The sequence below is a fragment of the Polyodon spathula genome, chromosome 12 (assembly GCF_017654505.1).
Source record: "Polyodon spathula isolate WHYD16114869_AA chromosome 12, ASM1765450v1, whole genome shotgun sequence".
NCBI lineage: Eukaryota > Metazoa > Chordata > Actinopteri > Acipenseriformes > Polyodontidae > Polyodon > Polyodon spathula.
The window spans coordinates 44,796,665-44,936,330 of record NC_054545.1 but is presented as its reverse complement, the minus strand read 5'-3'; the positions used below and the strand labels follow the sequence as shown (position 1 = coordinate 44,936,330).

Below are 139,666 nucleotides of genomic sequence, written 5' to 3'. Positions count from 1 at the left end.
TACCAGAGGCAGGTAAAACGTGCCAGCATTTGGGGTGTGAGCTAGAAAGCTAGAACTGGGTGAAGTACGCTCCAGTGTTGTTGTTTTCTTTTTATTGATTCGAAATGTGCTGGCAATTTTAATAATTTAGCTCAGATTAATCATTCTCCAAAATGTTCTCGAGGAAGAGTCGTACAAAGGCAACGCCTGATTTGGACTCTGGACTGAAACTCCAGTGGCCAATGCAAAGGTTGCAATATTTAGTAGTGGAAATACCCTATACTGCATATGTAAACAATACTGAGATCATCGAGTTGCCATATGTGGAAACTTTTTATACCCCGCTCCTCCGGTTGACACAAGGGAGTTGTAGTTTTTTGTGTTCTGTTGGCAACGTTTAGCAATAGGAAGTTATCGGCCTAGTGGACTACAAGTCCCAGAAAACGCCACTGTATGCACTACTTGCAAGTAAAACAACGTTTAAATTCTCATTGACAGCCGGAGGTTTTGCAAGTTGCGAAGTTGTTAGACCTTCACAGATGTCAAACCAGGAAGTAAGTTTAGTTTATTTATTAATCTGGATATCTTTTTAATTTTTAATTTTGCAACGTTTTATAATTATTAATACAATTCATTATGTTAAAAAAAAAAAAAAAAAAAAAAAAAAAAACACAATAGTGAATGTCCAAGTGAAAAAGCAAGTTCACAAAACGTATGGGGCGCGTTCGTGGCGTCACTATTCTGGGTTTAGGGGGGGGGGGGGGGGGGGGAAGTTGTCTTATTTCAGAGATTTAATAGGTTGTGTACTCTATTAAACTTAAAGCGTAACAGCGCAGTAACTGGATTTACTGCGCAAGTGTGATTTACTGCGCAAGTGTTATTTACTGCGCTAGTGTTATTTGCTGCGCTAGTGTTATTTACTGCGCTAGTGTTATTTGCTGCGCTAGTGCTATTTACTGCGCAAGTGTTATTTACTGCGCTAGTGTTATTTACTGCGCAAGTGTTATTTGCTGCGCTAGTGCTATTTACTGCGCTAGTGTTATTTGCTGCGCTAGTGTTATTTACTGCGCTAGTGCTATTTACTGCGCAAGTGTGATTTACTGCGCAAGTGTTATTTACTGCGCAAGTGTTATTTGCTGCGCTAGTGCTATTTGCTGCGCTAGTGCTATTTACTGCGCTAGTGTTATTTACTGCGCTAGTGCTATTTACTGCGCTAGTGTTATTTACTGCGCAAGTGTTATTTGCTGCGCTAGTGCTATTTACTGCGCTAGTGTTATTTACTGCGCTAGTGTTATTTACTGCGCTAGTGTTATTTGCTGCGCTAGTGCTATTTACTGCGCTAGTGTTATTTACTGCGCTAGTGCTATTTACTGCGCTGTTATTTGCTGCGTGCTATTTACTGCGCTCGTGTTATTTGCTGCGCTCGTGTTATATGCATAATTCATATTTTTTTTTGGTTGAATATTAATGATTTATTTATAGCCTAATAAAATAGAAATATATTCGTAATGTATCATCATCATCAAAATGTATTTAACTGGGTGTAAGGAATTGTTCAATCTATAGCTTGTTAATATTACACTGATGTAATTAATTTACCCAAGTCTAAAAGTACCCGAGACAGGTAGAGACCTTGTTGTAAGAGACTCTGCAGCTGGTGCACAGCTGACACACGCTATAGTTTTGTAACTTGTAAAGCGCTTTGTCATGGTGGTCCACTATGAAAGGCGCTATATAAAAATACAGATTATTATTATTATTATTATTATTATTATTATTACAGCCCCAGCAAGGGATATGCTGTTCCCTCTAATTACACAACATAACGGAGTCTCAGATCCGCAGTGTGCCGTTCTTTACCATTAGGAAGACAATGAGTAATCCCACAGCTGAACAAAACGATCACAGAACGCTGTGTGAATCTGGCACGCACTGTATCCTGGGTGCAGCAGCACATGCGATTAGGAAACGTGCATGTGCTTGTTTCATCCAACTCGGCTTGCCTTAAGGGAGGCTTATTTGAAGACAGGTAGGGTGCAGACTATGACATGCATCTTTAAAGGGGAGACCTAATTCTACCTTTTTAATTAACTTTTTATGGGTATTTAGGAGGCTCAATAATCACAGTGATTCTGAAGACACACATTTCATTAATTAACCCCTCATTAACCCCCCCCCATGCTGTATTCAGTAGTCAGTCTTCCTCCAATCCTAAAGCATAAACCACACTGCTGTTATTGCAGCAACGTACCACTAGATGACACTGTTTCACCCTTTTTAGTCTACAGTGGACTCAGTAAAGGATTCCAGGACTCGCTGTCCCTGAAGTTTTTAATTTTTAATTTTGGCATAAAATATCCTCCCTAACGGGGAACATGAAACTATAATACAGTATACATTAAAAACAAACTTTTATTCAGGGCCATTGAGTTTTTCTTATGAAATACTTTTGACCTCAGCTAATGTTCCAAGCTGTGGAAGCACACTGGTTTATGTGGGGATGGTGTAAAGCAAAGTGTTTTGTTACAGTGGGTAAGTTATCAATATCAAACTCCCGGCGAGAGCAAGACTTTTTTTAAGATCCAGCTTCTATGTTTTAGTAGAGACTCCCTCACCACGAAAGTCCTTAGGAGTTGCCATGGTCTGATTTGAGGGTGAAACAGAAGTAAAGCTGAGGGAACACACGCCACTTTTTCAGGAACAGCGGTTTGAAACCTGTAAGAGAAGTTGATTTTGCAAATCCCCTTCAGTGGTTTTGAAGAGACAAATTTCATCAAAACCTTTGTGTGCCTGACTCGCATGAACAGCTTGAACGTATACTGAATCCCTATAGTTTGCTCACGTTTATTATAGGGAATTATATGCAATATATTTCTGTGTCATAGTTTTTTTTGTCAGCTTACAGTTTTCACAAATAGACTTTCCCCTCTTTGAATAGACTACTCGAACGTTTAAAGAAATTGACAAAGCAGTAATACATGGACTCATTGAGTCTCCATTCATTAAAAAGAGGGAGTGAGTGATTGTGAGTTTGAAAGGCACTGAGGATCTCTGCTGCTGGATCCCCCCCCCCCCCCCCCACCCCCTTACATTCTGCTGACTCACAGATTCTGCTGTCTGCTTGCTGTCGCACGGTCAGAGCTCAGAAGACTGAGAGAGAGAAGCAGGGCCAGAGCAGAGAGACCGCAGGAGAGCTGTCGCTGCTCTGCGCAGAACGAAAGAGGCACGACCGTTGCAGAGCTTCGTAACTGTAAGTCAAAATAACCCTTTCACAACAGCACTGCACTGCTTTACAGAGTAGAGCAGGAAAGATCACTGGTGTCTGTATAACTGTACTGGGAAGATCTGCTCCGGGCTTTACTGGCTGGTGTGAGCTAAGTGCAGAAGCTGTAAAAAGTTATTTGAATGTGCTTACTATTATCTTGGTAACAGTTTACAATAAGCAGGAGCATAAATACATGTTTCCAGAGCTCCACCACTACTTCCTTCTTGGTGAATGTTTTATAGTGATGGATAACCTTATCTCTAAATGCACCATTACAAAATGTATCAGAAGAGATTCTTTGAATTACATATCAAGTACAGTAGCTCGCCACAGCCAGTTGGATTTCTTCTGATGATCGATGCTTTGGCGAGTACAGTTCTTACCTGGCTTTACTAATTCAGCTCGGTGTCAGTCGTGTTTGGAAGTCTTTTTTTGGAAAATCATTCAAGTTCATTCCATTACCGTTAGCACGATAAAAAAAAACGTACATGTAGTCAGTCTGAGTGCTGGAGAGGTGGTGGGGAGTCTACAAGACTGAGAAAGAAATCTAGTGACAGGACAGATCACTCCACAGCTTTGACCAAGAACTTGCACAGTGACACATTAAAGGGAATATGTAGAATAATGTATACACACAGTGTTTTGCACCTCCTGTGTCTTCGATAGAAACATTTGGTGTATACAGTAGATATTTTTTTTAGATAATCTAGTCCCCTCCTATGCCCAAGGGGTGAAAACAGTGTTCCTGGAGAAGCCAAACTGGAAATAAGTTTTTCCGTAAGCAGTGAGGACCATCTTGGGGGTATTGGGCCGAGCTGGGGATCCAAGTTTAAGAGACTGTAATGTATATCAGAACTCAATGACCTACAAACACTGTAGGGCTTTCATTCAGTGTTTATTATCAGCTGCTGCAGAAATACAGTAGAGGTGACCGTATGTTTGTACTGTATGTGTGTCACGTAAGATCCCAGTGTTCAAATGGAAAATTCTCTGCTTGAGCTCATGCATTGCGTGCCAACGCTGCCTCAGTTGATTGATGCCTCTGCTGGGCACTAATGGAGACTGCTATACTGACTAGTGATTATAGGAATAAATGATAGAGAAATGAAAGGTTTAGTCCTGCTGCAATGTGAGGGGGACATGTCCGCCGTGTCACCCATGCCACATGTGTAAATCGCACCTTTGGAAGGAAGCAAGACTCCATCTCATAGCATTGTGATCTGAACAATAAGTAATCTCATTGGAAAACCCAGCAACCCTGCTTTAATATGTCCCTGCCCCTTTAAGAACCAGCAGTGCGTAAAAAAAAAAAAAAAAGACCAGGTAACTCTGTCTTCCTGCCTTGCACAGCTGTGCCCTTGTGTTCGCCTGAGGGATCGTGTTTCTCAGGGTAGCAAGAAGCAGAATCAAGCTCATTCCATTACTGACAGTATTACAAGGCGATGAGAGAGGAGAGAGGAGAGAGAGAGGTCCTGGATGCTGCATATCACATGCCCAGGAATCTTATAGCAGACACACAAGAAATCCCTGGAATGTTGTGTTAGAAGGCTCAGCGCTGTCTGGAATTGATTCAGAGCTGGGGAAGTTCTGTGTTTGCTTCCTTTTCCAGTGAAGAAGGAGAAAAGCAACAAGGCTACGAAAAATAGATCTATAGTTAAATCTGCTGCCACTAAGGTAATCATTCTTCAGCTGCTTTTCACTTGCATCCAGCACTGTATTTAAAAACAAGCTGCATCAGGTTGAGGCAGTTATCGACCGGATTGAAGGCTGTGACGTCCTTGTTCTGACAGGCTGCTTTATTTATACAAGGGGCTGGGTACTGTACTTTATCAGCAATTATTGCTTCACATTGAACAGGACAGGCCTCTTTCAATTGTAAAATATTCCAGTTAAACCCAGCTGGCTTCAAGGAAGCAGGAAATGTCTCCTGATTGAGATAATGACCTTTCTTCTTTTTACAGTGCTCATTCAATGACTGATGACCCCTGTGTGCTGGATTCATCTATGCAGCGCTCCCTTGAGTAACTCATTTGGTTGATTCACTGTAAGGTCATGTTGACAGTGTAAGGGCCCTTCACTAATTCAGGAACGGAAACACAGTAATACTGCCGTTGCAGAGCAGTGTGATCCATTCCTGATTTTACTGTGACTTTAATAAGACACACCGGAGCTTGTTACCGAGACACTGGGGCAAATCAAGCTGGTAATTTGTGGCTTCTGATAGTTTCCTGTTTTTGTGATGTGATCGCTTAAAGGATACATAACGACCTTTTTATTTTATAGTGTTACATGTTCCCATGTATGGACGGTGTGTGTGTGTGTATTGTTTTAATTTAAATTTTTTTTTTTTTTTTTACAATTTGACCACTTTTTTAAACTTTTAAATTGCATTTCCTGCCTCAAGAAGGCTTCCCGTGTACCTGCATGGAGCTCTCAGAAACTACATTTCCCATCATCCTCCTGCTCACTGGTAAATCCATCTCAAGTTACATATGTGAGCAGGAGGATGATGGGAAATGTAGTTTCTGAGAGCTCCATGCAGGTACACGGGAAGCCTTCTTGAGGCAGGGAATGCAATTTAAAAGTTTAAAAAAGGGGTGAAAATATAAAAAATAAATAAAAAAAAGAATGAAAACAAAACAAATACACCTTACGTAAACAGTTGTATCAACACATGGGAACATGCAACAAAACAAAATAAAAAGGTCCTCATGTGGTCTTTAAGGAGATGCAGTAGGGCTGTATTCAGAGACCCCTTATTACATTGTGATGAACCGTGGACATTTGCAAGAAGCTATTCCTGATCGTTGACCTACTTTCACACTGCATGATTTCATGCCCATATTAATCTAGCAGTGATAATATACATGTGTTTGTCCATTACCTTGATCTACAGGTATTTTACTAGCTTAATTACCTGTGTCCTATCTCAGTGTTGGGCTGCATACAGTCGCACAGGCACGTATGCCCTCCTCAAATACTTTAGTACTTTCTACTGTTTGTATTTTATCATTTTTTTTGGTGGAAATTTTTCCGTTTATTTAGTTGAGAGTGCACAAGGAATTTGACGCAGGGAAGTTATAACACATGCAGCAGTTGAAATAGTTATATTGGGATATACAGGACAGCCTGAACAGACATACGAAAGCCAGATTTTAGCAGGTGTTAACTCTAATCGAGTATGAATACTGTGCGTGAAAATCAATGTAAACCCTGAAATACATTTAGAAATATAAAGTTGACCCTAATGCTAAATCATAATGACTCTCCTCCTTGCGGCTGATGTGACTAACACTGACATCAGCATAAGACTCGTACTGGCCTCTCGGCCACAGAGCTTGCTCTTTGCTTGAACTGTAAGTAATTCGTCTTTCGTCCAGCCCTTGTCTTTCCATTCAACTGGGCAGAGAAGCCAGTTCATTACAAGGGCTACACTGTTGTATGGAAATGTGTGTATTGCTAGTTTTAAAGGTTGAATATACTAAACACAGATTTACAGGCTGAGAGCAAATCTTAGTAAAAACCCCTATGAATCATTAATTCAACATTTATTACAAAATTATTACATCGTTTATTACAAGATTATCACAACGTTTATTACAAAGAAGCAGTGACAGCCATGTGTTCAGTAAAATAAAAACAAAACGCATTGTTAAAGAAAGCCAAGATGTTTTCCATTGTAACCTAGAGCCCTCCCTCAGCCGTAGGTCCAGGCAACTGGGATGCAACAGAAAAGAAACTGCCCTGCCTGCTCTCTTGAGATATGCCTGTCTGTGTTGCACCACCTTCTATTGATCTGTGCTGCAGTGCACAGGAAGCATTGACAGTTACAGCTCTGTCAAGGGATCTCTTTTGTCCTCTTAAGGCTATCATATTATATCAGCCTGCTGTTGGCTGCTGTTCTTTTCAGTTCTGTCTTCTCTTGGTACAGGAGATTGGACACTGCTCTCGAAGAGAAGTGCTGTGCACCTGGCCTCCTAACGCATTCCCTATGGGTTTAGACGTGCATGAATGTTAAAGTTATAGATTTGAGTTTATGTTATAAGATTGCATGCGTATTAAAACAATAAAGGGAGCATTAATGCTGCTGCTCTTCTTCGGAGACTGTGAATAGGCACAGTTTTGCGTTACAGTACAGCGAGCCACACAGCCCCCTTGCAGAGGAATTAAAGCTCCTCATGTACGATACAGTTTCCAGTTGATCAGACTCACCCGCGGTGATCATCAGCTAGCCCACAGCTGGCCCGTGGTGTCAATTATAGCTCCACCCAGCTGAGGCAGCAATGCGGAGAGACATTAATAGCACTCAGAGGCTACCCACCAGTCTAGCGCATGGAGCACAGCTGCGCATGCTGCACTGTGGAACTTGGGTCCTGCCTGCCCGATCATGCAAGCAAATTCTCCGTCAACAGCAGCCCTGCTCTAGAGAGCCTCTTGTGCCAGCTGGACCCCCTTCCAGCTATTTCACATAAAGGCATCTTTAAATCAGCTGTCATATGAGACAAATGCAATGGCAAGTACTGGCAAATTATCCCATTGAAAAATCCCATGCAGTAAAATACAATTCATGGCATTGATTGATGCTCCCTTCTCTTATTCTTCCAAGTTTTCCCTTCTGTAGTTTTCATGAGCGCACATCAACAGCACCGCCAATGCACTTTGCAGCTTTACAGGCATGCGGGACCAGAGTTGTCAGAGTCGAGGGCTACAGCTGCAGGGCACACGTGCAGAATTGCAATAGACAGTGAATTCAATAAGTGAATGCACTTGTATGGGGGGGTCGTGGATAAAAACATGAAGTGAAGAATATCATATTTTTTAACTTAAAAAAAAGTTTTATTATTGTTAAATGTTATATTGCTGTTCTATATATATCATTTGCATTTTGTCTTTAGTGTTAAAGTACGGATGAGACACAATACAGGCGTAATGCCTTTGCATTACGTTTAATGGCTTCTGAATAACAGAAGGGTGAAAGGACACTGTACACGGCAAACAAACTGCCTGCGACACACCTTTTCTATGGAATACAATTTGAATCCCTTTGATCAAGGATTTTGCTGCATGCATTAACAAATGACAGGGAAAGCAACGCCATGTCTAAGGATAACCGTTGCACCCCAAGGTTGCACTACAGCCCACTGCGGCAAATTCATTTCAGCTCATTTGCAAGTTGTTATGCTGATTTGACCTCGCTCGCTCCAATGCAAAGTGCGGATTCAAATTGAAAGGATGTGGTTTTGGGTTCAGAGAAGGTGCAGCAGTGGGTAGGACTGGGAGGGAATTGAAAGTCCCAGTGTGCTGCAGGGTTAGGCTCTGCTGGAAGAAAACCCCGACCAAAGTTCTCCAGTCGCCATGGAAACTGAGAACAGAGGACACCCAGGTGCAGTTTGAGCCATTCAGAGCGCAGGTACAGGAGTACTGGGAGGAGGCCAAGTACTGGGTGTGTCCTTACACGTATGCACAACGGCCGCTCGTAAAAGGAACATCTCTTAAAGGGAACGTCGGAGGTTTCTCTCATTTATTTCTTCTTCAGGGCCGTGTTCTAATTCTGAGTTAGTTTGTTGTTTAAGGTCAGCGAGGTGGAAAGCTGAAGGCTGGACCCTGGCTCAGTCAGTTTCACCTGCTAGTTTTCTTCTAGTCTCGCATCATTACCCTCTTCAGTGCTTTAGGGACTGCTCAGCTGTTGTGCCAGGCGACTATATTGGATCCCAGGCACAGTTCTCAGCAGAAGCTGGAATAAACCAGTTTAGCAATTATAAATCACATACAAGAAACCCATCACAGTGCAGTATTTGGCAAAATTCCAGTACCTGATATCCTGTGTGCTGAACACCAGGACAGCACGCATAATTCCAACATTCAAAAATCGAAATGAAAAAAACAAACAAAGGAAAAACCCCACACATATCTGGTAGCTTTGGTAAAATGGAGCCTGCTATTAACTTTCATTCTCTTAACATTTTGATGAACTTGTACCAGCTTCTCTGAAGAAAATATTACTGAAATAGAAAAGTATAAAAGCATGTTAATATAGTATTTATTAAAACATTTAGACACTCGGTTCAAGGGAAAGTAAAATCTGGAGCCAAGGATGGTAGTTTAAGATTAGATCATTTTTACCTCTTAAAATGCAAAACTGATTTATTTTATACTCATTCAAGTGGGCCAAATCAGGGTTTTATTTCAGTCACAATGCCAGACCAGGGCAGAACAACATTTCAATTTCTTTCTTGGTGCTAGGGCGACCTTCTAGTACGGAACAGCAGTACGAACACCGGCGTTTGATTTGCCACCGCCATGGTAACTGAAACAAAATGGGACATGGGCAAGCTGGCGGCCCCACCCCCTCTGGTCATGTGACCGCAGGGTACACAGTCTCTAATCCGGGCAGGTGACAGGAATACTAATGTGTTGCTTGTTGGCACACAGCTTGCAAATGACAGTGGCTTGGGAACCTATAGCAGTAAAGGATATCTAAGGACAAACCAGAAGAAGGGAGCACAGGATTCTTACATGCACATCTTGCGTTATATGCTTCCACGGTCAGTCTCACTGAAGCTTTGCTGCTTTCTCTCTCTCTGTGTTTCAGATTCACATTGTCAGCTGTATTAATTTTATTATTGTTGGGTTAGGCTTAAGAGAAAATTACATCTTCATAAACAGTTTTTAACCAAACTTTAAATACCCAGTAATAAATGTAGACCTGGATCTATCTATCTATCTATCTATCTATCTATCTATCTATCTATCTATCTATCTATCTCTCTGTCTTTCTATCTGTCTGTCTGTCTGTCTATCTGTCTGTCTGTCTGTCTGTCTGTCTGTCTGTATATATATATATATATATATATATATATATATATATATATATATATATATATAATTAGACAGCATTTTGAAAAGTCATATTCAATACTTTTAAAAATTAAGTATCATTATAACACAAAAGACTTTGCCAACAGAAACTTGCGTTTGAAACATTTTATTCAACTGTAGAACGAAGTTTCTTTTTAGTATTGACGACTGCATCATGATTGATTGCTTGTGATATATTGATTAGCTCATATGTCAGTATTGTTGACAGCATTGTTTTGTTGAGTGGTTTAAGTTGAGTGCAAATAATATAACTGTTAGATGTGAATGTATGACTATTGGATTTTTTAACATAGCAGTTTGTTGTTTGCCACTGAGTGGAGTACAGCTTCAGAAGAGATTCAGGTTGCTAGTATTCCTAATTCAGGTGGATGGAAACTTGGATGACAGTTTGCAATGCCGTTATTGCTTCAAAAGGGTTTAGTTTAGTTAAGAGTCAGCTTTTTTTATATAATACAGCAGCTTGTCTTGTGTAACTGCCTATAATCTTTTAAAAGGTCCATACAGGTTATTAACTACGACACATAAAGTGTTTAAATACATACAAGATCCCTGTTGTCATTTTGTGTTTCTGTTCTCAGATGGTCTTTGATACAGGTTGAGGAATGAAAATAAGACTCCCATTTCAGAGTGTTTTGATCCATTCCTGTTTTTACTATGACACACCTGAGCTTGTTACCTAGACGCACTGTGGCTCATCAAGCTGGTAGTAAAACCTGGAATGGATGATGCTGCTATGCAGTAGGGATCGTATTACCATCCCTGAGGTTTGTCCTGGATCTGTATCAGATCTTTTGATGAAAGGGTAAACTCGCAAGAGGTTAAACATTAACTCCCTAGAAGTGGGAACCTGCTTTTATTTAGTTCCAGCATTCAGTCACAAGATGTGTGCAGTATGTGTCTACGTGCTGCCAGCCTGGTGCTGGTGGAAAATGACAGAGAGGGCACGGGTAATAAAAGTGCAATAAAATTTGCCTCGCTGTCTATGGAAGCAGCTGTTTAAACTAATAATTTATTTTCCTAATATACAAAGAAAAAGGAGAAACACACACACAAGCACATGTACACACACACACACAGAACAGTGTCTTTGAACCGTTGTTTATGGCAAACAGGTTATCTAGAGAGACGATAGCATGCCGGACCTGAGCGGTCAGAGAATCGGTGTTTGTTTTGCTGCAGTATTGACATTTACACCAGTGTTTTCTGGCTTTGCTTTTAATTCTATTTTGTTGCCAAGGCACAGTAACCCAGCATCTCCAGTTAATCATATTAACAATGCCTGTGTGCTTGTCAGAATAACCCTCTCAGCCTTGGCCTCGAAAAAGAGTAGGCTAAAATCTCACACAAAGTGTTTAGAATTTGCTGTATTTATTTTTGAGCTGCTGGATGTATTTGTATTCTGACTGTTTTTAAGAAGTGCTCATACTTAAAATTCCTGTTTGAGGTACAGCACTGTAGAGCGGCCCTTCTCTCCTTGTTGGTCCGCAGTTATTACGGTCCCCAAGAGAACATTAGCTGCAACTAATATGTTTCCTACCCGCACGTGAAATATGTAATCTTTCAACGAAGATTAAAAAAAAAAAAAAAAAAAAAAATAGCAGTTTAAGGTGTTATTGCTTACCTTTGAATAATATTTACTACTTAACATTCAGGGCCAATAAAGAGAGTGTTTGATACTATGAGAAGAAGACAAATGTTTCAACAAGACGTTTTTTGTTTTTATTGCAAGCCCTGCATTTTGTGGATGCTTGCTAGACCTATATATATATATATAATGTATTTACGAATTAGCGTTTGAAGTTGCAGAGCAATGTCTTTAAAGAAGGCTCTCAGTCCATTGCACTTCAGTTATTATTGAGCTAATATTTGGACCACTTCCCATTTTTAAAATGAGAGTATGTGTTTCCTGGGAGATGCCAAGTCATCTTGTAATTGAAAATGTTCTCGAGTGATCTCCCGGTTTGCCTGGCTGTTGGCAGAGACATCGCAGACTTGGAGGTGAATGCAGTGCCGGCTCTGCAGAGTCGAACTTAAGCCAGACTGCTGGAAGTGGCTCCCCCTGCTGGAAAAAAACACAATCCTGCTGCTGCCGATATACCCCTGAGCCCTCCGGGATATCTGGTGCAAAGGGGAAAAAATTAGGAGTTTCACTGCACTTTTCATTAGGCAGGCCTCGTTGGCAGTCTAGTTTGTCTATAATTGCCTAGCCCCTTCGCTTTGGAAGTCGCTGCTAAATTTTATCTGGAACGCTGAGTCTGTCAGTATTTTTAAATCTAACCTCAAAACACAGATCTCTTTGGTTTGGACTTTTGCTAGCGAGCAGTTTGGAGGTCTGTAGGGTTGCTGTTTATTTTTTTTGGAATGCTTGCACATAAAGGACACTATAAAAATGTCGTGGCATGAGTATGGTAAAAGACAAAATGCTGAAAATGTAGCCAGTTGTCTTTTGCACTGTGGATCACTACAGCAACAGGGCCCTCTAGTGGAGAATCCCATTCCCCAGTTCAGACTGGGTGTCTATCACCAGGCCTCTATGTGTACAGTAATGATATATCCCTCTCTTTACTCATACCAGCTGGAGCCAGTGGACCAGAAGACCACTTATCCTGATGAAAGGATAAATGGGGCACTGTGCTGGCTGGCTACACCTGTATCGCAGAGTAACACAATCTACTGGGTGGGCAGGAGCCAGCCGCATCACTTAAGCCTGCCAGTCTCTGCATCATATTCTGGGGAGCGCTCTAATTGTTTTTTTGCTCTGTGATTGTTGTCGGGCCTCTGAGTTAATTAATCAGGACGAGGGAGGCCCAAACAGATCGGTTGCATATCTTGCTGTTTTAATTTTGCATTGCTTTCCAGTGTGCTTCAGAAAGACATCTTAAATTGTAGTATTGCTATAATAAAACAGTTTGCTGTCAACTCTCCCAGTTAATGACTATGTATACTGCCAATTACACAAGCAAATTCTTACTGTTGTGTTAACTTTGTTAAATAAACATCCTGCCTAATCACACTGCTTTATCAGGTTTCAGATTTCCTGTTTTAAAGGGTGGTGTTAAAAACCTACTCTAAATCCCTTAACCTAAGCTGGGAGGAGTGGATTAAGGGATCTGAGTGCTGAGGTGGGTGTTAGAGTCAAAATTGGCGCTGGTAAAGGATAGTGGAAGAGTTTGTTGGTTGGCAGTGACCTGTGGTGGACACAATTGGAATTACAGATCATAAATCCTATTCTCACTTTACAGGACACTGGGACAAATTTCTCACCCTTTTAGTTAGAGCGCTTTCTGTAATTTTGTTGGCTTTTTTCCAACTTAATTAAGGGGAGTGGAAAAACACAGTTTCACTGCTACAAAAATCAGGCTGTGTCACACATGTACTGATGTGGATTATTTCCTCAGCAGAAATACTGAAGAAGCCGACTGCTGCCCTGGTCTCCTTTATTGTCTCCCTGATCGGGTGGTAGGACACAGCCCTGTGCATGGACCCCTACACTTCCCAGTAATCTCTGTCAAACTGGCCTCCCCCGGGCTGCCGCACAGCCAGCTCCCACTGCCCACTCCCCCCAGCCCAGGCCGGGACCCCCCTCAGCACTTGGACCCCCAAGAGCTCTCCTCGAGCATTGCCAGCCAGTTCGAGGAGGATGAGGGACCCCTGTTCTTCACTGTATCCAGCAACAAGGAAGGCAGGGCCTTCCGCGATGTCTCCACCCTGACAGGTGAGGGAAACAAAGTACTGCAAAGTGCAAAAGAGGGCTTGCTCACTGCCGTTCTGTATTTTGAGAAAATATAATACCGTCCACTAGATGTCAGTATTGGCTTTTTTTCATTGCATTGACACAGTCATGCTAGATATTTTGCAGTCCGTTGTGTGGAAAGCTTTTTTGTTCGTTTTTGTTTCTTCTAATTCTCTCTCTCTTAGTTCAATAACTATAGCATCATACTTCATTGCAAGAAGGAGCAGTTAAGTTCTCCCAGTTTTTTGCAAGGTTTTTTTTTTTTACATTTAAAATAACTAGTCGATGTACATGACTTTAACAAGACACACCTGAGCGTGTTATTACCTATACACACTGTGGCTAATCAAGCTCGTATTAAAACCTTGAATGGGTGCGACTGCTATGCAACAGGAGTCTTATTTCCATCCCTGTAGATATATGTATAAACGATTCTAACAGCAGCTCCTTATCTCTCCCTGCTTCTCCTCAGACGTGTGTAACAGTGAGAATGTCCCGGAGGTGGAGATTATCAGCTTGCTGGAGGAGAGGCTCCCGAGCTACACTCTGCGGGCAGACTGCCTGTTCGGTTACGACCACGATGACTGGCTGCACACCCCCCTGCTGCCCCCCGAGGCCGGACTGCAGCTCACCGCAGAGCAGATCGAGGAGACTCTCAAATACTTCCGTGAGTGCAGGACCCCTGACCGTACCATACCATACCATAGCATAGCTTACCATATCAATCTGTACTGTACTATACCATAGCATAGCTTACCATATCAATCTATACTGTACTGAACCATAGCATAGCTTACCATATCAATCTATACTGTACTGAACCATAGCATAGCTTACCATATCAATCTATACTGTACTGAACCATAGCATAGCATACCATATCAATCTATACTGTACTGAACCATAGCATAGCTTACCATATCAATCTATACTGTACTGAACCATAGCATAGCTTACCATATCAATCTATACTGTACTGAACCATAGCATAGCATACCATATCAATCTATACTGTACTGAACCATAGCATAGCATACCATATCAATCTATACTGTACTGAACCATAGCATAGCATACCATATCAATCTATACTGTACTGAACCATAGCATAGCATACCATATCAATCTATACTGTACTGAACCATAGCATAGCATACCATATCAATCTATACTGTACTGAACCATAGCATAGCATACCATATCAATCTATACTGTACTGAACCATAGCATAGCATACCATATCAATCTATACTGTACTGAACCATAGCATAGCTTACCATATCAATCTATACTGTACTATACCATAGCATAGCTTACCATATCAATCTATACTGTACCATACCATAGCATAGCTTGGAATTGGAACTGGAACTGGAACTGGAATTGGAATTGGAATTGGAATTGATTTTTAAAATTGGAATTTAAAAACTTGAATGGGCCCCAACTCTGTCTGCAACACTGTTTTTCGTAATGAAACTTAGATCTTGAACTATGTTACTGGTTGGTTGGTTCTACTTTTATTAAAAATGAACTGCTGTTTCAAAACTTGCAAATGTCACGCACAGAAGCTTATAAAGAGTTTACCTAGGTGCAAGTCGAATGGTTCCACAGCAAATGCCCTAGGTCTGTCTTGCTGTAAACTCCATCTGTGAGCGTGTGTCTGTCTGTGTGTGCGTGTGTGTGACCCAGTGATTTCTTCCTTCTGTGTGGCCATGTTGCCTATCCTAACCTATGTGCCCAGCTAGACTCCAAACAGGATGTTACCAAGACTAGTCTCTCCCTTCCACAATGTTCTTGAGGGTACCATCAACTACATATTAAATTACAGGATAAACATGTACACAGATGCCACATTTCTGTCGCGGGAAGATTTTTAAGTTCAGATGGAAACTTAGTCTCTACTTAGTGTTTGTAGCTTTAATTCCATTAAGTGCAGAAGACATCCTCTCTGCGTCACCAAAACTCCTTAGACAATCTCATCGTAAGAAACTGCATCTATTTTTAAAAGTTTCCGACGCCCTGCAAGCGCGTTCACAATGCCGGCACTGAAGCCAGTTCAAGAGCATCATGAACTGGACGACACCATGTGACTGGCTGGAAAACAGGGACGTACCCTGGGAACCTTATTGCCCTGTCGGTCCTGTCAGTGATCGAAGCTGCTGTTCAGGTCTCTATCTGAAACTTTTCTAACTAGTTGAGAGTGGTCACTTAAATTAAACTACATTGTGGTCTCTAGATTATCATTGAAATGCACCAGCGAAGAAACAGGCAGTGTCACTCAAACACTGCATGTATAACGGATTCCTGTTGATTTTATTCAAGTTAAGTGAAATTTGCAAGCACCTCAAGCAAATCTGTGCGCCTTTTAAAAAGGTGTACAATACTTCACTATTTCACTGCCCTTAGTATATTTTTGTAGAATAACAAGGCTTTGAAATGCACTGAACTGTGCCGTACCATTCTGTGTACGACTTGGCAGACTACAGGGCCTGTAGAACTGTGCCGTGCCATTCTGTGTATGACTTGGCAGACTACAGGGCCTGTAGAACTGTGCCGTGCCATTCTGTGTATGACTTGGCAGACTACAGGGCCTGTAGAAACTTTATTTAGAGCAGATTGGTTAACAGTGAATGCACATCTTATACAAGACATGGCATGACCCTGTTTATACATTTCTCCCGTTCTGATGTCTGTCACAAGGAAGTCTAGGAAGGCTTTATGCTAGGTTTGTGAAAAAGAACCAATTCAAAGAGCAAGGATTCAAAGAGCAAGGATTTGAAATTATGTATTCAGTCTGTGTGTGTGTGTGTGTGTGTGTGTGTGTGTGTATATATATATATATTTTGTAAGCAGTGTTTCTAAGAAGTGCCCATGAGTTTCTGTCAGCGTCTGGTTTGTTCTCTGTTTACGGGACCACTGGCCAGTGCTCTCTGATAGCAGTTTAACGGTCTGTAAGTTGAGGCATGCGGCTGTACCTGAGCCACCTCCCACTTGTCTGTCGCTAACGCTATGGAACTCCTTAGGACTGTACCATTCTGCTCTAAACCAAGGGGGTGTTTATCAGCTCAGACAACACACTTCTTGAGTGTAAATAATAACCGAACGGACTTAAAATGCTTCTGTGCTTCATATTTGTAAAGCACAAGCAGCCGTGGAAAGAATATTTGCTCATTTTAAAATATTTAAAAGTCCCTTTGGTTTAACAGTTCCCCCTCCCCATCATATGAGTATTGAGAAGTCCCTCCCCAGCCAGGTGAACACAAACAGGAGTGACAGTATAAATAGAGGCAGTCCTCCTTCAGTTCCTTCACGAGCTGTGATTAACTAAAGATTACCTTTGTATGTTTTCTCGCATGCCTTTTTTTTAAACCTTGTTTTGTAAAATGGACTTGCAAACAGGTTATGCATTTTGCAGAAGAATATTTAAGTATCCCAAGGCTTGGAGCGTTTAGTTTTGAGGGGCATTGCATTGCTGTCAGTGATGGACAAGAGACATCTGTCTGTAAGCGTGGAGGTGTGGAGTAGCTCTGTCTCCATTGATAACGAGTGCAACGAGAACATTGTCGTTTTCAAGAACAACTCTGAAATACTGTTCAAGGACTTGGGGGAAGGTAACAGCAGCATTTGTCATCTAGAGCTATGGTGATAGATATTAGAGTTAATTTAGTTATAATATGAATATGCATAATAATAGTAGCAATATAAATAATCATTCTCCCTTGTTAAGTGATCAAAATATCAAGTGCAAAAAAAAAAAAAATCAATTTAAAATAAAAAGTAATTCACCTTTTTGTACCAATATCTTAGTTAACCATTGAACCACATAAAAGATGTCCAGCGTAAACAACATTTATCAATGCAAATCAGAGCCTAGATCTTCTTCACAAATCACCAGAATGTATACTTTACGGTGGTAATTCGTTCTATAGTTTTTATTTTTTTTTTAGTCAGATCAAGCCCATCGGTTAAGAGGCAGAGTACATGTACAGAACAGAAGGTGGTGATTTTGGATTAGAAGTGGAAGGATCATCTTTGAAGCAATGCCCGGCTGGCTGATCTTGCAGTTCAGACTGAAGTTATTACTCTATGAGTGGGGTGGTCAGTCAGACCCCAGTCTACATTATTCATAGCAGTGAGACATTGGGATTCATTTGGGAAGCTGAATCAGCGCTACAGAGGGTAGGGGTGTGTTTCAATGCCCAGTGTGTTGGATGCAATAGCAGTGCTAAATCCCTTTGAGACCTTACTAGGACAGGGCTCCTGAGCACTTTGCACTGCCAAGCTTGACAGCAGAGGTTGACACAAGCTCCTCAATGTCATCCCTGAGCTCTGCCCACACAAAGCAGTTTGACCAAATTCCTCCCCACGTTATCCTGAAGAAATCCCGGCAGAGCCGGACATGGCAACGAACTTGGGAGTATTGCACAGGACTGTGTGGGCACACTAATATTGCAGAGCCGTGGCGCTGCAGTGGATTGCATTGGTTCATACTCTTTGGTACCATTCTGCCAATGGCAGACTCATCCTACTGTAGCTGTGTTACCATTGCCCGGTAGTACAGAACCGTTGCATTGCCATTGTTGTGCCTTTTCTGCATTGCGAGTGAAGAACATTTACTAATGGATCAATGAGAAACGAGTCACAAAAAAGCCAAAAACAGCATGTGGTGTCATTTGGTCTTTCTCTTTGATGGAAAATCAGTGTGTGTCGTGTCACCGTTATACTGGGTTTATTTCCAGCTTGGCAACGGTGGCTTTGTCCCTCCTCCATGTGCACTTGTATCATGTGCTGTCCATTCTGAATTTCATTTACTTTTCAGCAGCTGGTTTATTGCCCAACTCTACTCAGGGCAGGTCAGTGATGAATTGCGGTGGGAAATCTGAAATTTTAATTAGCACAGATGGACAGAAATAGAATTTGAGTGTAAAATCATCAGTTGAAGAAAGCTTGTTGTGGCCTCAAATTCCAAACGAATTCCGTCTGAATCTCTCAGGAATAACACCGGAATATCTTCTGCACTTCCTGCTCGGATTTCCGAAACAATCCCTTTTGCATTCAGCCCCTGTTAATTCACGTGGATGTAATCAAATGGCATGTAACTGATGTCTTGCCTGCTTTTACAGTGATCAGATTTGTATTGGGATTTTTTAATTGGAATTGGAAATTGGAAATTGATTTTATAAAGGGATTGGAATTGAAAAACAAAAATTCACCCCCAACCCTGACTGCAATGTCCACATTTTTTAATTACTTGTCCCCATATAGGGATTTGTAATCAAATAAATAAATTAATTAATTAATTAATTAATGACATCTGATGGTAAATGTTTTTAAAAAGTGATTGGCTTACAATGTTGTTTATTGGGCTAGTGATTATTGTGTGTGTGTTTGGCACATGTTTGTTGGCCTGTACTGCACCATCGTTCTTGTTGGTTATACACCAGGCGACATGACTTAGCGAGACACTTTGTTTAGTTATAAACAGGAACTCACGCCTGGCTGCCAAGTAGAATACTTGATCTGGATGGAAGCAGTGGCAGGGCAGTTTACGAGCTGGGACAAGTATTTGAAAACGTGGACATTACAGTCAGGATTGGGGTCCGATTTCCTGTTTTTCAATTCCAATCCCCAGTTCTTAACAAGTAAACAGCCATGTCTGTATGGTATATCGTGGATTATTACTATAACAGATCTTGACATGAAAAACAAAGCATTTGGAAAATGAGTTAAGAATTAATAGGTATGGCTGTTCTATAACAGAAGTTTAGACCTGGAGTAACCAGCTGCATATTTCCTTCTCCTAGTCGCTGCCCTTTTGAAACAGGCCATCTGTTCTAAATCCCTTCAGATATGCATGGTCTAGCATACAGTCCTGTGAGAGAACAATCTTCAGTTGGGATTATCAAGGCAATGAGGTTAAGCTGTTAGCAGTGGCATCCTGAGATCTGTGTTGAATAGTTGGCCAGTGTTGCGTTTGTGTTTTTAATTTAAAATCTGTTCCATCCTTGTTTCAGCTTCAGCTGAGTTGATTAAAACATCGTAGTGCATTAACTGCCTCGTCTCCGTGGGTTACAGTATACTGTCTGACACTGCCCAATGAAAATTCTCCCATTTGCTATGGTAGACTAAGCATTTACTTCTGTGCAACTAACATAAAGCATATACAAGCTTTGCATAAGCATAGCAAACCAGTGGGTAAGCTTGATATAGCATGTGGATGAGAACTAGAAGCAGGGGAATTTTTAGCTTTATGCATGCATAACTTTTTCATAGACCTTGTAGTGCATTGGTTAAACATTTTAGAACCAAAGTATTTACCCGATACAAGACTTGAAGGTGTGGGGGCAGTGGGAGTATGCGGTCCACACAGAGAGGGTGAACAGTTGGAACAATGTAAGGTTGATGTATTCCTTCAGTGCCAAATAAAAGGCAGTGCGGCTTTAGCCAGAATTCAGATCCAAACTTGTTTTAACGGCTTCCTTGATTGCGAATCTGTCACTGATTTTATTAAATTTTTTTCCCTTTCGTTTTCAGTTTTGTGTTCCGAGAGGGTTGGCCAAGTGACGAAAACATACCATGACATTGACGCAGTGACACATCTGTTGGATGAGGTATGGTTATTGCGCGGTATTATTGAGTGGCCATTTAGCAGATGCTTTTGTCCAGAGCAACTTACAGTGACCAGTGGGTGAACTGTGCATCAACAACTGCTGCTGCAGTTTCTCGGTTTCACGTCTCATCCGAAGGACGGAGCACAAGGAGGTTCAGTGACTTGCTCAGGATCACACACAGTGAGTCAGTGGCTTAGCTGGGATTGAAATAAGAACTGACTGCTCATTTTCTCTCCCCCCCTCACCACCTCCAGAAAGAGCGTGATCTGGAATTGGTGGCCCATATCGGTCAGTCTCTCCTCAAACAGAACCGCTCTCTGTCTGAGAGGAACGAGTGTCTGGAGGAACAGCTTGACATGACCAAAGAGGAGGTAAGCCTCAGAATTTTAAAGTGTATATAAAAATTCTAAACGCTATTCGTTAACAACTGGAAATGCCTAGTTTTGTGAAGATTTTGCATTGATCATATATTATTTTCTTCAGGTAAGTATTATCATGTTATAGCATCTGGATATAATGCTACTGTATTTTAATTTCGTACATCTAAATGAATGTAAAATTGGAAATGCTGAGAAGTACTATTTCTGTATAGTATCTAATTAAATGTCGACACTAATGGTTTTAAAACGCTTACTGTAAGTGTTGATTGCTGTATTTCAGAGGTGTGTTGGCTTCATTTACATCATTTACATCTGGGTTGGCTGACCTCTTCTAAAGTTGAATGAGTGTTGGGTCGGCAGTGAACGAATGCATTGGAATGCTTGATTTCGGATTCGAGGCTCATGATGACACTTCCCTCCTCCAGATTTCTCAGTTGCAACATGAAGTCCAGGTGAGAGAGGACCTCCTGCAGCTGTACACCAGCAGTGCGGAGGACAGTGAGGCCTGCTCTGTGACGTCCACACTGTGAGTGTCCATCTCTCTTCCAGGGACCCTCATTAAAGATGTTTAGCTCCGTATTTCGATCTCAGTAACAGAGCTGGGGGGTCAGTTCCTTTTTAAAATTGACTCCCCATTACAATTCCTTTGAAGGATATTTTTGAGATACAGTAACTGCTTTCGTTTGACTAGCCGATTTAATTGACAGTCATTTTGTTGCCACTGCGAGGAGCTGGTTCTAACAGAACACTGCTAATGGCAATTTTCATCAGTGATGTGTTGGAATTGATTAGGGAATGTGCAGGGGAATTGGGAATTAATAAAGCGAGACCCCCAACCCTGTTCAATAAACAGAATTCAGGGTAGTGAATCTTCCACATGGGGTTAGCACAGTGGTTGGACAGTACAGTGTACCCTGAACTGCTCCATGCTAAAGGTTCCAATGGGGACATCACTAATATTGATTAGATCATTTCTGTATTTCAGTTCTAGTTAGTTGACCTCCTTTAATCCTTTCAGTTCTCAATCATTTTTATTGAGCTGAAGAATTAACTCCTTTATTGAGTATACAGGAGAGCAGGACAAAACATTTTACATATATCTATACACAAAATCAGACCCGGAGAATATGTTAACATATGGTGCTAAGACAGGGTTAAAGCTGAGCAGTATGCTTACAGGTGTGTGTCTGTTTGTTTGTGTGTGTGTGTCTGTGTGTGTGTGTGCCTGTTTGTTTGTGTGTGTGTCTGTTTGTCTCTGGGTGCAGACTGATACACAACGAATCGACCACCTCACTCCAAAACTACTTCCACTTCGACATCCTGCAGCAGAAACTCAGCGGGCTGGAGGAAGAGAACGTGAAACTACGTACAGAGGTAACTAACTGGATCTAACATCTATAGAACCCTGAGACCTGTACAGCACAGTATACCACCTTTACAAACCCTTCATGAGTGATGGAATTCTCTTCTTTATTTTTCCTTTTTTCCCCTTTGTCCAGGCTACGGACTTGGAAGCTGAAATGACAAACTACGAAGAGCAGGAGCAGCAGTTAGTGATCGACTGCGTTCAGGAACTGAGTATATGTTTGCTTTTCTTTTCAATATATATATATATATTTGTGGTGGGCAATGATATGGACATTTCATATCAATATCATGGATGTATTTCGATATCAATATTGATATCGATAATATCGAAGTCTTCCAAAACAAAGAAAAAAGTACTCACACAATTGCAATTTGCAATTGCAATATATATATTAACATAACAGACGTTAACAGATACATATGAAAAGCAATAACTTACAATAACTTCATGGTGCTTTGCTTCATAAATATCCATTGAGAAAAACAAGATCTTGTTCTGTTTTTACAATTCCATCATTATCCACCTCAAAACCAATATATTTCTTCACTTGAGGTTGTTCATTTTTTAGCCATTCTGGAAGCAGTTCAATCTTAAGCTGCTCTGCGTGTGAATGCAGACTCACGACACCTCTAAAAGTATTATGTATGGTGTCATGATGAATTTTGCATTATTTTGAGGTATGTTTTGATGTTTTTATACTGTTTTGATGTCTAAAAAGTACATCCCCTTCACATTTACAAGTTTACATTTAAACCATGGTGATATATCTATACACAGAGTGATTAGAGAGTAAGTTTACCACATCAACACATCATATCTCATGTGGTAAACTTACTTTCTAATCACCCTGTATAATGCATAAGGATTCAAAATCAAACCTTTATGCAATATATCGTATCACAATCTTGTGCCTGCTTCATAGTTTGCTACCTCTGTGTATTAATCTTAAGCCATATGTTTGAAAGCCCTGATCTGTTTAAAAACTGGGGAGGAGTGGGGGTGGGGGGTGTAGATGCAGCAGGCTCAACATTGATTGCTGTACAGTTGTAGTAGCTGGCCTTGTGTGCAAGTGGTCTTGCATTTACTATGGGGTGGTGCAGATTGCTTGCTATTTGCCTACAGTGGAATCCAGGTCTCTAGAAGGGCATGTTGTGTGAAAGGTTCTGACGGTTCTCACCCCTTGGGTCCCCAGCGTCGACCAGCAAGCAGATGGCAGTGCTGTCGGAGGAGCTGTCCTGCAAGGTGGAGGACACAGTGAGGCAGCAGGAGGAGATCAGTCAGCTACTGGCCCAGATTGTGGACCTCCAGCATAGGGTCAAGACGGTGAGTGCCATTCAACACACAGACACACACACACTACGGGGCATTGCAATGGTCATTGTTCACCTATTAATTAGGTCATTCAAGCCTTTAGATAGAGTCTGATGTTCTTGGCCATTTGCTAGCTAAATCATTTAGCTTTGGCTGTTTCATTTAATTCCAGTTTACAGACTTGTACACTTCTTTTATTGTACGTGCTGTTCATACTTTGGTACTTTAGCTAATACGTTAGCTAATACATTGTAATCAATGCTCACACCTGAAACCAGTCTTAGAGAAAGTATTTGACTGTAACAGATATTTAACATTGTGTTACTCAGCTTCTCTCCACGTGGACAGTTAAGTACCTGATTAATAAGGACTCAGCTCAAAACCTGGTCTCCTGGTAATCGACGCCCATTAAAGTAATCTTCTTAAGTGGTAGGGGCTGTCATTAGCAGGATTACAGCACACATGTAAAGACAGGGTTTGGATTAGGCAGAGGTTCTAAACATTCCACCTTAAGTAAGGCTTCCAAGGCAGGGCTCATGGTCCGCCTGAAGTCTATGTCCTCCTGCCTCATCTCCTCAGGGCCTTTTCAGTCTCACCTGTTTAGGGAGTCAGGTGTTTCAGGGTAAATGGTCAAATGAAATCTCTTTCGGTTTTGCAGCTGTCGACAGAAAACGAAGAGCTGAACCAGCATTTGCGCGCCACGAAAGAAGTCCAAGGACAACTGAAATCTGAGGTATTTATTAACAGGACCCGTTTCAGACAGTATTGGTTTATCTAATAGACTACTAGTAGCAGTTAGCAGTGTTAGTGTCAGCGGCCTCACTGTGGGAATCTGTGTCATTGAAGTGCTGTAAATGTATTACCTTAAGTGGATCAGCCTACTATAATTCCCTATCCAATGGGGCAATTCAAGACGTAAAAGGTGTCCCAAACACACTCCTGCTATAAAAAAAATCTAGTGTTTAATGATCTCTTAATTTTAGACGCATTTTGGAAATGCTGCCACAACGCTGTGCTTTAAGGAGGCTTGGTGGTCCAGCAGTTAGGGAAAGGGGTTTGTTACCAGGTTCCCGGGTTCAATCCCAGATCAGACACTGATTTGTTGTGTGGGTGTGACCCTGAGCAAGTCACTTAACCTCCTTGAGCTCCATCCTTCAGATGAGATGTAAAACCGAGGTCCTATTGTAAGTCCTCTAGTCTCTGTCAGTCGCTTTGGATAAAAGCATCTGCGAAATGACTAATTAATAATAAGATTGAATTGGATTCCCTGCCTGTATGCTGCATCTAAATGGATGTCCCGTTTGCCTCCCCCCCAGCTTAGCGATCTCCAGGAGAAGTATTCAGAGTGCGAGAGCATGCTCCATGAAGCACGGGAGGATAATAAGAACCTGCGGAACAAAAGCCTGCCCAACAGCACCATCAACCAGTACAGCGCCCTCAACATCTTCCCCATGGACTCCCTGGCCGCGGAGATTGAGGACACCATGCGCAAGGGGCTGGACAGCCCTGTGCCCGCCGAGTTCAAGTAAGAACCCGTGTGGGACCCGCACCACCATGCCTGGGTTTGGAGCACCACACCCACTAACTTTATACCAAGCTTGTTCGGTTCTTCAGGGATGAAAATAAGACTCCTACTGCATAGCAGTCTCTCCCGTTCCAGGTTTGCTATATATGCTTTTACAACAGTATGCATTGCGCAGATGACAATTTGGAGTAAATAGCTTTGAGAATCTAGTCTAATGTCTTTCTTTTGAAGTGTTTGACCCCACTTTTTTAACAGTCTGGATAATGAGCTAACCCGTGGCCTTCAGTGGATTTCTTCAGCCACGCTAGATACTGAGCTGTTAGAGAACAGCAAGTGGAGGAGCATTCAGCTTACCTGACATTCTAAACTGAATGGAATCTCTCTCTCCTGCCTTCTCTGCAGGAATCACCACAAGCGCGTGTTTGAGACGGTCAAGGCTGTGAACCAGATGGCCAGGCTGCGCTCCCAGTGTCACTCCCCTCAGATCTCTTCTTCCAATCAGTCCTCTGCTGCCCCCTCCACCCTGTCCAGCCGGGTCAGCACACCTCGGACCAGCTGCTATGGCTCGGACAATGCCAGCTTGATCCTGGATGACAAGCCACCGAGCAGCCAGCCAGTGCCCAACGCCACACAGTGAGTACCCCTGTTAATAAATACACAACAGCCACACATGTTAACAAAGGGTACCGCTTAGGTAGGGGGTGTGCATGTTAACGTGGGCACTGGGGGCCTGTTCAATTAATGTAAACGGTAGCGGAATTAAGCAACGATGTGTTCCAGATTGTCAAAAGTAGGGTCGACGGTGGTGGCTAGTGTTCCCTGTCCCATGCTTATTTTCAGTTCCTGTGTTTTTCCCTGCTAACTTCAGCAAGAAAGTATTCCGCACTAACCCCAATTGTAGACCTTTTAGATTGGGGACACCTCAATTAAATGAAGAATCGTCTAAAAATATTGTAGCTGTAAAATATTGCTTGAAAGTAGTTCCTTCCTAATATGCCTTTAAAATGGCCCTGGCAATGACAACTGGCAATGACAACTGGCCAGATGATTGATTGTTTTTTGTTTTTTGTTGTTTGTTCTCCAGCTCCGAGGGGCAGGATAAGAGGCTGGGGCAGCCCGGCACTCCGGGGGGTCACGACCTGGAAATGGCCCTGCGTCGGCTGTCTGTTCTGCAGGAGAGTCACACCTCAGAGCACTCTTTCTTCGACGTGGAGCGCGAGCGCAAGCTGAGGGCCCTGGTAGCCAACACGGACCCCTCCAGCGGATTCCTCACCCCCAACGAGAGCGTCCTCTCCACCGGCACCAACTACTCGGGCAGCTCCGGCCACACCGCAGGCTCTGGCTTCTCCACTGGCTCCCAATCCTACCTGCCAGACCGGCTGCAGATCATAAAGCCACTGGAAGGTACGCTGCAGGGCTCCATCTGTCTGTCTGTCCTTTATGGAGGTGTTGACTATCTCTTGTTTTGACTTCTTCTCCCCTCCCTTGTCTTCATACAGTACAATACAATTGTGTTTTATATAGCGCCTTTCATAGCAGACTTATCACAAAGCGCTGAACATGTAAGAATAAGCCAGATCATAAAGGTACATTTCAATTAAGATCTGTGAACCCATCAGTACAGTTATGTTCTCTTGTAAGTGGATTAAATAGTAGTTAGCTTGTCAGACCTGATTGCCCAGAACCTTCGATTTTAAAAAATCCCTAAGATGAATGAGCAGAATTGAATTACCACCTTTTCTCTATATAAAACAAACAAACAAACAAACAAACAAACAAACAGGGTGCATCGGTTCCCCCACTGCACGGATGATCTAAATTCTCCTAGATGACTTGATTGCCCCCTCGCAGGTTCGATGACCCTACTTCACTGGCAGCAGCTGGCCCAGCCCAACCTGGGCGGCATCCTGGACCCTCGGCCCGGAGTGCTGACTAAGGACTTCCGTCAGCTGGACGTCGACCTACAGGAGGTGTACAGCCTCAATGACCTGGAAGAGGACGAGGTGGACCTGGGTTCGTTCAGGACACTGGCCAGCTCCTCCCCACTGCCTGGCCGCCAATGCAGCACGGGTAAGCCACTCTCACATTCCCAGTACTTCAGTACAGCATTTCGTTGTTGGAAGTAAATTTTGGAAGAACTACAGGTACAAGCCAAGACTTTTGCATCACCCTATAGAATTAGCAAATTTTGCTTCAGTAAAGTCTAATGAAACCTGCTGAATAATGTTACGTTAACCTATTGAATTGCATACCGCTTTGTTGTTTATCCTGTGTACTTAACGAAAAACTGACAAAATTGAAAAATGGTGACAATTTGACATCTAACATGAAATACTACTGTACTACTATTATGGATTCTGGTAGACTTTTAGTGATATCATTTTTTATTTTCTTTAACAACATAAGGTTAAATAAAAAATCTAAATTGTGATCATATGTGTTCTCGATCCTAAATTTCTAGGTGATGCAAAACTTTTGGCCAAAGCTGTACTGTATTCATAAGCTTTTAAACCAAACAGTCTTACTGGGAACTAACCTAGAATTAACCCATGGTCTTCAATTGCCTTCATACCCATTCATAACTTTATTTCTACTGATCGTCCAATCAACTTCTGTACTCACTCCTCTCCCCTCCCACTGATGTTTGTTTCCACAGTGACCATTGTGTGTTAACCCTGCCTTCTCCCCCCTCTCCTCCATTCCAGTGTCTCAGTCCAGTAACAACCTGCCCCAGACCCCGCCCACCAACACCATCACCACCTGTCGGATCATGCATCCCTCAGTGGAGCACACTTCTGTCACACAGAGGTAAGCAAGACAGGTAGCAGGGCTGGCTTCTAACTCCACTCTAGCGTGGCACTGCCTTCTCTCTATCACGGGCACCAAGTACCAAGCATTCTCTGTGGATAATGCTTTTGCTATCTAATGTTTTGGCCATCCGTATAGACATTTGCAACTAGGAAAATGTGCCCATTATTGCAGAAATTAATGATCATGAAAGGTATATCATTTCAATGTGAATTGATCCTGAGCATTAATTGCGAAATTAATTAAGAGTTCACCAATAACTTAACAAACCAAACGACCGCTTATGCATTTAAACCAATTGAAGTTGTATTCGAAGCCCTCGTACTTTCCTGTACGCATTCCCTATATCCCTAAACTGTGCTCTTCAAGTTTGAACTTGCTGACCATTCTCTTATTTAGCTGTGTCACTCTGGGAGGTCTGAGTTTTGGAGCTCCCTCCCTCTGGAATTCCCTGCTTGCAGCTGTCAGAGACTCAGACACTGGAGGGATTTAAGTCTCTATTAAAGAAGTACTGGTTTTTCCAAGCTTATGGAAAAATAGACATTTTATGTTTTAATTGATGGTATTTTTAATTGTTGTAATGTCTGGTAGCGTAGTTTGAATTTTCTCTTGTTTTGTGCTTTGGGATGGTTTGGATAGAGCAATCACCTCTGGCTTTGTGGCTATGTTTAAATATTTTAATTTTTAATAAGCAATGGTCAAAAAAACACTGAACCCACAGTTCTGGTCAAGTCAAGCTAGCTTTCAAGTGTGGGGAAAACAGAATGTGTCAAAATAAGGACAGTTACTGCAGGCATTTTGAAGTGATATTAAGTGGGGTGGAAATCTATTGTGTGACTCTTACATTTCCTTGATAATAAGCAGAGTGTGATATTAACCAAAGCGATGTTATCAGGAGCTTGTCTCCATCGACTCCCATTATATTGTGGTCGGGACATCGGGACATTTCAATGCAATGTTAATAAGCGGAGTGTGATATATAACGGGGGGCTAAGCGGGTATTATAATATTATAGAAAACGCTTCCAACTTGCTAGTTCTTTAAGGTTGCAACTTTTCTTCCTTCAAGCAGACAAAGTCCTGGTACAGACTCCAATTTTAAAGGTTTATTTGGTGCCAAAGTAAGAATTCCACTGTTTCACTGCAAGAGTAGAGTGCCAGCACACATTTACACTCACCCATACAAGCAGATAAGCTGTAGAAAATTGACCCAGAGGTGCTGTTGCGTTCTTCGGACTGCAGCTGGTGCTATCGTAATGCAAAATTGAAGACAAACACGTACAGCCTCCTATGTGATGGCAAATTCGTTTGTAAGTGTGCAGAAAATATCTGCTCGTGTAAATGGGTGTTGGTGATAAATGGGGGCTTTCTTTTTTTTTTTTTTTTTTTGTACAACACTAACATGGCCACAACAGCAATGACAACTGGGTGTTTAAAAAGTAGAAAATAAAGAATAACTGATTTAATTGCTAGAGCAATCTTGAGACATTTTAAGTGGTTGTTTTGTAAAGCGTATTTCGATACAGTATTAGGTGGTTCTAGTGTCCTTGGTCGGTTCCAGTAGGCTTGTTTTTGACTTGCCTGGGTCCTTGCTGTGCATGTAATATACTCTGTGTGTGTTGCAGACCGGGAGTCAATTATAATTCCAATTCCAATTACAGCAGCAGTGTTTGCTGAGCTTGGAATTACAATTGCAATCATGTTGTGTGTGATTACAGTTACAATCATCATAATGCTTACTTATTTTTTATGTATTTAATTATGTATTCTAAATAACCAAGCAAATAATCACAGGTACAAGTAAACATCAGGTCTGGTATGTTGTACAGTGTCACAGTCCTGCAGCTCAAGGTTTCCCGAGCCTGCTGTGTCTTCTGGTTTTTATTCCAACTGAGTTATCAATTACTTCATTTAGCCCTTAGCTTAATTAGACCTTTTTAATTGTTTTCAGCTTTTAAACAGTTGGAGATTTCAAGTCAGCTGAACAATTTTATAAGTAACTTGAAGTCAGCAACTTTTTAGGAGCTGAGTACAATTAAACATGTCAAATTAAGCACATTATTAGTTCAGTTAAGTAATTGAGAACTTGGTTGGAATGAAAACCAGGAGACACACTGGGTCCCCAGGACCAGGGCTGGGAAACCCTGCTGTAGTTAGTGCTCACTTCTCACACCCAGTGATCTTCACTGCTCTAGACTACTGTTTTTCCTTCTAGTGCTGAAATTCAGCACATGAACACCTCTTGCTAATCTTAACCTCTAACAGGCAACCAGACTTACTGTTAATGGGGCATTGACTTTAATACAGTGAATTAAACAACAATAATGCTGGACATTTATAATCCTTGAACTGGAAATTCTAGCTTTTCAAAATAAATAATAATTTTAAAATAACACTGCAAGGATTTTAATAGATTTGTAATCTCTCAAAGTGTTTGCATGCAGCTCTGAAGATTTAACAAACACATTGTAGTCAGCGTTTGGTAGTGAGATCGGTCTAACCTGAGCGCTTCTTTTTCTCCTCTAGCTTTCTTAATAGAGGTCTGCCCTCTTGTGGCAGCTTTGGGAAGCTAAACGCTGCCCAGGCCGGCTCCAATCCCAGGATTTTCCGCTCTGAGTCCTCCACTAACCTGCGGGAGCACACCAAGACACTCAGCACTTCCCTGGGGCTTGTTCGGCTGTTGCAGGACTGCGGGATTTCAGCCGCCATCTACACTCCAGCAGCCGGGGAAGAGCTAAGGGACGCCCACTTTGGAGGAATCTGTCCTGGCGAGAGACAATCGAATGAGACACTGAGACAAGCTACCTCCCCCATCATGTTGAAGTGTAACAGTCCGCTCGTTAAGATTTTCCCAGGCTCACGGCTGGCTAGGTCTGTTCTAGAGTCCGTGCACGGGGGGGAATACTTGGGAAGTAAAGACAATATTTTCAGTTTAAACTTAGTGGAGAAGTTGCAGGGCCTGGGTTTGGACAAGGTGGTGGCGAGAGGAGTGATTTCATCCAAGCCGCTGAACGCAGGGTATCAAACCCAGGCAACAGGCTGAAGATTGCTGTAGATATTTTGTCCTCCAGGGGATGATGTTATAATAAGTGCACGGACTGAGCAATATTTAAAGGGGCACTTTTAAAATACTGTCATGTGTGTTAGTCTTCACCAATGAACTTTATTTTTAATAATAAAATTAAATTGTACATATGAATCTTTTACATGTTACTATATATTATTGTATTATTAAATAGAAAATACACAGACGTTTCAGAGACAGTAAATTAATTGCAAGCCACACATTTCAGTCCTCAAATGTCATTTGAATGCATGTGTTATGTAATATTATAAATGCTAGATTGAGGCATCACAGTGGTACTAGACTGAATCAGAAAGTATCCGAATGGGGAACTGCAGTGTATTGTGAGAATAATCACTCAATTGTATATTACCGCTGGGGTGCAGCTCATTTCAAGATCTGTTTCTAAAGGTATTATCAGAGGTCATGGAAAAGTAAGCATGGGAAGTTTTTAAAGAATGTAATTTTAATATTGTAAAAACCACACAACAACAATGCCTCTGCAGCAGCCCTCAAATCCTAAAACTGTTCTTTTGTTTGTGCCTTATTGTGTTGATCAGTCTATCAAGGATAAGCAGGGGACAGGGTGGTGGTATGGGAACGTACATAAAAAAAAACTTCTTTGTTGATTTGCAGCTTGCGGATTGTACCAGACTGCTAGTGCACCCTTTAAATGTTGCTCTTGAATTTTTTTCCCCACCAAAAGAAAAGAAAAGAGACATTTCTCTAAGCAGACCCTTCAAGAGGATCGGATCGGAATTAACCTTGCGAAAGCCGAACTCTTCCTATGCTTTAAAAAATAAAAAAACAGCAATACCTGTTTTCTTTCAAGTCTGCAGATCAGCATTTAGTGTGTAGCGTGTTTGGTGTACCAGTGCTGTGTACTGTTTTTTTTTTTTGTACCCAGTTGTCAGGAAAGACGCACGTCATTTTCGAACTGACTTATCTGTTCACCTAGAGATATCATCTCACCTAAGTCGAGATGGACGAATGCACTGCAATCCTCTCATTTGACTCAGGCGGCTACAGGTTTGTTAGCCAGTGGAGAAGCAACTCGATGATCAGGGAGAGCGTGGAAGAAGCACTTAGGCTGCATTACTTTTTGGTTCCAGTAGGATGCTAATTGCAAAGCAGTTAACCTGTGTCAAAACAGGAACACGAAAGCATGCATTGTTTTATATTAAAACATATGAGAGGTGTGGGAGGATTAAACTAGGAAGATTATCTTTTTTTATATAAAGAGGAGCTCTTTGACACACTGGGTCCTGCTGTGTTTCACTACTTAACTGACAATTGCCCATTTCAGTTTAAAATTATTAAATCATTAAATCAGAGGCTGTTTTATGAAATATGTATCTTTCCCAAGTTTTTGTGCTATTTTAATAATGTGTATATCATACAGTATAAAGTGTGCAAAGGGGTGGGTATATATATATATATATATATATATATATATATATATAAATTAATTCTGTCTGAATAACACTGGAATATATTCTGCACTTCCTCCTCGGAGTTCTGAAGTCATTCATTTTGCACTCAGCCTCCTGTTTGTTTGTATAGATTGATGCTTCTTTGTAACAAACGATGTTGCTCACATGTGTGGGGCATGCGTTCATGCCATCTTACTCACCCACCAGGGGATTGTCAGATGTGTGAAGTCATGCATGAATGCATGCCAATTAAAAAAAAAAATTAAAAAGTTTTTATAAAGATCTTCAAATTATTTGTCAGCAAGAATCCAAACCATCTACAGTGTATTGAAACAGAGCTGATGGCAAATAGTAAACTAATGTAAAGAAAGGGAGAAATGTTTGTGTTTATCATGCACACTGTAAACATTTATACAAATCAATAAAGATTACACATAAAAACATGTACAGCTGCTGAAGCACATCTTTTTGCTTCAGTTCTTCAGTTGCTCTAGCGTGTCTTAGATACTTGTCTTACTGGGAGCTGGTTCTAAGGTGGTATTTTTGCTTATAGATGATGGCAACCAATGAAATATTACCTATGGAAGTTTCACCTCTAACCCCTTGATTGTCACAGTCCTTATTTGAGGACGGGCTGCTTTGTAATTTTTTGAGTATTTCTAAGATGTTGTTTTACTTTTCTCTTTAACTATATTGTTATGAGAACCTACTCTAATCTAAATGTAACTGTTAATTCTGTAAATACAGCCCTTCAGCTGCTTTGAGGCCTGAATATAAAATAAGAAACGGAAGCTACAAATTTTACATTTCTTGGAGTTTTCCTCCCCACTGATGATGAAGCTCTATTTTCTATGTGTTGAGCTTCATAGCCTGTGTGAAACTTCACTGCTCTGATTATGGGAGGACGACTAACTTCACTGTCCTCAAAATAGGACACAGCAGTTTGTAGCCAAAACAAAGGAGTTACATTATTTTGCACTGTGAAGAAATATTGATTTTGAATATATCAAATTGCATAAATACAGCGTGTGTTCTGAATGTTTTCAAAGAAGAAATGTTTTTGGTACTTAATGGGTTAATGGGACTGTGGAAGGATGTATGTGAAGGAATGAACTATTTTCAAATCGTTTTTTCCCTGGTATGTTTTAAGTTATTACAATAATATAGTTAAAGGGCACATTTAAATAACAGGGAGATGATGCCAGTTAAAAATGCTCCAACATATGTTTTTTTTTTTGCAAAGTAGCCTGTCCTCAAATGAGGACAGTGGCACTGAATGGGTTATAATACGATATTGTTTAAAAGATGTCGCTGACTTTGAAAAATGGATGCAAAGTAGTAACAATGAGCGACCTTGCATTGGCTTCGAGACATGCAGACATAAGGTACTCCTAAGAATGTTGCAAAATAGACATCTTCATTTCTGCAAATATACCCTGTAGACAGACGATCGTTCCACTAGAAGTGAAACTATTGTCTTCTGCGCCTGTTTTGGACTACCTTGCCTTAGGTTGTGCTGACCTCTGGTGGCTAGTTGAGGTAATAACATTACATGTCAAAATCCTGGTCCTTTTGAAACAGGTGAATTCTCTTGCTTGGAACCTCAGGTTTTCCCAGCAGCCCTTAACAGTTTTTTTTTTTTTAAGTAAATTTTAATATTGTTTTATATAAAAAATGCAAGGATAGATATGAGAGAAGGTATGTATATCTTTATTATCATCATAATATATCTAATCAAAAGAAAGGGAAAATAAATAAATACATAGTGTATATTGCAAAACGGTGCATTTCAAAGTGTAAAGTTTCTGGATGGATTTATTTTGAATTTATTATTATTATTATTATTATTATTATTATTAGTTTCAGTATTATAAGTTGTGGGTGCTTTTTGAGAGTCGAATACAGGCGGCTTCTTGTTGCATTGTGAGCTCAGGGATCGAACTCCACCTCTTCCGTGTTTCTTCTGCCAAAATCCATCCAGCCGGCGTAGTCTCGGTCAATTATCGGGTGCACCGAGTCCGCCGGCCCGTAGCCTTCCTGGTTGGACAGCCCTGCCAGATACAGAAGAGTTTGGGGTTTGTTATTTTGTTTTTGGTTAAATTAAATCATCCATAACTTTACTTTAAGGGCAATATATATATATATATATATATATATATATATATATATATATATATATATATATATATACACGTCACACTATTTTAACCCCTTGCGCTATTTAGAGGTCTGCAGTGTTGACTTTTAAAAAAATATTTTTTATCGGTTATTAAAAATAAAAAAGTGCAAAACAGTGACGCCTGGTGGAATAAGTGGAGAGTGATCAAGCCGTGCCTTGAGCCACACTTCCCAAGACCTTGATTGCGGCAGACTCAGCCTCAATCGATTGACTGTGTTGTCATTTATACACTAGCTGAATCCCCATTGCTTTGCAGAAGGCTTTTAGGTTTATTTTAATCTTGTCTTGTGTTATTCTACCCAAACTACGCTGCCTTGACAACACTATTTAAGACTGTAAGCGATGGGTTAATACATTACATTAAAATGTAATTCAAATATGTTTTACACCGATATGCTACATGGTACTATGTATAAGCAACATCAACGTAATGGGACAGCAAAAATAAACTACACTATATTTAAAATCTTAGCTTCACACTGTCCATAGCATACGACTGCTACTTTATTATATTATATATATATTATATATTATATTGATATATACACACACACACACACACAATTATATTTAGTATAGTCCTTTTTTGAGTTGCACTTGCAGAAATGATGTATCATATATTATGTATTTATTTTCCTTGTCTGTGTGCACCACACGTGCTGTCGGCAGTACATACAGACAGTTCCTACAATAATTCAAACAGACACACTATTTGGACATATACTGAAAATCGAAACTTGACATCAGTTACAGAAACAAATAAAAGGGCGAGGTGGTCCACCTCTTACCTGCAAGTACTTGTGGGATGTATTTTGACATGAACTGCCGCTGGCCTGCAGTGAGCGATCCCATCCAGTCCCTCCGGATAATGCGCGCAGCCTGTGCCTTTTCACGCTGGCGCTCCCTCTGTGCCAGCGCCGAGCCCACCTCGCTCCTCGACTCTGACAGCGGCCGGGCCACGCACACAGCAAGTGCCAGCACGGTCAATAGAACGCACACCTTTACGCAACTCATATCTGGAAAGTGTGAAGGCAGTGGAAAAGCGGTGAAGGTATGTCATGAACCACAGGGAATGTAGTTATGATGACATGGGATATCAAGTTCCCTTTAGAAACTGCATGTTAAAAGAGACCCGAGTCAACATTTCAGTTTATGAAAAGAGTAATTTAGCCTTGAATCTCACCCAGTCCATCCAAAATGATAGTTCCATATCATATCACGGTGGATGAACATTTTATCATTATATCATTCGTAATAGATTATTATTATTTGACAGTATAACCACTAAAATGTAATATATTTACATACGGTGCTCACAAGTCTGTGTATTAGTTGGTGTCTGGCTTCTATAGTAAATCAGAATATTATAACGCGTTGTATAAGACCCACTGTCATGCTAAAAAAAACAACAACAACAACAAACAATGCAAAAGCTAACAGAACTACAAGAACAGACGTGTGTTCTAAACCGCAATAAATTAAACAATCAACCAGGAATCCAATTTCAAATATGCGTTGATTGGAGAAGGCGATGCTCTCTGTGCACATCCTTGGTCTAGCGCTGTCCAAAGCGTTCTAATGGCGCACGCCGAGTCCTACCTGCACAGTCTTGGGTTTCTGTTACTCGAGTGCTCGCTCGCTCGCTCCTTCCCTGCTCTCCCAGTCTGTTGAAAGCATCCTTTTTATACATCTGGCGTTGCTCTGTCAAGGACCATGCATTCTGTGCAAAAGCCCCTCCTCCCTTGTCTAATATTATCTCTGTTCATCTCCGGTGTATATTTAACGCCAGCTGTACTCAACCAATATTAAACATATGTTTAGACCCTTATATAGCCTACAGGTATGCTCACTTCACCTGAACCCATTGACTAGACTAGCAGTATGATATGAGTAATTGTTTGGAATTGTATTAATATTCGTGGATAGGATAAGTTATATAAGTTATATGCCCCCTTTGTTACATCACATTTTGAACATAATGTGTGTGCTCCAGTAAAATGTAACATACATACCATTGCGAATAACCACACGTTTTAAGCTTTTGTTTTGGTTCCTTAGCAGAATTTGGAAAGAGTCATTTTAACACACAGGTGTAACGGGATCATGCCTTTTTAGGGTTACAGGGTGATAGTACCTTACAAAACACAAAGCCACTTTTTCAGGAACAGCGGCTTGAAACCTGGTTCCAGGAGACCGGGAGACCGAGTTTGAGGCATCTTTGCTGTATGAAACCCCAAGTCTCCCCTGATGCGCCCTGCAGTGGCCTGAAACCTAGTCTCCTGAAACCAAGTCCCAAGCCACAAAGTGGCTTCATGTTCCCTCAGCTTAATATTCAGGAAGATTTCTGAATAGGACTGCTTTCTGAATAAATGGAGTTTAAGAAGGCAAACTAGAATAATGCTGTATACAGGCACCATGTGTATTTGAGTTTACAATTGAACGTGGTTGTTAGAAATGTTAATGTTTTAGCTATATAGGTTTTAAGATATTTTATATATTGTATATTATTTTCTCTTTGAATACTAACTAAAAAAAATGTATTTAATCTGATCAATAGAAATGTATTATAGGCGATCGTTATTGTATGATTTGGGTATTTCCTTGTATTTATAGAAAATACATAAACCGTTATAATACACCCGCCCAACAAAACACAGAAATTAAACTTTTTTTTTCAGAGAAAATATTGATATTTTAAACGAGCCCATCGTATAACCTGAAAGTAATCAATCATTTCAGTGACATTGAAAAACTCAATACAGAAATCGAGAATTACGTCAGCGACAGCATCTGTAGCAGTAATCTTACGTCGGTTTTATTTGCAATACAAAAATAAAGCCTGTATAAAATATTGAATTGAGTGGAACTAACGACAGAATCGTTTAACATTAAACATGCAACTTTTAACTTTTAAAAGGTTATGATGATCAATATTTCACGATCAGACTATACTTGGGGGGAGAAAAAAGGATGGCAGAAGAATATATTAAAATCTATAAAAAGATTCCCTGAGGCGACATATCCTGTTTTCCGCTGTTTAGTTAACAACGCGGTCTGGTTTGAAGTCCGTTTGTCCTTCAGGTACAAAAACTACACCATTGACATACAATTAATAAACGCCTCGTGACGTTTTTAAAAATGCAAAACGGATAAAAACATGTTTTGGTGAAGCAGCTCTCGAGTGTGTTTTCAACGTCTCGAGGGCTTTTTTGAATCATTGCAGTCGGATTCTTTGCATGCCGAAATACTTATTTTCCATTCTCTTTGCTGCAAAGAAAGAAAGAAAAAAAAAAGGTTATATTGTGAGCAGGTGTCCTCTTAATATAGCACGAGTATCAAAACCAGTTGCAAAGACCAGGGAGGGGGTGATAGGCCGGATGCTTTCTGAGAATCATTTTCACAGTAAATGGAACGCTTGAACCTCCTATCCACCCTTATTCAAATGAGCTTAAAATGTTGCATTGTGTCAAGGTGACTCAAAACAGCTGCTCCGGGCTATATGTTTTTGAGCAGAAAACGTTTCACAAATAAACAATTATGGGGTATTCATATATTTGTTGTTTCGGGAGAATGCAACATATTGTATATTAGGGGTATAGCTATAGTAGGGTCTTTTTTAAAGCTGTACCTTTCCCTTATTCCAGCTGAATTCTACAGTTTGTAAATGTTCAATGTTTAAAATGTGCACCACATTATGTGTATCATAATGAAGGGCTCTGTCAGGTTAAATGTCCCAGACACAGAAAAAAGTATGGAACTGATATATATATATATATATTATATATAATATATAGTATATTATATATATATATATATATATATATATATTATATAATTGTATTATTAGATACATATGTATACGATTTTTTGAAAAACTTTTTTAAAAAACAAATACGGCCGACCTTTGCGCTGCCATTTATAAAAGCGTGTGTCTTGTGCTTAAATCTCCGCGGTTCAGAGCGAGCTCTCTGCCCTGTTTATCTTCGCTCGTTCAATAGCCGCCGTTATTAGAAGGACATCTCCAGAGCGGCTCTACAGTATCCTCTGCCTGCTTACAAGAGCCCTACTGCACTTCAAATTAACGGAATGGTGTACTCTGGCCTTTGCAGCAAGAGGCCCTCACCTTATAACTTGTCGAGAACCTTATTTAGATAAAGGGTAACCTGTCTAGTCCGGGCAGGCTGGAAGCGCAGAGACTGGGTTGCTCCCTTACCAATCTAATTTGATGGGTTTTTTTTTTTTTTAATAGAAAAAGTGGTTAAACATACAATACCAGCAAAAATTGTTTACAAAACCCAGATCAAAACATAGGCTATGACTATAAAATAGACACGTTTGACCAACAAACATAAGCACTCGATAATTGAAAAGCATGCTGTGGCTATATGAATAGTGCTTGAATTAACGTTTTTTTTTTTTTTTTTTTTTTTTTTAATATTCTTTCAAAGTATACACAAATGTTTGTTTGAAGATTCGGGTACTTGTCCCAACCCTTCGATCTGCCTTGTACAGGAGGCAGCTTCTCTGCGCTGTTGTGCTATCTGGATGAAAAGGGCTCTCCAGCGCTTAGTGCGTCTCAAAAAACGAAGGCTCATTATTTACCAGATTAAAAGAGCATTTTTTTCTTTCATCGGGTCCTAATGAACGGGGACGAGAATGGAGCGACGATGACAACAAGAGGAAGACTACCGCTTTCAACTCAACTGTCGCTACCTGCAGACTAGTGAAATGAGTCAGCCAGTACTAGCGGGCCACAGATCTTAACAGATTCATTGGTCCCATTGGACTTTGTAAAGGGAAAATAGTAACACGGTCGACGCTTAAACATCCATAACTTTTAGGACGCAGATTTGGAAAATAAAGCTTGACATAATGAAAACTACATGGATTCGATTCACGTGGATGAAAATAAGAACGTGACAATGTTTACTCACTGGCACAGGCTCATTACTTTCATAGTAAATATTTCATTTTTGGTCGTGACTGGTCGTCAGAATTGCCACCTTATCGAGCATTGTGCATTTGAACCTATGATTATTTATTTATTTATTTATTTAATTAACCAGGCGATTTGCCCGTTGAGACCGGGGCCTCGTTTACAACATAAAGACCATTACAATGTACAGACATCACAATATAATCAGCAGCACACAGAGATCAAATAACAGAATAACCAAGACGTGTATGTGTTTGTTAATGTGAAGGATACGGTGCCTTGTTGCTTCAATGGTTTAGTTGTGTGTACTGACATAGTGACACCACTGGCAAGGCACGACATGTAAACAGTGTGGTGCCATGAAGCTGCTCTTGGGTCAGCGTCGCTTCTTAGTTCAGGACTATCACATCGAAACAACCTGCCGTTGAAGGATTTCAGTTTGGATGAAACACAAAAACTAAACTCACAAAACCTGTAGCGGCACCACATGAAAACACATTCTGCTCGCTACACCATGGTGAAGAATGACAGCTGTGACTCCCACGGTTTCGTCTTCTCCCTGAGCTAATTGCAGACTGGAATCTAGTTTGAATATGAATGCAGAATGCATTTCTGCGGCAAAGAGCATGAGTGCCACTTGGTTTGATCTGCCCAAATCCCAGGGTTTCAATAGAATCGCTAAAACAATGACAGGCATTTCGGTATAAAATAATAGCGTAAGCAGCAACGATCAAGCGGCAGGCAATGAGATCTGGTTATCAAGCACAGCTGGTGAAAATACTATATAGGTGGGGGGAAGCTTTTAGGCTTTATAGACAGAGATGCACTTATTGGGTCTCTTAACCATTCTCAAGTGGTTTGTTTCTCAGTTGCATTTTCAGCTATCAAACAAAGACTGGAGTTATGAAGACTTGAGTAAATACTTTGAAAATACACGCTTTTAATTCTTCTTGTTTGTTGCAGATATCTTTATTGTAATGTCGGATTTAAAAAAAAAAGAAAATAATAATAATAAAAAAAGATTACGATACATGAACCCCTCACCTGTCGATTTATTCGCAGGGCACCCGGTACCTGAATAAACACGAGATCGTTAAAGGAAGGGTGCTTTTTTATACATCCAACTTGCTTGCTCTTTACATTTGGAAAATTCACTGTGTCATTCCCAAACGTCACTCAAAGAACACCCTTCAGTCAGGACAACTGATTTCGTTATTTATTAGAACATATAAACAGCTGAGATAAGAAGGCATCACAGCATTTTTGACTTGCTTGGTTTTGGCTTAGTGAGGACACTGAGCCCCCGGCAAGGCAAAACATTCGGCGGATGTTGGGCAGAGGGAGTTAAACTCAATGGCACGGCACAGAGTTCAGTGAGGGGTAGGGTTATATTCAGCAGGCTTTTAGTATATTATCGAAAGCAATTGAAATACAAAGGACCAACTAATGCATCCACTTGCGCAAGTGTGTAGGTCTGTTGTTTTAGTTTGAGGGTTTGACGATTTGTGGTAATGTGCATTGTCTTTCGATTAAATACGTCAAACAAATCGAGTGTCACTGGAACAATGTAAGTAAAGGGCTTTTTAGCATTGTCTTTTGAAAGTGCTTCGCCGCGATGACAGTTAAAAGAAAAAGGGATGCTTGTGAGCAACGCAAATAGGAATTTATATCGCGCTTCTGCACATCTGTGGGGCAGGTTGATAATAATTCAGTATTAATTTCAATGCTTAGAATATTCAGAATGCTATCGCCTCTTCAAATGAGCAGGAATTAGGTTTTTCAAATATTTTTTATATTTCAAAGTAATGCATTAGTGTTTCAGCCTGAGTTCTAGATTCTTTTTTTAACACGGACAATTTGCACAGGAATATCATGGTCATCCCTTCTGCACCTGTCTGTACGGTATAGATGTCAATGCACACTGCAGATTAACGTCGTTGACATAATAATTCAATAATTCTGGCCTGTTTTGCACCTTCATTTGCTAAGCAGGTCTCAAATGCACAGCTTTGAATAAAAGTGCATTTTAATTTAAAATATGATCTCTGGTACTACATCAAGTTAAAAAAAATTCTCAATTTCCATTCCGTACTCTCACGAAATCTGTTACACATCCTAGATCGAGTTGGTCCGAAGCATGGCATGTCATGACCAAGGAAGTACAACACAATCTGAAAGCACGGCTTTCAAACACAGCTTTTCTTAACCTAATGTAGTACCATTGTATCATGTTTTAAAATAAGCGTTTCTATGATATGTGTATCTTTCAAAACTGCAGATTTGAAATCCACAGGAGGTGAGATGTGTTGCATTTGTATGTTAGCTACAATAACTAACTAGTTCAAATATATAACCCCCCCTCTTTTTGTAAGGATCTGCATATTTTCATGGCTCCACAGGAAGTGTGGATCAGACTTTCTGTTCTGTCGTTTGACTCAGAGCGAGCAGGTCCAGGTTGTGATCGTCCCTTACAATTGCACACGTTCAATTCAAACTGAGCGGTTTGTCCCATTAATAGTGGCTGTCTGGCTCCCAGCTACATCTCACCCTGGCTCTGGAATGATCTCTCGGGACTGGACTGTACGGGCCTGGAGAGTGGCGGCAGATACCATTAAACTGTTGATAATCCAGTCCCCATGCAGCTACCACTGTCTGATATGGGATTTCAGGGTTCTTTTTGGGGTGGAGTTGGAGGGCGGTTGCCACCTGGGGAGGTGGAAGGAATGGGAAACGTGGAGAATGTTCTTCTGTACTAAACTGTTTTATTTATTTTTTTATGTTCCAGTAAATTAACCAACTCACTTAACCTCCTGGTAAACCCAAGGTCCTGTTGTGACTGCAGCAGCAGCAGATGTTGATGCATAGTTCAGTCCTGTAACCCGCTTTGGATCAAAGCATTTGCTAAATTACTCATTAATAACAATGATAAAAATGAGAGAAGACCAGTTTTAAAACACTGGGGACAACAGCATCTGGGTGGTCCTACTTTAGAGCCCTGAGGACTACAGCTAAAAGAACATTTCAATAATAACCTGCAAGAATTTTCAATGATTATTTATCGATTGATTGTTGGCGGGCCGAAAGTTAATGTGTTAAATAAAAAATAAATGGAACAAAACAACATTGACAAATACATTTCATTCAGGAAACTACAGTAAACGATTCACAGCTTAATCTGCCGTCATATGGAAATCAATAAGAATGCCTGATTAACTTCTCAGTATAATAGACTCTCTGTGACGCTTGTAAATGTGACAGGTATCTGATAGAGCTGCCCGAGATCAATAAGGCGTCTTTGTAAATCTGCAAGGGTAGGTTAATTAAACTTTATGGCCACACTGAGAGGGATAAAGGGAGTCGAATAAATGAGATTTGCCTCTCAAACGTATGAACAATTCATAAGCCCATAGACCAATATGTATCTGTTAGAGGCTTTTTGATTTTAGTTTTTAACTGATACCCACGCATGAAACCGCCTTGAAACTTTTCGAACATACTTTAAAAAAAAAAAAAAAACCACAAAATAAAGACTGGTGTATAATATTATACTATATGTCTAATTTTTAACATGAATTAGACATTTGGCAGACGCTTTTATCCAAAGCGATTTACAGACAGCTGCTGCATTAACTTAAAATAGATTTTTTGTCTCATCTGAAGGACGGAATACACAGCGAGCCGGAGTCTGAGCTGGGATTTAAACAGGTAACCTCTTAGCGTCAAGCCCTTTTTTAAACCACTGGACCACCAACCCTCTGTATATGGTTGTAAATCGATGTCTCAGTGCTTTGTCCTCAGATCGTTCAAGTATGCATGGTCAAGCTAACCAAATCCTGCATTCAAATTGTCTATCTGGTCCTTGACAAAAATGGTTGCAAAGTTAATTCAATGTACAGTGGAACAGAAGCCTGATTTGTATCACAATGTGAAAGTCGTCAGTACTCCGTTTCTTCCAAAGCCTCCATGTTGAGATTTTAATTATTTATAAATCATATGCTAGAATGAGGCATGTCTATTTAACTGCCTTATAGCCTGCACACAGAGGAAAGTATTATATGACTACCATCTTAATACCGGCTTTTGTTTTGCACTGAAGAAACAAACATATCAATGTTGCACTGTGGTCCTTCTGAAGTGCAAAGGTACTACAATGAATTACCAGCGTGTATCAGTTAATAGCATTGGTATACCAAAATATGAATGTTATTCTTGTTCTACCACTGTCTTTTCCTACAAAACTATTACATTGAAAGTAATTTGTTAAAGAATGAAATAATGTTACATTAACTGTTAAGTTTGTTTTAATGCTATACTAAGAGGGATACTTTGCATCAGTGGATAATGGATTTTTCCCACTTGTCAATTTATAGACAGACAAATGCTTTTAACACACGATTTTATTGTGGATTGCGTCACTTAATGGATTGGCGCATGGAGAAGTAATGCATCTGTTTTTACCTGCATTGGAAACATACAATATTAGTCCTTACACCCTAAAGGTTTTGTGTGTGGTGCATAATTTATCATCAGTAACAGTGAACTGCCTGACATCACCCTACATAACAGTAAAACATTTCGGAAGTGTTTATGTACTATAACATCGCATGTCTCTTGAATAAGCTCCTCTAATTCAAAGTTTTGGCAGTAACTCCGGATTAAAGATTTAAGGCTCGGTTATCAATTCAAATGGACAAGTTGCTTAGCATTTACACAAACAAAATAAAAAGAATTATAAAGCTGCACAAAACCAGCAGTGCGGCTGCAGTGAATGAGAAGCGAGGAGTATTCTGGTCTACTTAATCTGCAAAGTAGAATGAGGATATTTGATAAAGAAATAGATCAGGGTGACTTTGAACTACATTATGGCTATACAATAAAATCCCTACTATACAACTGCATTAACACATTGCTTGTTTTTACTTAATGATGTTTTACAAGCAAGTGTAAACTCGATTGTACAATTAAGCTTTGGATGGCATAAACAAGTTAAGATTTGGGATAAATGAATGCAAACGGTGTGTTTTCCTCTATTGCCACCTTTCACTATAGTGGTAAATGTTAACAGGGAAAACTAATGCAAACTGCTTGAAATGAAAATACTCCCAACAAGAAGTGGTCAGTCACTAAGGAAGTAACGCAATAGACTTCAGCAGTTACATGCACCCTTTCTGTACTAACTACAATAGTTACTACCACCCCCCCAAGGGAAAATTGTTTAAACTAAAATTTGCTGAGCACACAAGCACCTTTTACCAAAAATAGAATGAATTTTCAGAGCAAAGTAAACTGCCACAAACCATAAAAAGCCACTGAATCAAAGTGACGTCTGCAGATTTTATTTTGAAACATTGTACAAAAACTCAAACATGGAATCGGTGCTTTTTAAAAGAAGCACATTAAAAAAACAATCAAAAGCATTAAAACAAAAAGGAAAGCCAGTGTTTCATTTCCACAGCGGTTTCCACTTGCAGCCGTTTAACATTGTATACTCATCACATTGTAAGCTATCTTGCCAGTGTCCTTAATTGGATCATCCCCTTTTCCAAAGGCTGGAAAACATGGTCTTAAATCAGAAGCCATTATCTAAAGAAACCTGCAAGGGCTGGAACAGAAACGCGTAGCTTTATTGTTGGGACCTGGCTGGGCATCACTTAGAATCCATGAACCTTCAGCTGCTCCTCCTTAGCTAAGCCAATCTGTAAAACAGACAGACAATTACACACACTGCAATTAAATATGTACAGGCTACTAAAAAAAGAAATCCAAAAAGTGACAAAGCATGAATAAATCTTGAAGCTTATGCCGTGGATAATCTGGTTCAGGGTCAAACTGCAATTACAAAAAGCCTTTAAAGACAGTAAACAAACACAGAACAGGTCTTGGACTACAGAAATGCAGTATTGCATTTGGTGGAAATGTGCTCTCAATACATCCGAGATCCTACCAAAGAGGCAGGGTATACTCCAACTAATTTATTCTTTAGAAAGCATAACCATGTTAGAAAACCACCCCATACCTCAGTGAGGAACTGGCAGATATTCTTGCGCTGATCACCTTGCAGCTGAACCACTTCACCATATTCTGGATGCTCAATCACTGTCCCATTGCAGGCAAACTTCTGTATTTACATAAAATAAGCATAATTAGACAATTTATAGTCGCTGATGCCAGCAGCAACTACACTTAACAGCAAGAAACCTTTTGGTACCGGTCACATTCTGGAAAAACATGGGGAGATCAATTTTTAAAAATAGCCCATCCCAAGAAGTTTAGAACAATGTTTAACCTGAATTTATTTACAAAATGTCAGTTAAGGATTATACGAAATCCAACCCAGTTTACTGGCGAGGCTCACTTGCCTTCTTGAAAGCTTTGACTAGTTTCTTTTTATCATACTCTTCCGCGATTCCCTGGACAGTGGTCAGAGTCTTCCTGCCGTTTCTCTGCTGAATTCTTATGTGGATATAGTCCTCAGTCCCAGCCGGGAGCAGATCATCACCCTTAGTTGCATCCGCAAAGGGGTCTACAATGAGGGGAAAAAAAGTCACGATTGAAGGGTTACAGAAATGTTTGTGACACGTCTTGGGTTCGAGGAGATGCATGGAATATACTTAATGATTAAAATGTTTTAATTCTATTGAACACGATTATGCACATTTCGAGCAAACGAAACATCCATACTACAAAAGGTTAACTCGGTTGCGTCAGCCCGTTACACTGCGCAGCCGTGCAACACGCCAAATAAAACCAATTAAAACAGCCCAGCCGGAGTCACGGCGCTCAAGCGGATTGGTTCCCGAAGCTTCGGGCTGCGATGACACCATTTTGTAGATGGATCAGGTTTCGGGACGATACCTTAACTACACAAACAACCTCGTTAAATTACCACAACAGAAAGCCGTCGTCAAGAATACAGACATAACCCCCCCTTAAGAGATTAACAATTCTATAAATAAGATATTACTATATCGATTCAACCTTGCTCGAGTTAACTTAACTGGGCCTGAAATCCGAGCACCCAGTCGCAACACAATTGATTTCCATCACTGAACTACCAAGCCACATCACGTCGGGTGAATTAAACACCACAATCGGTGGCTTTAATGTAATAAAGGCCTTTTACGAACAGTCTACACATTGCAGTGCAGTAATCGATCGCCTGGTATAATTACAAATCCTATTGGACTAACACTTCATCAACGTGCTAACAAGTACCCGTATTTCAAACTGTTACATCCCTGCAACCTTTAATTACAACACACACGGTTTATATCACTTAACCCCCTCCCCCCACTACCTCGTTCTTACATACGAGGTGAAAATCTTTAAATAAAAACAGAAATAATTACCGAAGCTTTGGAGGTTCTGAATAGCGGACATACGATAAGATTCTCTGCCCTCAAGGATGATAATGGGTTTCGAAGGACGGCTGGGTTTTCTTTCGTGGTTTATTTTTTAACTCTAGCTTGCTAGTCTGTGCCCAGGCCTGCCTGCTTCCCTTTCTCTCAACCTCTCCTTACAAAATGGCGTCAGTGAGAGGTTGACGCAGAAAGCTGTCCTTTTATACCGCCTCTCACGCAACGTCATAGCGTCATTTTGACGTACGCTCAAATCAGGGTTGCCAGTTCCGCTTAAAAAACTAGCGGAATTGGGCTTGCCCGAGCAGGCAGTCGCTTACAAATCCCCTTCATCGCTTTTACCACATATTTTGGGCTTCTTTTTGGGTTCATGGTCGTTTATTCATGTCTATGCTTGAGTTATACATTTATTCATCTTCGTGGTTTACTGTGAACTAATATATTTTGTATTCTACCAGTGCTATTAATTCTAACTACTCCCTGTATTTGCACTTGAATTGTACTCATAGGTGTCTGTATTCACATTTTTTTGTAATTGCTCTTATTTCAAATCGTTTTCATCCGTTTATCGTACTTACCATACATGTGCTCTTACATGTATTTACATACAGTATTCTTTATTTTGTTCTTATTTGAATTTGATCTTATTTTCTGCTGATTTTACTGTACTTTATAACTGCTCTTATCTGTAATGTGATACTTTGTAACAACTGTAAGTTAATAATAATAATAATAATAATAATAATAATAATAATAATAATAATAATAATAATAATAATAATAATAATAATATGTTCAGTCATTGAAACCTTTTTGTGTACATTCACCTTGACACATTTATTTTCATCTTTTATTTTTGAGCACTGTAGTTATACCTCCTTCAAATCTATTTATAACTCCTTCATTAAAGGGTCGGGGGTCAGTGCCTGCATTTCAATTCCAATTCCCTTTAAATCAATTCCAACACACCATTAATCAAAAGTGCCATGAGCAGCAGTACTCTGTTGAAACGAGCTTCTCACAGTGGCAGCACATGACTTAAATTGAAGTCACTGCCTGTCAGTCCATTACAGTTGGTTTCTAATGCAACATTCAACATTCAACAGTCCCGACAATGATCATGGCTTTGAAATTCCAATTCCAATTCGATCCTGCTCTCATACCTGCCTTCTCTCTGGAGCTCAGAGAGAACACCTGAGTGTAACTACTAATCTGTCCCCCTGCAACACTGCACCAGGTGGTTGCAAGAAATGTTAACACACCCTTCGGAGGCTGCACAGGTTAATGGTTACAATCTGCTTTACTTAAGACAGAAGGCATGCCAAGTGGGTAAAACAAATCAAGCAGAGTGATTTTATTCCTCTGTAATTCTATTCTAATTCATGACTGGTCGAAGGTTAATGCTGGCAATCTCAGGTGGAAAAATAAGCTGTTGACCAACATCTGCCAGCATCTTCCAGTCTCTAGCAGCTTCCAGTTGTCCTGAGAGAGGCTTTATTTTAACACCTTTTCTTGGTGGTTGCTCTCCTGGATGGAGGAATATTGTCTTTTGTGTGTAATGCTTTGATGGAACTGGTGGCAACTTATTGGTCAGGTTACGCTTGTCTTCCAATGCTAAGGCCAAACATCGCAGCACCTGGTCATGGCGCCAAGTAAACCATCCTTGGCTAAGACCCACCTTACATCCTGTCAAAATGTGCCTTAATGTTGCAGGTAATGAACATAAAGGACATGAGGGCTCCTCACCCACCCAGAGGTTTAGGTTCTGTGGTGATGGGAGAACATCATCAAAATGTGATCTTCCCCATGATGATATATGTAATAACCGGGATAACTTTAATGTAAATTTTGTTGCGCCTCATCAAGTGAATATATATCATACATAAAAATTAAACACGCTATAAAGCTACATTTAGAAATACTAAAAGAGACTTAATAAATTGGAATGACAAATGTTCCAGCTAGAAGTTTTTTGCAATTCATTTTCATTCTGTGTTTAGTATCCAGCGTCAAGTGGACAAAACTCGGTTTTGACAAGTAGCTTGCACTGACTTTATATTTCCACCAGATGGGGCTATAAACCAAAGGCAACATACTGCGGAGTTCCAGTATCCAACCTGTCAAAAAATAACACAGTACAAGAACCTATATTGCCACCACCCCCCTCCACACACACACCCACGCCTTTCCCATTTGCTTTATCATACCTTGTTATTCTTTATAATGATTCCCAGTGTTTTACCCTGCTTTGCTATGCTTTATTACACTTCCTTTGTTTTTCACAATGGTGGACTTTAATAAGGGACCTGCACACACACACACACACACACAAGCACACACACGCACACACACTGACACACACACACACACACACACACACACACACACACACACAGATCTGCAATTATTATGCACCTAGATAAAACATTTTAATGGGGCTTTCAAATAGCAAGGCTGCTTCTTTCTACCCAGTGTAGCTTCAGTTCCCTGAACCATGTCTCCCATGTTAGTCTGCAGTTATTAGGGTCCCCCAGTGGTCTCTGTGCTTGTCTCTTTGACATAGCGTCCACACGGACCCTGTGAATGACACACTGTCTCATGTCACAATGTAAGTCCCACATGTCTAGATTAAAAACCCATTTTTATAAATGAGCTGTTTTTAACCAAAGCTTTACAATGACATCATGGTAAACCATAGGAAGTACTGTAAAGCCAAGAGATGAAGCATATTTACAATGGCAAGCCATGATAAAGTATTGTAAATGCATTTTATAACCACAGGAAACATGCAAATGTACCCTGGTCAACTTTTACCTGCTTTTAAAAGGGCCAAGACTGCACTGAGCACCGGAATCAAACATTCATTATACATTGAGATAGTTTGAATTTAATAAGTGTATAAAAAGTGTGTGGAGAGGAGCAATGGCCTCTTGCCCCGACCCCTCCCAATGTCCTGAGAAAGAAAGAAAGAAAAATAACAAGTGATCCAGGTACCAGTAAACCGTTACAAAAGATCAATGGCTTGACAATATTGTTCAATTGTACTGCCAGGTTTAATTTGAAAGATATAATTAATACAAGGTTTGTCAAAAGGGCTGTTGTTGTTGCTAACTTTGCTAATAATTTCATACAGACACACCCAGCGTGGAAAGTACTACTGACAAGGGACAGTCAGTCAGCTTGATGTAGGCCTACAGACGTCGAGGTTTAAATGACGTGCCTTTCTGAACAAAATCTGTCTCAAAGTCTCGAAGATAATTAACACTACACGCTAACTATTGGTTTTAGTTTGAATTTTTTTCTTATTCTTTTTGGAAAATAAATGATGATTTTGAATAAAACAAAGCATTGAGCTCTGGCCCGTATGGTTACTTGTGTGCATTGAGTTATTACTTGACTTCATTTGAAAGCATTTTTCCCGAGGGGTGGGAGGGAAAACATGTACAGGCAGGACTTTAATGCCTCATTTCCATGAACACGGATTGATGGCCAATCCCAGCTGACTGACCCGGGTTCTCTCGCATGCCTCCTCAACCACACTGATAGTCAACCCGAGTTGAGTTTCCGTATGCTGTGAGTTTTCGACGGATTTTGATGGTTCTTTTCCAGAAAGCCTTGCGGCTAAGGTCGCATTCATTAGTTTACAAAACCGAAAGGATGCATGCTATTTGCTTTGGTTCCGATAATCCGAACAATTCTTGAGAGCTTTTTGTTACTAGAAAAAAAAACTATACAAGAATATTAAAGTACAGAGAAAGCTACTCATCCTGGATGCTGATTCAATGTTTATGCCCTTCCCACCTTGTCCTGCTTTGGGAAGGGGTCTGAAAAAATCAGAGGCTGCTTGCATTGGCAGCCAGTGCGGGTCGGCTAAATGAACATGGAAACGTAGTACCAGGGGCAGCAGGGCTTCCAACCTGGGTTGAGTGGTGCATGGAAACTATTATTATTATTATTATTATTATTATTATTATTATTATTATCTTCTTCTTCTTCTTCTTCTTCTTCTTCTTCTTCTTCTTCTTCTTCTTCTTCTTCTTCTTATTTAGTCATTTAGCAGACACTTTTATCCAAAGCGATTTCCAGAGACTAGGGGGTGAACTATGCATCATCTCGGTTTTAAGTCTCTCTGATCTGGCAGTATTAAAGAACAGATTCCTTTATCATCTTCCTCTTCTCTGCATGCCCGTCTCTTGCCAAATTCCCTTATGTTCAGGCAGAGCCAAGCTTGACACATGGCTGTCGAGAATTGCATGATGTTTGAACCCTGGCCTTACTGCTATGGCCAAAAGTTTTGCATCACCTAGAATTTTACGATTGAGATGTAACTAAAATAAATAAATAAATAAAAAGCAATCAAAGAAACTCCAACGTGATATTGCAGAAAGTCTACCGGAAGCCATGATAGCAGCACAGTAATGTTTCACGTTAGATTTTGAAATGTCACCGTTGTGTTTTTGCCTTCTTTTTTCATGAAGTATGTGGTAAAACTACAAAGCGGTGTGTAATTCAATATGTTAACATGGCATTATTCAACAGGTTTCATTCGGCTTCATGAAGGAAAATCCATGTATTCTATAGGGGATGCAATACTTTTGGCCATAGCTGTAGAGGTGAAAGCCACAGAGAAGCGAATTAATTATCCAGGCACACCTCTTACCACTCTATATATTTTTTTAAAGTTTTTATTCGTACATACTGTAGTATATTATATGAACATAGGGCTTTTTTACATTGGTAAAGTGGGCCCCTGTTGTTGAAAGTATCCAGATTTCAAACACATTCCTGGTGTCATGTTTAGATTTATCAGCCTCTGACCTTTGACTCTGCAAGAGGCCCGGAGCAGGGAACATACCAGAGAACCTGTACTTTTAGGAGTGGGGGTGGGAGCAGTGGTTAGGATGGGAGTGACACCATCATTATCTCCAGACACCTGGAGCCACGTAGCTTTTGAATGTTAAATTATTTTATTAGTTTGGAACAGGAGAATGGCCATTTTTTCTTTTTCTTACACACTGTAGTGTGCACATGTATTAGAACAACCTACCTGCAAGAATACTCAGGGTGTAAGAATTTCAGTTTTCGATCAGTAATCACTGTAGCCTCTCGTGTGTTAAAATGATAGACCACTTTGTGCTTTGATTGAAAAAACTTCTGAAAAATCTCATGCATTTTATAAAGTGTGGCTCTGTGATCCTTTTCTCTTGCTTTTTAAAAATTAATTGCATGTGTGGCCTATTAAAGTCATCAATTAAATTAAACAATCACTAATTGGCTAATTTGATAATTTTGCAAGATTTTCAGGTCCAGTGGTTTGATTTCATAGGCACGACAAATCAAAACTACAGAAGCAATGAGATGTTCTAACACATGTGCAAATACACTTACACACTTATACAAAGTGAAATACTGTAGCATTCTTAATTAGTTAAAATGCATTTAAATGGTTAAGCGTAGACATGCAAACTTTGACACAATTAAAAATATTGGCAACCCAACAATTAATCTTTGTACTTCCATACTCTGTTTGATAAAGCAGAAGCACTATCTTGTTTGCATGCAAAGCATACGTTTCCAGGGCGACGATCTCCTTTGATCTCATATTTGGCAAGCTCTAGAAGAGTTATTGATGTTTATTTATTTCATGTCATCTGGTTCATATTTTGTTAAATGCAAATAAAAAGGGTGTACACCAAACTTGAACTCTTTATTTTCTCTAATCTTTCAGAGAAGTTCTGAGCAAACATAGGGAAAACGTGGGAAATGGTAGCATGTGCCATTTGCTGTTGTCAACTACTAATGATGTCTTATTAAAGTTGAATTAGGTGCAGTTTACAGTGTTGTCATGAGCTGCTCTGTAATAATCATGGTGCAAATAGTGTTGTAAATGTCTATTTATCTAACTACAGCTCTGGCCAAAAGTTTTGCATTAAATAGAATTTTAGGATTGATTTTAGGATTGCATAAAAAGGTTATTGTTGCAGGGCGGTTCCTAAGCCATGCCTTTTCTGCAATTCACTGAAACTCACATAAAAAGGTTATTGTTGCAGGTCGGTTCCTAAGCCATGCCTTTTCTGCAATTCACTGAAACTCACATAAAAAGGTTATTGTTGCAGGGCGGTTCCTAAGCCATGCCTTTTCTGCAATTCACTGAAACTCACATAAAAAGGTTATTGTTGCAGGTCGGTTCCTAAGCCATGCCTTTTCTGCAATTCACTGAAACTCACATAAAAAGGTTATTGTTGCAGGGCGGTTCCTAAGCCATGCCTTTTCTGCAATTCACTGAAACTCACATAAAAAGGCTATTGTTGCAGGGCGGTTCCTAAGCCATGCCTTTTCTGCAATTCACTGAAACTCGCATAAAAAGGTTATTGTTGCAGGGCGGTTCCTAAGCCATGCCTTTTCTGCAACTCACTGACACTCACATAAAAAGGCTATTGTTGCAGGACGGTTCCTAAGCCATGCCTTTTCTGCAATTCACTGAAACTCACATAAAAAGGTTATTGTTGCAGGGCGGTTCCTAAGCCATGCCTTTTCTGCAATTCACTGAAACTCGCATAAAAAGGTTATTGTTGCAGGGCGGTTCCTAAGCCATGCCTTTTCTGCAATTCACTGAAACTCACATAAAAAGGTTATTGTTGCAGGGCGGTTCCTAAGCCATGCCTTTTCTGCAATTCACTGAAACTCACATAAAAAGGCTATTGTTGCAGGGCGGTTCCTAAGCCATGCCTTTTCTGCAATTCACTGAAACTCACATAAAAAGGTTATTGTTGCAGGTCGGTTCCTAAGCCATGCCTTTTCTGCAATTCACTGAAACTCACATAAAAAGGTTATTGTTGCAGGGCGGTTCCTAAGCCATGCCTTTTCTGCAACTCACTGAAACTCACATAAAAAGGCTATTGTTGCAGGGCGGTTCCTAAGCCATGCCTTTTCTGCAATTCACTGAAACTCACATAAAAAGGTTATTGTTGCAGGGCGGTTCCTAAGCCATGCCTTTTCTGCAATTCACTGAAACTCACATAAAAAGGTTATTGTTGCAGGTCGGTTCCTAAGCCATGCCTTTTCTGCAATTCACTGAAACTCACATAAAAAGGTTATTGTTGCAGGGCGGTTCCTAAGCCATGCCTTTTCTGCAATTCACTGAAACTCACATAAAAAGGTTATTGTTGCAGGTCGGTTCCTAAGCCATGCCTTTTCTGCAATTCACTGAAACTCACATAAAAAGGTTATTGTTGCAGGGCGGTTCCTAAGCCATGCCTTTTCTGCAATTCACTGAAACTCACATAAAAAGGTTATTGTTGCAGGGCGGTTCCTAAGCCATGCCTTTTCTGCAATTCACTGAAACTCACATAAAAAGGCTTTGTTGCAGGGCGATTCCTAAGCCATGCCTTTTCTGCAATTCACTGAAACTCGCATAAAAAGGTTATTGTTGCAGGGCGGTTCCTAAGCCATGCCTTTTCTGCAATTCACTGAAACTCGCATAAAAAGGTTATTGTTGCAGGGCGGTTCCTAAGCCATGCCTTTTCTGCAATTCACTGAAACTCACATAAAAAGGTTATTGTTGAATTCCAAGTTATCATGTAACACACAAAGCAGTAAAAACAATCCAAACCAAATACACCCAGCTCTTTTGTACAGAGGTCAACTGTTCAGTTGGCTTGTTTACCGAGCTATTCTTTACTCTTGGTTTTCACTCATCAATGAGAACAGATTGCAAAGCCTCAGCAAAGCATTATACAGAAAAAGTCAGCCAAACGATGAAGGAATCAAACTCATAGGGAGAGCGTAAGAATGTACTTGTGAATTTAAATGAATTATGAATGAACACAGTAGGGAACCCCCTCCCCCATTTTCCTGCTAAATTACAATACAATAAAACAGCAATGTGATAGCCCCATAGCCTCACAACTGCAGGGAGATGTTATTTCTTGTAACAAATGAATACCAAATCATTTTGATTATTAAACAAGTTATTTCCCAGGGGAAAACACTCTAATAAAACCCAGCTGTATGTGTGTGTGTGTGTGTGTGTGTGTGTGTGTGTATGTGTGTGTGTGTGTGTGTGTGTGTGTGTGTGTGTGTGTGTGTGTGTGTGTGTGTGTGTGTGTGTGTGTGCGTGTGTGTGTGTGTGCTAGTATGTGTGTGTGCGTATGTGTGTCTGTGTGTGTGTGTGTGTGTGTGTGTGTGTGTGTGTGTGTGTGTGTGTGTGTGTGTGTGTGTGTTTGTGTGTTTAATAAGGTCCCTTATTAAAGTCCACCATTGTAAAAAACAAAGCAAGTGTAATAAAGCATAGCAAAGCAGGGTAACACTGGGAAGCATTATAGAGAATAACGAGGTATGATAAAGCAAATGGGAAAGGCATGGGGAAACTTGACGTGTTAAACTTTTATAAACTTTTAAAAGAGCCAAATACTGCACTGAGCACTGGATTCAATCATTAACTTAGAACAAGGGTGTGGAGAAATAGCTTTTGGAAACCGGCCAGCACAGCATACAAAGATCCGAGTTATCAATGCCATTATTCCATTACTCTTCCGGGTTTAACTTACAACAGTACTGTGGTGAAGATTCATATGGGTGTGAAGATTGAGCAAACAAATCCCTTCGAAGCTAAAAGAGTTTTCAGTTATGAGTGAGGTTGAGCAATAATCACTTCTCATACCTGCCTTCCCCTCCCATCCCCCACCTACTCTGCTGTTTCATTTCTCTCCTTGTGTCATGATTTTATTGGATGGAAAGCTGCGCCTTCTGCTAGCAGGGAGGGGCGCAAAATCTGCTTGAGAAGAACATTCTTTTGCAGGTTTCTTCAGGTACAAAACCCCCTCCACATGACATGCCTGCCAGATGAAAGGCACAGCGTAATACAAGGATCTCAGATAACATTTATTTCAACTTGTTTAAACAAGGTATAGTGTAGCAGGGAGTCTGCCAGCTCAACATGTGTCTTTTATGAAAGCAGACATAAGAATAATTTATATAATGTACAGCTAAGGCCCAAAATCTTGGCATCACATTATAGAATTAACTGATTTTGCTTAGTAATGTTGAATGAAACCTGCGTATTAATGTTAGTTAACATATTGAATTTCCGCTTTGTAGTTTTCCAAAACTGACAAAAACTGAAAAATGAAATCTAACATGAAATAATGTACTACTCTATTGTGGCTTCCGGTAGACTTTTGCGATACCTTTTTGTAGTTTATTTGATTACATTACATTAAATAAAAGATCAATTTAACAAGGAAACTGGAAAACACAGACCTTTGATTATTCCAGCAGCAATCTTTAAAATGAGCTAACAAATTAGAACAGGAAAAAGAAATTGCATTATATGTAGATATAAACAAGATATATGGTGTTCACTAATGAGCCATTAACCGCTTGCATAGGTAACACGGGTGAGACTCATTTTAAAAGCATGCAACTAGCTACAACACAGCAAATTACTATGAGCAAAATCATTTGCTGTATTGTATTTAATTGGATTTTAAGAGTACACTTTCATACTGTATGGAATGTATGAAAAACCACTCTCAGCGCTATTACAGTATTTTTTACACCCTACAAGTTGGCAAAAAATATATATATATATATATTGTAACATTGTTATTCTACAACCAAAGCCAGAATGTCTGCCCGATTTCCCCTATTGGCAAAGATACAGAATTTGCACACAAAGTAAATCTTTCTTCACTAAACTATACATGATCCAACAAGAACACAATGATGTTGAGTGAATGTTTTAGGGACGCATGCAACTTAATGTTAGCTCAGCTGTTTTGCTCACATATACAGCATAGTTTGTGGTTAAACAGTGATTAAAAGGCAGGTTAAAACCTGGGGTGAGTTCTTATATGCAAACGACTTACCTGCATTGGAATGGCCATTGCTGGCAATACTGTGCTCTGCTAATGGATCATTTAGGCTCTTCCAGAGTTATAATATTGTGATGGTTTCTGTAAAGGTGATTTTGAGCAGAAGAAAACCTTAAGAAGGTGGCGCCTAATATAAGCACAGGAGTTAATATGTTTAATATGCATATTACCCTCTATACAGAAATAAACAGCCAATGAACACAGGTAAAACAGCAACCATATGAAAACGACGTGTTATTACAAAACTGACAACATAGGGTTTACATAACTGTCGTTTGGTGTCTTATATTTGCGTTGGGGGCAGGAAACGACCAATATGACTAAGCTGAACATACACATGATCTAGGAGTTTAACATTGCCATGGCAGTCTTTTTTACAACAATGGGTTAGGTCTAGTTAAGGTGGAAGGCTCGTTCACTGTGTGAAGGTAAACATGCAACACTGGGCATGAATACAGAGCCACTTGATTATCAATGCGAAAAATGGTTTGTGTACTGAAGCTGTGAAAGCGAGCAAACAAAAGACAGTGAAATGGTCCTGAGGCTACAATAAAGCACTATATGCAGGGTTTCATTCGTAAGCACAAAGGCGGATCGTATCATTAAGGAAGGGACGGCATTTATTTTTGTTTTTTCTATACCTAATGTACTGAGGCCGTTTTTTCAAAACTCTGGATATCGGATTTTCGCGTTTGATTTGGATTATATTGTGAAATAAATAAATAAATGGTCAAATATTTAACGTAGGGTCATTCTAGAAGTAATTCTTTATAACGGCCTCAATCCAGCAAGACGACCCTGTTGTCCTACAGCTATGCATCACTGTGTGGAGGCTGAGCCAGGTCGGCACTCAAATCCTCACCTTTAGCTGGTAAATTGCGATTGAGAGCGATATTGTGCAAAACAATACAGACAAGAATTGTGTTGCATCCCGTGGCGGTTACACACGCAGACAATTCAAACAAGCGAATCGTCTCTTAACTAATCCATTGATGCGTTATATGTACACTAACATAAAGCGTGATTTTTGTTAAAAAAAATAAAATAAAAATAAACAAAGTGGTGTATTACTCATTATTACCACTATCGTTTTTTTTGTTGTTATTAGGTTATATCATAAATAACGTCCTCTTAAAAAGGAAAAATAAAAACCTATAAACTATTAAGAACTAGACTAGGCATACTTAAAAAAAAAAAAATAATAATAATAAACTGGATTTCCTAATTGTTATTTGCTATCTGGATAAATGTAACCCACCTTGACATTTTCTGCTTATATATGCTTCTTGGTTTGGGGATTTTTGAATAATTTTCACGTTTGAACAACACCCGCCGCAGGCTGGCTAATCTGATGAACAGGAGTGATAAGGGCAAGTTTTTGGCATTTTCGCTGTCGGGGTTGTTAAAAAACGAACTGGTAATATTCTTACTCATAGATGTCACATCCTAAAATGTAGGCCTTTGTTACAAACACTTAACATGGTAAAATCCAACACAATTCTTGCAACAGGAAAGTGTTTTTTTTATTGCACATGTTATGTACATAGTTTTATTTTTTTGCAGAAAAAATACTTTATTTAATTATTTTTTTCATACTGTTGCAAGCTGTATAATTCTTTCCCGTGAGACAAAAAGGTATTGGACTGGGATAAGGTGCGGTCGGACATAAACCCTGCATATGTGTTTCTTCATGTAAGAAAAAACAAACAAACCTGCATTTGTCTGTTGATTAGAGAGAACATTATTTTGCTAGATTTGTAAAGCCACATGCATCTTACTCTTCTAGTTGCTCCAAATGATCTTAGATTGCAACATATTGCTGTTAATTGTGTAGGGGAGACCAGTTGTAACATTTTTGTTACCCTTCTCTCCATTAGGCACAGATGAGATTTGAGCTGGTTTGAGCAGACTTTCTTACCAACACCTTACATCTATCCTCTACCAATCCCCATAGTTATCCTGTTTTAAGAGCTGATATGCATTTGACAAGAGGGCTTGCAATGTGAGGTGTCCGATGTTACAACTGACCCTGTGTGTGTGTGTGTGTGTGTGTGTGTGTGTGTGTGTGTATATATATATATATATATATATATATATATATATATATATATATATATATATAGTGACAAACTAGGGTAGAGTCCCACTTTCAAGACCTTTTTCACTTTCTTCTGGTGTAAAATAGGAACTCAAACAGCAGATAGTTTTAAAACAGGGTGGTCCCTGTATATGTATTTTCACAAAACAAAACAAACAAAGCAAAAGCCTAACTCCACCCAGGAGTACTAACTAAACTTTCCCCAAGTTTTAACTACAAACGGCAGACAAAGCCGTTTACCAGTCACCCAACAATACTCTGAGTATTTAACACATCCCTTCCTTCAGGTCTCCTCTTAGGCCTTAACCTGAACACAAACCACAACCCTTTAGACCTGCTTATTTTCTACACCTGCTTAATCCCGGGCAGGTGTCCCTCATTATATTAATACAACACTTCATCAAATAAGCATTTTAAAATGTTCTGTTTGCCACAACTTTTAAAATGCATTGCCATAGTTTTGTGTGTTGTATGGTGCAGACGTGAGCTTCACCACGACTTTAGCTGTCCCTTACTACACCTTTAACCTGGCAAACAACTTCAAACTTTTCTACGAGGTTTTCACTCTTTTTTTATGCAGGTAGCTATGCAGTTATACCTCCCCCCTGCCATTGTTCAATTGTTCCCTTTTTTCTTTTGCATTGTGCAGTTTATTTGCTTAGCTGAAGCAATGCTAATCTTTGTTGCAAAATCAAATGTTGAAATTCCAAGGCAGGGTCCTGCTTGCTTATGCATCATTATCTGATAAGATTCCAGTCAGGGCTAGCCCTGCATTGGCAGGTACAGGTCATTCCTGCCACAGCTGCTGTTTAGGGTATGGGTGCTGGAAGAGTGGGCGGGGTGGGGAGGGTGGTTGGTAGGAGGGGGGTCGTTGAAATATGATCCCTTCCTCATTTCTAGATACCAACCAGTGAGCAAACTTCCTGGAACAGCTGCATAAAAAGGCTGCAGAGACCCCTTGGAAGCCATTCCATGCTCCAGAGCTTTCCAGCAAGACTCCTGAACTAATCCTGCCTGCTTCAATCACTCATAATAATGTCCTTTTCCAGCCATAGCTACGTTACCTCCAGCAGCAACAGGATCCCCTCCATGGGCTCCCAACGCATTTCCATGTCCGGCATGTCCAGGCTGGGCTCTGCCAGGGCCCCCAGCGTCTATGGTGGTGCTGGAGGCATTGGAACCCGCATCTCCAGCTCCTCAGCCTCCATGTCCATGGCCAGCGCTGGCTCAGGCTCAGGTTTGGGTGGGGGCTTCCAGCTGTCAGATGCTTTGGACGGAGGCGTCCCTCTCGATGGCAAGCAGACCATGATAAATCTCAATGACCGCCTGGCCATCTACCTGGAGAAGGTGCACAACCTGGAGCAGGCCAACGGAGAGCTGGAAGTGAAGATCCGGCAGTTCCTGACACAGCAGTCCCCAGTCCACCGGGACGTGAGTGGCTACGAAGCCACCATCGCCGATCTGCAAGCCAAGGTACTGTTGGCATTGTGATTTGTTGTGCACATGAAATCAAATTACTCTAACTGAAAATTGTGGAAAATTGTAAGAATAAGCAAATTAGTGATTGTCTAATTTAATTGATGACTTTTATAGGCAACCTGTGCAATTAATTTAAAAGAGAAAAGGAACGCATAGCCACAAATGATGAAATGCAGGACACTTTTTAGAAGTTGTTTAAGATGCCTAATTAAAGCACAAAGTGGTCTGACATTTCCACTCGAATGCCTGTTGTTTCTATATCCCTGATTGCTGACTCTGGTCACACCCAGAGGTTTTTATGCAGGTAGGTAATTAAAGTATAGAAATGACAAATGCTGGAGAGTTCTTATAAATTTGCAGCCAACTCTTGTTTGTCCTTTCTAAAAATGTTTACAGCAGCATACCATGAGAAAACTTTTGCAGTAAAAAAACAGTTTCAGGGTTTTAACAAGTGCATTTACTGCTTATAAGAATAAATAAAACCTACGGATATGCCAAGTGTCTGCACTGTTACTCTCCCTCAGATATTAAACGGTTCCCAGGGGGAAACAAAAGTTAAACCTGCAGCTGCTAGGCAGCCTGTTATGTACACACAAATAACCTCTCTCCTACAGTCTGAGGGTGTGGCAGCCCTGTAACACAAAGAAGCACCTTGTATGGTCGCAGAACACCAAAGTATTTCAGAACATAACAGCTTAAGGCAAACATCCTGTTAATCTACTTTGGGCTCGACCAGTTTTTTTAGTTTTCTTTTTTGTGACACTGAAAAGTTAGCACTGGAGCAACTTGTACTGTCTGTTTTTTACGCCCTGTGGAAATGTGATTTTACGCACACACTCCTATTGTCCTCTCATCTGCATTCCTTATCCACTCTTAAGATAACAACAGCTGAAACACAAAGACTGCTAAAATACTGCTGACATGCCAACTACCTTCATTCAATAAAGGCCAAAGTTGTTTCTTTTAGCAAACACCTATAATTTAATTGGCTGGATAATCTTCTACTCGAAATAAAAGGCTTGACATTTGCCAAAGGGTTATACTCTACCCCCAGGCTTTCTTAGGAGAAAGGCCTGACATAATTCTTTTTGTTTCATGAAATGATCTTCAATTTTAGAGAATTTCAAACTCTTACAGCACAGATACATTATATTCCCAGTGCTTAAGATAGCGGGCCTGCTTTCTATAGGATAAACAAAAGGCTGTTAATATTATCAAAAGTAATACAATGCACATTGCCGTCCTTACATTGCAATTTGTCACTGTAGTTTAACATCAGCAGGTCGATTTATCCAGTAACACTTGCCATTAGTCTCCAGCTGTCTTTTTCAGTGCTGGCTTTCACTTAGTTATCTCTTGTTTAAAGCCTGTTTTTCTTTTAATTGTTTGTGACTTTTTTTTTTTAACATGCCAGTGCTTTAATAAATAAATAACCATCATTGTTCTTTTCTTTTAAGATCCAGGATGCTACCCGGGTGAACGCTGGTATCTACCTGAGCATTGACAACGCCAAGCTGGCAGCTGATGATTTCAGAGTCAAGTACGTTCAAATTCTCCTTTCTCTCCTAAATCACAGACCTGCAAACATGAAAAATGCAATTGTCAATTCTTACTAAAAAGTCGTACAACTTAGTCAAGCAACATACAGACCTTTTGGTCTTGCATAAAGTTCACATATTTGTTGCAAAGGGAAACATATGGTTAAAAATCTACAGAAAATTCTGTTGCCTAAAATAAAAATTAAAAACAGCTGATGATTGCATCTTTCTGTTAACTGAGTGAGGGTGTCATTCAAAAATCCTCCCATACGATGGCGCACTTCAGCAAGGTTTGTTTTGCAGAACAAACTGTTACACTTGTAAAGTACTGAAGGTTAAAACAGACAAACTGCCTCCTCAAGCTAATTGTCAGGTTGGCAGTAAATAGCATACAACTAAATGAAAGTCTGTGACTTCTTTAATTGCAGAGAAATGCAAATTTAAAGACACATTTTCTGACAGTGTCATTTCACAATAAGAACCCCCTTCCTGTTGATGGAACCGATCTCTTATTCTCTCCCCTTTTACCGTACAGGTATGAGAATGAGCTGGCTATGAGGACTTCTGTTGAGTCTGATATCCACGGTCTGAGAAAGGTCCTGGACGAGCTGACTCTGGCCAGATCCAACCTGGAGATGGAGATCGAGGGGCTGAAGGAGGAGCTGATCTACCTCAGGAAGAACCACGAGGAGGTGAGCAGCATGGAGCCCAGTTCTAACTCCTGTTTATGCAAAATTCAGCTCTCTTACAATTACAATCCTACAACCAAGAAATGAGGATGTACAAAGAGTGTGTGTGTGTGTGTGTGTGTGTGTGTGTGTGTGTGTGTGTGTGTGTGGAGCGTGTGTGTGTGTTACCAGCATACTTCTGAAGAACTATTTATTTTTGGAAATTTTCTTCCCTTATTAGGATCCGTGACCAATTGTCCTTGCTTAATGTGTGTTATAGGAGCTCAACAGCATGCGTTCTCAGTTGACCGGACAAGTCAACGTTGAGGTGGACGCCGCCCCACAGCAGGACCTGGCAAGGGTAATGGCTGAAATCAGAGAGCAGTACGAAGCCATGGCTGCCAAAAACCAGAGAGAAGTAGAGGCCTGGTACCAAACCAAGGTGAGGAACCAAAGTAACATTTCCCTATCACATTAATCTTTACAAATAATGTTCCGGTAGTCTTCTACTAGAGACAATCAAGACGTCTTCAAATAAACATATATATATATAAAAAAAAAAAACCATCAGCGCTACTGTAAGAGCCCTGCAAAAGTTTTCAATACAGAGCCACTTTGCTGTGTTCAAATTAAGTTTTTGAAAGGTGACTGTAACTTCCTTGTTCAAATTTATTCTCACTCATAACGACAATGTTCCCCTCCCCCTCTTTCCTATAAAGGCCGAGACCCTGACTAAGGAGATAACAACCAATACAGAGAACCTTCAGACCAGCAAGAGCGAGGTGACAGAGCTGAGACGCTCAGTCCAAGGCTTGGAGATTGAGCTGCAGTCCCTGCTGAGCATGGTAAGTTCCAAAGGAAACCTGGGGACATTTCAACCAGACAGACAGGCAAGTTTCCACTGAGATGAAACGTCTCCATTCGGTAGATCCCCAAAATACAGACTCATTTAACTTTATCTTTATACGTATGTGTCTGTAGCACATACTCGTTATAGAAGGAACACGACTATAGGGTTATAAAGAGGGGGACACTGTACTGTTTCTATTAATCTCTATCAGAGAACGAATTACCAGCACAACTTCCTATAGAATATCTATTTTATTTATACACCTCTAAAACCTGGTTCTTCTCCCCTCTGTCTTCCAGAAACAGTCTCTGGAGGCGACCATCGCGGACACCGAGGCTCGCTACAGCTTTCAGCTGCAAAGCTTGCAGTCGAGGGTCAGCAGCCTGGAGGGGGAGCTGATGCAGTTGAGGCTAAACATAGAACACCAGTCCCAGGAATACAAGATGCTGCTGGACATCAAGACCCGTCTGGAGATGGAGATCGCGGAATACAGGCGCCTGCTGGACGGAGAGGATAGCCAGTAAGAATGATACCCCTTTTATTATTGACTGGGGGGTAATGATTCACCATGTGTACTCACATCCCCTCTCTCCCTCCCCAGACAGACTTCTTAAGGAATGGGCACTTGATTAGTCCAACATTGCTTTGTCGGTTTCTTCAAATGAGTGTCTGAGTCTAGTCAAAGTGTGTGGGGGGGGGAGGAGGGGGAGTCTGTGAATAGCATAAGGCAGAAAAAAATTATGAATGTGGAAACACAATTTGATATTGCACAAATTCCCTGTAATACCACTCTCTTTGTCTCTTTAAGAGCGCCACAGCCAAAACACTGACACGTTAAAACTGAGCAGTTCATTGGTGGTATAGTAGGAATAAACATAACCAGCCTAATGATTTGTTTTTCTTGAGGCCTGGAAGTGGATTGTTAACAAAATGAATGATTGCCTTTTTCTTGTGTTTGCATCAACAGCAGCAACAGCATCCAGACCTCCTCCGGATCCACGACCAACACCACCAGGAAAGTGGTGACCATCGTGGAAGAGATGGTCGATGGGAAGGTTGTGAGCTCCTCATCTCAGGAGTTGAAGCAGAAATTGTGAGAGACTCCCGAGAAATAAAGACATGCAACCTAACAAAAGACCTCATTAAAAAAAAAAAAATTCACAGATGACTGAGGTTTAATAAAATACATTTGTTGCAAGCTATTCATAGTGTGTGATTTTGTATTTATTTATTGGTCTTCTCTCCTATAACGCTACCTTTGTCTTTCTCCTTTTCGTTTATGTCTTGAACTTAGTACCTCCCCTCCCATTTGTCCCGAGAGCGACGGAGACATCAGCATGTCATCAATATATGAAATAGATAAAGAGACCTCTAGCACTGATAATGGCAATGATGTTCTAATATTTTAACATATTTCTACCCTCCCCCCCCCCCCCCCCCCAAAAAAAAAAAAAAAAAAAAATTAAACATCCTTTAAAATTCAAGGCAAACCAATATTAAATAATTATAAAAATCAGTTCTGAATCATACCTAAAAAAAACAAAAAAGACAAGCAATAACCTTATAAAAGTTTACCATATTAAAAGCCTTTGTAAGTGTAATTAAGCATAGTAAAGAATGGGTAAGCCTTGTAGAGCCCAGTTAATACACAATCACTCTTATTTGCCTCCACAATACATGACAGACATTCAAAAGAAGTCAAATAAATGACCCCTTGCACACAAGGAACAGTATGGAGCAGTTTTCTCAGCATACTTTTTTTTTCTGCAAAGAAAAAAAAAACACCATTTACTAATTCCAAAACTTTATTTGTAAAAATAGCTTTTTGTGTAAATATCTTTAAGCATCTAGCTTAAAAAAAGTGCCCCACAGTGTAACAATGCTAGCATGGTGAAAGCACGGTAAAGCATAGGTTAACATTGTAAAGAATAACGAGGTGTGATAAAGTATATAAAAAAAAAAACATTATTGAAAAAACTATTGCAAATATATTGTATAACCATGGGAAAAGCGAGTAAATGTTTGCAAGGGTACAGGTGTCATAAATCAGTGATATACTGTCTGTAAGACAGCAGCGGAATTTAAAAAAAAAACAAAAAAACAAAAAAAACCTCTTCCCAGTCAGCAAAAGCCTTCCAACTATGTTTTGCTATGGAAACCGTTTCTGTGTAGATGCCATTTAAAAATAAACAGTGAAAGATATGATGAATGTGCCTGGGCGTGTTTCCCCTCCAGTCTTGTAAATATCAAACAATTTATTGCTGAAAGAAATAACTAATGGACTGATTGAGCGTGATATGGCATGCTTAAATAAATAAATACACTCAAATCAGGTGAAGCAGATAAATGAATAAAGTTTACTGAGGTAACTTTTGTTACATTATTTAATACATTTACATGCAACCAAATGATATGATAAGGAAAATGACTGGTAAATAAATGATTAAGGCAGTATGTCTTTCACGGTTATCACAGATTTAATGATTTCCGTGAAATAAGAACATAAAAATGTACAGTAAGAGATTGTAGAACTAGAAAAGGCCATTCAGCCCACCTCTGCTCTCTTAATGCAAGTGTAGTCTGTTAACACAGGCAAGGAAAAACAATCCCCCCATAACCATTTAGTTAGTAGAGGAAATTAAGCTACTGGAAATCTGTGGCTAGCCAGACCGCTAGCCACAGATTTATTATGGTGTCACAAAGACGGCCACAGTGGGTGACGACAGACCAGAAACAGGAGCTGACTCAGAACACAGGTTTAGGAATGGTGAAGGGGCTGATGCGCAGTTTAATAATTAAACAGACAGAAAATAAAAGGTTCGTAACAAAAACAGCACATGGCACGTGAGGCCAAAAAGACAAACAAAAACGAATAGACACTGACAAAAACAGGGTGGACGAACGCTACACAAAACAATTGATATTTATAATTACGCTTCTCTCTCTCTCTCTCTCTCTCCTCTGTTCTCCACTCACCGAACACACAACCCCGAGTGAGTGAAAACATGCTGCTTTTATGCAGCTGTACTGAGACTCGATTGCTAATCAATCATTCAGTTGGAGTCTCGGTACAACTGCACGTGAATTAATAAAGTGCAATTCCCCGTGCTCACATATTATTACTTTTTACTTGCACGTGAAGTTCTGTGCAATCCTCGTGCCTAAATACAAATATACATTTTAAACACTCGTGTTACACAGACCCGTTTATATCCCGTGTACCGATGATTATACACCAACATTAAAACACCACACGCAACATATACAGAAAATACACACAGGGCGGGCACTTTGTCACATATGGTCACAGAGAGGGTTGTACAGTATTGTTCATGACAGCATCCAGTCTATTCTTGAAGGAACCGAGAGTCTCTGCTTCAACAACTCTGTCCGGCAGCCTGTTCTAATGCTTCACCACCCTTTCCGTGAAAAAGCTCCTTCTCCCCTCCATTTGGAATATGCTCTTCTTCAGCTTCCACCTGTGGCCCCTGGTCTCTGTGACCTGTGAAAAATAATTCTCAGCAGCTACTTTGTTAAATGCCTCGACAGTTTTAAATACCTCTATCAAGTCACCTCTGACCCTTTCTAGGCTGTACAGATTCAGCTGTTTCAATCTATCTTCATATGACACCCCTTTCAATCCTGGAATTAATCATGTTGCTCTCCTCTGTACTCTCTCCAATGCCTCAATGTCTTATGATATGGGGATCAGAACTGGACACAATATTCTAGGTGTGGTCTTACCAGTGCATTGTATAATATGAATATAACTGATCTTGATTTGAATTGGCTATATAACCCAACATTCTATGTGCCTTTTATATAGCTTCTCCCTTCTGTCTAGTTGGCTTAAGAGATTCATCCACTACCACCCCAAGTCCTTTTCAGACACAGCCTCCTCTATTTCGTGACTGTTCATGTTATACTTGCCTCTAATGTTTATACTCCCTATGTGCAAGACTTTGCATTTATTCACATAAAATTTCATCTGCCATGTGTCAGCCCAAGCTTGAATCTTGTCTAATCTTGTCTTGTCTTGAATCTTTCTATTATTAAAGTTGCTGATTGGGAGTTGGCCACCCCTCCCAGTTTTGTGTCATATGCACATTTGCATATCATTGTAAATATTAATCAATGTAATTAATGCACTGCTAGTTTGAAGAGTGTCATTTTCATCTAACTGCAAATCCCTGAGCCTGTATTGTTCCAAGATAGCCAGACTAAATGCTTTAGAATAAACTAAGATGGTGCCTCTAACTTCAAGTGAAAACCAGTAATAGAGATTGCAGGGGTTCTTAACAGGGAACACACACACACACATTATCCAATAAAAAGAAATAAAAAAAACAATAATCACACAGTTATTTTTGTTTGCGTCACCCAAATTTTATTTTATTGAAAGAAATCCCCAAATATCTCTGAATCGGAGTGAATCCGATCAGGGTTACACATCTTTTTTTCTTTCTTTCTTTCTTTCTTTCTTTCTTTCTTTCTTTCTTTGGGTCTCAGTATACCTTGTTCAAGGATTTCGAAGTAGCAGAAGAGGATACCACTTTCCCACCAACCACCTCTTCCACGATGGTCACCACTTTAGTAGTGGTGCTGGAAGAAGCAGAGCCGCTGGAAGCTGAAAAGACAAGATTTAATAACAAGATATTAATCATTTCGTAATACAAAAACATTTCATACAGCAAACCCCTTCAATAAAGTTCAATTCTCTACCTTCAAACTCTGAAGAAACTGCAACATCTTTACAATACAATTTAAAATAAAAACCATACCAATGCCTACAGCCTCTTAGACAAGCTATGTAGAACATATTACACTTCGATAAAATCTCTTGTGTATCATTATCTGTTCCGTATTTAATTGCACCTGACCAGCGTATTGTATGTTTTCATTTAATTCCTTGCTAACTGTAGTCTGCTTTGTCTAACACAAGAGGTGGCTGTACCTTTTCTTTCCAAAGCATCATTACAGCCTTTTTAGCAGCGAGTAACATGCTTACGACTCATAGGTTTGAATTCTATTTCAGTTGAGGTTTTTCTGTAAAAACTAACAAACCCAATGTGGGGGATTCAGTTAAAGAAACACCTAAAACGGTAGATATATGTTTGAATATATTTTTCCAATATATGCTTCATTTTTTGCAGGTTCAGATTGGGATATTTTTAACAGAGGATGATGGACGTTTTACTAAAACTACATAAAGACTTTCGTTTCTTTTGTGTATGTTGAGCGGCCTCTGGGTGAGCAACGATTGCAATTTTGCAATACTGACAAAACTGGAACTTCAAAGAACTAAATCATAAGCATTAGCTAAATAGTATCTTTAAACTGCTGTTATGGTCACCAAATTGCATCATAGAATTTCTTTTTGTTTTTGTTTTTTACCACACAGGATGATCGTTTTACACAAAAACAGCATGGCTCCCAGGTTATAAACAAACAGAGATTGTACATTGCAGTGCCGTTCATCATTTGTCTTCTATTGGCTTGTGCAATGCATACGGTTTCCTTGAGGCTATACATTCAACAGGAAGTAAAATGTTATGTTGTTCGTATTGGACAAGAAAACTTACCTTTAACCAAAGTAGAGGTCTGGACAGAGGATCTGAAAGCACAAAAAAGGACATTATTAGTGTCTATGGAAACCTGGAAATAATAAAGTTTAATGTTCTGTAATTGGATAATTGGGGACGGATGAGATTTTAGTGGCTTGGGCCATCTTAGCAACTCCAGAACATCCCTTTTTCAGAATTTGTGTTTGTGATGAGTCAAAGGGTTTTCGGTCTGTGATTCAGCCTCCCGACAGTAGATGGCATCAAACCAACTCGGGACTTCCCTTACCAAGATCTCGTGACCATGGCAAAAGTCATCTTTTGAGGGGCGGCACCTTGGTGAGGGGCGGAAGTACGAGTATGTAACTTCCAGCCACTGGAGTCAAGTGAAGGAGAAGGACACGTGTCGGTTGGGGATTGGTGTTCCACTGACTACAGAGGCGGGACATTACATACTAAAGGGAACGTACTACTGTGTTCGGGGTTGGTCCGAAAGTAAAGTAGGAGGAGTAACGGGTGGAGGGAGAGTCTGGTTTTGTGCAGCGGGATTTTTGAAACACTAACATTTCTTTTGTCTTTTTTTTGTTTATGTATGGTCACCACGAAGACAAATTAAAGACGAGTCATCACAGTTTGTTTTGGATTCCACCCCTGCACTCCTTCCCTCACACCATTTTGTTTTTCGTTTGTTATTTAATCCTTTTGTTGTGTATAGAAAATAAAAATAAATTATTTTATTTCTGTACACATAAATTACTGTCTGGACATTCCATTTAATACACTCTCGCCTCACAGTGTTTAATTTAGACTGCCTTATTATTTGTTCTCCTCATCGCAGCCGAGCCCTACCCAGCACAGGAGAACTGAAGGGTCAGCGGGTGTCCCCTGATCCCAGGACCGAGCCAGCTTCCTCTTCTACACCCAGGAACTCGAGAGCGGATGTCAGCGAGCTACCGACCTCTGGAGGACAAAGGCCAGCCCTGCAGGTGTCTGCTCTGAGCTCACTGAGCGCCTGGTTGGTAGGGTTCACTGTAGAGAGATGAGGATAAACAGTCCCTGCTGGTTTTGCCTCCCGAACCCACAGGATCGCCAGAGTCACACAACCAGGAAGCGAACCCGCACTCCCCTGACTGTACGAATTAACCTTGCACACCTTGTGGCTGTGCTTTTACCACTTGAACCACCCAAGGACTCCGTTCTAGAACATCTTTGAAATCTTTTATATACATTTTCGTAGATATCAGGGAAAATACTAACTAATAGATTTTGTTGACACAGCAAGGCAGAAGGAACGTAACAGGAAACCGTTCTCACCTGCCATCCTCTCCGTCCAGCAGGCGCCTGTACTCAGCAATCTCCAACTCCAGACGGGTCTTGATGTCCAGAAGGAGCCGGTACTCCTCTGCGCTGTGCTCCGTGTCGGCCCTCAGCTGTGTCAGCTGGGCTTCCAGACTGGTAACGACACCCTGCAGGTGGATGAGCTGGGCAGAGTAGCGAGAGTTGGTCTCTGCGAGGTTGGCTTCCAGGCTCTGCTTCTGTAAGGGGGAAAAGAGACGTCTTTTAGAAACTTCTGGCACCAAAGCAAGCAAGCACAGGTGGGCTGAAGGGATTTTTGTCAATCTTCTTATGCGCCTAGCACTTACCATGGTGTGGAGCGACTGCAGCTCGATCTGCAAGCCCTGAAAGGTACGATTCAGGTCTTTGATCTCCGTCTTACTGCCTTTTAGGGATTCGGTGTGTTCGGTCACCTGTTGCTGCACAGCCTCAACCTGTGGGGGGGGGGGGGGATAAATTTCAAATAATATATAAACGCCCTCCAGTACTTTAAGGCAAAACAACACAGAAAGGCAGATATGCTGGATCTGTTTAAAGACCACAGCCTATATCTTCTCCCATAAGAGTGATTATATTGTAAAGCGTGGTTAAGCACCAAAACGCTGACCAAGTATACAGAAGTAAATCCGGAACTTTTGTAGACTATTTGTGTTACCTTGCCCTGGTACCAGGCCTCAACATCTTTGCGGTTCTTGGTGGCCAGGCTTTCGTACTGTTCTCTGATTTCAGCAATAATCTTGGCCAGATCCACTCCTGGGGCAGCGTCCACCTCCACTTGAACCTGCCCACTCATCTGGGAATGGCAGGTGACCAGTTCCTAGAACAGGACGAGACAAAGTTAACTGAGTGAGACGGTGCAGACAGAGAAAGCCTGCAATTATCAATGTCTGTTTTGACCTATTTCTTCGACCTGATGGGGTCAAAAGAGCCATGTTTTCTTGGCTGAATTCTAATCCTGCTTCAAAGTAATTCTGAAATCAATTTCACAAGGTTCCAGTTGATGGGATAAATTATTCTTCACGTCTCTAACTATGCCGTGCAAATAAGGACATCAGAGTAAAATACCCCAATGGTGCAAACATCTGGTTTCCATAAGGAAGAGCTAGTAATACACCTTACCCCAGAGCCTAGACTACACACTCAACTGCCTCCATAAATTGGGTCACTGAATGTATGGCCTGTTAAATGAGGGCTCTGTACATGAGTAGGAACCTGTCTCTCACCTCCTCATGGTTCTTCTTGAGGTAGATAAGCTCCTCCTTCAGACCCTCAAGCTGCATCTCCAGGTCAGACCTAGACAGAGTCAACTCGTCCAGGAGCTTCTTCAGTCCGACGATGTCAGCCTCGACTGACATCCTCATTGTCAACTCATTCTCATACCTGCAAATAAGTATATCTATTGAATATCGGGTGTCATTAAAATTATGGCATTAATTATATTGCCGCGATTGCTCACCCACCATTTTCTACAACCATGAATCTGTTGGATCACAATGGGATAACAGGACTACAGTTTGATACACATGAAGTAGACATTATGCTCATGTACATTTCAGTAGTTTTCTATTGTGAAACTCACTTGACTTTGAAGTCATCAGCTGCCAGCTTGGCATTATCAATGTGAAGAATGATCCCAGCATTGACATGAAGTGCAGTCGCAATCTATATAGAAAAAAGTAGCAATTGAGACATAGCATTAAGTTTAGTTCACATTATTATTCATCAGTTTTGACTGGATATCAGATATAGACAGGGATTAATTTGTAAACATAAAAAGTACCCGATCTTATGATTAAGGAATAAGGATAGCATTTATGTTTCTAGACTTAATATAGTAGCCTTGAATTAGTGTAGTTCCCATAAGTGCTTCAAGTTCTCATCTGTTTTGTGTATCTGGGTTTTGTGCCAGTCAGTAGCTGCATGCCCACCTTTGCCTAGCCTACCATACTGATCATGATTTGAAAACAGTTCCTACCTTGGCACGGAGATCGTCAATGGTGGTGTTGTAGGCGCTATAGTCATTGGTGACAACGGAGCGATTCTGGCTCCACTCGCGGATCTGCCTCTCCAGGGTGGCATTGGAGGCCTCCAGTGTACGCACCTTCTCCAGGTAGATGGCCAGGCGGTCATTGAGGTTTACCATGGTCTGCTTGCTGTCAGCCTGAAAGCCACCCTGGATGGCATCTTCAAGTTGGAAGCACCCAGCGCTGGAGTAGGACCTAAAGCCAGAAGAGCTGGAGATACGGGAGTATGCAGCACCGGAACCTCCGTACATGCTCATGGCTTTCTGACCAATGCTCATGCCACCCCCGCTTTGGGAGAACGAAGATGAGCCGTAAGCCCCAGAGCCTGAGGAGATCCGGGCAGGTCCCCTGCTGGAGTAGCTGTGGCTGGAGAAGGAGGTCATGGTTTCTGCTGAGCAAGGAAGAAGCGATGGAGACAATGAAGGAGATTCAGGAACCGCTGTTCTACAGTTTCTGGAGTCTCAAGTCTGGATGCACATCAGCCCCACTCTACCCCACTTATATATTGAGTCTTGTGGGGGTAGAGTCTCAGGCAGTCAGTTCTCATTGGCTGAGATTGAGGTGCACTTCTTAAATATTGTTTGTTTATAAAAGAATGTGCTTGCAGCTATATGCAATTCCAGAAGAACTCTGATATGTGTAGATTTTCTTGTTAAACTTGATTCTGAATGAGTGGCATTTATTTGTTTTTTCAAAAAAACCACTGTAGTTGGTATTGCATGATAGTTGAAGGGAAGGGTGCTTTAGAAAGAGAAGTTCAATTTCCACGCAGATGCTGCAAGATGTTTTTTTTTTAGTGAAATATACAGAAATTATAAAAATGATATACAGGAGTGTGACAGGTTAAATAAGAGCCGTAGATGACAGACAAAGAGAAGCAGAGGTGATGCTTTTAGTGTAAAATACAGGCTATCTAATGGCTATTTAAATAGCCGTCCTCACGCTCTTAGTATGATCTGTTTTAAGCAGCTAGCTAATTTCAGTACATATAATATGTATAATGTGTGGCTAATTAGTAATAAGTAGCCATATTGTGTTATACCTATTGCAGACTTTTATATTTAGTTGATTAATAATAATAATAATAATAATAATAATAATAATAATAATAATAATAATAATAATAATAATAATAATAATACACACGGTGCACTGAGGAATAAGCACGTATGCCTGTGTTAATCACTTATATACAATGCTCTTGATTACCCTAGACCTTGTTTTTATATTATATTTTGTTTTCACTGCAGATGCCAAAAACTAAAAGTGGTTGTTTAAGTTATTTTGACCACATTTATTTAGAGTTTGTCGGCTACATGAAGTGGCTGAAAATCAGGAATTTTTAAAGATTTTGAGCAAAATGTCGGGACACCGGGACCTTTGATGGAAAACCAGGACCTTTCCCGGCTAAACCAGGACATCCGGTCACCCTAACAATAAAAGGGATCGGTAACGCTTTACGTTTCGTGTCATAAATTAATATTAAATAGATATGCAATTGCATATTAAATTAATGTTAAATTAATAGGTAATAGATATGCAATTGCATATTAAATTAATGTTAAATTAATATTAACTAGATATGCAATTGATATTAAATTTATGTTCAATCATGCCTTGTTACTTTCCATTAAGATTTAAGTCAGATTAACTGTATTTTCAATTAAAAGCATGTAAACAATGTGAAATGATTACATATTTTCAAGGGTAACAAAATGTAATATAAATGAACTTGATATGCAACTACATCTTCAATCGACATTTGGTTAACATTTAGCAAGTACCCAGCTATTGCATATTTATTAAATATTCATTTAATATGCAATTGCATATCTATTTAATATTAATTTATTCCACGCAATATAAAGCGTTACCAAGGTATCCCCTCTACTTCTTTTTGTCGATTGAGTAGTGTGCAAACCCCATTGCTTCTGTAGTTTGGTTGTGCATATGAAATCAATCCACTTTAACTGCAAATCTTGGAAAGCTGTCAAAATTGGCAAATTAGTGCTTGTCTAATGTAATGGATGACTTCAATAAGACAAGTAATTAAAAATAGCAAGAGAAAAGGAACACAGAGCCACAGATGGCAACATGCAGGAGACTTTTTAGAAGCTGTTTAAGATGCCTAATTAAAGCACAAAGCGGTCTCACACTTTCACACACGACTGCCTATTGTTTCTATATCACTGATTACTGACCGGAAAATGAAATTCTCACACTTTTACGTAGATAGGTATAGAAAAGTATATTATGCTCTTGTAGTTCTAATAAATGTGCACACTGCTGTGTATTTTATATTGGAGCAACATAATTCAGAAGTGCTGAATGACAGTTGTAAAGGAAAGATAAAAATCAAATGAAGTGACAGTTTGCAGTAAACACCCTTTAATAATAAGTAGCTGCCAGGATGAGTCAGTCTGCTCAAGGCCATTTCAAAAGTTTCGGTTATCTATCAATCTTTCAGAAGAGTCACTGTCATGGAGGTACTTGAGCAGCTGCACTCTCTGCAAAAAGATTGGTTTTAGTAAAACTGGTATAGCCACATGCAATAACTTTCATACATTTTAAAGCTTATAAATATACCATAAACAGAATGGCTGTGCTGTTTAACAGGTGACTGCCTTTGTACTGCATTGTCCTTAGTTATTTAATTAGCTGAGTAGCATAAATGCTGTTCATTTTCTTGTTATTTATAAATGGTATTTAAATTAGTCGTTGCAATGGGGAGCAAAACTCTTGTGGGCAACTAGAAAACGAGCTGTGGTCCATCAGACACAGCTATGAATGCTAGTGGACTGCTAGGCTCTCCCCTCCTCATGGTCCTTCTTGAGGTGGAGCTGTTCATCCTTCACCCCCTTGATCTGCATCTCCAGATCACTTTTGGCCACACTCATGTCACCCAGAAGCTTCTTCAACCCTGCCATGTCAATCTCAATAGAGCGCCTCATTGAAACCTCATCGCCATACCTGTGAAAATAAATATGGAATACTAGGTGGCAGGTATAATGCTGTAAACCCAATGAGGGGATCTGATGGAAAAATAGAAAAACAAGAGCAAAACAATTTATAATATGTGTTGCACTCCCTTGTCACACAAAGACACTTTGTGGCTTGGAACCTGGTTTCAGGAGACTGGGTTTCAGGCCACTGCGTGGCACACCAAGGGAGACTTGGGGTTTGATACAGCCGCCTCAGACTAGGTCTGCCGGTCTCCTGGAACCTGGTGTCAAGCCACTGTTTCTGAAAAGGTGGCTTCATGTTCCTTCAGCTTTATGGTTAGATAGTTGATCAGTTGATGCTGATTTGTACATGTCCTGTACTTTACTTTATAAAGACCCTTCACAGAACTCACTGTTGTCTGGATGTGTAAGTCGGATAGCAGTATAACAAGGGCGTGTAACTTGTATTGTCTTGCTTAGCCTAGTTTTTTAATGTTATTAGCAATTGTTATACAGGCAGGTGTGTCAAACTCAGGTCCTGGAGGGCCACCGAGTCTTCTGGCTTTCGTTCAACTCCAAGCTCTCACTTACTTAATTTGTCTAATTACTGAATACATTTTACAAATTGAACACTTCTCTCCAGACCTCAAAATGTGTCATAAGTGCTGTAGCTTGAATCAAGTGCATTTTCTTAAAGAAAAAATCATCAACTGTAAAAGACCTTAAAAAAATAGTTTGAACTACCAATTGAAGAAATCAGTGGAAATCAGGAGGGGCTGTGAAGTGACTAGCATTAAGCCAATACATTGTAAATCATCACATCATAAATCACAACCTTCACTTTCTTAAACAACCACACCTGATGTTTTGAATTCTGAAGGGAGTGATCCTTACGTTTCTTAAGCAACATGATTAGTTACATCTAGTTTTAGAAAAAAACATACTTGATTCTAAATCCTCAGCTAGAAGATTTGCATTGTCAAACCAAAGTCCGGTCTCTTCATTGACTTTGGATGCAGCTAAGATCTGTATAACACAGACACAAATAAGTTAAAACCCTGAAGTGCTTCGGTAACATGCCTTTGTCAAGGGAAAGTGTGTTTGAAAACAAGCACTGGAGGTACTTATAGGCCTTTGATGCCATGGTAACTAAACTCACCTATTTCAATTTAAATGTTAATGATGTAACAATCTACTTTTCCATTCTATTTAAACCTTCTGACATCATGATATTGAGATATTGAGCCATCATCTTCCTTTATTCTTCTGTGTCATACATTATCTCGTTTTATTTCTTCTAGAACTAGAAATTGTACGTCATATATGTTATATTTATTTTTTATGTTGAACTATCAGTTAATTTACTTTTTTTATTTCTTATGTGTCATAGGAGATGAGATTATTATTATTATTATTATTATTATTATTATTATTATTATTATTATTATTAGTAGTAGTACACAAAGTAAAAAGTAAACCATGTGATCAGCCCAACCACATTTCTTAAAATTAAAATAACTGAAATCTAGACACCTAATTAAATCAAAGCTGGATATTTTCAATTAAATTATCTTGATGTCAATTGCACACCCAGTGATCCACTATATTGCATTGTGAGAGCCAGGAAGTACACATTTATGTATACATCTCCAGTCTTGGTGCAACAGCAGTGTTTAATTCACAGTTTTATTTTACAGTTGAAATAGGACTACAGTGTCATAAGGAGGGACCATGTGACCTTCCTTGGAGTGCAAATCTTCGATGGCGGTGTCGTCACGGGAGATGACGCCGTGGTTCTCTCCCCACTCTCCGATCTGCTTCTCCAGCTTGCTGTTTGCGCTCTCCAGGCTGCACACCTTGTTCAGGTAAGTGGCCGGGCGCTCGCTGAGGTCCTCTTGCCATTGTTGCACAGGAAGTAGCGTCTGTCCTCCAGGTTGAGGGCAGAAGGCGCTGCAATCAAAGAGCCAGAGGAGACGTTCAGGTAAGTGGCCGGGCGCTCGCTGAGGTCCCCTTGCCGTTGTTGCACAGGAAGTAACGTCTGTCCTCCAGGTTGAGGGCGGAAGGCGCTGCAATCACAGAGCCAGAGGAGGCGTGGTTGCCCCTCTTTCCGGCTCCTCCATACATGCTCTGAGCTCTCGCACTGTCCATGGCACCCATCCTGCTGTGGGAGGAGATTCTGGATAGTTCCCTCCTGGAGTAGCTGCTGCTGTGGCTGGAGGAGGTGGTCATGGTTTGGGCTGAGCAGGACAAGAAGCAAGGACCGTTGAACTGGCGCTCAGGAATGCACACTGATGCCCCTCTACTCCACATTTATGGAGCCTAGTGGGTGCAGCTGCTTGAACCATGCTCATTGGCTGACCTTTCAGTGGACAACTGCCACCTCTACAGAACATCTGCTGTGGGCAAAGCCAGCAGCTACATGACCTTGGAGAAGGCTTTGTAATATCTACTGAAGCATGTTTCTTGTTAGATCGGCTGAGATTCATTACCTGGTTCTACAGCCCATAGTAAAAGAGTTGTTTTTAATGCACTGCAGCTACAGTTCCCGTCAGTGGTTGTAACTCTGGTTGCAGGACAAACCCTGCCCAGATTGACATCTCGTAAAACTGCTTGATGGTTCAGGTGGGTTAGAAATGCCCCTCTGTACTGAAATCTGGCTCAGGCCAGAAGTGAAAGTTGTTGGTTCAATATTGTAATATAAATTGTTTGATAATTCCCTGATGGTGAAAACAGAATGTCTTTAAATAGGTGAGTATATATATATATATATATATAAAAAAAAAAAATCTACAATTTAGCATTTACTGTTTTGCAGGTAAGCATTTCAATATTTAGGAACATTTCTACAGGAAATGAGCAATTTTACATGTGACAATGCTATTATTTTCTGCTTTAATAAATATCATGTTTTAATAGTGAAATATCTTGAAATACTGTGAAATAAGCCTTTTTTGCAGTGAGAAAAATGCAGTCCTATCAATGAGTGTCCAATGTGAAGGATGCAGGGGGTGGATTTTGAATCTCCATTTGCAGAATTGAAAATCTAGGCAGGATAAGCAGGCTGGGAATATATTGTATGGTTGGTAAATTTATTGTCTAAATCACCATTATATACACACACAGATAACATTTTACTGCTGTGTATAGACAAGATTGCAGAATGCAACCAGCTGCATCTGGATTCTCACAATGGAATGAAGTGTGATTGAGGTTTCTGGAACTGGTTCCACAGTTTCATGGAAATGGGGTATATGATTGACGGTTTTATTGCCCATTCTCACCAAACCGGAGTACGAAAGGTCAAGGGAATGTATCTCCTTCTGTACACTTTCAATAGATGCTTTGTTAATTCCTCACTGACAGATTGTCCAAAAAATATGCAGAGGGTTTTCCAATTTTTCAAATTCCTTTGAGAAGAATTCAAAACCTTCTTAAGTATCACTTCACACATATCCACTACCTCGTAAATTATGATAAAATACAGCATAAGCCACTTTGCATGGTAATTCTTTACGCACTGGTTTATTTTCAGTCCTGGAAGATCTACCCAAAGTATTTGACGATGAAAGTGCTTACAACTTCAAACAGGAGTGCTTCAGGCACAGCTTCGACAGCATGTTGCAGAATTCACAACAGGTCGATTTCTAGTGTTCTTTTTTCTATTATTAAAGATTTATTGGCTTAATAAAAATAAAGATACAGCCAAAGGCCTACAGGTTTAAAGAGAATTATTACCTGTTGTTTCGCCTCCCCATGAGTGTGTGGTCTAAGGTTGCATTGCAACTGGGGAAAGGCATGTACTATCCCAGTTTCCTGCTCCACACAAAATAGCAATGGGTGCTCAAGGGCAACTTTAAATTCTGAGGTTTTTTTTTTTTTAGAAGTAAGCTAGCGCCTTCTGGTGCTCTTGCCACTTTGGAAACAAGAAACCTTTAGTTTTGCAGGCGCTTATATTAATATTGAAACTTTAGATCTAGCCTACATTGCTGGTGTCTATGAAAGGTAATTAGAAGACAGTCAAAGCAGCTTACAGAGCATTCAAGAAAGGCTTCATAAAGAAAGTTTGATTAATTGCAATAGGAACTTCTCAGAGTGACAGCAACGCGGTTATGAAAGAATCAAACACCTTACCATTGCACAGGCTTTACTGCACAATTGCATGCTTTATGTCCACACAGTTAGTCTTTTCAGAAGCAATTTTGCCCCCCCCCCCACACTTTTCCTCTGTTCAGTATCTTTGGTCTTTTTTATCGATTACACAGTGTAACTATTTTTTTTTTTTTTGTTCCTGGGTAGTAAGTGTTATTTCCTAATTGCTTATGCCTCAAAAGTATAGAAAATGACTATTATTCCCCACAAACTTTGCTTTTGTGACCAGGACGGTGATATTTCAAAATATCACTATTTCCAATGGGAAAACGGGCAAATGTGTGTCTTTTCGTTCACATAAAGTCAGAAAAAACCAACATATGAATCCAAATTAACATGTATTTATACTAAAGTAATACAAAAATGACTACAACAGATTTAGAAGTGAGTAGTTTTTCGAGATTTACGATTATACTGTAAATACACACACTAGGTCACAAAGTGTAGCTTCACTAAACTATACAAGTGTAGCTTCCTTAAGAACTAAAAATCGAATTTACAGAATGCACCATAGCAAATGCTGTGGGTCCCATCAGTCAGTCATCATACACTTTCTACAAAGAGCATACGGGTGGTCATAATGGTTCAAAATATGGGGTTTAAGAAATTTCACAAACTGAGTACCTAAAAATCAAAGTTCTAGATATCAGATTATTATTCTTATTTATTAATTTTTTTACAATGCAGTAATTCATAAAAATAGCATGTGATAAATTGGATTGCAGTTCCGTGAACTACAACTTGAGGGCGCTGCAGGATCATCTCTGTACATGGTATGATTTAGGTAGGATTTTTCAATCAGGTGATCAGGTGAACCAAGGCACTATTAAGTATAAAATACTGAAGAAACAGTGGTGGCGCTGGGCTCTCCCTGGTGAGGTGGGCTGTAGGTAAAAATGTGTGTGAGCGTGTATAGCGTCAATGTTTCTATATCTCTGGCAAAAACTAGAATGGTGGAATCTGATGCAGATTAAGTGCCTGTTAATGATAATAATAATTATCAGACGCCTTTATCCAACACAATTTAAAAGTGTTGCAGTGCAGTATTAAGTGCTGTTGTAACAGGCCAAGGCGAGGCGCAAACCGACGACCCCACACACCTCAAGCGAGCATCTAACCACAGTGCAGAAGAGCCGGACTCGTTACACAACAGTGCAGAAGAGCCGGACTCGTTACACAACAGTGCAGAAGAGCCGGACTCGTTACACAACAGTGCAGAAGAACCAGACTCGTTACACAACAATGCAGAAGAGCCGGACTCGTTACACAACAATGCAGAAGAACCAGACTCGTTACACAACAATGCAGAAGAGCCGGACTCGTTACACAACAATGCAGAAGAGCCGGACTCGTTACACAACAGTGCAGAAGAGCCGGACTCGTTACACAACAATGCAGAAGAGCCGGACTCGTTACACAACAGTGCAGAAGAGCCGGACTCGTTACACAACAATGCAGAAGAGCCGGACTCGTTACACAACAGTGCAGAAGAGCCGGACTCGTTACACAACAATGCAGAAGAACCGGACTCGTTACACAACAATGCAGAAGAACCGGACTCGTTACACAACAATGCAGAAGAACAGGACTTGTTACACAACAATGCAGAAGAGCCGGACTCGTTACACAACAATGCAGAAGAACAGGACTCGTTACACAACAATGCAGAAGAGCCGGACTCGTTACACAACAGTGCAGAAGAGCCGGACTCGTTACACAACAATGCAGAAGAGCCGGACTCGTTACACAACAATGCAGAAGAGCCGGACTCGTTACACAACAATGCAGAAGAGCCGGACTCGTTACACAACAATGCAGAAGAGCCGGACTCGTTACACAACAATGCAGAAGAGCCGGACTCGTTACACAACAATGCAGAAGAGCCGGACTCGTTACACAACAGTGCAGAAGAGCCGGACTCGTTACACAACAATGCAGAAGAGCCGGACTCGTTACACAACAATGCAGAAGAACCGGACTCGTTACACAACAGTGCAGAAGAGCCGGACTCGTTACACAACAATGCAGAAGAGCCGGACTCGTTACACAACAATGCAGAAGAGCCGGACTCGTTACACAACAATGCAGAAGAGCCGGACTCGTTACACAACAATGCAGAAGAGCCGGACTCGTTACACAACAATGCAGAAGAGCCGGACTCGTTACACAACAATGCAGAAAAACAGGACTAGTTACACAACAATGCAGAAAAACAGGACTAGTTACACAACAATGCAGAAGAGCCGGACTCGTTACACAACAATGCAGAAGAGCCGGACTCGTTACACAACAGTGCAGAAGAGCCGGACTCGTTACACAACAATGCAGAAGAGCCGGACTCGTTACACAACAGTGCAGAAGAGCCGGACTCGTTACACAACAGTGCAGAAGAGCCGGACTCGTTACACAACAATGCAGAAGAGCCGGACTCGTTACACAACAGTGCAGAAGAGCCGGACTCGTTACACAACAGTGCAGAAGAGCCGGACTCGTTACACAACAGTGCAGAAGAGCCGGACTCGTTACACAACAATGCAGAAGAGCCGGACTCGTTACACAACAATGCAGAAGAGCCGGACTCGTTACACAACAGTGCAGAAGAGCCGGACTCGTTACACAACAATGCAGAAGAGCCGGACTCGTTACACAACAATGCAGAAGAACCGGACTCGTTACACAACAATGCAGAAGAACCGGACTCGTTACACAACAGTGCAGAAGAACCGGACTCGTTACACAACAGTGCACAAGAGCCGGACTCGTTACACAACAGTGCAGAAGAGCCGGACTCGTTACACAACAATGCAGAAGAACCGGACTCGTTACACAACAATGCAGAAGAACCGGACTCGTTACACAACAATGCAGAAGAACCGGACTCGTTACACAACAATGCAGAAGAGCCGGACTCGTTACACAACAATGCAGAAGAGCCGGACTCGTTACACAACAATGCAGAAGAGCCGGACTCGTTACACAACAATGCAGAAGAACCGGACTCGTTACACAACAATGCAGAAGAACAGGACTCGTTACACAACAATGCAGAAGAGCCGGACTCGTTACACAACAATGCAGAAGAGCCGGACTCGTTACACAACAATGCAGAAGAGCCGGACTCGTTACACAACAGTGCAGAAGAGCCAGACTCGTTACACAACAATGCAGAAGAGCCGGACTCGTTACACAACAGTGCAGAAGAGCCGGACTCGTTACACAACAGTGCAGAAGAGCCGGACTCGTTACACAACAATGCAGAAGAGCCGGACTCGTTACACAACAATGCAGAAGAGCCGGACTCGTTACACAACAATGCAGAAGAGCCGGACTCGTTACACAACAATGCAGAAGAGCCGGACTCGTTACACAACAATGCAGAAGAACCGGACTCGTTACACAACAGTGCAGAAGAGCCGGACTCGTTACACAACAATGCAGAAGAGCCGGACTCGTTACACAACAATGCAGAAGAGCCGGACTCGTTACACAACAATGCAGAAGAACAGGACTTGTTACACAACAATGCAGAAGAGCCGGACTCGTTACACAACAATGCAGAAGAGCCGGACTCGTTACACAACAATGCAGAAGAGCCGGACTCGTTACACAACAATGCAGAAGAGCCGGACTCGTTACACAACAATGCAGAAGAACAGGACTCGTTACACAACAATGCAGAAGAACCGGACTCGTTACACAACAATGCAGAAGAGCCGGACTCGTTACACAACAATGCAGAAGAGCCGGACTCGTTACACAACAATGCAGAAGAACAGGACTCGTTACACAACAATGCAGAAGAGCCGGACTCGTTACACAACAATGCAGAAGAGCCGGACTCGTTACACAACAATGCAGAAGAGCCGGACTCGTTACACAACAATGCAGAAGAGCCGGACTCGTTACACAACAATGCAGAAGAGCCGGACTCGTTACACAACAATGCAGAAGAGCCGGACTCGTTACACAACAGTGCAGAAGAGCCGGACTCGTTACACAACAATGCAGAAGAGCCGGACTCGTTACACAACAATGCAGAAGAACAGGACTCGTTACACAACAATGCAGAAGAGCCGGACTCGTTACACAACAATGCTTGTTACACTGTAATAAGATAAGCAGTCATGAAGTGGACAAACAACTGATATTTATAGGGTATATTTCAATGTTTAAGCAAGGGGTAGAAATAATTAGAAACTTTACATAATACTGATTGTTAACAACTAAAGGTTAAACTAAATATAACATTTGGTAAGGTAGGAGTAGACAATTCCAGTCCTGGAGGGCCGGTATCCCTCCTGGCTTTTGTTCTGACTTTGCCCTAAATTACTTAATTGGATCAATTATTACCAATTATTGGTCTTTAAGTAATTTAGAGCACAGTTGGAACAAAAGCCAGGAGGGACACCAGCCCTCCAGGACTGGAACTGCCCACCCCTGGGCTAAGGTAAACTTTGGGATGGCTTCAGTAAGAGTTGCTCAATGTATTCTTTATAACTAGTATGAACTTTTTAACGTACTGAAATGGAATCAACACAAGAGTTTGTGATTGAGCATTTCCTGGAGGGAATGTTTAGTGGTAACGCAGCAAGATAGCGAGTAGTTTGTGTCGGTACTCACACAGCAAGTGCCCAGTCTGCCAGTTTATGTTGAATACCTGTAAACATTGGGATGGCTTCATGCCAACCCAAGCCCTTGTGTAGAAACATAATACGATGCTAAGGGTGGCATTTACATTTATCAGTGTTACCACTAACTAGAATAATACCTCAGCAATTGTTTAACTCCAGTCCCAGAAAATAAATAAATAAATAAAATAAAGCACAAAACACTCTCCACAGGCTATAACAAAAGGGTGTTGCCCAGTTCAAACCTCAGTTAAAACAAAGACAACCTTTGAAACAAGGCTTTTAAACTGTGGGAAACTGCCTCGTAAAAGTAGGAAATTGATTATGCATTTAAAGGATTATATAGTCACATTCACAGCCCTAGATGACTCCCCTGCTTTCTCCTCCCAGTGATTCACCACGTTTCACTGCACGGGCTTTAACTGTGCAAGTATTGCTTTTTATTTCTTTTATAAATATTTGTATTACATTTTTAAATAACATGCATGCAATCTTATAATAGAAACATATTCTCAAATATATAACTTTAATAACTTTAATGCATGTATATATCTGGACCCCAAAACACATCAGTGATCATTATTACATAACAGGTTATAACTGGAGTGACACCATTAATAACTATATTGTATTATATATATATATATATATATATATATATATATATATATATATATATATATATATATATATATATATATATATATATATATATATATATATAGATATATATATATAGATATATAGATACATCTCTGCATGCTGGTTTGGGGTCACGCTTGGTCTATTGTGAGAAAAGGTCACATTTCAGAACGTTTCTATTCACATGTAACAGTGGGTTGGCTGGCTACCCACATACAAAATAATCTATAGAATACTGTAGAATACTATAGTAATTATTGTCACGGTTACCAGGCACCCCAAGAAACCTGGGATTGACCCAGTTTTCAGCTTTCATTGTTTGTCCCGGTCAGAAACAATACAATTGTTAAATCGTCCTTGTTTTGCTATTTTGCATTCACAAAACTACAGCATTGTGCTCAGCAAGTTAACAGCACTGTCATTTATTATACAAAAATAAAATGAAGAAACTTATGGATTACTTGTTTAATAATGGGGATTGTGTGTTTAATAATTCATGACCATGGCTAGTTTTTTAGTTTTTTTCTGGTTATTTTGGAAGTGCCACCACTGAATTAGTATTTTAACTCCTATTGCTATTTCTATAAAGGGTTTTTTAACTGCTTCAGAGTTGCTACAGCTTCATTCTGGAACTCTAGTACCTGATTCAGGATCTTGCAGGGAAAGGCACAGCTTGATGCCTTTCTGAAAGGGATGACTCAATATCTGACAGAGATACAATCTGGACCATTCTGTACATGACAAAAGAACAATTAAGAGTGATACACTTTGCTCAGCATTCCTTGGCATCTTTGTAATGGGAACTGTTTCTCTGGTCTTCAGCCAGATGCAGTTTTGATGACAACACCCAACAAATAACCTAAAGTAACAGGTGCTGACAGCTGTATTAATAACACAGACTAAACAGTGATCTGAAACACACACGGGTAGACAGTATGAGAAGCTGCATTATTGTTTTAGAGTATCTCAGCTTATATTAGACATTCTAAACTATTACCCAACATTTCAAAAATAGTTTGGAAGCATTGACATACTTCAGAAACAATGGAAACCAAAATATTTTAGCTGACATTTTTGGTAACAGATCATAGACAAAGAAAAGGACGTTGAACCCTATAAGAGTGCGTGTAAAGTATGCAAATACATTTGCAAAGATAAAAGTGAAATCGCAAATAGAGAAAATACATCTTCAGTCTTAAGAAAAGCCGTCATGCAAAACTAGCAGCCTTGTTTGAGGAGGTATATTTTGACAATAAAAATGTAGGCGAGACCGGTACAGCATTAAATAAAATAACAGATTCACCGATCAAGCATGAGAAATAAACAAGCAAATGAACCAATAGGTCAAGACTTACAACAAATGAACAGAACATGAATGACCTGCAATTTGTAGTTTTAGAAGAAATACAAAGAAATAATGTACACCACAAAAGAATAAAGAAAAAGAAATGCGCAAACACCACTATATATATATATATATATATATATATATATATATATATATATATATATATATATATATATATATATAAACTACATATTTTAGGGCTCTGATCACAATGTGTTTTTTTTTTTCTTAAAGTTAGTTTTGATTTTATGTATTAAAGAATTACATTAAATAAACTCACATTTCAAACATGTCTTTACATGCAAAACCACAAGTTTGATCTGCAATAGCACTAACATTCTTTGCAGCTGCCCTTGCCAGTAAAATGGTATGAATTGACAGTGGCACTGGGGAGACTGGGATGGGTTTGTCACAGTGCTTATCATTTTGACACTATGTGGCACCAGTGCATGATACTAACACTGAAGCCCCTTTCACACTGCCACTCCTACCAGTCCGGACCTGGGTTCTGGCTACCCAGTTCACAATCCTGCGTAGTGTGAAACCATGTACCCGGGTTAACCCGTGTCCCAGTGACCCACCTCAGGATGCGGGTTGACCCGGGTTGAGTGAGACAAAAGGTGCGTTCTCAGAGATCATTCTGTGCAGACTCTGACCAATTTAGCCAATGATCTTCTAAGAATGATCTACGTGAAAGCACTCATTGGCTAAACTGGTTAGATTCTGCACAGAATCTGCGCAGAATGATCTCAGTGAAAGCACCCAAAATGCTTGATGGCCGTTCGTGAGTCGACGCAGTAAGAAACGGCCATGCCTGCATGAAGGTTTCACTTCTGCCAGGAATGTTTCTGTTTATTCTGGTTAGCCACATGTTTTGTTGCTTGAGACACAGCATGAGCCAGATTGCAGAAGGGATGAAGAAACATTTGCTCTAATCAACATTGGGGCCAACGGTTCAATCCAGAGAAGCTTGGATGGAAGCGTCTGTAACAAGCTGCTTCTAGTGCATTGATACGCGCACTGGGCACTTTATCAACACTAGTGTGAAATCACGTAGCTGACCCGCATGACACCAGGTCCTGAACCGGTTAGAGCATGGCAGTGTGAAAGGGGCTTAAGATGTGTGTTTAGTTTTCCAGAAGTCCACCGTCCTGGAGTTTCACCTCTATGCTATTATGTATGAGAGTTACCACCTTTTCTTCATATTTGTTTTTTTCATACAGTGAGCAAAATTTGTTGATCTTGTTTTGTTATAGCTCTTAGTAGTACTGAGTTTTGTTTGAAGCAATTATCATGTTGACAAGCCAGTGGATTTGGGAAAACATAAAATGGTAACAGTTTACATTGTGCCTCTAAATACTGTGTCTTTACGTAGTAGTTACTTAGTAAATACATGTGTACTTACACATAGTTGCAATGTTATTGCACATAGTTAGAGTGTACTTAATGTGTAAATCATTTTGCATGATACTGTATAACCCTAATCTTAACCTTAACCCAAACACTTTTCTGATACAATTGTGTGCTTACAGATATCATGCAAGAACACTGAAACTATGTGCAACCACACAAGTGTTTACTAAGTAACTACTAGTTAAATGCACAGTAATCAGAGACACTCAATGGAAAGTGTTACCAAATAAAATATTGCACAGTTGTCCTGAAATGCAGCTGCAATGGAGCACTAATTTGCCAAAATTCCAGTACTTTGCATCATATCTTGTGTATCCCAGTGCACAGAATCCACAACACAGGTTAAAGTAAAAGAACACACACTTTTTGTATTTTAAGTTAAAAGGTTGAGTGTGGCGTTTGAACAGCCAGAACCATCTTCTCACCTAAAATGCAGAAAATGAATATGTGACCCCTGACGTATTCATGGAATTCTGAAATGCAAAAAAGCAAACAAACAAAAAATAAAACACCTCTGTGTGCAGATCCCCGTGTTCATTCTCCCACCATCGTTAACTTGACATTATACAGCCTTGCCTTGTCTTCAAGCAGTGTATTAATCTCTTGATCACAAGCCAAGCAATGAATGGCTAGGTGGGGCTCAATTATGACCAATGAAAATTACTACAATTTGAAAAGTATTGTTTAAACAGTACAAAGGCGATTTATAAAGTGCCTTGGTGTTCATTTTATTGCCAAACTAATTACATAAAGACTAACATGTTTCTATAGTTTTTTTTTTTACTTTTCTTTTTAATTAAAATGTTCTACCAATTTTAATGATCACAAATTCAAAAATCTACACATCCTTGCAATCTAGCTACTGTATCAGAACGTGAGTGACCACAAGTACATACAGTCACCCTACATAATGAACACATTCTCCTTCATGAAGTTCAATGAAACCCGCTGAATAATGTCACACTAACAGAGTGTGGGTTGATTGTGCCAGTCGTGTATTTAAATAGAAGATAATAATGTGATACTTTGTAACAGCTGTAGGGAGCCCTGGATAAGGGTGTTGCACAATTTTTTTTGCAGACCAGTGACCTATAGTGGCCGTCTCTCTGGTAATGCAGCTGTTTATTTACCCCACTCTATGCAATAGGAAATTCTGATCGGTTTACCAGGAGACGGACAGATCTTCCCTCTGTTGCTTTGCCACAGTATTGAATTGCATACCACTTTATAGGGTTCCATATACTGAACGAAAAAAAAACTGTCAACAATTGAAAAATGCGACATTTCGAAATTCAACTTGAAATACTGTACTACTATTATGGCTTCTGGTAGACTTTTGCAATATAATTTAGTAGTTTGATTACTTGATGTTATATAAAATATATTATGTTCATATAGTTTTTTTTTTTTTTTAATTATTATTGTGTCTCATCCTAAAATTCTAGGTGATGCTAAACTTTTGGCCACAGCTGTACGCCTGTTTTGACAGTTTCACAAGTTTAGGTGTGATACAATGTTATATTCTTGCTCATTTCCAGAGAGACCACACAATCAGGACTCTCTTTATTTTTTTCTTCCAAGTTTTCTTTGACATAGCTGTACTTTGTTTTGAAAGAAATGCCACTCTGGACTATATTCCCAAAGGGGGCTCCACGCCTATACATGCAGTGATGGCACAGAGCTGCACAGGAACACTACCTGGGACTCCAGTTTAATCTCAGCTGGATAGCAATGAAACAAAAAGAAATAAAAAAGAACCCCCTCATTACTGACAGGCATACACATGCATGCTTTTCCAGTGTTCTCGTTAGGGGAGAGCCCCATTCAGTTCATATTAACTACAAGAAAATAGAAACATTCTTTTGGAATGCTTCAGTACCCAGAGAGCTCAAACCCACCAATGAGAGTGGAGGCGTTGCCCGGCAACATCTGGCCAACACCCAGTCTTTTCACTATATTAGGAGGAGGCGAGGAGACGAGAGGATAGCCTTGCAGCCTGTTGAAGCTCCAGGAACTGTTATCACGCTCTATCTGCTCCGCCACTTCTTCTACATCACCATGTCTGTACACATCAGCAGGGGTACTTCTTCAGGGTCCTCCAAGGGCTCTGTGATCACTCAACGCAAGGGTGGCTCTGTGGTCGGCATACCCAGGGCGCTCAGCGTCTATGGGGGTGCAGGTGGAAGGGGGAGCCGCATCTCTGCTTCTGTCTACGGGCCCTCCACTGGCATCTTGTCTGGATACGGTTCTGCATGGGGCCATGGTTCTGGAGGTGGCTTCGGTTCCGGAGGAGGCTTCGGTTCTGGAGGCGGCTTCGGTTCTGGAGGAGGCTTCGGTTCCGGAGGAGGCTTCGGTTCTGGAGGTGGCTTCGGTTCTGGAGGTGGCTTCGGTTCTGGAGGTGGCTTCGGTTCTGGAGGCGGCTTCGGTTCTGGATGGGGCATCTTACCCGGAGGTTGCTACAGTCAAGACAGCATGACCAACCTCAACGAGAAGGCCACCATGCAGAACCTCAACGACCGTCTGGCCGCCTACTTGGAGAAAGTGCGCACCCTGGAGGCAGCCAATTCCAAGCTGGAGCTCCAGATCCGTCAGTTTCATGAGCACAGCCATCCCATCGCCCAGCGGGACTACAGCCTGTACTGGAAGACCATCGAGGAGCTGAAGGATAAGGTAGCGTATGCATCTCTCCTGTGGAAAGCCTAAACCTAACCCTTTTTCTGATACAAATTTCTACTTACATATATACTGTGGAGAAATATCTGTACACATTAAAGACATTGTAACTATACAGAATAACATTGTAATTATGTATAAGTGCTGTACACAGTAATTAGAGACAATTAATGGAAAGTGTTACCAAAAAAAACATTGCACAGTAGTACTGCAAAAGAAAACTAGTGGACATTGATCTTCATTCTTATGCATATTGGCTTTCTTGTGTGGAAAGCCAGTATATGTATTTAGCATTGCATGGCGTATGTATATGCAAATGTTGCATTTAATGAAAATGGGTCCCTTTCATACAAATGGCTCAGGCATATTTCTATGTAAGATACAATACATCAGGGTTCATTTAAGAGTGCTATTTTCTAACAGCACAAGGAGACCAGGAGACCTAGCCTGAGGCAGCTGTGCTGTATCAAACCCCAAGTCTCCCCTGGTGTGCCGTGCAGTGGCCTAAAACCCAGTCTCCTGAAACCAAGCTGCAAGCCACAAAGGGTCTTCATGTTCCCTCAGCTTTAAACATACTTCATACAGCCAATCTAGGAAGTGTACAGGCAGTAACAGCCTGGGTTTCACTGTTCTTAAATGTATTCTTAGTATAAACACATTTAGAAAGCCTTTTGTGACAGCAGCGTTAAAAACACAGGTAAACAGACTCAAAAGGCACCGGACAAAATGTTCAATGTCTTTTTTTTTTGTTACAGATTTAGAAAGGTTTCCTATTAGATTAAAAGCCCATATGGATTGAGTAAATCTAAAGCAGTGTAGATTCCCAGACACAAGCTTTCACACTGTCTGTCGTTTCTATATGTTATTACAGCACAATGCTGAACCACAACACTGAGGCCGTAACCACTAATCCATGTCTTTCTCTCCCTCAGAGCTGAACGAATCCATTATCATGCAATAGTTAACAAACCTTTCTTTCTTTTTTTAACTTCACAGATCATCCATGTCACCATTGACAACTCCAGGATTCTGCTGCAGATCGATAATGCTAAACTGGCCGCTGATGACTTTGCAACCAAGTAAGATTTTGTGCTGTTAAAAAAAAAAAACACGGCATCACTTTGCATCGAGTCTCTAATTACTGTCTATTTACAAGCGTCCAGTTACAACGTACTTAATGTGTACATAATTTTGCACGCTATAACCCTAAATCTAACCTTTCTGATACAATTGTGTTCTTACATATCTTGTGCCAAACGATTTACATGTTAAGTGCATTGTAACTATGCATCATAGCATTGTAATTATGTGCAAGTACACATGTATTTACTAAGTAACTGAATAGTAAATACACAGTAATTAGAGGCACAATATGAAGTGTAACCAAAAACATGCTGCACAGAGATGACCCTTTTTAAAATAACACTTTATCAGCCTCGATCTAGATTTCTCTCAATATACACAGTTACAGTCTGTAATATTTTATATACCACACCCCCATATCACTGTCACGACTTGCAGGAACCCACTATTTTAAAATAAACTATTGTAGGACCTGGGCAGGTGCTGCATAGGTGTCTACAACAGTGGCTGTAAAGCTGCCGTTTGTTTGTCAGTATGCAGCCCTGCTGTACACGGACCTGACTCTTTTTCCCTGCCCCCTTTGCGCTGTGCAGGTACCAGCAGGAGCTGATGATGAGGCAGTCCGTGGAGAACGATATTGCCAACCTGCGCCGTCTCCTGGACCAGACCTCCGTCACCAAGGCTGATCTGGAGATGCAGCTTGGGAGCCTGCGTGAAGAGCTGGCTTACCTCAAGAAGAACCATGAGGAGGTAAGGCTGAGCTCGTGGTTCAGACGCTCGCTTGCGGTGCGCAGGGTTGCTGGTTCGCACCAGCAGCGTTGCATACACAAGGAACTGGATTCTCAAAGCTGTTTATTCCAAAATCATCATTAAAGTGATTTACATCCGAAAGACTAATAAAAACAAGCAATTCCACATTCTAAAATTTCTTGAAAAAAAAAAGCCCAACATTAGAAGTTATCAACTTTATTGGGGTGTTTTTTTCCCTTTCTGATAAAATTGTGTCAATGCCAATTGTGCTGTTTAATAATATAAACTCAAAAGACGAAATTGAAACAAGGCAAGCACGTATTAACACATACTATATTACAGAAGAAAAAAGTGCATTTCTCTGGCTTTCAAAAAACAGTTTGGTTCAGTGCTAAGTTCCTTAATAATTTGAAGGACCCTGCTAAAGATCAATGAAATAATTAAGAGTCTCAACCAAGCATAGCAATAGAATGAAATGGAAGAGCACAAGTCCTCTACCCCCACTGGTCTAGATGATGTCATCCAAGAGAGAGGCAGGTCGTCATTGTAAATGAGAATGGGTTCTCAATGGACTCACCTGGATAAATGGTTGATTGATTGATTGATTGATTGATTGAGACAGCTATGGAGCACTGCTTGACCCTGCTGCTGGTTTCTATTGGTGTTCTCTTCAGGAGATGAGGGCTCTGCGTTCTCAGGTAGGCGGGACGGTCAATGTGGAGGTGGACGCTGCCCCACAGCAGGACATGTCCAGAGTCCTGGAGGAGATGCGCATGCAGTACGAGGGCATCGCCGACAAGAACCGCCGGGAAGTGGAGGCCTGGTACAAAGACAAGGTAACAAGAAGCAAGCAGTAAATCCCACTGCATTCACTCAAAATGATAGTGCTGCTACAGCCAAGTTATATGGCCAGATTATTTGATTGTACCTGAATATTAATGCTGTATTCATAGCACCTATACACTGTGTATATAGAGTGTATATACAGCGAACACAGACCATCTGCACTGCTTTGTTTTCCAGTTCGACATGCTGAGCCATCAGGTGACCACCAGCACTCAAGCCATAGAGACCAGCAGGACTCAAATCAACGACCTCAGACGCACAGTCCAGGGGCTGGAAATCGAGCTGCAGTCGGTGCTCAGTATGGTAAGTCTGACCAGGGAAGGGGCTTAGACAGAAGCGTGGCAACGTGACCTGCAAACCCGGAAGCGCTCGTTTATTAAGTCACAACCCAATGCATTCTGGTAAGTGTAGTCCTGCTTCTCTTAAGAAAAGCTGCCTGAGACAGTAAAAACAATACCAGAAATCATTGCGTTGTGTGAGTTGAAAATCCTGAACAGACTCATGGTAACCATATCCTACAGTCCCTGTGGAGTTTCTGAGTTATCTTGTAACTTTTCTTTTCAGAGACAAGCCCTGGAGAACACACTGGCAGAGACAGAGGCTCGCTACAGCAACACGCTGCAGGGTTACCAGAACACCATCAACATGTTGGAGGCTGAGCTGAACCAGGTCAGACTGGACACAGAGCGCCAGGCCATGGAGTACAAGCTACTGCTGGACATCAAGACCCGGCTGGAGAAGGAGATCTCCACCTATCGCCAACTACTGGACGTTGAGGCTGCCCAGTAAGAGCGAGGCCATTGCATTAATGCACCATAGCCTTAATAAAAGGATATTTTTAGCATAGGACTACCACCAAAAGTTTTGCATCACTGAGAATTTTAGGATGGAGATATTAATTACAAATTACTAATGTCTTTTTTTTGTTTGTTTTGTTTTCCATTTAGAATTCCAACAGGCGTAAAAGGTAAATAACCTTTTTATTAATTTAAATAATATTCACAAATCCCTAGGAACCTTTTTCTTAATCCCAAGTGCACTATAGTTTACCTTATAGCACTTTGCTATTGTAAACTGCCATGGTCATTTGAACCCATTCATTATTCCAATTCAAAGGAAACTTTGGTAGTTCTGACAGATCTAGTTTTTGCAATGTTTGTTGAAACTTGTTTCTACCAGCGTCTTTATTGATTGATTTATTTGTATTAAGATTATGCAGTTGCTTAACAGGTTATTAAAATGTCTTCATTGGGCATTATAGCGTGAGTTCTAACAGCGTTTACATACTGTTTATATGAACTTTGCTCGTTTCAACCTTAATTAAAAACCTAAATAAGAACAGTGTTAACCGGGCTAAGTAAGAACGTTCATGTGGAATTTGAAGTATTTTCTTCTTGTTGTTTTGCTTCAGATCAATATATCACCACAACCAAAACCGTTGTCCAGGCAAAGTAACTTACAGACACGGACGCCACTGCACAGCGCCGTGCAGAAGAGAGCCTGCTCCACACACTCCTGCAATACTCTCTGGCTTCAACCATGCTCCACTCTGAATCTCTTCAGCCTCCTCTATCGCTATATTGTTTGTATGCAGATAAGACGCTACATGCGCAAACAAAAAATTAGGGAAAGTAAAAGTATTGGGCTGTTTGAGAGAGAATCTGCAACACCTCCCCCGATTGGTTAAACTCAAATTCAGCTCATTAATAATGGATATGAATTGGAATGCGCATATATATATATATATATATATATATATATATATATATATATATATATATATATATATATATATATATACACACACACACACACACACACACACACACACACACACACACACACACACACACACACGGAATATCTTCGGGATGGGTTAGGTTTCGCCCCTGCCCGTACATGCATGATGCACGAGTACATTTCCCTTTCACACCATTAAAGAAAGCATTGTTTGCCTGCATGCACTGTCTGTTCAATACATTGTCCTTGATCTGTTACGGGGCTTTAAAGCAAATGTTTCCAATAATAAAGCTTTGGCGGTGAACAAAACAATACAAGTGCATTGTCTTTCTTCATCGGTTGTTGTTATTATTATTATTTATTTATTTATTTATTTTTTATTTATTTATTTATTTATTAATGTGATCCTCAGGTCTTAATATAGATCAGGGAATGCATTACCAAATGTACAGCTCTGGCAAAAAGTTTAGCATCACCTACAATTTTAGGGTTGAGACATAATTTTAAAACAAATTTGCTTTGTATTTCCTTTTTGTTTTTAATCAGAAGTGTTCTAAAATCAATATTGTTTAACTATGTTGCACAACGGTGTATTTGCTTATTGGCTCTAATGTTAAAAAAAAAAAAAAAATTGTTCTTTTATATTTTCGAAAATAAAACGTCAATGCACCAATAAAAAATCTATCTGCCAACTGTACCACAATGATAACTTACCTTAAAGTTACCATTTCAATCCCCTCCCGAAATAAAATCCTGGCTACGCCCCTGCTGCCAGGTTATATTTAATATAATATCCTATATATATAATTCTATACTTTATATATCTAATCTCAATATATATATATATATATATATATATATATATATATATATATATATATATATATATATATATATATATAATGTTTTTAGTAAGTGGGTAGAGAACAAGTGCGAAGTCTATTTCAAACTTTCAAACCTTAGTAACATAACCAAAGAGAGTCGGTCAGCGAAAATCAGTGCTAAAACGGAGTGAATTTGATGTAGCCCTGTACAATGGCAAAAAGACAGCTACATCTGGAGTTTTTCTACAACCAAAGCAGCTAAACTGGCAACGCCAGAGACATCGAAAGAAACCGAACCAGACTCTTGTGCAGTTCACAATGATATTAACAGCAAGAGAGTGTGACCATCCTTCTATTTCAAGCGCTCGGGTTAGTGCCGGTGCAGCTGTCTGTAGAGACCCTTGCCTGTAAAGTGTTGTTTGCAGCTCTCTTGATCGTGACAATCTGGTGCAACATTGTGTTGAAAGTTTACAAACATGTTTAGGCAAGATATAAAAGACAAGCATCTGAGAAGCATTCAGAAAGATCCCAGAGATTAGGTAACTAATCGCTGCCTCAGTTCTGCTAATAATGCGTTATTGTGTCAAATGACAACGATTACACTGTAAAAGTGTGACTTTTGGATTGCTGGAATCAATAAATGTTAAATCCAGCTTAAATCCTTGTTGTGTGAGGTGCTTCATACACAAATCCGCATATCATATCGTTTCCTTACAGGTCAGACACAATAACAAAAATAATTATAGAGCTTGTTGACTTGATACAAAATCTCTGGCCACAATTAAATAGCCGTATCTAGTGCAGATGGACGTGCAGCTATGCAGCATGAGGTAGCACATCACACTATAGAATTAACTAGAATTGAGCTTCATAATCTCCAGTGAAACCTGCTGAATAATGTTACGTTAACGTATTGAATTACATACTGTTGCACCCTTAAAAAGAAACACGCAGCAACTTTTTTTTTTCTTCTTGCAACTTTATTGTACCACGGTTCAAATCAGTTTTACACTAAAGCAAGGCATATCATTTCTTTACTCATGCACTCATGCCCGACAGGACTTCGGCTCACACAGCTGTATTTTCTTTCTTTTCGTTTCCATATGTAGTTGTACTTTCCTCACCAGTACATACTTCCTTTATCTTCGTCTGAACTGGTTTTTTTCACTCCCCTCACACTGTGACCTCACACCTCTACGTTCGAGCAGGTCACGTCTTAAAGTTACAGTTCTCCATTCCAAACCAATTTGAGTCCGGCAACTGTAAACAAACAGCTATGCCAATAAAGACTGCATGAAAGTTTTAAATATATGAACTCGTTTTTAAACATTTATATTTATAGTCCTAGCGTTTTCTAGGGCTGAACAATACCGCTTCTGTAATTTTGCATATGCTTAACGAAAAAACTGACAAAAATGGAAAAACCTGACATTTTAAAATCTAACATGAAAAGCTGTACTACGATTTATGGCTTCTGGTTGACTCTTGCGACATCATTTTGTAGTTTCTTTGATTACATGATAATAAATAAAATATCTCATCTCATTATGTCTCTCTCTCTCTCTCTCTCTCTCTCTCTCTCTCTATATCTCAATATATATATATATATATATATATATATATATATATATATATATATATATATATATATAATGTCTCAATCCTAAAATTCTAGGTGATGCAAAACCTTAGGCCTTGCATTCCTGAGCAATATTCAGATATTACACATCAAAAATAAATAAATAAATAAGCAAAAATGTACAATGATCCATGAACAAAATGCAGACAATGCACTTGTATTGTTTTGTTCACCGCCAAAGCTTTATTATTGGAAACATTTGCTTTAAAGCCCCGTAACAGATCAAGGACAATGTATTGAACAGACAGTGCATGCAGGCAAACAATGCTTTCTTTAATGGTGTGAAAGGGAAATGTACTCGTGCATCATGCATGTACGGGCAGGGGCGAAACCTAACCCATCCCGAAGATATTCCCGTGTGTGTGTGTGTGTGTGTGTGTGTGTGTGTGTGTGTGTGTGTGTGTGTGTGTGTGTATGTATGTGTGTGTGTGTGTGTGTGTGTGTGTATGTGTATATATATATATATATATATATATATATATATATATATATATATATATATATATATAATTCATATCCATTATTAATGAGCTGAATTTGAGTTTAACCAATCGGGGGAGGTGTTGCAGATTCTCTCTCAAACAGCCCAATACTTTTACTTTCCCTAATTTTTTGTTTGCGCATGTAGCGTCTTATCTGCAAACAAACAATACAGCGATAGAGGAGGCTGAAGAGATTCAGAGTGGAGCATGGTTGAAGCCAGAGAGTATTGCAGGAGTGTGTGGAGCAGGCTCTCTTCTGCACGGCGCTGTGCAGTGGCGTCCATGTCTGTAAGTTACTTTGCCTGGACAACGGTTTTGGTTGTGGTGATATATTGATCTGAAGCAAAACAACAAGAAGAAAATACTTCAAATTCCACATGAACGTTCTTACTTAGCCCGGTTAACACTGTTCTTATTTAGGTTTTTAATTAAGGTTGAAACGAGCAAAGTTCATATAAACAGTATGTAAACGCTGTTAGAACTCACGCTATAATGCCCAATGAAGACATTTTAATAACCTGTTAAGCAACTGCATAATCTTAATACAAATAAATCAATCAATAAAGACGCTGGTAGAAACAAGTTTCAACAAACATTGCAAAAACTAGATCTGTCAGAACTACCAAAGTTTCCTTTGAATTGGAACAATGAATGGGTTCAAATGACCATGGCAATTTACAATAGCAAAGTGCTATAAGGTAAACTATAGTGCACTTGGGATTAAGAAAAAGGTTCCTAGGGATTTGTGAATATTATTTAAATTAATAAAAAGGTTATTTACCTTTTACGCCTGTTGGAATGCTAAATGGAAAACAAAACAAACAAAAAAAAAAAGACATTAGTAATTTGTAATTAATATCTCCATCCTAAAATTCTCAGTGTGATGCAAAACTTTTGGTGGTAGTCCTATGCTAAAAATATCCTTTTATTAAGGCTATGGTGCATTAATGCAATGGCCTCGCTCTTACTGGGCAGCCTCAACGTCCAGTAGTTGGCGATAGGTGGAGATCTCCTTCTCCAGCCGGGTCTTGATGTCCAGCAGTAGCTTGTACTCCATGGCCTGGCGCTCTGTGTCCAGTCTGACCTGGTTCAGCTCAGCCTCCAACATGTTGATGGTGTTCTGGTAACCCTGCAGCGTGTTGCTGTAGCGAGCCTCTGTCTCTGCCAGTGTGTTCTCCAGGGCTTGTCTCTGAAAAGAAAAGTTACAAGATAACTCAGAAACTCCACAGGGACTGTAGGATATGGTTACCATGAGTCTGTTCAGGATTTTCAACTCACACAACGCAATGATTTCTGGTATTGTTTTTACTGTCTCAGGCAGCTTTTCTTAAGAGAAGCAGGACTACACTTACCAGAATGCATTGGGTTGTGACTTAATAAACGAGCGCTTCCGGGTTTGCAGGTCACGTTGCCACGCTTCTGTCTAAGCCCCTTCCCTGGTCAGACTTACCATACTGAGCACCGACTGCAGCTCGATTTCCAGCCCCTGGACTGTGCGTCTGAGGTCGTTGATTTGAGTCCTGCTGGTCTCTATGGCTTGAGTGCTGGTGGTCACCTGATGGCTCAGCATGTCGAACTGGAAAACAAAGCAGTGCAGATGGTCAGTGTTCGCTGTATATACACTCTATATACACAGTGTATAAGTGCTATGAATACAGCATTAATATTCAGGTACAATCAAATAATCTGGCCATATAACTTGGCTGTAGCAGCGCTATCATTTTGAGTGAATGCAGTGTGATTTGCTGCTTGCTTCTTGTTACCTTGTCTTTGTACCAGGCTTCCACTTCCCGGCGATTCTTGTCGGCGATGCCCTCGTACTGCATGCGCATCTCCTCCAGGACTCCAGGACACAAAATCTTACTTGGTTGCAAAGTCATCAGCGGCCAGTTTAGCATTATCGATCTGCAGCAGAATCCTGGAGTTGTCAATGGTGACATGGATGATCTGTGAAGTTAAAAAAAGAAAGAAAGGTTTGTTAACTATTGCATGATAATGGATTCGTTCAGCTCTGAGGGAGAGAAAGACATGGATTAGTGGTTACAGCCTCAGTGTTGTGGTTCAGCATTGTGCTGTAATAACATATAGAAACGACAGACAGTGTGAAAGCTTGTGTCTGGGAATCTACACTGCTTTAGATTTACTCAATCCATATGGGCTTTTAATCTAATAGGAAACCTTTCTAAATCTGTAACAAAAAAAAAAGACATTGAACATTTTGTCCGGTGCCTTTTGAGTCTGTTTACCTGTGTTTTTAACGCTGCTGTCACAAAAGGCTTTCTAAATGTGTTTATACTAAGAATACCTTTAAGAACAGTGAAACCCAGGCTGTTACTGCCTGTACACTTCCTAGATTGGCTGTATGAAGTATGTTTAAAGCTGAGGGAACATGAAGACCCTTTGTGGCTTGCAGCTTGGTTTCAGGAGACTGGGTTTTAGGCCACTGCACGGCACACCAGGGGAGACTTGGGGTTTGATACAGCACAGCTGCCTCAGGCTAGGTCTCCTGGTCTCCTTGTGCTGTTAGAAAATAGCACTCTTAAATGAACCCTGATGTATTGTATCTTACATAGAAATATCAGAAAAAGGGTTAGGTTTAGGCTTTCCACAGGAGAGATGCATACGCTACCTTATCCTTCAGCTCCTCGATGGTCTTCCAGTACAGGCTGTAGTCCCGCTGGGCGATGGGATGGCTGTGCTCATGAAACTGACGGATCTGGAGCTCCAGCTTGGAATTGGCTGCCTCCAGGGTGCGCACTTTCTTCAAGTAGGCGGCCAGACGGTCGTTGAGGTTCTGCATGGTGGCCTTCTCGTTGAGGTTGGTCATGCTGTCTTGACTGTAGCAACCTCCGGGTAAGATGCCCCATCCAGAACCGAAGCCGCCTCCAGAACCGAAGCCACCTCCAGAACTGAAGCCACCTCCGGAACCAAAGCCTCCTCCGGAACCGAAGCCTCCTCCAGAACCGAAGCCGCCTCCAGAACCGAAGCCTCCTCCGGAACCGAAGCCTCCTCCAGAACCAAAGCCTCCTCCAGAACCGAAGCCTCCTCCGGAACCGAAGCCTCCTCCAGAACCATGGCCCCATGCAGAACCATATCCAGACAAGATGCCAGTGGAGGGCCCGTAGACAGAAGCAGAGATGTGGCTCCCCCTTCCACCTGCACCCCCATAGACGCTGAGCGCCCTGGGTATGCCGACCACAGAACCGCCCTTGCGTTGCGTGATCACAGAGCCCTTGGAGGACCCTGAAGAAGTACCCCTGCTGATGTGTACAGACATGGTGATGTAGAAGAAGTGGCGGAGCAGATAGGGCGTGATAACATCTCATCTCCTCGCCTCCTCTTAATATAGTGAAAAGACTGGGTGTTGGCCAGATGTTGCCGGGCAATGCCTTTCAAAACAAAGTACAGCTATGTCAAAAGAAAACAAGGTAGAAAAAAATTAAGAGATTCCTGATTGTGTGGTCTCTCTGGAAATGAGCAAGAATATAACATTGTATCACACCTAAACTTGTGAAACTGTCAAAACAGGCGTACAGCTGTGGCCAAAAGTTTAGCATCACCTAGAATTTTAGGAAAGTTGATTTGCTTAGACCCACACATTATACTTGTTTTTGAAAAATTGTATTAATATATTTTATATAACATCAAGTAATCAAACTACTAAATTATATTGCAAAAGTCTACCAGAAGCCATAATAGTAGTACAGTATTTCAAGTTGAATTTCGAAATGTCAAATTTTTCAATTGTTTGGAATTCTTGTAATTCTGTACGTAAATAATTTGAAAATATTGTAAATACAATTCTTGGAAATTGGAAGCACTGCTTTTCAAACATCTTCTATTTAAATACACAGCTGGCACGATCAACCCACACTCTGTTAGTGTGACATTATTCAGAGGGTTTCATTGAACTTCATGAAGGAGAATGTGTTCATTATGTAGGGTGACTGTATGTGGGGTACTGATACAGTAGCTAGATTGCAAGGATGTGTAGATTTTTTAATTTGTGATCATTAAAATTGGTAGAACATTTTAATTTAAAAGAAAAATTAAAAAAACAAACTATAGAAACATGTTAGTCTTTACGTTAGTCTTTATGATATTAGTTTGACAATAAAATGAACAATGAGCCTTTGTACTGTTTAAACAATACCTTTCAAATTGCAGCAATTTTAATTGGTCTTAATTGAGCCCCACCTAGCCATTCATTGCTTGGCTTGTGATCAAGAGATTAATACACTGCTTGAAGACAAGGCAAGGCTGTATAATGTCCAGTTAACGATGGTGGGAGAATGAACACGGGGATCTGCACACAGAGGTGTTTTATTTTTTGTTTGTTTGCTTTTTTGCATTTCAGAATTCCATGAATACGTCAGGGGTCACATATTCATTTTCTGCATTTTAGGTGAGAAGATGGTTCTGGCTGTTCAAACGCCACACTCAACCTTTTAACTTAAAATACAAAAAGTGTGTGTTCTTTTACTTTAACCTGTGTTGTGGATTCTGTGCACTGGGATACACAAGATATGATGCAAAGTACTGGAATTTTGGCAAATTAGTGCTCCATTGCAGCTGCATTTCAGGACAACTGTGCAATATTTTATTTGGTAACACTTTCCATTGAGTGTCTCTGATTACTGTGCATTTAACTAGTAGTTACTTAGTAAACACTTGTGTGGTTGCACATAGTTTCAGTGTTCTTGCATGATATCTGTAAGCACACAATTGTATCAGAAAAGTGTTTGGGTTAAGGTTAAGATTAGGGTTATACAGTATCATGCAAAATGATTTACACATTAAGTACACTCTAACTATGTGCAATAACATTGCAACTATGTGTAAGTACACATGTATTTACTAAGTAACTACTACGTAAAGACACAGTATTTAGAGGCACAATGTAAACTGTTACCATTTTATGTTTTCCCAAATCCACTGGCTTGTCAACATGATAATTGCTTCAAACAAAACTCAGTACTACTAAGAGCTATAACAAAACAAGATCAACAAATTTTGCTCACTGTATGAAAAAAACAAATATGAAGAAAAGGTGGTAACTCTCATACGTAATAGCATAGAGATGAAACTCCAGGACGGTGGACTTCTGGAAAACTAAACACACATCTTAAGCCCCTTTCACACTGCCATGCTCTAACCGGTTCAGGACCTGGTGTCATGCGGGTCAGCTACGTGATTTCACACTAGTGTTGATAAAGTGCCCAGTGCGCGTATCAATGCACTAGAAGCAGCTTGTTACAGACGCTTCCATCCAAGCTTCTCTGGATTGAACCGTTGGCCCCAATGTTGATTAGAGCAAATGTTTCTTCATCCCTTCTGCAATCTGGCTCATGCTGTGTCTCAAGCAACAAAACATGTGGCTAACCAGAATAAACAGAAACGTTCCTGGCAGAAGTGAAACCTTCATGCAGGCATGGCCGTTTCTTACTGCGTCGACTCACGAACGGCCATCAAGCATTTTGGGTGCTTTCACTGAGATCATTCTGCGCAGATTCTGTGCAGAATCTGACCAGTTTAGCCAATGAGTGCTTTCACAGGAGATCATTCTTAGAAGATCATTGGCTAAATTGGTCAGATTCTGCACAGAATAATCTCTGAGAACGCACCTTTTGTCTCACTCAACCCGGGTCAACCCGCATCCTGAGGTGGGTCACTGGGACACGGGTTAACCCGGGTACATGGTTTCACACTACGCAGGATTGTGAACTGGGTAGCCAGAACCCAGGTCCGGACTGGTAGGAGTGGCAGTGTGAAAGGGGCTTCAGTGTTAGTATCATGCACTGGTGCCACATAGTGTCAAAATGATAAGCACTGTGACAAACCCATCCCAGTCTCCCCAGTGCCACTGTCAATTCATACCATTTTACTGGCAAGGGCAGCTGCAAAGAATGTTAGTGCTATTGCAGATCAAACTTGTGGTTTTGCATGTAAAGACATGTTTGAAATGTGAGTTTATTTAATGTAATTCTTTAATACATAAAATCAAAACTAACTTTAAGAAAAAAAAAAACACATTGTGATCAGAGCCCTAAAATATGTAGTTTATATATATATATATATATATAGTATATATAATATATATATATATATATATATATATAGTGGTGTCCAAAACGCCGTAAAGAAAAAGAAATAATAAGAACACTGTGGTGTACATTTATTTCTTTGTATTTCTTCTAAAACTACAAATTGCAGGTCATTCATGTTCTGTTCATTTGTTGTAAGTCTTGACCTATTGGTTCATTTGCTTGTTTATTTCTCATGCTTGATCGGTGAATCTGTTATTTTATTTAATGCTGTACCGGTCTCGCCTACATTTTTATTTTCTTTCTTTTTTGTCAAAATATACCTCCTTAAACAAGGCTGCTAGTTTTGCATGACGGCTTTTCTTAAGACTGAAGATGTATTTTCTCTATTTGCGATTTCACTTTTATCTTTGCAGATGTATTTGCATACTTTACACGCACTCTTATAGGGTTCAACGTCCTTTTCTTTGTCTATGATCTGTTACCAAAAATGTCAGCTAAAATATTTTGGTTTCCATTGTTTCTGAAGTATGTCAATGCTTCCAAACTATTTTTGAAATGTTGGGTAATAGTTTAGAATGTCTAATATAAGCTGAGATACTCTAAAACAATAATGCAGCTTCTCATACTGTCTACCCGTGTGTGTTTCAGATCACTGTTTAGTCTGTGTTATTAATACAGCTGTCAGGACCTGTTACTTTAGGTTATTTGTTGGGTGTTGTCATCAAAACTGCATCTGGCTGAAGACCAGAGAAACAGTTCCCATTACAAAGATGCCAAGGAATGCTGAGCAAAGTGTATCACTCTTAATTGTTCTTTTGTCATGTACAGAATGGTCCATCAACCTGTGCCTTTCCCTGCAAGGTCCTGACTCGGGTTACCAGAGTGAAGCTGTAGCAACTTGAAGCAATTAAAATAGGTATTTAATAACACAATCCTCATTTAAAACTTGAACATTGGGCGTATCTCTATCAATGTGTAACTTTGAAATGATGACTGTGTTATTATTAGTTAACTTATTTTCAAAGTGATAGTGAGGCTGGGGTGCAGTGTAAATAATCAGGCTGGAGTCTGGATTTGTAGTTTTTATACAAGCGTGTTGCTTTGTTATCCTCACACCGCAGGTGGAAACAACCGCTAACAAACCAAAACAAACAAAATAAATCTAGCTGGCAGTTAGAGCACTAACTAAACCCTGTATCTTCTGGTCCCTGTCTGAAGTAATGAATAAACAGCTTACCCAGCAAACAAACACAAACCTAACAGATGACGTTTCCCACAGAACCTCTATCTATCCAGTGACCACACTAAGTATTTACCCAGTGCTCTTACTCCCTTGTGGCTTTGCTTTTTTTATAATTCGTGGTTTATATTGTATTAAACTAGGGGTCTCCAGCCCTGGTCCTGGAGAGTCCCAAATCCTCAGGTTTCGTAGGTGTCATCAATAGCTAAAGAGTTGGCACACCTGTTAATCTTGACTAATTAAGCCACTAATTGGTTCAATTGATTAACTGAGAGCTCGGTTGAAACGAAGACCAGAAGACCCCATAGCCCTCCAGGACCAGGGCTGGAGACCCCTGTATTAAAGATTGTTTTTGTTAATTTTTGGAAACACTAAAATATGACCAGCGTATCCCTTCAAATCAGGACTAGGCAACCTTGGCTCTTCCAATCCATTCCATTGTAGGACTTTGCTCCAACCAGACCTTTAATTATTTAATTGACCTCCAACAGATATATATATATATAAAACAGTTCAATCTTTTAAAGTTATACCACCAATCTAATTACATTATAAACCCGCGACTCTTTAATATTTTCCGCGGCTGTGTTTTTTTAAAGTAGCTCATTTCCGCTGGAATACCGATCCAGGTGCAGTATGTATACACATTATCTTTACCCTTTGCCGTGTGCCATACAGTGATTGCCCGTTTTCTAAACTGTATTGTAAACAATAAAATGCATTTACTTATTACAGTTACCATATCCGTTTTGTCTGTGTGTTTCTCGATGTATCGCTGCCCTCGTTATAACTTTGATGATTTATAATACACCGTGACGCCCCGGTAAAACGTGGGAGTGCTTGCAGGGTATCTGTTAGCCTATTTGTCTATGTCGCGTGGTGGTGTTCTACAACGGAATCTTGAAGCTTGTAGTATCACATTGTCCCCAGAAGAGGGCAGCATGTACCAGAGCAATGGCAACTTCCAAGTGAATTTACAACAGAGGCTATGTCTGAGAAAGTGGGGCTATGTCTGAGAAAGTGGTCCCGAGGTTAGTTGTTTGCAGACTTTATGGTCAAAGCAACATAAAGCTCCAGCCTGAAATGTATAGTTCTGATACACAGGTGACAGAATACCAACGCAAAAAACAGCTATGGGCAAAAGTTTTGCATTGCATAGAATTGTAGGACTGAAACACGATTTAAAACTATAGGAGCACAATTTAGTTAAGCACCCTATAATCAAAGAAACTACAAAATGACTCGCGAAAGTCTACCGGAGGCCATAATAGTGGTACAGTAGTATTTCACGTTAGATTTCGAAATGTCACATTTAAGTTAAATATTTGGAAAACTAACGTAACATTATGCAGCAGGTTTCATTCGACTTTATGAAGCAAAACGTGTTCATTCTATAGGGTGACGATGCAAAACGTTTGGTCAGAGCTGTCTATGGAAGGGTCGTTAAAGCAGAGATATGTGCTGCTCATGTACTAAGAGGTATGGCAAGCCTGGTACATAAATACTATATAAAAATAAAATGCAATAAAATTCATGTGATTGTACAAGTGGCAGCGTTCTACAGATTCTAAATTCTGCGTTTGCAACCTGTCCCCGAAATGAGATGTTATCCAAAATTTTGACAAATCTACAGCTTGTTCCAAGGAAATGTTTAAAGACTAATAGCCAAAATGATTGTCACTGAATTATATAAGGTGTAGTGTACCATCACAGGAAACAAACAACATTCTGTAAGGACTATGTTCTCAATAAAAAAAAAAAAAGAAAAAAAAAATTGTCATTGAATTCTGAGGTAAAACTACAGTGTTCTACTTAATCAAAAATCATCAATACACTGAAGAAGGCACTAGGTAAAACGTTTGTCTACTTATAAATATAGTTTTACCTTAGAGTTCAAAGTTATGGATGTCCTTGAATTTCTGCGTTTATTTTTTAGCATGACAGGATAGGGCAATATTGTTTTACAGCTACTGTTGTTTTCTGTATTCGAAACAAAGGTGTTTTTTGTGTGTGCAGTGAACTCCCTTTATTGGACCTGAGCAGTGCTTTGTTTACATTGCAGCACAGTTTTCAGCACAAACACGACCATGACCACACCCAAAACAGGAGCTAGGCCGGTTGAACCAGATACCAGCTTTGCTTAACACCTGAGAGACCTTGAGCAGTGTCATTTATTTACTGAATCGTTACAAGGCTATGCACAATCAAATAGTCTTTAAACTTTCTAATGGCGTTTGCAATTTCTTTTTAATTGTTCAGAGGTTTGCTGCGGCCCTTTTAGTTTTTTTTTGTTTATTTTTATTAATTTTGCCCAACGGCTGTCTAAAGCTGGCGTTGACCTTGTTATTTGTCCATGGTCTCGGATTTGTGAATTAAAAGGCCCGTTGACCTTTAACCCTTACAGTCCTGGCAGGTCCTGCCCTCTCTTAGCGGCGCGTATTAACAACGCTGACATGTTACCATACGTCGTCAGGGATCACGTTAGAACCTCTGAGGTAGTGGATAACTGTATGTGAAACAAATATTTGTGTTGGTTCTGTTCTCATGCATATGCTCAATAAAAAATTCCTTCTTCAACGCCACAACAAATAATTCAGGACAGAAAAGTTTTTTTTTTTTTTTTTTTTTTTTTTTGCTCAACAAAACAGAACAATAGCATACATGGCAAGATTAATCTAATACCTGAGAATATAATTTCTATATATCAACGAAAATACCAAGGCAATGCCACATGTTTACCATGGTATTTTTGCACAGTAGTTTTGCACTTTTGCCATACTTTTTCCATGGTAATACCATGTAGTAACCATAATTTACCCTGGTTTGCCATGTTTATTAATATGCTTTACCAGACCTCTCTGGCTTTACAATGCTTCCCATGCTTTACCATACCTCTCTGTGCTTTACAATGCTTCCCTGTGCTTTACCAGACCTCTCTGTGCTTCACAATGCTTCCCTATGCTTTACCAGATCTCTCTGTGCTTTACAATGCTTCCCTATGCTTTACCAGACCTCTCTGTGCTTCACAATGCTTCCCTATGCTTTACCAGACCCCTCTGTGCTTTACAATGCTTCCCTATGCTTTACCAGACCTCTCTGTGCTTCACAATGCTTCCCTATGCTTTACCAGACCTCTCTGTGCTTCACAATGCTTCCCTATGCTTTACCAGACCTCTCTGTGCTTCACAATGCTTCCCTATGCTTTACCAGACCTCTCTGTGCTTCACAATGCTTCCCTATGCTTTACCAGACCTCTCTGTGCTTCACAATGCTTCCCTATGCTTGACCATGCTGTTGCTGTGCTTTATTCCACTTTGCCATGCTTTTTCTATGGGAAACTTTTATAAAGGGTACCACTAGTAATTGGATTTTGTTTTTTGTTGTTGTTGCTTTTTTTAAAAAAAATTTTAAGCATCTTGATGGTGTTCATGTAATTTCCTCACTTCTTTTTTTTTTTTTTTTAAATAAGGCAAAGTTTGGTTTATATTTTAATTTATCAAAAGACGAATGGCATTATATACTCTCCTGGTTCATGTCATGCGCCTTTGAAAAATAAAACTCTTACCAAAACCTCTCAGTAAAGAGTGCTTCGTAGCATATACTTTGTGAATATAAACACATTGATAAAAACAGATGAAGCACAGTTTCTCTTTCAGTGTTACAGAATACACAGATGTAATTTAAGTCAATGTTAACCCTAGCCAAGACACTTTTTGTAAGGTAGATCCTATGAACAATGTTATACTTCTTTAATCTTAGGTTTAATAACTATGCAGGTTCTTCCAAATTTTCTTCCAATCTAGATAACCAAATATTGAGCTCCAGTAAGAACGTGCAGAAGGAACTGCAGCACCACTACACAGCGCTTGCATGTGCTTTTTGGCACATTTATGATGCACAGTGTGTACATCACCCAAATATGTTTGAAAATAAAAAAAAAAAGCCTGTATTAAAAAAAAAAACAAAAAAAAAAACATTCTTCAAACTAAAGAATTTCCTCTAGGAATTGCATCAGAGACTATAGCAAACTCCTTGATAGTAACAGGAAGTTTTGAAAGTTTTCAATAGTTGACTCACCAAAGGGCTAAACCCCTTTGTCTTAACCTGCCCCTGCATGTTACCATAGAGTAGGCGAGGCCAACAGAAGGTAAAGGTCATAGTGCCAGTACAATTGTTCTGGAATCTTAAGGCAATAGGCAACAGAGCCATCTTGGGTCCAGTTGCAACTGTATTTTAAGGACCTGTGCAGTTCCGACTTCAAAAAAGCTTTTGCCAGACATCTGCTCTTGTTTCTGAAACCTCCACATTGTAACAAGCATTTTAGATTCTCTTGTCTCCTATTTGTGATCTCAGGGTATGGCGTTCAGCTCGTTTTGCAATAAGGACTTCAGAATTCAACAAAAGTAATGACAGCGTAAAAACACAGGGCTCAAAGTTCTTCATCTAATCTCCCCAATCTCAGTAATGCCACACTAGCTGGTTTTTAGTTTGTTTGCACTTAATCTCATTTCTGGTTAGGGTTCATGCTTGGTCTAGTGTGAGAAAAGGTCACATTCCAGAACGTTTCTATTCGTATATCCCCTTAAAGGTGGGTTGGCTGGCTACCTGACTTGTAGAATACTGTAGATTATTGTAATTATTTTAGTAATTGTTATCACGGTTATCAGACACTGCGGGAAAACTGGGATTGCACCAGTTTTCAGCCTTCATTTTGTATCCCGGTCCCAGTTGCTATTTTGTATTTGCATTGTTTATAAGTACAAAACTCTAGCAGTGTGCTCAGCAAGTTGACAGCACAGTAATTTATTATACACAAAACTAAAATGAAGAAACGTATGGATCAGTGGTTTAACAGTTCTGATTGCACGATTAATAATTCATATTCTGTTTAACTCCCTGGACCAATGTGCATTTTTTTAATGATGATTGTGTTATTATATTGTAGCGTGCACAGGGGAAGGCGGCAGCAGGGCTGTTAGGTGACGTAATCACATACAAAGACATTATCCAGATACACGCTCCTTGCAGTACCGGCGCTATGCTTTAGTGTGAGAGGTCCCGGGTTCACGCCCGCCCTCCGCCTGTGTGTGGATTGCCTTGCGCCTGTGTGATGCGCCTGCCTGCGGGAACTGAGGTTCGCTACAGTATACTTACTTTCACTGCTACAGTATACTTACTTTCACTGCTACAGTGTACTTACTTTCACTGCTTTAGAGTTGCTACAGCTTCACCCTGGAAATCTGGTAATACTTATTGTAGAATATTATCATATGTACTGTAGTATCCTGTGGTGTGTTGGAATAAGCAATACTACACTAATACTATAGTACTCTGTACAAAAGTATGATTGCATAATAGTTTCTATAGTCTTTACTAAAATATAACCCTACAGTGTATACTATTGTAAAGTACATTAGGTACTGTTGTGACTCCTATTACACAACCTTGCAATATACAGCTATGGCCGAAAATAAACACATTTGACACACAAAGTCGAATGAACCCTGCTGAATAATGTTACTTTAACATATTTGTGGTCTTTCCATATGCTTGCCGACAAAACTGACAACAAATTGAAAAAAAAATTGACGTTTCAAAATCTAACATTAGATACTACTGTACTACAATTAATGGCTTCTGGTAGACCTTTTTTGTATTATCATTTTGTAGTTTCTTTGGTTACATGATGTTAAATAAAATATCTAAACATGTAGTTTTAATAATGTCTCAATCCTAAAATTCTAGGTGATTCTAAGCTTCTGGCCACAGCTGTACATCTGTTTTGACAAGTTCAGGTGTGATACAATGTTATACACCTGCTCATTTCCAGGTGACCCCACAATCAGGACTCGCTTTGTTTTTCTCTTCTAAGTTTTCTTTTGACACACAACACTTACTGGAGCCACAATAAAGCCCTTTAAAGGTGCAGGTACTGTTATTAGTTTTATGTGCCAGATCACTTTAAAGCGCAAAGCTACACTTCGAGCAAGGCTATCACAAAGAATGAAAAAGGCTTAACAGTAAAGTAAGACAGTAAATCGAGGCTGTCATTAAAATGCCAGTCCCAGGCACTGTGAAATGACTGCACTTTGAACCCCAACAAGCAGCTAATAAAAAAGTAATAGACCGAACCTACAGCTGCTCAAGTACAGTATGTTTGCAGGTTGCCATGGTTTTCTGAAAAATAAACACAGAGTTAGCCAGCAACTCAGAGCTCTATACGTTAAACACGGAAAGCATTGGGGTTTTTTTTAACAAGCAACAATGTTTTCACAAGTATCATTAAAATATGGAATTTTTTGTACGCATTATTCTTAAAGGTGAAGAAACACAAAGCCCATTTTTCACTAACAGTGGCTTGAACCCTGGTTCCAGGAGACCTAGTCTGAGGTGGCTGTATCAAACCCCAAGTCTCCCCTGGTGTGCTGTGCAGTGGCCTGAAACCCAGTCTCCTGAAACCAAGTTCCAAGCCACAAAGCAGCTTCATGTTCCCTCAAGAGCAAAGCTCTGAAGTATCTGTTTTCGAGTACCTTCTAATTACCCACACGTTTCACTAAGAGGATGCTTTCACAAGAATGTGCTTACTGACTTTTGCGAGACAGATACTGTGTATGGGCCATCCATTTTCCGTCTTGACAAAATCACATAACAAAAAATGTAGGGATGGAAACACCCAAATGATTGTCTTTTGCAATATTTCATATCTGTGACCCCACAGTCCCTGACCTTTGATAAAAGTTGTCCATATGAAGATATGAGTCAATGTTGTTGTTCATACTCAGATTATTATTATTATTAACTGTTTGTATTGAGTGCTTGATAGTGGTGCAAAAGTCAATTTTTGCTTGTTATTTTAAAACCTTAATAAAACTCCTATTTGCTTATATTAGGCAAAATATAGTATATGATCGTTTCATGTAAGTTTAAGTCACTGTGCAGCTTTCAACCTTTCAAACTTAACATCAGTCGACCCAGGTGTTTCTATCATGCTGTCTGAAGAAGGCAGAAATGTTGTAGCTAATTATTAAAATAGGGAGTTTTCAGTTTATCAATGACTTCTTCATTATATAATACATTTTATATACAGCATGCAAGCAAAACAGATTTGTGGCTTTGCAATAGTGTATCATTAGCAGAGGCTTGGCGGTCCAGTGGTTAATGAAAGAGGCTTGTGAGCATGATGTTCCAGGTTCAATCCCAGCTCAGTCACTGACTCACCATGTGAGTCAGTTATATAACCACCTTGTGCTCTGTCCTTCAGATGAGACATAAAACAACCAAGGTCCTGTTGGAAGACACTCTGCAGCAGCAGTTGTGATGCATAGTTCACCCCCACGGGTCTCTGTAAGTTGCTTTGGATGAAAGCGTCTGTTAAATGACAATTTGAAAGCTGTTTCAGCAGATGACGTATTTTTTAATGCAAATAATAGGACCTTTGATCTCTCTAAAACTTTCTAATGTTACAGACACATTGACAGCTGTCGACAGCCACTACCCTCCTTGCACAGAATTGAAACGGGGAACAATGCCCACGTTATATTTAGGAGCTGAGGAACACAAAGGCAGCTGACTTGCGAGACAGAAGAAAGGACATAGTGCAGGCCAGTTCTTGACCAACCTGTTTGAAAAGTCACTCCCCATGCTTCAGCTATTAGTCTTTAAACAAAGGCATTAAAAGCACAGGCCACATGATTCATCTCTCATTGGATAAAAGCAGCCACGACGCCCTGTGTTTGTGTGTTTAATGCTAAAACAAACCAGCTTCTGTCTGTATATTCTCTCTCTCTGTCTCTGTCTCTGTCTCTCTCCCTCCCCCCTCTCTCTCTCTCTCTCTCTCAGAGTTCAACCATTATTTTGACATATCTAAAGGGTTACAGCTTCTCTATTTGACGTATCCATTGACTGTTTATTACCATCAAACTCATACCATATACAGCCCTTATTAGTCAATCCATTCATTCTTGCTGTTATTTCTTCTTCCTAGTTTTATAATACATTTGTGGATTTTTTTTCCCCATTAGATACACAGAGAGGCTCATTTTGCATTTGTTTTGACAGTCTAATGATGAGCAAATTTGTGCTGGCTGTAGTAGCAATATTGGTATCAAATATTTGTTAGACTTAAGGGAACGTTTCCCTACCTTTTACCACTTTAGCAGAGTTCTCACAAGTAACCTGTTGTTTTGCTGGTGATATTTTAGCTTTAGAGACTTTCTCTTATGTCTAATTCTCAAAGCTAAGCAAGGCACCATCAACAGATTTCATATTCATCCCTTAGAAAAGCTTACCACTGTATTTGCCCATGTTATTTGACCATGGTTCTACCGTGCATTTCCCAAAGTTACCCTGGTTTGCCATGCTTATTAACAGCTTTACCACACCTCTGCTGAGCCATGCTTTAGCATTCTTTTGCTATGCTTTTGCTTTTAGTATGAGAAACGTTTATAAGGGAAGTAATTCACAATCACATTTTCAGCAGTTTATGATCATGCAAAAGGTTAGGAAGCTAGGCAAGGTCTTTGACACAATAATCTGACATCAGCTGAGAGGCTGTTTTTTTAAATGCTTTGGTTAACTACGCCTTTAAAACAAGCAGAGGCCATGAGACAAATACATATTGACTTATATTGAGACAAATACATATTGACTTATATTGAGACAAATACATATTGACTTATATTCAGACAAACACATACTGACTTATATTGCAGCAGTCCTGTTTGTGTTTTATAACTAGATTAGTTTTGTTATAAGCAATTTCTGTCTTCTGTTTTGTCTAAAGGTGTAAATGTATTATTGCATAGATGTTCTCCAGTGATCTTTGGAATCACATGACTTTTTTGTTTGTACATTATATATATATATATATATATATATATATATATATATATATATATATATATATATATATATAGATGCAATGTTAATAATAAACAAAAGGTCCTCCAGGACATTTTCTCTGTAGACGGAGTTACCCATTTAGAGGGTCAGGTTAATTTTTTCCAGTCAATTAAAAAAGGAACTGTTTGTGTGTCTAATAACTAAAATTGAGGTTAACATCCAATGTTATTGTACAGATGAATAATAACATTATAATTGTATATCAATACTAATGCCAGATTATCATTGTTCGAGACCTGCATCCGCTACGAATGTATTTAATAATAATAATAATAATGTTTTTTTTCTTGTTTGACAATTCTATTGGTTTGCAATTTTCGTAACAATTATTAACGTAATAGAGCTGGGGGCATGCTCATAACTGCATCATCAATATATAATGAATAGAGCTGGGGGCATGTTCATAACTGCATCATCAATATATAATGAATAGAGCTGGGGGCATGTTCATAACTGTATCATCAATATATAATGAATAGAGCTGGGGGCATGTTCATAACTGTATCATCAATATATAATGAATAGAGCTGGGAGCATGTTCATAACTGCATCATCAATATATAATGAATAGATCTGGGGGCATGTTCATAACTGTATCATCAATATATAATGAATAGAGCTGGGGGCATGTTCATAACTGTATCATCAATATATAATGAATAGAGCTGGGGGCATGTTCATAACTGTATCATCAATATATAATGAATAGAGCTGGGGGCATGTTCATAACTGTATCATCAATATATAATGAATAGAGCTGGGGGCATGTTCATAACTGTATCATCAATATATAATGAATAGAGCTGGGGGCATGTTCATAACTGTATCATCAATATATAATGAATAGAGCTGGGGGCATGTTCATAACTGTATCATCAATATATAATGAATAGAGCTGGGGGCATGTTCATAACTGTATCATCAATATATAATGAATAGAGCTGGGGGCATGTTCATAACTGTATCATCAATATATAATGAATAGAGCTGGGAGCATGTTCATAACTGCATCATCAATATATAATGAATAGACCTGGGGGCATGTTCATAACTGTATCATCAATATATAATGAATAGAGCTGGGGGCATGTTCATAACTGCATCATCAATATATAATGAATAGAGCTGGGGGCATGTTCATAACTGCATCATCAATATATAATGAATAGAGCTGGGAGCATGTTCATAACTGTATCATCAATATATAATGAATAGAGCTGGGGGCATGTTCATAACTGCATGAAATACCAGGCTTCAATACACCTCTTACACAAGCGTGCAGAGCCACCTGTTCTAATAGATTTTATAAGACAGAAAACCTTTTATATATCTAAACTAAAACGGCAATGTAAATACTGGAGCTTTTGTTGGGGATGGGGGATTTTTAAACGCAAGCAAAGGAAAGGCACATGAAATTGCATTAATTGCTTATTAAGTTAAAAGTGCAGTCATTTCACGGTGCCTGGGACTGAAATTTTAATGCCAGCCTCGATTTACCATCATGCTTAAGAGCTAACCCTTTTTCATTCTTTGTTTCAGCCTTGCTTGAAGGGTTAGGTCTAAAGTATAGCTTTCAGCTTTAAAGAGGATGGAATGCCAATGAATTGTGGGGTCACCTGGAAATGAGCAAGAGTATAGCATTGTATCACACCTAAACTTGTCAAACTGTCAAAACAGGCCAAAAGTTTAGCATCACCTATAATTTTAGGGTTGAGACATTATTAAAACTATATGAACATGATTTAGCTCTTTTATTTAACATTCTGTAATCAAAGAAACTACAAAATGAGATCTACTGGAAACCCTATTAGTAGTACAGTATTTTGTGTTAGATTTCGAAATTTTGGAAAACTATGAGGCAGTGTGTAATTCAATATTTTAACGTGACATTATTCAGCAGGTTTCATTCGACTTCATGAGGCAAAATTAGATAGAATTCTCTAGGGTGATGTAAAACTCTTGGCCATAGCTGTATGTTAGTACTGCCTGTGCAAGCATTTCAAATAATAGTTGTACAGCTTATACAATGCTAATGTTTTGTAATATTGAGGCTGTTCTAAGCATTGTTTTAGGGATCCGTCACAGGTATGTATTAAACGGCCATCAGATTTGCTCTAAACATTGGCAGGTGTGCTTTTAAATATTTTAAGCTTTTGCTTTTTGATATGTGCACTAGAAAATACTTTTGAGCAAACTGTCAATAACCACGTGTGAAGTGTGAAGTTTCTAAGTAAACATGTCCAAGTTTACATGAAGTATTTATTTTTGCAACACCTGCACTGTTATGGTGACACGTGCCTATCTATTCTTGTATCACCTATCAGGCTAACAAGAACTCTGATAAGAGACACAGAGCTATTGCAATGAAGCCATACAACTCCACCCATGCATCATATGTTTTCAAGCCCAGTCTGCCCAATAGGAAATAAGCTGACCTGGACCAATCGCAAACAGTGGGCTGCAGGAGATACACCCACTAGGACTTATATATCAGGGCTATTGCCATGACACGTACTAGCTCTCTCGGACAGAACCTGCCAAGCAAGTGAAAAGGCACGATGTCACGCTACTCCACTCGTAGTTTCAGCACCAGTTCCTCAGATGGTCTGCCCAACATGCCTTCTGCAACTCTGATGAGCTCGTCCCGGCTCTATTCTAGCACAACCCCCCGTAGGGCCCTGAGCATCTACGGGGGTGCTGGGGGTCAAGGCACCCGCATCTCCAGTGCCAGCTACTCCATGCCCCTTTCCAGCGCAGGTGGAGCAGACGGCTTTTCCTTCAGCAGTGACAACTCTGTGGCCTCCAACGGCAAGCAGACCATGATAAACCTCAACGACCGCCTGGCCGCCTACCTGGAGAAGGTGCGCACCCTGGAGGCCTCCAATGCCACCCTGGAGAAGCAGATCCGTGAGTGGTACGAGAAGAAGGGGCCGGTTGTCCGCGACTACAGTGGCTACGAGAACACCATTGCTGAACTGCGTGCACAGGTAAAAGGAGAAGAGATGGAGCTGTCTCTTAAAGCAAGCTTTCAGGGGGTTGTACAGGTGTTTTACCTATTAAATAGTTAAAGATTGTAGTAAATGCTTTGAAAATACATTGTGCCCCATAATTCTTTAATCTTTGAATATAGTTTTTGTATAACATTACAATTTAGTAAAAATGTAAACATTGCTTATGGTACTGCTTGTGACACGTGAAAAGGAGAAAAACACACATACTTTGAACAATGTATCTTTTTAAATGTAAGTTTTTGGCTTGTGGGCGGTATTCATAACCTCCTACTGCTGCAAGATACCGGAGCATAATGATTCTGCTTCTAGAATGACAAAGGAGACAGGAAAGCTTAAAGGGCAAGGGATATTGTGCGCTTGTGGCTAAAGCTATCTTGAGGGTAGTTAAACAAAGCGGCACGTGAACAAGGTCTGTCTTCTGATGAGTGCTAAACAATGGAAGGAGTGGAAAAGCAATAAACCATGGAATAGCAAACAGACCGAAGCTGTCATCCTTACCTCTCACTTTGCATAGGTATTCAAAGCTCTCTTTGCATACGCTATGAAAAACATGTCAGTTAACTCTGGGTGTTATCGTCGGCATCCTAATACTACACGTCTGTATTTAAAAAGAACATAAAAACAACACAGTGCATTCGTTTTTTGATAGATGTACAGCAGTGTGCTCATTTATTAGAACACCCCATTGCTTCTGTAGTTTTGATTTTGGAAGTTGTTTAAGATGCCTAATTGAAGCACTGAGGTCTAACATTTTCACACTGATTAATACTTTTGCACACAACTGTATGAATCCCAACTGAAATCTTTAGAGAACTATAGAGGAAATATTATTAGAAAACACAGGATTTGGAAAACAATGCTCTATAAAAAGCTGCCTAAAGGAAAGCTTGCATGCCGTAATTTTAGATCCTGTGCCGAAACCTGTTAAGTCAATGGCAATAGAGATACAGAGGTATTCCAGTAACCTTTCTTTACAGTACCAGCAGCATTCATTGGAGTGTGAAATTGGTTTTGTTAAGCTACGAACTGCATGACAAGGACCGCACAGGAGTGGCTTGAGAGATTTAAATATCCTCGTTCCCGTCTAACGGGATGTCAGGTGCAAGCTAATACCACGCCTGCAGGATATAGGGTGCGGCTGTCTGTTAGCATAGACAGGCAGGCAGAACCGCTATAGGGTTGGGAAGCATTAGCAAACAACAAGTGACATGCTAAGCTTTGAAAACCACCTCTCGTCTTTCTCATTGTTTTAAAGAGCTTTTAGGTTTCATTGGGGATTTGCTGATTTGTCAAGTACATTGCGACAGAATCCAGGGGCCAGTTTCACAAAGCACTGCCAGCACTTAGCAGGCTGCTAACTGGCAAGCTATCTCCCCCCCCCCCCCCCCCCCCCCCATATATGCAGAAAAGACCTGTGATTTTTTTAGGGGAAATGTGCTGCAATAACTTTGCTTTATTTGTCTGACAGATCAGCGCAACTTCCCACGAAAATGCCAAGATCCTCCTACAGATTGACAACGCCAAACTGGCTGCAGATGACTTCAGAATGAAGTGAGTTGTGCCATTCATTCCATCATTCATCTCCTTAACTAACCCATTCATTCCATCATTCATCTCCTTAACTAACCCATTCATTCCATCATTCATCTCCTTAACTAACCCATTCATTCCATCATTCATCTCCTTAACTAACCCATTCAGGCAGCTATTCAGATGACTATCAACCGACCGTCAGGGAACCAAGACTTAAGAGTTAAAGGCTAGTGAATATGATAGCAGCCGGTACCCAGTCCAACTCTTTCTCTCTTCGTTGGGTGCAGGTACGAGGCTGAGCTGGCAATGAGGCAGTCCGTCGAGGCCGACATCGCCGGACTGAAGAGGGTCCTGGACGAGCTGACTCTGGCCAGATCCTCCCTGGAGATGGAGATCGAGGGGCTGAAGGAGGAGCTGGTCTATCTCAAGAAGAACCACGAGGAGGTGGGTACCAGCCACAAGATGGGTTGTTGTAATCCCTACAGGACGAATACAAGGTTGAATGAAGCATTGCAAAAGCGACTAGGAATTGAAAAACGGGTACATTTGACCTTGTGTTGGTATGTTCTGTGTCTCAAACAACATTGTCACTCGCACCACGACATTGATAGTGTTTAGATATTGTCAAGTAAACAGAGTGGAAGCACAGTTTGCAACGTTCAGCTGCACACCCACACAGTCAGGTAAGAAACATAAGACAGGCACTTGAGATTGAGTGAGACAAGCTACCTGAATCCTGTCCTGAAGACAGACCGTCTCCGCACCTGAGCTAGCTCCCAGAACATTAGATAACTGCTCGTTATCTGAGTTCTGTTCATAACTAGGTGCCACGTGTGTTGTGTCTAATGATAAATGCTTCAGATACAGAGGTGTAAGTTTTGAATATTGGAATCAATAAATGGACATAGCGATGGGTGTTACGAGCGCTCATTTGCGGAGATCGGATTAGTTTCCTAACACCTGTTACAGTAGTTCTGGGATCTTAGGAAATGGGACTGCATTGGCTGTTATGATATCTCACTGTCAGTTTGTTAACTATTCCCTTCATCGCTTGAATCAACCCCCCCCCCTCCTGTTGTTTTTTTTAACCCTCTGTAGGACCTCCATGCTCTGCGCGCTCAGATGGGTGGGAATGTCAATGTGGAGGTGGACTCTGCCCCTGGGGTCGATCTGGCGCATGTCATGGCTGAGATCCGATCCCAGTATGAGGGCATCGCCGACAAGAACCGCCAGGAGATGGAGGCCTGGTACAAGGGCAAGGTGAGAAAAGTGGAACAGAGTGGCAGGTGGCTTTTTACTTTGATTGGGAGCATGTCCGGTTGTGAATCGTTCTTGTCAATTTATCATGTAAATACAGTAGTGTGCATATATATTAGAACACCCCATTGCGTTTGTTGTTTTGATTTGTTGTGCGTACGAAATCAAAATAGGCAAATTAGTGACTGTTTAATTTAATTGATGACTTTAATAGGCCATGCATGCAAGTGATTAAAAAATGACTTTTTAGCAGTTGTTTAAGATGCCTGATTAAAACACAAAGTGGTTAAACATTTTCACACACGAGTGCCTGTTGTTTTTCTATCACTGATTATGGCCCGAAAAATTAAATTCTCACCTCCAGTTTTCATTCAGGTACAGTAGGCATATAAAGAACATAAATGACACATCTTGAGGTGTTTGAATACATTTGCATGCCACTGTACCCAAATATCAGGGACTCCTGTAAAACAGGCTGGTATTGCAAACTTCTGTTGTCAGTTTAACATGGAAATACCAAAAAATGGCCCTTTTTTGTTACGCTGATAATCCTTTCTGGGGAAATAAAGGAAAATGTAATTACTTGGAAGAATTAACAAGGGTTGCATTGCTTTCTCAACCCTGTGCAATTTGGTCTCTGTTTCTTCAGTTTGATGCCCTCAACCAGCAAGTGTCCTCCAGCACAGAAGCCCTGCAGTCCAGCAAGACTGAGATCTCCGAGCTGAAACGCACTATCCAGAGCTTGCAGATTGAGCTGCAGTCCCTCCTCAGTTTGGTAAGATTGAGCGTGCGTGCTAGCTGATAGAATGCAGAGACTGGCGCCACCCAGTGGTCAACTGGTTTAACTGCAGGGGCACCGAGTTTGACTGCAAAAAACACAGCTGGTTTGACAGACCCTGGTTAATATTAGTCTTGCTGTTTTCTGAAGGCAAGACTGTCCAAGTTTAGCACTAACCGGGGACTGTAAAACTAGCCATAGTTATTTGAATATTTTCTTCTCACAATCGACTTTTTCATGACACTATCCAAACTCTGACCAATCAAAAAACTATCCAAAATCCGATGTGACCCAATACAGGATGATGGTGCCCCCTGGTGGCTATTTAATGAAACTACAGCAAATTGTTTTTCTACAAAAAGTCGAGAGATTGTTGAAGAGTTTGACTTGAATTAAAGCAAACTTTTAAATCAAATGTTACCTAAACATAAAATAAAGACTGTATAGAGATGGCTATAAGAAAAAGCCTCCCTTGAAGTCTTGTCCAAAAAAAACAAAACAAATTATTGGTTGCATTTACTACAAATTTAACATGAAACTGTTCAGCTAAATGTATGACTAATTCCTCGACAGAAACAAGCACTGGAAGGCACGCTGAGCGAGACGGAACAACGTTACGGAGCTCAGCTAAAGCAGCTGCAGTCCATCATCTTCAGACTGGAGAATGAGCTGAGCCAGGGGAGAGAGGACATGAGGAGGCAGAGCGACGACTACAAGGCCCTGCTCGACATCAAGAGCCGGCTGGAGATGGAGATCGCGGAGTACAGGCGCCTGCTGGACGGGGAAGAACGGTACACTTCGATAATTCAGTGCAACTAGCAATGGTTCAGTGAACATTCCGCCCTCTCCAAGCAGCTCAGACAGTGCGCTGCAGAGCGCGTTTTAGGAAAATGCTGAAAACAGCGATTATTATCTGGTGATCCAAGTCTTTACCTGCAGAGCCTTTTTTGACTTGGCTTGTCGGTGGAACGTGCATAGCTTTAGATGCCTCAATATAAACCCCTATTGCATCTTTTCCACTGTTCAGCCGAGCCAGGCTCAGGAAGAGGCTGGTTGTGTTTCCACTGTTCAGCCGAGCCAGGCTCAGGAAGAGGCTGGTTGTGTTTCCACTGTACAGCCGAGCCAGGCTCAGGAAGAGGCTGGTTGTGTTTCCACTGTACAGCCATGCAGATCAAACTGACGTGACATGCCCTGGATGCGCTGAGTAGCACGTAAATGATATTTGAGGGGCTGTGTTTGAGTTGAGAATAGCAAATCCAGAGGGTTTTTTTTTTCTTCGTATGTTATTGAACGCACTTCTCTCTCTCCTCTGACTTCTCTCCTTCCGTGATTACGAAACTAGTAACCTCCCAATCCCTCCTGGCCCTGCTTGGCTCCGAGGCAGATGTGAATCTGTATACACCGCATGGGGCCCTGCTCGGCTCCGAGGCAGATGTGAATCTGTATACACCGCATGGGGCCCTGCTCGGCTCCGAGGCAGATGTGAATCTGTATACACCGCATGGGGCCCTGCTCGGCTCCGAGGCAGATGTGAATCTGTATACACCGCATGGGGCCCTGAGGGCTCCGAGGCAGATGTGAATCTGTATACATCGCATGGGGCCCTGCTTGGCTCCGAGGCAGATGTGAATCTATATACACCGCATGGGGCCCTGACAGCTCCGATGTGCCAGTGAAAAAGTTTTAACTGTCAATGCTACTGCTAACAACAGTGCAGTACTTGACTTGCCACTTATTTTCTGTTTTGTGAAACTCAGAAAACGATTAACTCTTCGTTTGTTGTCTTTCCTTCCCTACAGGGCCCCCGTTCCAAAAGGTAGGTGTGCATCTTCTTATTTTAGATATACTTTTAATGTATATAATAAATACATTGTACAGCAATTTCATTATGTACACTATTATGTATAATACCCTAGGAAGCCGGTTTAATATTCAAGCCTCAATTTCTGACAGCAAAAATACTAGTAATAATACTAATTAGACACACACACACATACACACACACACACACACACACACACACACACACACACACACACATACACACACACACACACACACACACACACACACACACACACACACACACACACACACACACACACACACACACACACACACACTATTTATTTATTTATTATTTTCTTTACAGCACCTGTCTCCACCAGTACCACCACCAGAAAAGTGAAGACCATTGTGGAAGAGGTGGTTGATGGGAAGGTTGTGTCCACCCACGTGGAGGAAGTTGAACAGAAGATCTAGACCAAGGCATTTTTGCCCTGGCAGATCCACAGCTGGGTATCACAAGATGTTACCCAAAAAAATGCCTCGAAATGAAGTAAAATGAAATAAAGGAATAATTGCCTTTGAAAAAAAAAAAAATCAAAGTCTGTGTTTTTTTAATTTTTTTTTATAATGGGGTGTAAAAATTACTTTGCTCCCTGGGTCCCTCTAGTGGTGATGCAAACAACTGCAAGTGTATGTTGTACTTTTGTTTCAATGAAATGTTCTCGTTCGTTGCTACAGACATGCGCACGTCAATGTCCACTCATCCCAACACTTGTCTATATGAACTGCCACCAAGTCTACAGCTTCACTGATTTACTGAGGCTATATCCACACATATATTAATGAACTAGTCATTTAACATACACTTCTATCCAAGGCGACTTACAGAGACTAGGGGGTGAACTATGCATCACAGCTGCTGCTGTAGAGTCACATCCAATAGGACCTCAGTTTTAGGTCTCATCCGAAGGACAGAGCACAAGGGGGTTAAGTGACTTGCTCAGGGTCACATCAGAACCCGGGACCTCCCTGCATCTGGGCTTTTTCATTAACCCCTGGACTAGCAAGCCAAATACACTGACAGGTGGAATGCTGCCAATGTGCAAAACGAAGATTCAGAAATTACGGAACAAAAAAATAGGCAAGAACTCTACCGTTAAGGGAATTTGTCCCAAAGAAATACTTTGGAAACAGAACGCCTTGTAAAAACTATTCGGTAACCTGGTTACAATTAAATACAACTGAACACCAAAGAGAAGAGACGGCAAATAGAATGCGTTTTATTGCCTAGTCGCACCAGCAGTACATTGATATTAGGTGTCGTGAAGTTAGCAGTCAAAACAACAATATTAGAGTTATGACATGATTTTCTTCTTTGATAAATAGTGAATACAGCCAACGACTAACCTGCTTCAATAGCGATTAATATGCAAAACAGTAGCAAGGTATAACATAGAGGTACCTCCACGTTAATCAGACAAAATAACACAACGGGTTAGCATCGTCATTAATTAGGACAGCCGATAGAAAAGGCTACTAAAACTAGTAGATAATGCAATTTAATAATAATAATAATAATAATAATAATAATAATAATAATAATAATAATAATAATATGTCTGGTATGAAACAATGCAAATAGAAACGATAACAGATCCTACCAAAAGAAACTGTAAAAGCTTTCTAGGGCCGGCGAATTAAGTCTGCCTGTCTGTCATGTGGAATATTTCTTCTTTTATAAGTACAGGTGTTTAAGGGGCGGAGATTAAGAAGTGGTACATTCCGACAGCGACCTGTCAGTCAAAATCACTACAAAACGCCTGTGGTCGTCATAGCAACCACGGCTTGGGCAGAAGGATCACCTTTGCTAATCTAAATGCAAGCGAACACGCAACCTCATTTCAAAGTGAAGGCAGGGTAAGCTAAACAAACAAGCTTCAATAAAGATACAGGGGTATTCGATACAGCAGTTTACATTGTGATCAATATGTAGTGAAAAGTAAATATTAAAATGAAACGTGGAACTCAAGCATAAAGAAAAATGAACAATCTTTCGAACACCGTGTTTGTTGCAAAAGTCTGCCAGTCGTGTATTGTGCCTTTAAGAATGTGATAACTGATATCTTAACCCTATTCATGCATCCCTAATGTGTTTGGAGTGACCGGGGCAGTTCTTTCTCAGTCACAGCTGCACTGCTGTTGAGATCGCTCGGTGGCTATATTGTTGTGTGTCTCCCTCAGGTCTGCTTGTTTTGGCATTAGTTTGTCTACAGAGATATATTTTTGTAACCAAGTGTTCTGTCTCTCTTGCAAATTTCAGATTGCACATGTAAAAAGTGTGCATGGGGGCTGAGGCACACTTTCTAATCAAACACTTTTGGCATGCTAGATGGGCTTTCCTGTAGATGAAGAAGCAGGTTGCAAGCAGTAGAAAATTGCCTCTCTCTCTCTCATGTCAGGATGGAGATGCCAAAAGACTCCCAAGTGACTCTTTGTCTTACATCCCTAACCACTGCTTTGTTAAGCTTACAGCCTGTGAGTGTTCGAAGCTAATATACATTGTGTCAGGGCCTATGATGGACTCTGTTGCCGTACAGATAATCATATCTCTAAAATATCCACATATAGTACAGTTTTTTTCCAGTTATTCTTGGCCTAGTCTTGGCTTTCTCCCGCTATTCTTGGTTGCAGGACACTCATTTATTACATTTCCCACAGTTTGAGCAATAAAACAAAGCCCATTATTAAGCAGCTAGGCACAAAGACATTCTTGGCCTTGAGTCTTTATCTCATATTTACAGAGTAGCAGAAGCTGACAGGCTGTTTGGTAATAGCATCTCTCTTCGCTCTCTACCCCCATCTGTTCCCAACCATCTCCAGCTTGCACAGATTAAAATGAACGTTTTCAGAGATCGCTTTTCCATGAGCCACTCCAAGGGGACCATGCAGAACCTCAACGCGCGCCTGGCCGCTTACCTGGACAAGGTGCGCAGCCTGGAGAGCGCCAACAGCAAGCTGGAGAAGCAGATCGAAGAGTGGGGGAAAAAACAGGGAGAGGGCGACCGGGACACGAGTGTCTATGAGAACATCATCGCTGGATTGCGCGCTCGGGTAAGCGGGAGGCAAGCATTCTTCTGCAGAGTAACCAGGAGTGTGAGCTCTATCGCATGTTGAAGGAGCTATACTGTTTAAAGGTAATTTAGCTAATGTCATAGGAGCAGGAATGGTGACTAATGCAGGGACTAATCCAGAATACAGTAGTAACACATTTAAAAAGTTTTTTTTTTGTTTAAATGTATATTTCTTGTCTGTATATTTCAATATATAGTATACAATACTGTGCAATAAAAATATTATACTGTACTATGACACATCTTCCATGACTTGTTGTTTTATATATATATATATATATATATATATATATATATATTATATATATATATATATATATATATATATATATATATATATAAAGCTGCAAATACTTTTGTAAAATGAACTAGGAAACATAAAAAATGTATGTTGTGTAACAATAAACAAAAACAAACAATTTAAAATCATTAACTCTCAAATGACCAGCTATTTTACTGAAGTAATTAATTTTTAAAGGGGAAGTGCTTCATTTTACTCTTTCATTATATCAAGGTGTGACACACAACACCTTTACCTGCCTGGCAGGTGTAACCGAAGATCTCCCAATCGGGACTTGTTTGTTTCCTTCACAGATGCATGCTCAAGGAAACTCACACAAATCAATACAAAGTAACCATTTGTAAATGCATTCATTGACAGATCAGTGCTGCTTCCCTGGACAAAAAAAAGGTTTCCCTGCAGATAGATAATGAAAGACTGGCTGCCCATGAATTTAAACTCAAGTGAGTTTTATTTGTATTCTTACATATAAATATAGGGAAATATGTGCTTGTCAGATTTGTTTAACCCTTTACAGCTATGGTCAAATGTTTGGCATCACCTAGAATTTTAGGATTGAGACTTAAAAAAAAAACTGAAAAAAAAACTATATGAACTTAATTTAGATATTTTATTTAACATCATGTAATCAAAGAAACTGCAACTCATTTTGTCAGTTTTTTGTTATGTGGAAAACTACAAAGTGGTATATAATTCAGTCTGTTAACCTAACATTATTCAGGAGGTTTAATTCGACTCTATGAAGCAGAATTAGATATTAGTCTATAGGGTGATGCAAAACATTTGACGCTGATTAACCCCTGTGCATATTCCAAATTGAAGTACAACATACAATCAAAGAACCAGCTGAAGAAACAGGAGGAAGCAGTGATAATATTTGTAGGTCTAATGACTTTACGAGGAGGTTAGCTTAGTTTTGTGTTTGTGTTCTCTCTGTGTTTGTAAAGGTACAAGGCTGAGCAGGCAGTGAGGAACTTCTTTGAGTTCCACACTGCTGGTATGCAGAAGGTTCTGAGGGAGCTGGCTCTGTCCAAATCGAGGCTGGAGCAGGAGCTAGAGGGACTGAAAGAGGAACTCGTCTACCAACAGATGAACCACAAAGAGGTGAGATACAGAATTGATCCTTCAAATTTGGAGGGCCACTAATACACACAAAGAATCCACTAATCAGTTTTTGCCTATCTGCTGGAACTCTCAGGAACTCATATCCCAATGCATTCTGGTATGTGTAGACCTGCTTCTCTTAAAGAAATCAAACAAGCGAAAGGTACCTGAAACAGGTAAAAACGTACCAGAGTGCACTGCAGTGTGAGTTGAAAAGCCTGAACTGTACCAAACTGTTCCAGTGAACACGGAGTCATATGGGAACCCACGTCAAAATTGTTCTGATTGAACGTGTTTTGGGAAGTTAAGTATTATAATATAGAGCAGGGTTAGATACAGTGAATGAGGTACTAGCTGAAATGTTTGTCTACTTGACTGCTCATGTTCTTCATTAGTTTTCATCAGAACTCCCCTTGTTTTTGGTATATTACAGAAATGACCAGGTGTCAGGAATTTCAACCCCTCAACTGGTCAACTGGTCACACCACAAGCCTGTTGGTTTAATTTTCAAAGGGCTGTTTGTGTTGCTGTTTCAGAGGGACAGTTTATTTAACAGTGGTCTGGTTTGCTCAGATGCCCTTGTTTTTTGATCATTGATCATCAAAATAATAAAATCGAGGGTAGTTTTGAGAGCCAGGTTTGGGTACAGGGTTAGTGTGAGCTCCTGACGTTGATGCTGAATCAAGATTGATCACTTCAGATTTATTAGCTACAGCAGTTCATTGCAATCAGCTAGTTCCCTTCTCTTTCTAAGCAGGAGCTCCTGGCCTTGCATGGTCAGATGCAGGGGGGCGGGGCGGTCAATGTGGAGGTGGACGCTGCCCCACAGCAGGAGCTGTCCAGAGTCCTGGCTAAGATCAGAGCGCAGTATGAGAGCATCGCTGCTAAGAACCACCGGGAGATGGAGGCCTGGTACAAAGGCAAGGTAGGGGGCGATGTTTGGAGTTTTACCCATGCCTTATTCTCAATATCCATACGGCTGACATTCATAAAGCACCCCTGAGGAACTCGAATTCCCTCCATCTACAAAGACGTGACGGTGACGTCACAATCAGCAGGCTATCTCGGACATGTAACCCTCTTCTCTTCATCAACCTTTTCCTGCTTTTCAATGAGAAACACAGTAGACTGGGGTCATGAATATATAAAAAAAAAATGAATAAAGCTAGATTTTTAAACTTGTATGTTAGCAATAAAATGTGTGGTAACAATTTACATAAGTGTCTAATTACTGTGTAGTTACACAGTAAATCTATGGGTACTTGCACATAATTACTATGTTATTATGCAGAGTTACAGTGTACATTGTACACATCTTTTTGCATGATATATGTAAATACACAATTATATCAGAACAGGGTTAGGGTTAGATTTAGAGTTAAGGCTGGGGATAGTGTTATATCAAGCAAAAAATGGACGCATTAAGTACACTGTAACAATGCATAATAACATTGTAATTATGTGTACGTGCACATGTATTTACTAAGTAGCTATGTAAATACACAGTAATTAGAGACACAATGCAATATATCTAACAGAGTTTTCTACTGTACACTTAAACAGGCTTTGTTTTTGCAGTTTGGTTCCCTGTACCAGCAAGAGACCTACAAAACAGAAGGCCTTCAGCCCAGCAAGAATGAGGTCTCTGAGCTGAAACACACCATGAAGAGCCTGCAGATTGATCTGCAGTACCAGCACACCATGGTGAGTCCAGACAGGATCCAGCATTCGCAATTATTTAAAAATCATATTAGATCTGATTCTGATTACCCTTTTGATTTTTTTTTGTTTTGTTTAGGAAGTTACGTCAGAATCCTTATTCTAATACAAATGTCTTGAAAAAAATAATTTCAAAAACTACTAGTCGAAACGTTTGTCCTTGAATTAATTACCGTATTCCTTCAAATTTAACTATATTCGAGCATAGCAGTGCGTGCAGTAAAATCGCCAACACAAGATGTGACAACAGACATTGTTTTTTACTTATCAAGAACACACACACAGTAGCGCATTCCACGTCGTTGAATAGCATGCCGCTGTGTCGTTTGATCTTGCGCTCTAGAAATCTGTGCTGGAGGTCACTATGGCAGAGACAGAGGGCAGCTACGGGGCACAGCTGAGTCAGCTGCAGGCGTTCATCCACAGGCTGGAGGCTGAACTGGTGCAGCTCCGAATGGACATGGAGCGCCAGGGCAATGAGTACAAGATGCTGCTGGACATCAGGACCCGTCTGGAGATGGAGATTGAGGAGTACAGACGCCTGCTGGATGGAGAGGATAGCAGGTAACATTATATATCTAGGTGAGTACGTCAGTTCCAGAACTCACGTGAGTTTTGACCTAGCAAACAGTTTATTTGTTAAACGCAGTGTAATTAAACTAAGTAGTTTCAAATGGCTGTTTAATTCGCTCCGGTGGGTTAGGGAAGCAAAACCAGCGGGGACTGTTTCTCCCCATCGCTCTGCAGGCACCCAGTGAGCACAGAGCAGACACCTCCAGAGGCCGGTAGCACGCTGACATCCGCTCTCGAGCTCCTGGGTGTAGAAGAGGAAGCTGGCTCGGTCGTGGGATCAGAGGACGCCTGCTGAACCTTCAGGTCTTCTGAGCAGCTTTGTCAGGGAATTGGACATTCTAAATTGGGGAGAAAATAGGGAGGGGGGGGTGTAAAATAGTTGGGCAAAGATAGTTATAATTAAACCTTAAAACCCTTAATTAGATGATAGAAACATGATTACATTCTTCTTCTTTCAGAGTGTTTGCCATCACTTCGGAAATCACCCAAACTTCATGGAGCGGTAGGTGTTTATACTTAAATTATTATTATTATTATTTACACAATGTTGTCTGAGATCCACATAGAACTCCTGGTTGAATGAGACAGGGGGTTGTATTCTATTTTATTCGACTACGATGTGTTTTTCAGAAAATCACCCCGCCGGCACCACCACCAGAAAGGTGAAGACCGTCGTGGAAGAGGTGGTCGCTGGGAAGGTTGTGTCGTCACACACAGTGTCGGAGAAGACGAGTGAAGATTTTGTCTCTGAAATGATCTAAGTGCGTGTCAGATTGATAACCGAAATTACAGAGATAACACTAAAAAAAAGAATTACAAAATATCAAAAAGCAGGAAACGGGCAACAAAAATGTCTACCGAAGAAATTTGGATTGCAAAGTTGAATGACAGTCATGACAGACTTGGTTAAATTGGTCATGTCAAATGTAATTGTTTTGTCTCCTTCTATAGGCAGTATGGGGGAATTTCACTTGTAAAAAGTCCCTAGCATGTTTTTGTAATGTTACCGGAAAGATTTCTTTCATTTCTTGGTATTGTTCACCCACAAGCATTTAGCACAGTAGTATTTCATTAACAAACTCGTAGAACAATAAAACATACACTATAAAACCGTATAAAGTTCTGTCAGATTTATGAAATATAGACATAGAAGTTAGCTGACTTTTTTTCTTTTGCACGGACAACTGTTAAAAACAAGGGTGGGGGGGGGGGATCATATACCACAATGTGAAATTCACAATGCATTAAAACATGGCATGTTTTAGCTATTCTAGTTTACCTCCAGGTGTGTGGACCAGTTTACTACTTTTATAAAGGATATTTTAAAACATGCCAGACCATGTTAGAAATTCCTTTACACATTCATACTGGCCTGTGGAGCAATGTGACAGCTTGTTAACTTTAAACAGATATGCAGCTGTACTAAAAATGAAATTAGTAATACATTTTGTCAAATGTTTCAATGAGTCTTTAGACAGACTTTTTTAGACCCATTTTCTGAACTGGCATTATTATCCCACGTGACATCCTGCTTTCCTTCTGTTCTTTTTTGACAATTTATACTTCAATTTGGAATCTGCAGCCATATATGCTTTGAAAACTCTGCCTAATCCACAATAGTTAAAAAAAAAAAAGATAAATATATAAATAAACAAAAAAAATAAAAACAATAACAAAAACCATCATAAAGGTAAAGGCCAAAAATAAACCCTAGATGTCGCCAGAGCCATATTTTTTTAAATCCATTATTTTTACATGCAGATAATCAGTATTGCGTAACATGACTGGAATACGCAGTGTAATGAACTCGTAGCAGTATTCTTTTTGTACACCAGGTGGCAGTATTTGAGTATTGTGCTATTTCAACTGATTTTAATCAGTCAAGCTATTTGTCACCTGTTTTAAGTCACGTGCTTCTGTTGTCGTACTGTTTACTATATGTGCATGGCAAAAGTGTGCCAGACTTAACAACAAGATTGTTATGCGGTTCTGTGGTAAACGTAGCCCCAAAGCATGATGGTAGATGGACCAAAACATTAACGGAGTAAAGTTTCGGAGCCTCGGCCAGATGTTAACGTTTCCTCAGGGAGACCTGAGTGTGTTCACTAGGCAGAGCACCCCAAGGAGTTACTGTGTTAACGTTTCCTCAGGGAGCCCTGAGTGCGTTCACTAGGCAGAGCGGCCCAAGGAGTTACTGTGTTAACGTTTCCTCAGGGAGCCCTGAGTGTGTTCACTAGGCAGAGCGGCCCAAGGAGTTACTGTGTTAACGTTTCCTCAGGGAGCCCTGAGTGTGTTCACTAGGCAGAGCGGCCCAAGGAGTTACTGTGTTAACGTTTCCTCAGGGAGACCTGAGTGTGTTCACTAGGCAGAGCGGCCCAAGGCGTTACTGTGTTAACGTTTCCTCAGGGAGACCTGAGTGCGTTCACTAGGCAGAGCGGCCCAAGGAGTTACTGTGTTAACGTTTCCTCAGGGAGACCTGAGTGTGTTCACTAGGCAGAGCGGCCCAAGGAGTTACTGTGTTAACGTTTCCTCAGGGAGACCTGAGTGCGTTCACTAGACAGAGCGGCCCAAGGAGTTACTGTGTTAACATTTCCTCAGGGAGACCTGAGTGTGTTCACTAGGCAGAGCGGCCCAAGGAGTTACTGTGTTAACGTTTCCTCAGGGAGACCTGAGTGTGTTCACTAGGCAGAGCGCCCCAAGGAGTTACTGTGTTAACATTTCCTCAGGGAGACCTGAGTGCGTTCACTAGGCAGAGCGGCCCAAGGAGTTACTGTGTTAACATTTCCTCAGGGAGACCTGAGTGTGTTCACTAGGCAGAGCGGCCCAAGGAGTTACTGTGTTAACATTTCCTCAGGGAGCCCTGAGTGTGTTCACTAGGCAGAGCACCCCAAGGAGTTACTGTGTTAACGTTTCCTCAGGGAGACCTGAGTGTGTTCACTAGGCAGAGCGGCCCAAGGAGTTACTGTGTTAACGTTTCCTCAGGGAGACCTGAGTGTGTTCACTAGGCAGAGCGGCCCAAGGCGTTACTGTGTTAACGTTTCCTCAGGGAGACCTGAGTGTGTTCACTAGGCAGAGCGGCCCAAGGAGTTACTGTGTTAACGTTTCCTCAGGGAGACCTGAGTGCGTTCACTAGGCAGAGCGGCCCAAGGCGTTACTGTGTTAACGTTTCCTCAGGGAGACCTGAGTGCGTTCACTAGGCAGAGCGGCCCAAGGCGTTACTGTGTTAACGTTTCCTCAGGGAGACCTGAGTGTGTTCACTAGGCAGAGCGGCCCAAGGAGTTACTGTGTTAACGTTTCCTCAGGGAGACCTGAGTGTGTTCACTAGGCAGAGCGGCCCAAGGAGTTACTGTGTTAACGTTTCCTCAGGGAGACCTGAGTGTGTTCACTAGGCAGAGCGGCCCAAGGCGTTACTGTGTTAACGTTTCCTCAGGGAGACCTGAGTGTGTTCACTAGGCAGAGCGGCCCAAGGCGTTACTGTGTTAACGTTTCCTCAGGGAGACCTGAGTGTGTTCACTAGGCAGAGCGGCCCAAGGCGTTACTGTGTTAACGTTTCCTCAGGGATACCTGAGCGTGTTCACTAGGCAGAGCGGCCCAAGGCGTTACTGTGTTAACATTTCCTCAGGGAGCCCTGAGTGTGTTCACTAGACAGAGCGGCCCAAGGCGTTACTGTGTTAACGTTTCCTCAGGGAGACCTGAGTGCATTCACTAGGCAGAGCGCCCCAAGGTGTTACTGTGTTAACGTTTCCTCAGGGAGCCCTGAGTGTGTTCACTTCTTCTTCTTCTTCTTCTTCTTCTTCTTCTTCTTCTTCTTCTTCTTCTTCTTAATACTACTACTACTACTACTACTACTACTACTACTAATAATAATAATTAGTCATTTAGCAGATACTTTTATCCAAAGCGACTTCCAGAGACTGGGGGGGGGGGTTACCTATACATCAACAGCTGCTGTTGCAGAGTCACTTCCAATAGGACCTTGTTAGTTTTATGTCTCACCCGAAGGACGGAGCACTAGGAGGTTAAGTATACCTCCTGGTATCAAGCCATTTTCTATAACCTCTATACCACCAAGCCAACCACTTACTGGAAGGGGTTAAGGGGAAAACTAAGGGGATATAACATGTTCAAGCAACTGGTCCTTTATTTCCCCTTGGAGATAGTCCACCAAGTGTTAGTTCAGCTTAGATCTGACAAGATGGAAGAGCCTGCTCGGAGACGAGCAGCGGGAATGTCCTACAGTATTTAGTGCTGGCGGCTAAAAGGGTTTAAATATTGGGATTCCATTGCAGAAGATTCAGTTGCCAGCCTGGAGGGGTAATAATTATATCTAAAAAAGACATGGACAGAGATTTGGGAGGCTTAACCACCTCTCATCGCCGATGGGATGTGTGTTCTTAAGTGTTTTTTGAGAGGGCCCAGCAAAAACAATTAGAGCAGTCTTACAGGTCACTCAAGCACTAAAATCATTTGGGGGAGGAGTGGGTTGTCAAATGACAATGACATTGTTAAATGACATTGAAGTCTGCCATATAAAACAAACCTGCTGAGGCTTTCCAGGTGTAAGACTCTACAGTATAACTGTCTTTAAAAGGTTCAGGTGTTGACAAAAAGTCGCTGTGCTGTTGAAGCCCGTATATAACTATCACAAATGGTTAATCAACTAAGAGCATGTGTCTGAGGCAGGAAACTCACTTTTAATCTTATATCAAAATCGTCTGTCGAATAGCTAAAATTGGGTTTGTCCTTCGTTAAGCAATACGTCCAATGATTGACAAGGTATTTCTATCTTCCCTCAATCCATTACATCCCTGCTGTGCTCAGAACACACCCTTGGCTATTGGATAGATTGCTGCCCCTCTTATGCATGACTTAATCATAGTAACCCACACCTTCCTGTAAGCCAGACTGATGTACTGTCCTTGGTAACATGACAGTGGTTTAGAGATCAACTAGTGATCAGTTGAGAATTCTGAACAAGGAACTGTCTTTAAAAGGTTCAGGTGTTGACAAAAAGTCGCTGTGCTTCTTGTTATTGTGTAGTGCTGTTCAATAGGGTTTACTTTCTTTGTAATGGCAAAGTTTTAAACGCAAGCCAAGTGCGTGTAAATCTACTTCCCAAAAGAAACAGCTGCCATCACTGGCATTCGGATTCTCTTATAAACAAAAGAAAAATAACGTCAGGTTGCCATGAAGATCATGTTCTCTGCTTTAGGTGACTAAACAGCACTATCGGGCTCAGTGAGCAACATTGCTCGAGTTTCCACAGAAAAAGAAAGATAATTCTCACCTTCCCCCCCCATGCTATTTTGGTAGTAACTGTCAGGCAGTGCAGTTTTTTTTAGCCACAGAAATTCTCCTAACAAATGCAAATAACAGATTTAATATTAAAATACAGGAGAGTAGCCTATATTTATAATAATAATAAATAATAATAATAATAATAATAATAATAATAATAATAATAATAATAATAATAATAAAAATAAATAAATAAATAAGAAAGCGCTGTGTACTAGCCTTGTGTTATTTACTAAGCATTATTTGACTGCATATATATATATATATATGTATGTTGTAAGACACGTGCATATATAATATATATTCTACAGGTTTTCCTACAGAATCGTTGCTTCAGCAATTCTGGTCCTTAGTCTATAAACAGAGCTAAAATTCCAGCATGATAGAAAAATATATAAAAATGAACCAGTCAAAATGTTTAGTACATTTTTTAAATACTGGTAGTAAATCTACAATAGACTGTCCTAGCCCACATTTCCCGTTAATATAATAATAATAATAATAATAATAATAATAATAATAATAATAATAATAGACTTGCCAGGGATCTCAGATAATAAAGGATTGCTTGCTAGGGCCTTCAGTTTTAGTAGAAAGTTTTAGACCGTTTTTGGTCAATTTTACAGCTTTTTAGCGGGAGAATGCGATTTACGCACCCTTTAAAATCGTACGATGGTTCAGATGCACACTTCATACAGCGTGAGGAATGTGTGTGGTATGCGAGTGCTGCCTTATTTAAGCGTGAGGAATGTGTGTGGTATGCGAGTGCTGCCTTATTTAAGCGTGAGGAATGTGTGTGGTATGCGAGTGCTGCCTTATTTAAGCGTGAGGAATGTGTGTGGTATGCGAGTGCTGCCTTATTTAAGCGTGAGGAATGTGTGTGGTATGCGAGTGCTGCCTTATTTAAGCGTGAGGAATGTGTGTGGTATGCGAGTGCTGCCTTATTTAAGCGTGAGGAATGTGTGTGGTATGCGAGTGCTGCCTTATTTAAGCGTGAGGAATGTGTGTGGTATGCGAGTGCTGCCTTATTTAAGCGTGAGGAATGTGTGTGGTATGCGAGTGCTGCCTTATTTAAGTCCTGACAGTAAAGAGGTCATTAGAGGTTTCTAAACTCTGTGGAACCCGGCCATTGAAGCCCGTATGTGACTATCACAAACGGTTAATCAACTAAGAGCATGTTAGAACCCAGTTATATTAAATGCATACTATAACTTTAATAACTGAACTGCCAATTGAGAGCACAGGCTGCTTGTTAAGCATTCCAATTGCTTTCTCTTTGTAGATAGAAAGTATTTAAACTGAGTCAACTGCCTTCCGGAGGGAGCAGTTTTTGTGGGTGTGGAGGCAGTGGGAGGTGCGAGGATTATTCGTTTGTTTGTGGCGAGTGCTTGAAAACCGGCTTCTGTTTAATTGCACTGAGACGTTCTCTCTGCTTGTGCCGGTTGAGCTATTTTGTAAGCTCTGAGGTCCACAGCTTAAGTATTTTGTATAGATAAGCACTAAATTCAAATTATTACTGATCACCCATCCCCTCCACGCTCTGTGTTCGGGCAGTGTGTATTGTGTGCGTGTTTTTGCTTTATTGTGTATAACGATTTTAAGGTTGTTGCAACAGCAAGGGATTGCTTCTTTTAAACGTGTAATTCTAGCGAGATTGTGTTACTGCTGTACATTGATTCTGATACAGACAGTTTGTTAATTTGATAGCCTGACCAGTCTAAAGCACCAGTTGCTTGGTGTTAGTTCATTATTTTCAGTATTTGTGCACTTTATATTGTTGGCTTGTGATTCTTTTTGTGTATGAATATATATTTGAAATTTGTTTGCTGTTTTATTAGTTTATTTTTGCTGATTAGTAATTGATTTGTTTGTTTCACATTTTGATATTCATTTTGGTTTGATTGTGTTTTGTTGTACACACTGCAGCTAAGGGCTGAGCCTTTCTACTTGTCCCCTCATAATTGTTGCTACATTGGAACTACTGCTGTCAAATTGAACAATTGCCCTTTGTGCTAAAACTTTTGTAAACGTTGAATTGGTGTTTGTCATGTGCTTGGGAGTGGTTCTGGTAATATTACAAGTCCTTGCTCAATAAAGATCCTGAAGTGAGGATCTTCATCTTCTCCCCATTACCATCTTGGGAGTGGTCTAGTGGCTACAACCAAGTACATTTTCTAAGTAATTAATAGGTGTTAAAACTGGTTACACATGCGAGGCAGGAAACTCAATCTTGCATTGGAACAAATCGTCCGGCGAATAGCTAGAATCATGTCCTTCGTTAAGCAATATGTACAATGACTGGCAAGCAAGGTATTTCTATCTTCCCTCAATCCATTACATCCCTGCTGTGCTCAGAACACACCCTTGGCTATTGCATAGATTGCTGCCCCTCCTATGCATGACTTAATCATAGTAACCCACACCTTTCTGTAAGCCAGACTGATGTACTGTCCTTGGTAACATGACAGTGGTTTAGAATTCTTAAAAATGCTCCAAAAAATTTAAAAGCAGTCTGTTAAATGAGGACGACGATGATTGTTATTATTATTTATTATTATTATTATTATATTATTATTATTATTATTATTATTATTAATAATAATGGTCATTTAACAGACACTTATCCAATGTGACTTCCAGAGACTAGGGGGTGAACTATGCATCACAACTGCTGCTGCAGAGTCACTTCCAATAGGACCTCATTTGTTTTATGTCTCATCTGAAAGATGGAGCACAAGGAAGTGACTTGCTCAGGGTCAGCAAGAACCTCCTGGTATCAAGCCCTTTTCTTTAACCTCTGGACCACCAAGCCAACCACTTACTGGAAGGGGTTAAGGGGAAAACTAAGGGGATATAACATGTTCAAGCAACTGGTCCTTTATTTCCCCTTGGAGATAGTCCATCAAGTGTTAGTTCAGCTTAGATCTGACAAGATGGAAGAGCCTGCTCGGAGACGAGCAGCGGGAATGTCCTACAGTATTTAGTGCTGGCGGCTAAAAGGGTTTAAATATTGGGATTCCATTGCAACTGATTCCATCAGTTGAGAATTCTGAACAAGGAACTCAAAGTTGGTATTTAAAGAGGAAGTAGCATGTTTTAAAAAATATATAGGGTTGCTACAATTGTTTAAATAACATACTTGCAATGTATTTTCATTGTTAACATCCTGACAATGTTTTACACATAACTGCAGTCTGTTTCAAAGCTCATTTCAAATGTCCGCTCTAGTGCACTGCTAGTGTAAGGATTATTGCCCACATTGTCACACAGGTAACACAGCAATAACGATCCATGATGTGGTACGGAACAGAAAAGCCAGAGCACTTGTTATGTTTATTTTTTTTTTATCGCTTTTCCTGCAGTGCACTAGAGACATTTTGAGAAGAGCTTTGAAACAGACTTTAAAGTTTTGTGTAAGTGTAAAAAGTTGTCAGGATTTTAACAATAAAAAGAAAAATTGCAGGTACATTATTTAAACAGTCTCTCAGCACTGTGTTTTATTACATTTATATATTTTTTGTTACACCCCTTGTTTTTACTGACATACCATTACTATAAGTTAATACGCCCTGTGATGCCTCTTGTTTTTATAAAGGTGTTGTCTTGTGCTAACATAGCAAATCCTATAACGACACCAACAAAATATTTCCAATTATTAAACAACAAAACGTTGCCTTCTAAATAAGTCGTTCCTGTGGTCTAGAGATGAAAACCATGCTTTCTGTGCTCTACAGTTCATTTACAAAAGATAAGACTTGTGAAGTGTCTTATTTGCCAAGTAGTGTATTGTGAGGCGAGAGTGTATTAAATGGAATGTCCAGACAGTAATTTATGTGTACAGAAATAAAATAATTTATTTTTATTTTCTATACACAACAAAAAGGATTAAATAACAAACGAAAAACAAAATGGTGTGAGGGAAGGGGTGCAGGGGTGAAATCCAAAACAAACTGATGACTCGTCTTTAATTTGTCTTCGTGGTGACCATAAACAAAAAAAAAAGACAAAAGAAATGTTAGTATTTCAAAAAAACCCGCTGCACAAAACCAGTCTCTCCCTCCACCCGTTACTCCTCCTACACCAACCCCGAACACAGTAGTATTCCCTTTACCTTCCCGCGTCTGTAGTCAGTGGAACACCAATCCCCACACAAGACTAGACCAGTGCAGGTGCAACTGAATCCCATGACCCTATACACACAGCCTTTGCTTAAAGATGTTGTTTTTGTCTTTTTTTCCGTTGTTGGCTTATTTAAGAACAATCTAATGTTTTGCAGGTGCAACTGAATCCCATGACCCTATACACACAGCCTTTGCTTAAAGATGTTGTTTTTGTCTTTTTTTCCGTTGTTGGCTTATTTAAGAACAATCTAATGTTTCTGACAGGAGTTGCTGTCATTTGCATCATGCTAATATTGGACTCAGCTTTTGCCAAGATACGATGAGACAGCAGTGGTGGGGACCAACCAAGATGATTTACAGTAGCTTCACTGTACTATATCAGCTTTCAGTGCTCTTCCTCATCAGGTAGTGTGGGTTTCCTATTGGCCTAGTGTTGACCAATATTTTGTTTCATAACGGAATTTAAAAAGTGTACAGAAGCAGTAGGAGGAATCAATGTACTGTTGAGGAAAGCGATTTTTGTAGACTTAAAGCAAATACATGCTGAAATATAATAGCACTATGGAATATTGATGTTAGGAGGCTTGGTGGTGCAGTGGTTATAGAAAAGGGCTTGATACCAGGAGGTTCCCAGTTCAATCCCAGCTCAGCCACTGACTCACTGTGGGTGACCCTGAGCAAGTCACTTAACCTCCTTGTGCTCCATCCTTCGTATGAGGTGTAAAACAAATGAGGTCCTATTGTAAGTGACTGTGCCCCAACAACTACTGTTACAGAGTTCACCCCCTAGTCTCTGGAAGCTGCCTTAGGGGAAACAAAGCACCTGCTAAACAAACTAATTTAATAATAGGAAAGGTTACAAATGTATTTGAAGTATTGAATATGGTCAAAGCCTTTTGATATCACTTGAAAGGAACTAAGCTAAAACAGTATGCAGAGTTCACCAATAACCTGGCGAAATAATCATTGATATTATATTGTTAGGATAGCTTACTCTAATTTTGTTAAGTCTAAATGTATCTGGTAGTTCTGCAAATACAGCCCTTCAGATTTTTAAAATTTTTGTTATGACGCCTCATTATAAAATAAGACACTGAAGTCTAAAAACGACACATCTTGGTGTTTTCCTCCCCACAGTGATGATAAAGTTCAATTTTCTATGTGTTGAGCTTCATAGCCGGTGTGAAATTTCACTGCTCTGATTACAGGCACCCCTAACGTTTAGATCTACTGTCCTCAAAATAGGACGCAGCAGTTAGTAGCCAAAAAATATATTTTTTTCTGTGAAGAAATACTGATTTTGAATATATCAAATTATAGAACTACACCTTGTGTTGAGTTTTTTTTTTTTTTTTAAGAATAATTCATTTATTACTTAAATGGGCTAAGGGGTATCAGTTGTGTGCTTGATTAAAGCCATGTGACAATCCATGACCAAAGTGATATTG

The 139,666-nt window shown here is 40.3% G+C and overlaps 8 protein-coding genes and 1 pseudogene across 11 annotated transcripts; 5 read left to right on the top strand and 4 right to left on the bottom strand.

Moving 5' to 3' along the window:
• Positions 1 to 5,234: 5,234 nt before the first annotated feature.
• LOC121324383 (trafficking kinesin-binding protein 1-like) lies at positions 5,235 to 31,755 on the top strand. Of its 3 annotated transcripts, none has more exons than XM_041266151.1 (16): positions 5,235 to 5,307; positions 13,525 to 13,838; positions 14,329 to 14,523; positions 20,391 to 20,467; positions 20,722 to 20,838; positions 21,273 to 21,373; positions 22,113 to 22,221; positions 22,347 to 22,425; positions 23,409 to 23,539; positions 24,186 to 24,260; positions 24,844 to 25,052; positions 25,455 to 25,685; positions 26,137 to 26,456; positions 26,904 to 27,122; positions 27,758 to 27,860; positions 30,386 to 31,755. In XM_041266151.1, exons 1-16 carry the CDS (start codon positions 5,297 to 5,299, stop codon positions 30,900 to 30,902), a joined length of 2,808 nt encoding a protein of 935 aa, XP_041122085.1. In that variant the 5' UTR covers positions 5,235 to 5,296; the 3' UTR covers positions 30,903 to 31,755. The 3 variants fall into 3 exon arrangements, with proteins under 3 accessions (XP_041122085.1, XP_041122084.1, XP_041122083.1); XM_041266150.1 differs by lacking the exon at positions 5,235 to 5,307 and adding an exon at positions 9,304 to 9,789; XM_041266149.1 differs by lacking the exon at positions 5,235 to 5,307 and adding an exon at positions 9,304 to 9,789 and having other exon boundaries at positions 13,522 to 13,838.
• A 2,390-nt stretch (positions 31,756 to 34,145) lies between these two features.
• LOC121323837 (gastrin/cholecystokinin-like peptide) lies at positions 34,146 to 36,239 on the bottom strand. Of its 2 annotated transcripts, XM_041265109.1 has the most exons (3): positions 36,135 to 36,239; positions 35,324 to 35,551; positions 34,146 to 34,407 (listed from the first exon to the last, which is right to left on the bottom strand). In XM_041265109.1, the coding sequence occupies exons 1-3, from the start codon at positions 36,223 to 36,225 to the stop codon at positions 34,286 to 34,288; spliced, it is 441 nt and encodes a 146-aa protein (XP_041121043.1). In that variant the 5' UTR covers positions 36,226 to 36,239; the 3' UTR covers positions 34,146 to 34,285. The 2 variants fall into 2 exon arrangements, with proteins under 2 accessions (XP_041121043.1, XP_041121044.1); XM_041265110.1 differs by lacking the exon at positions 36,135 to 36,239 and having other exon boundaries at positions 35,324 to 35,554.
• Positions 36,240 to 44,791: 8,552 nt separating this feature from the next.
• On the bottom strand, positions 44,792 to 46,999 carry LOC121324964 (eukaryotic translation initiation factor 1b-like). The gene is made up of 4 exons (XM_041267213.1): positions 46,821 to 46,999; positions 45,831 to 45,994; positions 45,488 to 45,589; positions 44,792 to 45,167 (listed from the first exon to the last, which is right to left on the bottom strand). The coding sequence occupies exons 1-4, from the start codon at positions 46,849 to 46,851 to the stop codon at positions 45,123 to 45,125; spliced, it is 342 nt and encodes a 113-aa protein (XP_041123147.1). The 5' UTR covers positions 46,852 to 46,999; the 3' UTR covers positions 44,792 to 45,122.
• A 12,727-nt stretch (positions 47,000 to 59,726) lies between these two features.
• LOC121324578 (keratin, type I cytoskeletal 50 kDa-like) lies at positions 59,727 to 64,539 on the top strand. The gene is made up of 7 exons (XM_041266632.1): positions 59,727 to 60,275; positions 61,739 to 61,821; positions 62,355 to 62,511; positions 62,768 to 62,929; positions 63,207 to 63,332; positions 63,637 to 63,857; positions 64,305 to 64,539. Exons 1-7 carry the CDS (start codon positions 59,838 to 59,840, stop codon positions 64,432 to 64,434), a joined length of 1,317 nt encoding a protein of 438 aa, XP_041122566.1. The 5' UTR covers positions 59,727 to 59,837; the 3' UTR covers positions 64,435 to 64,539.
• A 3,249-nt stretch (positions 64,540 to 67,788) lies between these two features.
• On the bottom strand, positions 67,789 to 72,747 carry LOC121324577 (keratin, type I cytoskeletal 13-like). Its single transcript, XM_041266631.1, has 8 exons — positions 72,209 to 72,747; positions 71,813 to 71,895; positions 71,457 to 71,613; positions 70,889 to 71,050; positions 70,542 to 70,667; positions 70,213 to 70,433; positions 68,920 to 68,951; positions 67,789 to 67,964 (listed from the first exon to the last, which is right to left on the bottom strand). The coding sequence occupies exons 1-8, from the start codon at positions 72,638 to 72,640 to the stop codon at positions 67,843 to 67,845; spliced, it is 1,335 nt and encodes a 444-aa protein (XP_041122565.1). The 5' UTR covers positions 72,641 to 72,747; the 3' UTR covers positions 67,789 to 67,842.
• A 16,615-nt stretch (positions 72,748 to 89,362) lies between these two features.
• On the top strand, positions 89,363 to 94,460 carry LOC121324576 (keratin, type I cytoskeletal 47 kDa-like). Its single transcript, XM_041266630.1, has 8 exons — positions 89,363 to 90,049; positions 91,049 to 91,131; positions 91,729 to 91,885; positions 92,560 to 92,721; positions 92,909 to 93,034; positions 93,296 to 93,516; positions 93,679 to 93,698; positions 94,143 to 94,460. The coding sequence occupies exons 1-8, from the start codon at positions 89,438 to 89,440 to the stop codon at positions 94,184 to 94,186; spliced, it is 1,425 nt and encodes a 474-aa protein (XP_041122564.1). The 5' UTR covers positions 89,363 to 89,437; the 3' UTR covers positions 94,187 to 94,460.
• A 2,986-nt stretch (positions 94,461 to 97,446) lies between these two features.
• Positions 97,447 to 100,708, bottom strand: LOC121324579 (annotated as a pseudogene).
• A 15,398-nt stretch (positions 100,709 to 116,106) lies between these two features.
• On the top strand, positions 116,107 to 122,532 carry LOC121324967 (keratin, type I cytoskeletal 19-like). Its single transcript, XM_041267220.1, has 8 exons — positions 116,107 to 116,591; positions 118,084 to 118,166; positions 118,436 to 118,592; positions 119,247 to 119,408; positions 120,055 to 120,180; positions 120,757 to 120,974; positions 121,983 to 121,999; positions 122,336 to 122,532. The coding sequence occupies exons 1-8, from the start codon at positions 116,163 to 116,165 to the stop codon at positions 122,443 to 122,445; spliced, it is 1,302 nt and encodes a 433-aa protein (XP_041123154.1). The 5' UTR covers positions 116,107 to 116,162; the 3' UTR covers positions 122,446 to 122,532.
• Positions 122,533 to 124,314: 1,782 nt separating this feature from the next.
• Positions 124,315 to 129,975, top strand: LOC121324968 (keratin, type I cytoskeletal 13-like). Its single transcript, XM_041267221.1, has 9 exons — positions 124,315 to 124,506; positions 124,852 to 125,082; positions 125,764 to 125,846; positions 126,351 to 126,507; positions 127,262 to 127,432; positions 128,086 to 128,211; positions 128,570 to 128,790; positions 129,258 to 129,301; positions 129,430 to 129,975. The coding sequence occupies exons 1-9, from the start codon at positions 124,432 to 124,434 to the stop codon at positions 129,558 to 129,560; spliced, it is 1,239 nt and encodes a 412-aa protein (XP_041123155.1). The 5' UTR covers positions 124,315 to 124,431; the 3' UTR covers positions 129,561 to 129,975.
• Positions 129,976 to 139,666: the final 9,691 nt, after the last annotated feature.

Excerpts from the sequence above, each read along its gene's own strand:
- LOC121324383 (XM_041266149.1), top strand. The coding sequence starts at position 9,761 with ATGCACATCTTGCGTTATATGCTTCCACG. Across the intron at positions 22,222-22,346 it reads ACGTGAAACTACGTACAGAG|GCTACGGACTTGGAAGCTGA; the intron begins GTAACTAACTGG and ends CCCTTTGTCCAG. Across the intron at positions 24,261-24,843 it reads AAGGACAACTGAAATCTGAG|CTTAGCGATCTCCAGGAGAA; the intron begins GTATTTATTAAC and ends CCTCCCCCCCAG.
- LOC121323837 (XM_041265109.1), bottom strand. The coding sequence starts at position 36,225 with ATGTATAAAAAGGATGCTTTCAACAGACTGGGAGAGCAGGGAAGGAGC. Across the intron at positions 35,552-36,134 it reads AGAAACCCAAGACTGTGCAG|ATATGAGTTGCGTAAAGGTG; the intron begins GTAGGACTCGGC and ends CACACTTTCCAG. Across the intron at positions 34,408-35,323 it reads CATCCCACAAGTACTTGCAG|GGCTGTCCAACCAGGAAGGC; the intron begins GTAAGAGGTGGA and ends TGTATCTGGCAG.
- LOC121324964 (XM_041267213.1), bottom strand. The coding sequence starts at position 46,851 with ATGTCCGCTATTCAGAACCTCCAAAGCTTCG. Across the intron at positions 45,590-45,830 it reads TAGTCAAAGCTTTCAAGAAG|AAGTTTGCCTGCAATGGGAC; the intron begins GCAAGTGAGCCT and ends ATGTAAATACAG. Across the intron at positions 45,168-45,487 it reads TCTGCCAGTTCCTCACTGAG|ATTGGCTTAGCTAAGGAGGA; the intron begins GTATGGGGTGGT and ends TCTGTTTTACAG.
- LOC121324578 (XM_041266632.1), top strand. The coding sequence starts at position 59,838 with ATGTCCTTTTCCAGCCATAGCTACGTTACCTCCAGCAGCAACAGGATC. Across the intron at positions 60,276-61,738 it reads TCGCCGATCTGCAAGCCAAG|ATCCAGGATGCTACCCGGGT; the intron begins GTACTGTTGGCA and ends TTTTCTTTTAAG. Across the intron at positions 62,512-62,767 it reads TCAGGAAGAACCACGAGGAG|GAGCTCAACAGCATGCGTTC; the intron begins GTGAGCAGCATG and ends TGTGTGTTATAG.
- LOC121324577 (XM_041266631.1), bottom strand. The coding sequence starts at position 72,640 with ATGACCTCCTTCTCCAGCCACAGCTACTCCAGCAGGGGACCTGCCCGG. Across the intron at positions 71,051-71,456 it reads TCAAGAAGAACCATGAGGAG|GAACTGGTCACCTGCCATTC; the intron begins GTGAGAGACAGG and ends GTCCTGTTCTAG. Across the intron at positions 68,952-70,212 it reads CTGGACGGAGAGGATGGCAG|ATCCTCTGTCCAGACCTCTA; the intron begins GTGAGAACGGTT and ends TTGTGCTTTCAG.
- LOC121324576 (XM_041266630.1), top strand. The coding sequence starts at position 89,438 with ATGTCTGTACACATCAGCAGGGGTACTTCTTCAGGGTCCTCCAAGGGC. Across the intron at positions 90,050-91,048 it reads TCGAGGAGCTGAAGGATAAG|ATCATCCATGTCACCATTGA; the intron begins GTAGCGTATGCA and ends TTAACTTCACAG. Across the intron at positions 91,886-92,559 it reads TCAAGAAGAACCATGAGGAG|GAGATGAGGGCTCTGCGTTC; the intron begins GTAAGGCTGAGC and ends TGTTCTCTTCAG.
- LOC121324967 (XM_041267220.1), top strand. The coding sequence starts at position 116,163 with ATGTCACGCTACTCCACTCGTAGTTTCAGCACCAGTTCCTCAGATGGT. Across the intron at positions 116,592-118,083 it reads TTGCTGAACTGCGTGCACAG|ATCAGCGCAACTTCCCACGA; the intron begins GTAAAAGGAGAA and ends TTTGTCTGACAG. Across the intron at positions 119,409-120,054 it reads AGGCCTGGTACAAGGGCAAG|TTTGATGCCCTCAACCAGCA; the intron begins GTGAGAAAAGTG and ends CTGTTTCTTCAG.
- LOC121324968 (XM_041267221.1), top strand. The coding sequence starts at position 124,432 with ATGGAGATGCCAAAAGACTCCCAAGTGACTCTTTGTCTTACATCCCTA. Across the intron at positions 125,847-126,350 it reads GCCCATGAATTTAAACTCAA|GTACAAGGCTGAGCAGGCAG; the intron begins GTGAGTTTTATT and ends GTGTTTGTAAAG. Across the intron at positions 127,433-128,085 it reads AGGCCTGGTACAAAGGCAAG|TTTGGTTCCCTGTACCAGCA; the intron begins GTAGGGGGCGAT and ends TTGTTTTTGCAG.